Source organism: Gossypium arboreum, chromosome 11 (genome assembly GCF_025698485.1).
Source record: "Gossypium arboreum isolate Shixiya-1 chromosome 11, ASM2569848v2, whole genome shotgun sequence".
NCBI classification, from domain to species: Eukaryota; Viridiplantae; Streptophyta; class Magnoliopsida; order Malvales; family Malvaceae; genus Gossypium; species Gossypium arboreum.
The window spans coordinates 42,570,305-42,714,483 of NC_069080.1; the positions used below are offsets into that span (position 1 = coordinate 42,570,305).

At 33.9% G+C, this 144,179-nt stretch overlaps 4 protein-coding genes, 2 long non-coding RNA genes and 1 pseudogene across 11 annotated transcripts; 5 read left to right on the forward strand and 2 right to left on the reverse strand.

Moving 5' to 3' along the window:
- Positions 1–30,204: 30,204 nt before the first annotated feature.
- On the reverse strand, positions 30,205–32,054 carry LOC128283819 (uncharacterized). Its single transcript, XR_008274230.1, has 3 exons — positions 31,926–32,054; positions 31,364–31,452; positions 30,205–30,455 (listed from the first exon to the last, which is right to left on the reverse strand). It is a non-coding gene; the product is annotated as an uncharacterized LOC128283819 (long non-coding RNA).
- An 11,187-nt stretch (positions 32,055–43,241) lies between these two features.
- LOC108472967 (receptor-like protein 44) lies at positions 43,242–44,935 on the forward strand. Of its 2 annotated transcripts, none has more exons than XM_017774535.2 (2): positions 43,242–44,479; positions 44,720–44,935. In XM_017774535.2, exon 1 carries the CDS (start codon positions 43,327–43,329, stop codon positions 44,413–44,415), a length of 1,089 nt encoding a protein of 362 aa, XP_017630024.2. In that variant the 5' UTR covers positions 43,242–43,326; the 3' UTR covers positions 44,416–44,479; positions 44,720–44,935. The 2 variants fall into 2 exon arrangements, with proteins under 2 accessions (XP_017630024.2, XP_052878024.1); XM_053022064.1 differs by lacking the exon at positions 44,720–44,935 and having other exon boundaries at positions 43,243–43,813; positions 43,928–44,682.
- Positions 44,936–56,960: 12,025 nt separating this feature from the next.
- Positions 56,961–62,923, forward strand: LOC108470709 (DEAD-box ATP-dependent RNA helicase 16). The gene is made up of 15 exons (XM_017772144.2): positions 56,961–57,879; positions 57,976–58,137; positions 58,315–58,404; positions 58,494–58,622; positions 58,922–59,022; positions 59,284–59,395; positions 59,584–59,715; positions 60,573–60,638; positions 60,848–61,027; positions 61,254–61,349; positions 61,682–61,816; positions 61,967–62,049; positions 62,155–62,192; positions 62,288–62,502; positions 62,592–62,923. The coding sequence occupies exons 1-15, from the start codon at positions 57,661–57,663 to the stop codon at positions 62,679–62,681; spliced, it is 1,848 nt and encodes a 615-aa protein (XP_017627633.1). The 5' UTR covers positions 56,961–57,660; the 3' UTR covers positions 62,682–62,923.
- Positions 62,924–87,282: 24,359 nt separating this feature from the next.
- Positions 87,283–90,487, forward strand: LOC108471682 (squalene monooxygenase SE2-like; annotated as a pseudogene).
- A 229-nt stretch (positions 90,488–90,716) lies between these two features.
- LOC108470538 (GTP-binding protein At3g49725, chloroplastic) lies at positions 90,717–95,735 on the forward strand. The gene is made up of 13 exons (XM_017771887.2): positions 90,717–91,367; positions 91,458–91,522; positions 91,614–91,676; positions 91,780–91,869; positions 91,956–92,068; positions 92,447–92,515; positions 93,069–93,213; positions 93,338–93,393; positions 93,496–93,546; positions 93,677–93,731; positions 93,828–93,884; positions 94,648–94,767; positions 94,839–95,735. Exons 1-13 carry the CDS (start codon positions 91,004–91,006, stop codon positions 95,394–95,396), a joined length of 1,806 nt encoding a protein of 601 aa, XP_017627376.1. The 5' UTR covers positions 90,717–91,003; the 3' UTR covers positions 95,397–95,735.
- A 19,743-nt stretch (positions 95,736–115,478) lies between these two features.
- LOC108474194 (uncharacterized) lies at positions 115,479–118,955 on the reverse strand. 5 transcript variants are annotated; one of them, XR_001869868.2, is made up of 5 exons: positions 118,312–118,955; positions 118,158–118,239; positions 117,996–118,073; positions 117,308–117,884; positions 115,479–115,766 (listed from the first exon to the last, which is right to left on the reverse strand). It is a non-coding gene; the product is annotated as an uncharacterized LOC108474194 (long non-coding RNA). The 5 variants fall into 5 exon arrangements; XR_001869867.2 differs by having other exon boundaries at positions 115,479–115,802; XR_008274783.1 differs by having other exon boundaries at positions 117,298–117,884.
- Positions 118,956–120,604: 1,649 nt separating this feature from the next.
- On the forward strand, positions 120,605–124,822 carry LOC108470670 (probable pectin methylesterase CGR3). The gene is made up of 7 exons (XM_017772073.2): positions 120,605–120,824; positions 120,979–121,145; positions 121,247–121,286; positions 121,401–121,436; positions 123,079–123,453; positions 123,976–124,031; positions 124,476–124,822. The coding sequence occupies exons 2-7, from the start codon at positions 121,023–121,025 to the stop codon at positions 124,626–124,628; spliced, it is 783 nt and encodes a 260-aa protein (XP_017627562.1). The 5' UTR covers positions 120,605–120,824; positions 120,979–121,022; the 3' UTR covers positions 124,629–124,822.
- Positions 124,823–144,179: the final 19,357 nt, after the last annotated feature.

Genomic DNA, 144,179 nt, shown 5'->3' on the forward strand with positions numbered 1-144,179 from the left:
GAAATTATGCTGCATATAGACAAAAATCTTTTGACTAAACTTCTCCCTTGTTTCTTTACAAAATACAAATTCAATTATCTAAACTTTAATTCATTTAAATTATATAATCATCTTTAAAAAACGATATTAGATTTAGTATCATTATTATTCAACTATATAGAAGAATATAAGTTTGAGTGTACTTAAGAATATATCATTTTTTGTAAATTTTATATACTTTTATTTAGGGGTAATATAATTTTTGACTTTTGAACTTAGCAGTAAAAATCAATTGAATCGAAGCTACTCAAAATCAGTAAAAATCGAAAACCAAGACAAAATCCAATAGTTGAATAAGTTGTACCTGTTAAATATTATATAATTATTCTTGGTCTAACAATTGAACCAATCAAACCGATTGAATTGGGAGCCAGTGATCTAATTGGTTCAACCACTGGCCTGAATATTAGAACACTCTATTTGACACTCTAAGATTGTACCACATTACCACCTAAAAATTTATACATTTTTTTTAATTTTCAATTGATGATGTGACACAATCTCAAAGTGTTACGTCATCAAGCTTTTATATTTCTTAAGTTTTAAGACTAAAATGAATCTAATTGCCAAGTTCAGATACTAAATTAGATAAAGAAAGTATAAGTACCAAAATAGACTTAATTACCAAATTTAAGGACCAAAAATTATATTATCCCTTTTACATATAATCATTTCTTTGTTTATATATATATTATCTTTTTTTGGTTTCTCAAAAAGATATTTTAACTGGAGCGAGCTCGGTGACTCCAATTGATTAATTTTCTTCGTTTTGTAGGTCCATCAAAAGGGTAAATAGTGACAACAAGTTTTAAAACTACTCCATAACCAAAATAAGAATTGCCTTCAACCATTAATAAAGGTAGAAAAAACTTTTATCATTTTATATATAACCTCGTGATTTGTTTATAAAACTTTAGAAAGGTTACAATTGTTTAACAATCTCAATTTTTTAAAGAAAAAAAGTTAAATTAGAATTTTCATATAATTGTCATAACATAAAAAATATTTTATTCATTAAAAATTAATTCATAAGTTTGTTTTTTAAAACCAACATAAAGTTGAAGGAAACATTTTTCAAAATATATGATATTTATATTTTTCTATTGAAAGTTATTTCAAAGTATATAACATGATATATTTTAATTTGAAATTGTTATATTTTAAATATTAAAATGTAATTTATATATTCAAATAAATTTTATAAATAATTTATATTAATTACTTTAAAATATTTAAAAATAATATTTCATATTTCAAAATAATAATAAATTGTAATAAAATATTTTTATATTTAAAATAATATTTCATATTTCAAAATAATAATAAATTGTAATAAAATATTTTTAGTAGTTTATTAAAATATCATAATATTAATAAATTTAAATCTATTACCATATTTAAGATTTTTATTGAATTAGTGTCACCCTCAACATAGTCATTAACTCTCAAGAATTTACCAAAATTCCCTCATTTTCAATAAGTGAAAGATATTATCTTCAGATAATTTTCTTCTCATATAAAATCTAGAAAAGTACTTCAGCATAATGAATTCAAACCCATAACATTGTGATTTGTAGTTTTTTAAGATTAAATCATTTCAACCAAAGATATTTTTTATTATCATTTATATATTAGTATATTTGAGTGCTTTACTGAGTTGGTGTCACTCTCAACTAGGTCACCAACTCAGTAATGAATTTACCAAAAGTCCCCCATCTTTAATGAGTAATAGATATTATCTTGAGAGTAATTTTATCTTTTCATATAAAATCTAGAAAAGAATTTTTGCATATAATGGGATTTGAATCCAAAACATTATGATTTTTATTTTTATTTTTTAATTTGCTACATACATTTATTTTCACTTTCATTGTGGATATGATGAAATTTAGTATCATTTAAATGTATATATTTTACTTTACAACATCACGTTTAAAATAAACATTTTATTTTCTCTAAAGCAATAATGTTAAATATTTAAATTTTAAATCAAAGTTTTCAAAAGTAATTTTTACCACAGTTTTCAAGTTAAATTAGCCCTAAATCTATCAATTACAAAGAAAAACCACACGCACACAAATTCAAAACTTACGATGGAAAATGAATTAGGAATGTCATGTTGTCCAACAATTATGAAATTTTGTTTATTCTCACTGTTAGATTAGGCCTTTTCAACCAAGGAATTGGAAGGAATGGCTTCAAGATAATGTTACTTCAAATGAGTGAGCCCACCATCTACTGATGCTCTGGTTCATTGTTTTTGTTTTCGCCCTATGGGAAATCTGGTTGTGTCATAATGCATTAGTGTTTTTTTTTCAAAACCTAGACTTTTATAGGAGTTTGTGCAATAAGTGATCCTTGGTGCGGGGGAATTTTCTACTCTCTCCCCCTTTCAAAGAAGCTTAGCCTATCAGGTTTTGTTCTAATGCTATGGAAACCCCTTCTATCGAGGTGTTTCAAATTAAATTCGGATGAACCATCTTTGCGGAACTTGAGGAAAACAAGTGCAGGCACGTTTACTCATGATCATCAAGTGTGGTGATTGGTTCTTTCTGTCATATCCCTAATGTGACTAATGTAGAACCAGAACTTTGGGCACTACGAGATGGACTAATATTACCTAAAGACCATAACATTGAAAATCTTAAGATTGAAGTTGACACTACATCTATGTTACATTTCATGAAAGCCCCTTCACACTCTAACTTATTATTATCTCATTTAATTGTTAAGTGCAGGATGCTCGTCCATTCTATGAGTTCTAGCTCTATGATGCACATTTTTCAAGGAAGGGAACAAATGTGCAGATGCGTTGACCCGTTTGAGAAATAGTTATCAACCTTATGTTTCTCATAGTGTAGCCTCATTTAATGAGTTATTATGTATGTGTTCTAATCTACCTAGTTGTATTTATCACTTATTGTTAGAAGACTCAAGGGCATCTTATGTATTGCACTTTAATCTAAGGATAAAGTACACCAACAATCACTCAACTAGATCTCAATGACAAAACAGCCACTCAACTTTCAACTCAATCACTAAAATTTCAAAAAATAACAAATTAGTCACTACTAAACATTTTCTCGTTACAGACATAAAAATTATGCTATTTTCCGTTACAGACATAATGGAGCTGCCATTTTACATCTTTCTCTACCCCTCCCTTCCCATCTCACTCCCCCTACCACTATTCTCCCATCCCTTTCCTTCTTCCCCACCATTCCTCCCCTACTTTGATTCTCTCATTTCCACAGTCCCTCCCCCTACTCCAACTCTCTCCCTCTTTCCCACCATCCCTCACCTTACTCCTCTTCTCTACCTCTCTCCCACCGTCCCTTTCCCTCTAACCCTCTCATAAATCAACAATAGTTTACAGTCCCTTTCCTTCTGTTTTATAATTGTTTACAGCCTCTTCTCCATGCTCAATCCTGGAAAATAAAATTTTTTAGCAATAAATGAAGCCTTGAATCCCATTACATTCACAAAAAAATCCATAAATGTTTTAATTCTACCCTCAGAAGCTGCCATTATTGAGGGATGATTCTTAAAAGCATATAAAACCTCTTCCTCAAACCAACCATATTTCTTATAAACATCAATCTTTGTCTCCCAAGTGGATTTTCTCATTGAACCCAAAACAATAACAGTTAAACTAAAAGTAAACCTTTCAGGACTGAACCCCATTTGCTTTACTTTCTCTACGATCCCTTTGAATTGAATTGGAGAATAAAATAATATCTTAGAAACCTAACAAAATCCTCTAACTATGTTAAGCTCAGGAATTCCATTTTGTCTCAAAACAAAAAAAGGGTTAACTTTACCATATTTGTCAAAATTTGAAGAAAGCTATGGTTTTCAAATTTTTATGTGAAAGAAAGGCCTTTTTTTTTTCAATTTTTAAAATGGATTTTTGTTTACCTGCGTGGCTGTAGAGGTCACTTCTGTCATTGTTTTTTCTGCCAAATTTGTTAAAGCTATCATTTTGATAAGCAAAAAAATAATATAATGAGAGAAGGAGAGAAACTTACTAATAGTGGTGTGAGAAGAGGAATGGAACAAAGGCAATTGTGGCTACCACAATCTAGGCTTTGCTTGCTGAAACTGCTCTACTGCTCATTCTTCAAAAATGGGTCTTTGATGGGATTTTGCTTGGAGGTTGAGATTGAGATTTTTGGTTGGGAAGAAAATGACCCATGATTTTGGGAGATAAAATCAAGGGGCTTGAAGGGTGGGTGGGTTAGTAGAGGGAAAAGGACAATGAGGAAGAAGGAGAGAATCAGAGTAGGGGGAGGGATGATGAAAGGGATAGGGGAGAGAAGGATGTAAAATGGCAACTTCGTTATGTCAGTAATGGAAAATGATAGCTCCGTTACGTCTGTAACGGAAAATGACTAGTGTTGATTGATTTGTATTTTTTGAAAGTTTAGCAACTGAGTTAAAAGTTAAGTGACTGTTGATATACTTTACCCTTAATCTAATAGTTGAATAATAATCGTTACTTTTCTTGCTAAAAAGAAAAAATTGGGACAAAAAAGTAAGTAAAAAGCTTTGGGCCATAACTTATTTACAGATATACAATAAGGTAAACGAATGCATGGTTATTTGGTGTTTGTTAATATAAAAATTTAACACTTTTAAAAACTGTAATTATCTTTAGTAAATTATATGGGCTTCCATCGAAGATACGTATGGGATGGTTTCTTTTGGGGTTTTTTTTTCTAAATCTCAAAGTTATATATTAATTTTGATTTAAAGTGAAATTTTGTATTTAAATTTTGATTTTGTGTAAATTTATATATATAATTTTGATTTAATGCAATTCTCATAAAATATTAACACAATATTGATATATTATTTTATGTTTATATCTGTATACACAAATAATTATATTTAATCAATATAAAATAAATTAGTGTATTTATTTCTTTAAATATATACGATTGAATCAAAATTAAAGTTTCATGTATGCATTTGAGCCACAATCAAAATTTCATGTGTAATTGCATCAAATCAAAGTTGTAACACCCCAGTCCCAACCTAGACGTTACGGTCAGATTGTGAGGGATATTTCGTACGTGAAAATAATAATGCTTATCTTTGGTGAAAAACTCTTTCCAACTTAAGAAAAAACAGAATTGATTAACATATTGAAAACATTTCTATTCTGAAAAACCTGTAAGTACTATGATGAAAACCCCGTTTTATTAGCTTTATTAAAATAAATCCATTTTACTTAAATTTTTTGTGTGATAACATGTCGTAACGACTTAGTTAAAAACTTTGCAGTGGAAAAACATTATAGCAATTTGGTCTTATACAACCTTAGTTTATTTTTGGTGATGTTGTCTTGATTAAAATACCGCTTAAAATTAAGATATTTTTCAAAACAAATACCAAAATAATTTTTAAAGTCCCAAACAGAATTAAATTTCCAAAAGCCCGAAAAGCCCATAAAAAGTCCAAAACATACTTAACCACAATGTGCAAACCAAGCTCCAGAGTCGCCGTCCAAACCTAAGCTTGAGGATCACCTAAAATGGAACTAGACAAATGAGTGAACTAGAAGCCTAGTATGTGACTTGGCCCACAAACATAATTTACATATGGGATTTGCATATACAAATAATCAGATCAAAATTTTTTATTATATAACATATCAGAGAATGTTATATAACATATTGGAGCATATCATATAACATATCGGAGCATATCATATAACATATCAGAACATATCCTACTCTCATCGGCTACACACCATCTCCGTCCAACCAATCACACCAATTAGGACAATAAGAGTCAATCCATCCAATCACAATGATATATGGCAATATGCCACTTATAAATATGCAGCTGAGCTGCGAAACTAAAATTTACAGTCTAGTTGCCATAATTGCAGTAATAACAACCATATTACACTTCTTTCATCATATCATAACCTACCCCTAATGCAACTGCATAACATAATAGCATACATACATATATCATATATTGCATGAGATGCATACCTACACATATATTTTACGGAACATAATTCAGCACAAGATTTTTACAAAAAAAAACTTACTTATCATGCACCCTAAGCTTACCTATGTGTATGCACTAAAACTTATGATTTTCTGGGCCTGTATTATGCTCACGGACTGAATGTATCGTGTCCCTTAATCGGGATTTAAAATTGGTCCTGTAATCACACACAGTCGTATGCTCCACACGGCCTACCACATGGTCGTGTGGCATACACAGTCTGTCACACAGCCGTGTGATGCTAGGCAGCTTTGAAAACAACCCTAGTTTTTTAATTTTTCAAGTTTTAGACTAAGTTTCAGATTTGTTTCACACACACTGTTGCTTATTTGATTGACCACACAACTAAGAACTCACAATACATATATTCAACCATCAAATCATACCAACTAATCATAAAAAAACCTATTCAACATAGCTTCTTTTTATCAAAATTTTAGCCTCTCAATGCGAGATTCGAGTACTTACCATTCAAAAAATAGTGTCCAAAACGAGAATCACTTCACTGGTGGAACTTGATTTTTGCATCTTTCGCCTAACCATAACACAAGAACATTTAATGCCTTTGAGAATAAAGATTTAACATTAACATAACCCTATATTGTTCCAAAGAACGAACTAAGAATAGAGCTTTAGAAAAAGTAATTAAAGGGAAAATTACACTGCAAACAACTTGCAATCCAATAGCAACAATATGCACGAAATAAAAGGCAATACTCAAGAGTTATCAAAAAGAAGAAAAAGAATTCAAGGAAGAAGAGAGAAAATAAAAGAAAATCAATCAGATAGGATAAAGAAAGAAAAACAACGTGCAAAAGGGGGTGAGGGTTGGATGGTTGCAACCCACAATAACAAGGAGCAAAAATATTCCATATTTGTAGAATATAAGATTTGAACACAAGACTTAGAGGTAAGCTAAAACCATTGAACCAATAGACTCATTCTTACCATAATATTGCGAAAACAAAAGATATGCCCTAAGGCTCAAGTTGAGCGTACTTCAAAAATAAATAAGAAAATCTCACAACATCAGGATCAAACTCAAGACCTAAGCAAACATCCAAGGCACTTAACCAACACACCAAATCAAATTATTTAACAAATTTGCACAATTTAAATCTAATAAATTTGGGGCGTTACAAAAGTTCATGTATCAAATTGCACATTGAATCAAAGTTAATGTAAAATTTTGAGATTTGTGTTTTTTGTTTTTGAAAGTGAGATGGTTGGTCTTAGCTTTACAAATTACAACGAAATTATTGAATAATGTTTCAAAATATAGGTCCGATTGTTAACATGTTTAATTTTTTTTGTTAAATTTGTTGGTGTGATATTTTAAAATAAAAAAGTATTCATTCGGTAGTAATGTAACTAAAAAGATGATGTAATGAATCTAAATTTAGTAAAATAGTTTTAACAGTGTTAATAGTTGAAATTAAATTTTAAAATCTAAAGGTAGACGAACTAAATTCCTAAAAATGAAAGTAAAAAGAAAAAAATTTCAAAATTACCAAAAGTAAAGGGACTTATGGCATATTTTAACGTAAATTTAGAAATGAATCAAGAATGGGATAGGCGAGAACGTAAGGAAAATTTTTCATGGTGTGAAAGTGAGCAAAGAAATAGACAAATCTATTTTAGTTTGGAACCAATTTTAGGAAACCCAACCCAACCATGCATGTATAGTTGCAATCAAGTTGATTGGGCCTCTCCTTTGATTTCCACTAAATGTAATTTTAGACCATTGGGGTCCCTTCAAGTAGCTAACTTATTTCACCTCCAATCTAACACTTCTTTTTTAATAATGGAATTAGATAAATTCTTTCATCACTTCACTCTGACAGCTAACCTTCTCTTTCTTTTCTCCTCCTTTTATTTTTTTTTTTCAAGTATGTGAGTAACTGGTTGCAAACATCAATCTTTAATAATTGTAATAAGGAATAAGATTACTAGAGAATCAACCTTTTACAATTAAAATTGATATAACCACTCACGTTGTTTATAAACATAACATGATTGCACAAAATATGGTCAGGAGTTATGTATTATTTTTATATTTACATTAAATAAATTATGTTGAAACATCAACATTGAGAGGAGAATAATTCTCGAGTTCCTTGGAGCCCGAAGCATTGGACTAGAACCTGAAATAACCTTTGATTCCACAAATAGTTTCCTCATTAGGCTTTAAAACAGAGAAATTATCTAAAGACACGCGAATATCCCCTTTTTTTTCTAAAATATCTACAGCAGCGAGCCTAATAATTAATCTTTCATATCTTGTGATCCTGTTAAGGGTAGGGATGGATCCAAGGGGCGCGAGGGCAGTCGCCCCCTTGAAATTTCCAGATTTCTGAATTTTATATATAAATTATCATGTATTCTAGATTTAGTGTTCACATTGTATAAAATTTTCCCCCTTGACCAAATTGTATTTCATATAATTCGCTCATTTAAGTCTTAAAGTTATACTTTATATTAACAAAGTATTTTTCAGCCATGAAAATTGTGAAGGCAAGCTTCACGATAGAATGGAGGATGATTTTCTTTCAACTTACTTGGTGGCATACATCGAAAAAGAGATAGCTCGAGAATTTTCTACAGTTTCTATCATTGATGAGTTTGATCTTATGAAAAACAAAGGGTGCAATTTAGGATGCCTAGTATTAAGAAATAGAACTAAGCCCAAATTTTTTTATTTAATTTTGGAATTATAATGATATTTATGAAATTTTTAGTATAATATTAATTATTCTATTTTGCATATTGGAAAGAAATATTTAATTTTACATAGTGTTATTTTTCTCTTTTAATTTTTTACAGTTAAATAGTTCATACTTTTTAAAAAATATTAAATTGATTTATTTGATAAGAAAAAAAAATGTAAGAAGAATTGTCACTTTTTATGTTAAAAAAAAAGGTAGTTCGAATTTAAAAGTTCTGACTTTTTAGAGTAAAATCCTGAATTCATCCATAATTAATGGGTAGATGTTGACCATTCATTATCACCCTCAACCTATAGGCTAAAGTTTAAAGAAGTGTCACATTTTGTCTCCTTGTACCCAAGCAAGTCACAAATGTCAAGATATGCTCTTACTTAATGAGACCCCCTTTCACACCACGGAAAGAAATAAAACGTGATAGCGATTTAGGGACAGAAAGTTCTACTCTGATCCGTACAACTCTAACTCTTCAAGGTTTAAATCAAACTTAATACAAAAAACCAATAGATTCAGTCGTGCTTACAACCATCAACTTTGGAGGTAAACCATAAACTGTTGTTGAACGAATAGTCAGAGGGGGCATTGTAAAGTTGAAACAAATGTGCATGTGAGCACCCTCAAGCATTCAATTCATATCTCTTATTTATCCGAATTTGATAATACTAATGTTATTATCTGAATTTGAAAGTTGTTGGATGTCCTCCACATCAAGGTTTGTCAACAAGAAACTTGTCCAACCTTGAACCAAATCATCCACAACAAAAAAACACCTCAAACAGCAAAAAGAATAAACACAAAATATTATCAAGTGAACCATGGGAAAACGCTTGCACTAAAGGCAACACAACTAAACTGCTATTGCTTCCTTGGAGAAAATCAAGGAGACAAAAATGTTTTATGATGATTAAATAATTAAATTGCAGTAATTTAGGTATTTTAAGTCATTAATTAGTAATTTACTTTTATAAATTTTAAATCGTCATTGAATTATGTCTTGTAATTAAATTAAATTAATCATCTAATTCTTATTAAGATTATTTGGAGCATTGAGATTTCTTGTTTCCTTGTTTGCTATTTCATGGCCGGGAAAACCTCTTTATGTTCTTGTGTTTTTGTTTTAGTCCTGCATGTAGTTTTGCTTATTTCTAATAATTTATGTTCTACTGTGGAAAAGAAAATAAAAGAAGATTAAAACTGTTGACTATAGAATAAATGGAAAACAAAAGAAAAAAAGAAAAATTTTAAATTTATCATTTTTATAATTTTATAATTTCTCAACGTTGAATTCCATATCAAATATGCAATTTAAATCATTTTTAATTCTAATTAAAAATGGTTTTCACTAAAACAAATTAAATTGTTTTTTATTTTGTATAATATATTGTTCAAATAAATTCACTTTTTTTGGTGAATTACAATATCAAGGCAAAGCCTGAACAACAATCGTGACTAAAGCGACTCGAATCCATGCTACACTTAGGACAATGAACACCCTTGATCAATAGACCATCACATGGGGTCCAAATAAATTCACTTTGATCCAATGGGTCAAATTATTTTGATTCTTACACTTGTCACCCATAAATATAAATAATAACATTCAATTTTTTTTTAAAAAAAAAGTCATTTTAGTCTAATTAAAAAAGTCATTTTGTATAATATATTTTTCAAATAAATTCATTTTTTTTTGGTGAATTACAATAACAAGATAAAGCCTGAACAACAATCGTGACTAGAGCGACTCGAATCCAAGCTACATTTAGGAAAATGAACACTTTTGATCAATAGGCCATCACATGGGGTCCAAATAAATTCACTTTGATCCAATGGGTTAAATTATTTTGATTCTTACACTTGTCACCCATAAATATAAATAGTAATATTCAAATTTTTTTTAAAAAAAAGTCATTTTAGTCTAATTAAAAAATTGTCTGCTCTTAATAGCACGTCTTTTTGTTTTCTTTTCTTTTTTTTTCTTTTTTTGCATTTTTTGTTATTCTAGTTCTTTTAGGGTGTGCTTTTTCATCTTGGGTACAATCTCTGTTCTTCGGTGTTGCATGAGTATGGAAAAGGAAATGGTAGATCTACATCTGAAGGATGAGGAAGATGAGATTATGGATTTACCGGTTAATCTGGAGACAAATAATAATGGAATTGTGATAGAGTTCAGCTGGAATCTAGATTTGAAGGCTCAATCAAGAAGAGTGGTGGTTGCTAACAGTGTTTGGCTTTGTGAGGAAGGGGATGAAGAATTTATGGCAACTAATCTGTCAAATCAAAATGAAGGGAGTAAATTACAGGATAATGGGATGAGAACTTCATGGAGAAATTTAAATCCAATTTTGGGATTTAATTTGGAGGGCTTTCCTAATATCGATAAGTCAACTATGGCTGAACAATCAAGTGGGTGGGTCACACTATGATGGAACATGATTTTGAAGATTCACCGAGTAGCTGTGTTGATAAAAAGAAAAGGCCTAGAATTGTTCATTTTGACTCTAATGTTTTTGAATTTAGTGATTCATTGAGGGCACCAAATAAGCAGATCAATGTTTATCAAAATCAGATATCGGCAGTTACCAGAAGGCAAGTCGATCGGATGCAATAAAGATATTGTATTGGAATGTCTGCGGATTGAGGAGTAAATGGGCTATTCGTAGGCTTCAGCACACGCTGAAGTGTCATAATCCCCAAATTATCTTTTTAATAGAGACTAAATTGAATGGGATTTGCATGGAAAGAGTAAAGAGATGATGTGGTTTTAACGCTGATGGATCCCGATGGGGCTTTAGCTTAAAATGAATGGAGGAGATATTAAATGGAGATTTATTGATTTTTATGGTGCCCCAGATTCGAGACATATTGAGGAATGTTGGGACTTACTCAAAAGTCTTGGAAGGGATCAAAGTCTCCCTTAGTTAGTGTGTGGGGATTTCAATAAAATACTGTACTCTTTTGAGAAAGTTGGTGGTTTGCCACAAGATGAACATAAAATTAAGTGTTTTGGGAAGATTTTTGAAGAATTCGTCTAGTTAATGTAGGGTATTCTAGATCTCCTTACACTTGGGTGAAAGGGAATCTTCGAGAGACAAACATTCATGAGAGGTTGGACAGGGGAGTGGCTAATACTGCATGGTTGAGTTTATTCTTGGAGTTTTCCTTATGTCATCTCTCACACCCCATTTCAGACCATTGTCTTATCCTAATTAAAACTGATTAGGATGAATCATGGTGGTTAATGGAAGAAACTTGTGCAAGGGAAGTAAAATATATTTGGGAGTCAAATACATGCTCAATTTTGGAAAAATTAAAAGATGTAAAATTGGGTTTGAAATTGTGGGCAAGAGGGATCAAAGAAAAACGAGAAGAATCTTCCAAGCAGTTACATATCGAGTTGAGCAAATTGGTGGAACTCGATATGGATGGTGAGAATTTCGCTCAATTAATTGATGTTAAACTTTACTTGAATTTGGAAATTGACAAAGAAGAAGCTTACTGGGAACAACGTGCTCGAGCAAATTGGCTGAGGTTGGGCGATAAAAACACCAAGTATTTCCACAATTTTACTTCTTATAGAAAGAGGCAAAATAGTATTCGAAAATTGGTGAAGGAAGATGGTAATTGAGCAACAAATGAGAGGGAAGTGGAGGAAATGGTGCGTGATTATTTTGTTAACATTTTTTATTCAAAAAGTGTTGGTTGCATGGAACGTGTCTTGTCAATAGTGAATAAATGCATCACAGATGGTATGAACCAAATGCTTTTATCCAAGTACACAAATAAGGAAATATTTGCTGCGTTAATAAGCATGGACTTAACTAAAGCTGCTTGTTGTGATGGTTTTCCAGCGGCATTTTTTCAAAATTTTTAAAGTACCATACGGGATGATGTAAGTGCTTTTTGTCTTGCAATTTTGAATGATGGTTTATCTATGGAACCTCTAAATGCTACTAATATAGTGTTGATTCCAAAAATTGCTCAAGCTTTAAAGAAGGAAAATTATAGGCCTATTAGTTTATGTATGGTCTTATATAAAATAATCTCGAAAACTGTTGCAAACCGTTTTCAGCAAGTTTTAGATTATTGCATAGATGAGGCCCAAAATGCTTTTATTCCAAAACGTATGATTACAAATAATGTTCTTTTAGCTTTTGAAATTCTTAATTCGTTCAAGCACAGAAGAACAGGCAGAAAAGGTTCACTTACACTAAAGTTGGACATGAGAAAAGCCTATGATTGAGTGGAATAGGCATTTTTACAAAAAATGATGTTGAAGATGGGTTTCGACTAGACTTACGTAGACTTTATTATGCAGTGTATTAGCACTGTCTCGTACTTTATGGTGATTAATGGTATAGAGGGCCAAAGTTTTAAACCTACCTAAGGCTTACGATAAAGAGACCCTTTAAGCCTCTATTTATTTTTAATATGCAGTGAAGGTCTCTTTTCTTTGATGAGATTGGCTATAAGAGAAGGTGTTTTGGGGGAGAAAAATTTAGTCGACATGGTCCAAAGATCTCTTATTTATTGTTCGCAGATGATTGTATCCTATTTGGAGAGGCTTTAGCTAGGGGGTGAATGTGTTGAAAGGTATCTTTAACGAATATGAGGAAGTTTCGGGTCAGTATGTGAATTATGGAAAATCTATGGCTTTTATAGCTCTAATACTTCTGATCAATCCAGGGAGATTGTTTCATAGATTGTAAAGGTTTGTAATTCAACAAATACCGAAAAGTACTTGAGGCTCCCTAACATGGTGGGTCAGAGAAAAAATGAGGCCTTTCAATTACTTAAAGATCGATTGAGACGCAAGATCGATAGTTGGAGTACAAGACTCTTATCTCAAGGAGGGTAAGAAATATTTATAAAATTAGTCTTACAAATAGTCCCAACCTATATTATGGCTTACTTTCTACTTCCTAATTCTCTTTACAAAGAAATGGAGGGCATTCTTGCGAAGTACTAGTGGCAAAAAGGATATGGCAAAAAAGGTATCCATTGGTGTTAATGGATAAAACTTTGTAATTTAAAAGAGAACTGAGGTATTGGCTTTCATTGCTTAACAAAATTCAATTTATCTTTATTAGCAAAATAAGGTTTGTGATTAATTTGTTATCTGAATTATTTGCTTGCACGTATCTTGAAAGCTAAGCATTATCCCGAAATAGATTTCATAAATGCAAAGTTAGAGAGTCTAACTTCCTATACTTGGAAGAGTATTTAGGATACCAAAGGGATACACCAAGATGGGATGTGCTGAAAGTTGGGAACGGGGAAAGAATTCTAGTTTTTTGAGCTGCATTGGTGCCTAGATCAGAGAGTTGCAAAATTGAAACTGTTAGTGGTATTCCAGATTCAATGATAGTAGTTGATTTTATTGTTAAGGAATCTAAGCATTGTAATAAAGAACTTATCAGAAATACATTCAATATGACTAATGCAGAATGTATTTGAAGCATTTCATTGGCTCGTACTCCTCAGGATGATTTTTTTTGTGTGGAAAGGGGAGGCATCTGGTGAGTATTCTATCCGCAGTGCTTACAAAATGCTTTTATAATTATCGGATGATCCTAATCATTTACAGCAACAAACAAAATACATGCCTTTTTACAAGAAACTATGAGGACTTAATCTACCCTCTAAACTGAAGATTACAATCTAGAAATGCTGTAAAAACTACATCCCTACTTTGTATAATCTACAGTATAGAAGGCTAATAACCGAGGTTGTGTGTACAAAGTGTGCAGCGTTAGTGGAAACTTGCGAACATGTGTTTAAGGAGTGTTCTGTTACAAGTAAAGCTAAGCATGGGCCGGGTCAAGGGCCCGTACGAAAAATGGGAGGGTTCGAGAAAAAATATAGGCCTGAAAAATGAGCTTGGACTAAAAACGAGGCCCGTTTAGAAAACAGGCCGGGCCTCGAGTAAGATTTTTTGGCCCAGGCATTAAATATTTTATTTTATTTTTAATCATTTTTAATTTTTACTTTGGCCCAGGCATTAAATATTTTATTTTATTTTTAATCATTTTTAATTTTTAACTTTACCCTTTTTTAGTTTCACTTTCATTTCGTATCCTCCTCTTCCTCCCCTTTATTCTCATTTCCAAAATCAAAATCCCTAACTCACCACCACCTCCACCGATCCACCGATCCAGTAGTGCTATCTGTCGGCCAAACTTCCCAAATACCCATTCATCTCTAGTCTCCACCTCCCACCTGCTTATATCAAACAACCTACTAGCCTCAAGCTCAGCTCAGCTCAACTCATTGTCTTTAGCTTCTTTATTTGTGGTCTCGAAGCTCCCTACAAGTTGTAAGCTTCTTCTTCATTTACCACTTAGGTCTAATTTTTGCTTTAGTTATTATTTAAGTTTGGCTATATAAATTAAGCCTCTTTGGTCCTTAGGTTCCTCATACTGCTACTGTGCCTTACTTTATCTCAGAAAGCCTCTACTTCTCCTCATACTACCCACAGCCACAACACAGTAAGCTTCTTCTTCTTCTTTTTAAAATATTTTTAATTGTAGCTATTGGCATTTTGTTTTTCAATTATTTTGGTTAGTAATGTTGGTTGTTGGATCTATGACAGAGCTTCTTTTTTCTATTCTTTTTGAATACTTGTTCTTTTTCTTCTTTTTTTTTTAACTTCATCAAAGCTTGGTTTTGTGTTTTATTTTAGTAATTGAGAATTAATTTTTTTAATGAATAGCATAAATGTTCCAATGTATCAAATTGCTATTTAGGTTTTAGAATCCTCTATTTGGCCATTTAATAATATTTTAAATAATAAGCATTAATATATTAGAATTAGGAAGAATAATGTGGGTTCTATTTCGGATAAAGAATAATGTCTATGATCACGTAAATACCATGCTCCATTTAATAGAATGTTTCTGCCACTCAATCATAGTTTCACTCCATTTGTAGTCTTTGATCAATGTCCTTTTGGTTATACTTTTTTTTCTTTCTTAAATATCATCCTATAAGTTTTGTGATCCTCCTGAGTATATCCATAGATCATTTTATTATTCATGGGAAGGAAAAAAAACTTGATTATTAGTTGAGTACCAAAGGTTTCTAAGGTCATTGTCGTTAAATGCAGTCAAGCAAAATACTCAAATTTTGGCCTACTAAGATATTAATCCATTTACTAATAACATGTTATTCACTAAAGATACATATATGTCTTAACTGCTAATAGCCCATTTCATCCTAAGATTTACCCATTGCTACATTTGTCCTAACTTAGTATGGATAAAGGTACAGATAAAAGATACAAATAAAAGACCTTAGTGGCTCTGTGATAATTTATTTAGTGCATATTCCCTTTAATAACATCTATTTCTTTAGTTTCATATTTCATGAACGAGTACTACGAAGACAATAAGAAACTCAGATAGTCTAAATGTTTTTTTTTTTTTTGTATGTGTGCATGGTACATGAGAATGTCTAACAATTTGCTGTATAGAATGTTGCAAGTCCTTTTTCAGGTGCTTATTATTAAGGTGGAAATTGCTATAAGTGCCCTTTAATCTGTACCCATGGAATTAATTGTTGAAAATATCTCAAAATGGAAAATAGTGACAAGCTGCAGGATCCTGCACTCAAGTTTGATGAATTCTCTATGTAGAACTTTTGTTTTATTATTAATTTGGTTATTATTTTAGTTCTAACTTGTTTCAATTTGAACATAACCACTTTTTATTATATTTTTAATTTATGTATTGTTTTAAAAATTATTTTAGTATCATTTTTATTTTTTCTTGTTTTAATATTTGTTTTTATGTTTTTAAATGTATTTGATTTATTATATTTTAAAATTTTTTATTTAATAAAATAAGCTAAAAAAATTAATATGGATCGAACCGGGGTCGAGCTCGGGCTTAGCAATTGTATTTTAGGTCAGGCTTGGACAATTTTTTAGGCCCATGTTTGGGCTGGGCCAGGCCCCGACCTGGAAAATGGGCCTTCTGTTTGGGCCCGGCTCGGCCCATGCTCAACTCTAGTTACAAGGGATACATAGAGATCTTTAAATCTATGTTGGCCTGAGATAGGGGGTGAAATAAGTTTTATGGATTGGGTTACCTGGTACTTTGCATCTAATACCATAGGCTAATGCAGAATCTTTATATGTGCAATATAGGTTTTATGGACAGAGAGAAACAAATGGATTTATGAGTGGTAAAAAAGATCTGGTTCAGAAATTGCTAATTTTGTAAAAAATTACATTGCTGAATTAGATAGGTTGGAAAAAACTGTACTCATGATTATGATGGGAAATAAAATCTGGAGGCCACCGCGAACCCCCTTGTCAGAATCAACTTTAATGCGACTTTCAACCAAACCAATAACAGTTCTTACTCGGGGCTTATAGTAAGGGATTCTAATGGGGGATTTTAGGAGTCGAATCTGTTTTAAATCGAAATATACCTTCTGCATTTGCAGTCGAGGCTCTTGCGTGTCCAGGGACTCCAGTTGAGTGTAACAATGGGATTTAGGGAAGTGAAGGTTGAAGGTGATGTGAGATATATAATTAAAAATTACACAGTAGATGGGCAGATAAATCAGAAATATAAGATTATATTACCGATTGTCAAAATCTGAGTGATTGCTTTCAAACCTGTGTTTTTCTATTTGGGCATCGATCAAAAAATAAGATTGCTCATTTACTTGCAACTAAAGGTTTGCATAAGGAGGAATAATGGAATTTGGATCGGGGGGTTCCTGTTTCTGCACGAATAGCAACAGAGTGTGATTGACTAAGATATTCATCTACTGGGAATGGGATGAGTTTCCTAGAAAATCAGAGGATGTAAAAAAGAAGGGGGAAAAGTAGAAGTGTAGGGTGCGTTGAAAGGATAATGAATTATGTTTTGTTTTTTTTCCAATGTGTATCAAGAGTTGTGTTTAATTAATGCTACTGTTAAAGTTGCAGATATGCTTCTAGAGCAACTCTTGAGTTCAGTTGGGTTGGGCCATGCTTCTTGGTCCTTTTTTGCTTTTTTTTTTTTGTTGTATTGGGTTGTGTTACTTTAATAAATAATCCAGCAAATTTATTCAAAAATAATAATAACATTCAATAATATTAAAATTCATTAATAATATTATGACTTCCTAAAAAATAATAACAATATAATATTAATGTAGATTTTAACATCCATAAATGCACATATTATTAAGGTTAACTAGATAAAAAGGATGATTTTAAAAGTTGATTATAGATTTAGATTGTTTTCCAAATTTAGCGAAATGGGCTAATTTTGAAAAGAGAAAGAGAAAATACATCTTGCAGGATGTGCTTTCAGTCCCCTAGTTGTCACCTCAACAAAAAAACGCTTCCTGCAGGACACGTTTCCTATTTCTATTTTTTTTTGTGTGTTAGGTGTTGGAAATTTGAGGGGGAAAGATTTTATGTGTTTTTATTCGAGGTAGACATAGTGATAGTTTTAATGTATGTTTTCATTCACAGTAATGTGATGGCACTTGGAAACCCATACATTTCATTTGTCGTGTAGGGAAAGAACCATCACCTTATAAGCCCATCGCATTACAACTCAGGCTCCTAGTTCACAGTGGTTAGGCAGTCATGAGTTGTAGTATAAGTAGGGCTCTTAGTTGACGGTGATTATGCGGTCACGAGTTCAAGTTTCATGATACCAAAAAAAGATGATTTATAAACCCCATACATAAGTTTAAAACCATAATCATAAAGAAAAACAAACTGATTTTCCAATATAATCAACTTATTCTTTTTCTCCATCTCCACCAAAGTTGATACCCTTAACCTCATTGTCTTGTGACAAAGTTGGGGGCAAAAAGACTGAGTGACTGTAATAGTGGAGAAAAAACTAAAACTTGAGTCGAGGCGGTAGCAGTTGTAGTTATTAATAAATTTTTTAATCACAGCAATCGCTATCACCTTGAGTCGAGTTTCAGCTTTTCTCTATCGTCACAGTCACTCTTTCTTAAAATTCTTCTTACCTCCAACTCTATCATAGGTTATCGACAATGAGTTTAAGGATACTACCTTTGATGGAGATGAAGAAAAAGAATTTTTTTTTTTGTGGAGATGAAGAAAAAGAATAAATTAATTATATAAGAAGGCCCTTTTTATGGTCTTAAACTTATGTATGGGGTTTATAAGCATCCTCTTCTAGTATCATGAAACTTGAACCTGTGACCGCATAATCACTATCAACTAGGTCCCTAGTTATACTTTAATCCGTGACCACATAACCATGGCCAATTGGGAGCCCTATTTATACTTCAACTCGCGACTGTATAACCACTGTGAACTGGGAGCCTAAGTTGCAATGGAATCGGCTTCTAAGGAGATGGTTTTATCCCCACATGACAGATGAAATGTATGGGTCTTTGAGCGCCATCACATCATCATGAACTTAAACATATCTTAAAACTACACAACGTCTACCTCGAAAACAAATATAAATAAATATTTCCCTCCAAAAATTTCAACACTAAAAAAACAATTTAAAAGAGAATTTTTTAATTTTTAAGGGACGGTGGGCAAGAGAGTTGATGGAGTAAGGAGGAGCAAAACCCCCTTTATATAGCCAATCGAGGGGAAATTTCTAAAACAAATCATGTAATAGCCCGGTTTAGACCTTAGTCAGAACAGTGGTTTCGGCACCACAAAGTCGAGTCAGAAAAATAATTTAATATTATTTTTTTCGTGTTTAAAATATGTGAATTGATATGTGTGAAATTTCGTATGAAAATTTTATCATTTGGGTACTAGATTTAGAAAAAGGACTAAATCGCGTAAAATGCAAAAGTGACTTACTAATTGTTAAAGCACTAAATTGCTATGGTTTGTTAATTTCTAAGTCCTTATAATGGAATTATGTCACTATTATGGTTGATGGACGGTAATGGACATTAGTTATATGGTTTCATAATTGAATTACAAAAGTTAATTCTGTAATTAGTATAATAATTAGTAATGAATAAAACAAAGCCATAATAGTGTTCATCTATTTTCATTTTCTTCAACCGAAATAAAAATAAAGGAGAGAATGGAAGCTTGAGAGGAGGTCAGCTGCATGTAGTGGGAAACCATGAAATTGATTAATTTGAAGTTAAATATTTTGAAATGGAAGGGTAAGTCTTCTAAACTCTCCTTTGTCTATATCTTTTCATTGGTGAATTTTGGTTAAATTATTGATTCAAGTTTGACTGAATGTGAGAGTGAAGGAATAAAATTTGAATTAATAGAATCGGTGTTCGAAAATATTAGCAAGCTTTCTTTGAATTCTATCTTTTGTGTTTGATAATTGTTGAAACTGTTAAATTGCTGTCCAAAATTTACCTCATGGGAATTGTTAATTGCTACCCTATTTTTCCTATCCGATTGTGGTATTGATGTTGTTCGAATATTATGTTGTTAATGATGTTCAGAGAAGGGTGTCAATATGCTGTTAAAAGGACTGCTGTTTGGTGTATAAATGCACCAGAAAATTGTTGTTTAGACGTTAATGAATATGGTCTGAGTGACTTTAAATTTATGTTAATAATAGTTGAAATTACAAATGAATAAATAGTGATGTATTTATTATGTCTGAAACTTGTGAATAAGAGTGTTTGATGTTGCCATTAATGTAACTGGCAAGGTAATAAAAGATTAGTTTAATACTGTAGATGTATGACCGAATGCCATCTAATGTGCTAAATTAAGGATATTTATTTAGTTGCAGTTTATAGTGTCAAAACCTGATTGTTAAAAGGGGTTAATGCAACCATTATAACTACGTTATTAAATGAGAATAAAAGTTAAATAAATGCTACAGAATTTATGTCTAAGTGTTAGTTAATGAGTTGGTTAAATGGTGTTCAATAGTTGTATGTTTCCATTGTTGGGCGGTTAATGGACTATTAATTACAACCGAAGACATGGTGGTAATAATGTAAATTAATGATGCCTAAATTAATGTCAGATTAAGCTGTTGAAGAATGTAATTGGTAATTAATATGTGCTGCATTAATAAGTTAATTGTTAATTATTATTTAAGTCTAATTTGGTGGGTCATTTGGGCTGCTAGATATGCAGAATTTGAATGTTGTCTGAATTGTTATTAAGTACCCTATTATATTACCATATTTTATTTATTAAAAGTTGGAATTGAATTGGATAATGGCTTTGTTTGTGTTGACCAATTTGTGATGAACAAAGATGTTTTACTAGTTGTAATTAAATGATAGAATGGTTTATGCTTTAATAAGCATTGTTAAATTTATGCTTCTAATGCTTTAATATCGTATAAATTGTATATACGTGAATATTTTAATGTTTGACGACATATCGACTAAATGTGGCACTTAGTGTACGGGGCAATCAAATATGGCACTCAGTGTACAAAATATTGAGAATGGCACTTAGTGTGCATGATATGATATTGAGAATGACACTTAATGTATGAAATATCGAATGATTCAAAGGGCAATTATAAATTGTGATTGAATGATTAAATCGAGCAAAGTGAACAAGTATACATGCCATATTATATGAATTGTTTATGAAACGACTTTATAATTGTGCTATTCGGGCTTTGAGCCTAGCAAGCCTTGTGCTGGTGAATTAAATCGGGCTTATGCCTAGCAGGCTTATTGCCGGTGTATAAAATTAGACTTTGAGTCTAGCAGGCCTTGTGCCAGTGTGAGATACAGGCTTAGGCCTAGCAGGCTTTATGCCGGTGAATTATTATAAGTTTATGCCTAAAAGATTTATTGCTAATGTGGTAGTTGAATACGTTAAACGAACTAAACGATCAAGTACGTGATAATTGATTACCTATTTGAAAATAAGGTAAGTATATGTGCAAAGAATGTACTGTGATGTATGTGGAAATGAAATATGATTATGTACAAATGAAACTTAAATGAATGAATAAGATGTGATTTGTAAAGTTGCATATGTGAAATTTGTTAGATGCTATATGAATGAAAAGTGAATTTGATTATAAATGATCATACGAGATTCATATGAGAAAGATATATGATTAAATGTGTTATTTCCCATAATGTGTTCATTTGGCTATATTAAAGGGTGAAAGGGTGAAAGGGTTGATGTATGAAAATTGAATTGAATAAGTTTGTGAAAGTTAAAGTTGGTTAAGTGATTAAGTATAATATTGAATGAAGATAATTTGATATGCGAACATGTTATGAAATTTAGAAAGGTTGTGTGAGATAGCATATCATGTTTATGGCATTGTAATGAAAGTATTTGTTATGTTAAGTTTATTAAGATACGAGCTTACTAAGCTTAAAAGCTTACTCAGTGTTTTCTTTTTCCTATGTTTATAGATTTTTGGAGATCTGTTCGGGTTAGAAGTTCATGGAGACAACATCACACTATATATTCGGTTATCATTTCATTAAATAATGTTTTGAGACTCGGTTATGTGGCATGTATAGGCTAATATTGGAGTAATTATTTTGAATGAGTATGTATTTAAAGCCATGCGAAAATGGCTTGCTTATTATGCTTAAGTTTGGTTTTACATGTTCTTAATTAAAATGTTTAATGAGTTTGGTTTTGGTAGTCGTTTTTATAGTTAGCTCATTTTGGAAATATGAAATATGGTATAATTAGAGTGATGGATGATGGTATATTAACTTAACAGGTTCGGTTACTAAGTGGTAAGTAATGAATATGTTTTATGATTGTTTTGGTTGATTGTATTGGTATGGGTTCAAATGGTAAATGATGGTAATGATTAAGTATGTTTTGGGTTATTTTTAATGGACAGTTAAAAATGTCAAGTTGTTGTTAATATCAATATAGGTATACATTCACGTGAGGTTGTAAATCCGAATATGATATTTGAATTTGATAAGTTTTAAGTGTTTATTAATTCTTGGTGTATGAAAGGTGAGGAATGATTGTGCTGAACTGTGTTTTATACAGTAATGCCTTATAACCCTAATCCGATAATGGATACGAGTTAGGGGTGTTACAAATTATGTGGGAGCCCACGACCATTCGGGATTCTCAAGATAGGATGTCTAGAAAATATCTCAGGATTCTCAGGTTTTGAAATTTTTTCACAAGTTAGGGTTAGTGTTAAAAATGCAAGGAAAGAAAACACCTCTTGCATGACGTGTTTTCATCCCTGAAAGCACGTCCTACAATAGATATCGACGATTTACAAGTTGGAATAGAGTTTTCCTCGAAAGATGAGGTGGCTCCAAGTTCTTCGTTAAATGTCGATGATTTACAAGTTGGAATAGAGTATTCCTCAAAAGACATTTTTATTGCTGTAGTGAAGTGGTATAGCATAAAGCGTAGGGTCAACTTCTATGTTACAAAATCCTGATTAGAAAAATTTGAGGACAAGTGTGCAATGTGTGACGGCAGATATCCATATCTATGAGAAAGAATACGGGGTTCTGGACAATTAAGAAATATAATGCTCTACATACTTATGTTGTTGCAGGTACATCACATGATCATCCGAGATTGGATTTTGGCCTAAATTTTGACATTGTCTTACTCATTTTGAAATACTAGTGTTGTCACAGGTATGTCACAGGATCATCTCAAATTGGATTCTAACATGATCTCTGACATTATCTTACCTATAGTGAAATCAAGTCCTAGGATTTAAGTATTGATTTTAATTGGAAATGTTCGTAGTCAATGCAATTACATCATGTTGTACTATAAGGCATGAGCTGCAAAACAAAAGGCTATGGAAAAGATGTATAATGCGTGGGATAAATCATATAATAATTTGTGGTAATGGTGTCAAGTACTCATTCAGTACGTCCCAAGGATCGTTATTGATCTGCAAACAAAACATATGTATTATGACGATTGATTGGTTTCCAGGAAAAGAGTTTTCCATTATCATATTTGGATATTCGAGCAATGCATCGCAGTGTTTTGGTATTGTAATCCATTAGTCCAAATTAATGGCACATTCATGTATGGGAGATATAAGCATAAGTTGTTGGTTGTTACACAGGATGATAATCGAAAAATCTTGTCAATAGCTTTTGCAATAACAGAAGGAGAACCCGTTGATGTTTGGGATTTCTTATTGACTAACTTGAGAAGGCATGTTGTGTCATAACCCGATATATGCATCATTTCTGATAGAGGAATCAAAAGATAGGCTGCAATTGATCGACGTGGAAGCCTCTAGGACCGTGCAAACCATAGGTATTGTATACGTTATACATGGACAAATTATATGGGCCAATATCATAAGGATTTTGTGCGACAACATGTTATTAATGTAGGTATGTAATAGTCACTATTTTCTATATCATTCTTTAACATATACATTTTTCACATTTATGGATATACTTTTTATTTTCTTCGACAAGGTACGAGCTTATCCAACATCGTTTCCATTAAATGTTGGAGAACTTGTGGGTTAGAAACAAATACGGTGTAGAATAACATGATGGGATACCCAATAAGCAGTCGACTTAATCATATAATGGAGGTCTATGATACTAACACATGACAACGAACCTAGCAGAATGCATAAACTCCATATTAAAGGGGATGCTCATTTACTGATAACCTCAGTGGTCAAATAAAACATATTTTCGTTTATCAGTCTTGTTTCCAAAACGAGCAAAAAAATATGTTGGATAGATAAAGGGAGATCACATTTGGTGCAATGAGGTAATGAAAGATATTAGAGAACATGCAAAAAGTACGAACTCTATGTTTATAGTATGACACTCGCATCCAAATCAAATATTTCAAGTTGCAAAGTCTCTTAGACCCGAAAAAGGTATCATCGAAGATCGTACAATACATACCTGAGACGAAGGACCTGCAACTGTGAGAGATTTCGAGCACTTCATTTTTCATGTGCACATGCAATTAATGCATGTGTCTCAGTACGTCTAGATTGCATGATTTATGTTAATAAAGCTTACAAACTAAAACGTACATATAAAATATGGAAATCTAAATTCTCACTGTCCCAAATGAAAGTATGTGGCTATCTATCTCGAGCGTTCCATTCAAGTTGGTACCATATATTATGTTGCGTCGCAAGCCAAAAGGTTGGTCAAATTCTACTCAAATATGTGACAATATGGATATTTGGAAGAGAATAGACCAATCGAGGTTATGCAGTTATTGTAGGAACCAAGGGCATAGTAAGCCAATATGTTCACACTTGGGGCAACATTAAGGAGAAGACCTAACTAAAACATTTATTCAATTTTTTATAGACATACAAAAAAGAAACAAACAATCAATTTATTCATTTTTTTATCTTTTCATTGCTTTTTATTTTTGGTATATTGTAAGTATTGATATATTATTTACGTAAAATATAGTAGAATACAATATAAACAATTTTTTTAGATTGTAAATAAGTATATATTATTGACATGGAATACAATAGAACACAATACAAACAATTTTTAAATTTTTTCTTAGATTATAAATAAGTATATATTATTGATGTAAAATACAATAGAACAAATTTTTATATAATTGGAATAAGTACATTATGGATGGAAAATTTTAATACAATACAAATTAGAAGTTAATAAAGTAAATGATAACTTACATGACAAAAATTTAAAATAAAATATTCATTGGCGTCATCGGCCCGAATGTGTATCACAACCCGATGTGTGTCGGTTACGAGAAAGATTTCTTCATAGTTCGGGTTCCGATTCTTCATCTTCCTTTTCACCTTGACCGCCATATTGATCTTCTTCTTTATCTCATTCCTCCGTGCTAGAGTATTGTATCATCCTAGGTTCCCATTGTATATGTTCTGATGTATTAACATGTTATTGCGAAGATGACCCACCTCGATAGAACAATGATGTTAGGGGGTGTTTGTGACATTACCAACGGATAAGTGTATGATGTCCCATAACCCAGTTGTAGATAGAATGTTGGAATTGTCGGTGATGGCAAATACATCGATGTTGTTGTTGGCATTGGCGTGTAATATGGTCTTGAGGATGGATGTGGTGCAAAAAAATATACTTAGAGAATGTGTTGATGCATGTATGATGGTGTAGCACTTGTGTAAAAAAAATGGGGTTAATGAAAGCACTAGAAAAAACATGAATCATACTAACTAGGAGGTGGTGCACCTATCGGTACCCCATGTGGGGTTGGAGCTAATGATGATTCTATTGAAGCATGTACTCCTAACCTAGGATTCATGTGAGGTCGTCCTGGCCTCCTATAACGATGTTGCCTATTCATTTCCTCCTCCGATAGTAGATATGACTTACCATGAAGTCTAAACCATGTCATGTAATCTGGAGAGGTCGCCAAATCCGGTGGGAGAATTGGTTCACGCATAGGTATGAAATCGTACCAATTATCCCGAATGTAGATATATTTGGCATGGAATTTTGGCTAAACTTCATCGATTTTCCCCACAAGCTGATCGTATGCAGTTCATCGAGCTTCTGATGTGGCGGAGAAATACTTTTTCGAAACCCAAATTGGCACATCACGCAATCGGATTCGTACCTCTCGACCATTGCAAAAACTATTAATGACACTTTCATGTACTAGATATTGCAATTGACCAAAAATTCGGTCGGGATGCATTCTTGATTCTTAGATCAGCGTATGACATCCATTCAAACTATAGTACGAAATTATAAATTTTATTACATGCCTAATATTAAATTTCAAATCCTTATATAAATATTATATAATTTAAAATTTTAAAACTAATTTCGGCTTTCGATCGTTGATCTGACTAGTTGGATATCTTTGAGCTCGTCCGATATACCCACATCACTAGTGTCATTGTTCCACATATTCAAATAATATGTTATTTCAAAAATATAATAATAAAAATATTATGATAATTATATTACCAAATGAATTTTACCTTAGTACGAGTGGGAATACATAAAGGGCGTTTACTCGAGGACGTAAAAATAGCAGCCGGTATCATGCCCATGGTTGAAAGAGTATGCAACCACCGATTTTAATTTTTTGTGGTTCCGTCACCCGAAACATCTCTCGATACAATGTTGCCAACACAGCTGATCCCCAACTAAGTTGTCCCGCTTCTTTCAAGTCGACTAGTTGTAGTAGCCACCTCAAATGTACTAGATTTTGATATTTATTATAACACCCCTTAACCCCAAACTGTAGCCGAAATAGGGTTACGGAGCATTACCGAACCTATCAGACAATTTACATAAAATACTTATGTTCAACCATTCTAAACACATTTAAATATGCTCAAAACTTGTTAAATTTACACATTTTATATATTATCCAATACTCAATTCTAATTACTTATCAAATATTATCAAATAAATCAAATTCATACTAAATTAGTCAAGTCCTATTATATACCATTACCAAAATCTAAATCTACTTATTTCACTTTTACATTCATCATTCAAAATGACACACATAAGACACCCTAGGTACATGCTATTATCAACAATTAACACGCTTTACCTCGTTGAATTCGGGATCGACATGGGATGCTGATTCGACATTCTCACTTTAACTTAATCTGCGCACGGAAATAAACCGTACGCTGAGTATAGGTATACTCAGTGGTATTTCTATAATCCGACCACTTAATAAAATAAAAATATAACAAACACTTAAAATCATATAACAATCATAACTATTCAATTATTTAATTCACAGATAAATTTATGTAACTTATTTCATTCTTTTCACTTACTAACCTATATAGCTTTCCACGATTTATTCAAAAGTCATTAAACAATTATAATATTTACTTTTATCCAATCTAGAGCTACATAATTCATTTGTCTCAATCATACTTTAATTGAATTTTTGCACTCATTATAACAAAAAATTGAATTTTCTGCACTCATTATAACAAATAATTGAATTTCTATTCAATTTACACCTTATTTTAAATTAGGTCCTAACTAATTCATTCACTTTACTAACTTAATTCAAACTTTATTTCTATTCAAGTTCCATCCAAACTCAAATTTAACTACTAAATTTTCAGCTTATTTCACTAGTTTCGAAATTTCCTCAAATTAGCCCTTCAACATAAAACTTATGAATTACTTTACAATTCAATCCTTATTTCATTTCTAACTTGAATTTCTATCAATTTAACTCTTATTTCATCATTTTACTCAACATGAACAGTATCTAGAAATCTAATAACTTTCAAAATATCAACTTGATTTCATCAAAATCTTGTTCCAAAGCTTCTAAAACATCAAAATTAAATAAAAAGGGCTAAATTGACTTACCTATTAAAGTTTAAAGCTTCAAAACTTCAATTCCTCCTTTTCTCTCTTTCTCTTTTTCCTTCTTTCTTTCCCTTCTCTGTTTTCGTTCTTCATTCTGTTTCTTTTTATTTTTATTTTTTACTTTCGTTTTATATATATATAATATAATATAACAATAATAACTATAAAATATCTATTTAATATCCAAATCTATTTTATATTTGTATATATATATATATATATTATTACACTTGTCTTCTTTTTTTCTATTTATTATATAAATATCTTTTACTTAATAATAATATATATATTTTAATAATATACTTATATAATAAGTAAATATACATGTATTTTACAAATGTATGTATATTAGTATCACACATGTCACCATATGCACCATACATTTGTCTTACTTTTATTTATTTATCATATAAATATCTTATAATATAATTATTTAATTAATAAATATCTTTTTAAATAATAAATATCTATTTAATATCAAATACATGTATTCCAAATGTATAAATTTTATTAACACACTTGTATCAAATCATTACCATACACATATCTTTATTTAATTCAATTAATAATAATAACATTAATAAATATCAATTATAAAACCATAATAATAATAATTTATTATACATATTTATGCATAAAATCTTTGATTTTTATGCATTTGTCGCCTCACTTAGGACAAATGGCATAATTTTCATTTTGGTCCTTTTTATTTTCCTTTAATCTACAATTAAACTTTCACACTTTATTCAATTTAATCCTTTTATCTAATTATCATTAATTTAAGCTAATTCACTTCATTAAACTCTAATTAACCACTCACTTAACTTCATCAATATTTTTAATAAATATTTACGAGTCCAATTTTCAGAAATGGAGACCCGAAAATATACTTTTCCGATAACCGTAAAGTTCGGGTCATTACATTTATCTAGCATTAGAAGATGCTCGATTAACCTCAGGTTGAATGTTCGTGTGTATTATTCATTTTCAACGACACTCACGAAGTTATCAATATAATTGAAATTGTCTTCTAACCATTTCATCTCGATCCGACTACCACTAAACTTTTCTGGCACCTTACCTAATAGTTGCTCACAAATTGCACTTCAATTGCCAATGCGTAATACCCCTGTATGTAATAATTCTTTTATCCACTGATAAACGAGTTGTAAAGAAATTTATTCAACAGTAATTTTACACTCACCGCACGAAAGATGAAATGTATGTGTCTCTGGTCTCCATCTTGCCACCAAAGCACTGATAAGTCCAAGATCCCATTTAGTCTCCCCTTCCCCCGAGCATACGAGACACGTGCAAGAACCCTGCCTCTTGCAAGGGTTGTTTGTAACACCCCTAACCCGAGTTCGACGCCAACATCGGGTACGAGGCATCACCATTCACAAATCACATATATACGTACAAGTCAGATTATACGAGCCCGTTAAAACTTAAAAATTTTTCAAACTTTCTCTAAAACTTATTATCTTGGGCCTACAAGGCCCAAAACACCTCTTGGAAGCTACTCGGGACCAACTCGGGTCCTTTAACCAACACTAGGAAAATGACCTTTGAAACAGGGCACACGCACATATGGATGGGCAACACACTCGAGTGGAACTTGAACATGGTCGTGCTGATGGCCGGTGTGACACTCACGGCCTAAGCACCTAGGGTCACGTCCGTGTCTTATACTCGTGTAGATTTATTTTTCAATTCGAACCTACAGGGGTTTTCACACGGCCTGGCACACGCCCGTGTCCCTCACACTGCCTCGACACGCCCCTGTCTCAGCCCGTGTTTGAAAACCTTGACATTCTATTTCTAACGTCAGTAATCCTTAAGGGTCCACAGCCAAGACACACACTCGTTTGCTAAGTCGTGCCCTTCACACGGCCGTGTCTATGCCCATGTGTTTACTACCATGCATACTGACTTGCAATTTTTACGTGCAGTGGACACAAGGCCAGACAACACGCCCATGGGGCTGACACACGGCCTAGACACAAGCACGTGTGTCTACTCGCGTAGACAATATGAGGCTATCTACCAAGCCCTTTGCCACCCTGAAACACAATCTAATGCCAACCAACATATCAAAATCTAACTTAATATGATTTCTCGACCAAATAACCATAGCTAAGGCTTATATACATTTCATGTACTCCAACATGCGAACAATTTCACATTCATGAAAGACTATCTTGCATTCATATAATAACTTCCAATATTAGCCATTTTCTGTGGCCTTATACAAAATGAATCAAATGCTAAGGTAAGTCATCACATTTGGCCAATTAACAATGACACAAAACTCAAAAGTCTAAGTTCCTATACATGCCATATTCAAAATGATAAATCTAATTATACCGAGTGCTTCAACTGATAGTGTGATTGATGCCTCCGACGTCTATTGATCCTCGAGCTAGTTAGGCGGTACTATAAGAAAATGGAAAAGAGAGGGAGTAAGCATAAAGCTTAGTAAGTTGCATGCTAATAAATATGACAGTAACTTTACCATTCATCATCATGCTTATAGTACAAAAGTAGACATAAGCACAACTTACTCGTCATTAACCAATACAATTCACATAGTATATATATTGAGCTCACGTCTCATACATTTCAAATAGGTACCTCTACCACTTACAACGTGGTTATACTTTTCTCGTTTAACTTAAACTATAACTCTCACCATTGAACCATTTGAAAAGCTATCGGATATTCACTAAGCCTCAAACATAGGGTATAATGCCGATACCATATCCCAGACAAGGTCTTACACTGGCTCATCCATCAATTCGATGCCATGTCTCAGACATGGTCTTACAATAACTATCGAAATCGAGGCCGACCCCATGTCCCAGACAAGGTCTTACACTAGCTTTCACATATTCGTGCCGATGCCATGTCCCAAACATGGTCTTATACTAGCTTTCACATATCCGTGCTGATGCCATGTCCCAGACATGGTCTTACACTGGCACATCTCATAGTCGATGCATGTCCCAGACATATCTTACACTTGCTTACATTTCGAAGCCGATGCATGTCCCAGACATGTCTTACACTAGCTCTCGTCTCAATGCCAATGCCATGTCCCAGACATGGTCTTACACTGGCTCTCATGATGTGGCCGATGCATGTCCCAAACATATCTTACACTAGCGCACAAATAACCCGAATATCATGGTATGAATATCTGATTTATTTCCTAAGGTTCAAATGGGAGTCCTCCTATCTTAATATTCATCATAGATAATCATTTCCACAAACAAGAAATTTATGTTATATCAATACAAACACATATAATAACAAATTATTTGTATTATTTACATACAACTTACCTCGAATTACAAAATGTAGGCGACTAGTTCAGCTTAGTCCACTTACTTTGCTTTTCCCCGGTCTATGCCTGGATTTTGTAATTCTTGATCTATAATGATGAAAATTCACACATTTAATCATTTTATTAATCTAGGTACTCAAAATTTTAAAAATTAGGTAAAATGACCATTTTGCCCCTAGATTTTTGCAAAATGACCATTTACCCCTAGGTCTAAAAATTGATTTTTATCGAACTTCTTCATATCTTAAGTCTAACCGAACCCTTTTTACTCTTATAGAAACCGAAAATTTCCATTATTCCTCACATTTATCATCTAATTTTCAACTTATGTAAAATGGTCCCTAGCTAAGGTTTCCATGAAAACTACTTCACAAAAGTTGTTTTTTACACCACCATAACTCATTTTCTTCCATAAAATTTCAGAAAACAACATGAACACACTCATGGTAAAACCCTAGACTTTCAACCATTTTGCAAAATAGTCCCCTCATTTGGAAGCTCATGGTACAAGGGTTCCAAAAACACAAAAATTATCAAGAAAAGTCATCAAAACCACTTACTTGTAGGGAGATTAAGTGGCTGAAATTTTTCAAGCTTCCAAAACCCTCCTATGGCTGATATTTTCGGTCAAGAAGAAAGGATAAATGAAAAAGATGAAGGCTAGGCTTTAGGGTATTATTTTATCACATATTAGGTCATCAAATACCTAACACTTTGACTATTTTATTTTCTTTGTCTTATGGTTGGCCAAGCTTCTATAAAGGGTCTAATTGCCCTTTAAAGACCCCCAATTCATGATACATGGCAATTTAACACCCTTAGCTATCAAATTAAGACTTTTTCACTTTATGTGATTTAGTCCTTTTTCACAATTAAGCATGAAATCGCTAAAATTAATTCACCAAAATTTTCACACTCTCATATAATCATGCCACAACACATAAAATAATATAAAAAAATAATTTCTCCGCCCTCGGATTAATGGTCCCGAAACCACTGTTCCAACTGGGCCCAAAATTGAGTCGTTACATTGTTCAATAGCATGTGGTGCCCTCACACTTAAATTGTGTATATACATCTCCATAATCGATCTTTGGTTTGATTATATAAATATAAAGAATTTATAAAATTAATAATGTTAACAATTTAATAATTGAATTAATTAAAATTAAAAATTTTAATAATATTTTCTTACCATTTACACTTGAACGCCAAAAATATGTTTTTTATCTAAGAGAATAAGCAACATTGACATTTTTAAAATTATAAAATTAAATAAAATCAAATAAATTACAATATATAAATTAAAACAACAAGAATTTGAGAGAAATTGAATGAAAAATCAAGAACTAAATAGTTAAGAGAATTGAAGAATAAGATTTGAATGCAAAAGAAAGAAAATGAGTTGGGTTTATATAGCAAATAAACTAGCCGTTAGAAAAAAAAAATTTAGTCAGTTAAATTTTTTGACCATTGAGAAAAGTTATCGTTAGACGAAAACGTGTCTAGCTGAGATGGCAATAAAGAGGCTGAAAGCGCGACGCCCTTTTTTACCTCCTCAACTAAAAATGCGTCTTGCTAGATGCATTTTTTGTTTCTCTCTCCATAATCAACCTATTTACCTAATTTTTTGGGGAAAAAAAATCTAATTCTCTCATTAACTTTAAAAATAGACTTTTTAGCTAACCAACCCCACATCATTATTTATTAATTCGTGTACCGAAACTACTTACGGGATTGAGATTAAATTTTTTATTTATTAATGATAATTATGTCTTTTCTATCTTAAAAGTATCAAATATATTAAGGCAAGATTTAGTTTTTTTAATTATTACTTTTCTTTATTCAATTAATTATTCCATTTTGGATTGATTTGTTGGCAAAGATCCAAACTTAATTAATAAAAAAAATTTGGTACGTTGTGAATAAAATTTTCAGATTAAAGAAATTAATAAATGTTCTATAAATATATAATAAAATATTAAAAATATAAAACGATTTTTAAATAACATTTATGAAATAAAAAATACATTACTATTGTATTAAATACTAACCTCTAAAAATAGTGCTTACCAACCAAATATTGCATCGACACAAGTACAAAAAGATAATGTCGAAATATAATGGTATTTTAAAACCAAGTACTCCTTTTTTGAGGTGATGAAGGTCAAAGAAAATGTTAGGTAACATCCAAGTAGGGGCCACTTCCTCTTTACTTATCTCTCAAATTGATCCAAAGTGTATTTGTCTTTGTTTTTAATATTACACCCACAAAGCTAGGGTTGAAGAGCTTTTACAATCCACGAAGAGAGGGAAAGATATTCTTTGGATGGGCCGAATTTACAAAGAGTTGAGATGAAGGACGCATGAAAGAGAGCGCCTCCTGATTAAATCTTTATTTGAACGAGTGGTAAGATTAAATTCGATAAAATTAAAAATAATAAAGATAAATTATTAAAATAATTATTTTTATTTTTTTCAGATTACATTTTAGTTATTTATGTTTAAAATTTTACGTTTTAGTCACTTACGTTAACGTGTTGTGATATTTTAGTCACTGATCCGTTAATTGTTATTAACGGTGTAATGGTAAGCTTATTTGGCACGTTAAATCATCATTTCAAATAAAAATTTTAAATTAAATTATACAATTGATCCCCATATTTTTTCATTTTAAGCAATTTTTTTCTTTTATGTTCTTTTAAATTTCCCTTTTTTTCTTTAATTTTCATTCTCTTCTACTTCTCCCTTTATTTTCCCCCTTCTCCGTTTCTTTTAAAGTAAAAGAAAAAAATTATCTTGATCAAAATGAAAAAAATATAAGGACTAATTGTATAATTTAACCTAAAATTTTTGTTTGAAATGATGATTTAATATGCCACGTCAACTTACTGTTACACCTTTAATGGCAATTAACACTCAACGACTAAAATGTGACTATAACGTAAGTGACTAAAACATAACATTTCAAATATAAGTGACTAAAATATCAGAGAGAAACAAAAGTGACTATTTTAGTAGTTTACTCAAATAATAATAACGGTTAAATTAATTATTGTAATGGTGAAATGGTGAAGTCAAAATTGAAAATAGGAATTAAAGAGATTAAATTGAGATATATGTATATATAATAAATTATTAAATAATTATTTAAATTGATAATAAAATATGAAAATAAATTTTATTTTTATTTATAAGTCAAAATTGAAAATAGGAATTAAAGAGATTAAATTGAGATATATGTATATATAATAAATATTAAATAATTATTTAAATTGATAATAAAATATGAAATAAATTTCTATTTTTATTTATTTAGTTAAATTATAATTGAAAACACATTTATATTAAAAATTAAATGTATAAAAATAATATATTATATTTAGAAAATATTAAATAATAATTAAATCCATTATACATTAAAATATATTAGATATCCTATCACATGCATATGCACGCTGAAATCATGATTTAGAACATATATATGTGTTTATAAATAACATATAATAAATAATTAAACGTGTGGTTTGAAGTTAACTAATCATATAACACATAAAATATGTGTTATAACAACCTGGTTTTCATTGGTGTTAGAAAATACGGATTCAAGATCCTGTTTCTGTAAACCGAGTCCATAAATATTAAATTATGATATTTAAGGAGTTAAAATATAAATAAATTGAAATTTGGTTAAGTAATTTAGTCGAATTTGTGTTTAATTGAGTCCCATTGACTAAATTATAAAAATGCAATTGCTATAAATTTTTAATTGGCCAAAAGTTTAGGGATCTAAATTGCAATTAACCAAAGGTCCAAATGTAACACCCCTAACCCGTATCCGCTGCCAGAACAGGGTTTCAGAGCATTACTACCATTTACAGATCACTAAAAAAAATTTAAATACTTACCGATTCAATGCATCATATAAATAAATATATTACCATTCAATCAACAGTTTTGACACTTGTATAAGCATCAAACAATGACATTGTTAGTATACTTGCACATATCGATATAAATTCAACATTGATATATCTATTTTCTCGACATATCGCACTTGAGTTTAATAATAGTCTCAACTTACATAATTTCCTTGTATCAACATATCAAAGATAATCATATATGTACATGTCATGAAACATATCATGCTCTTACCGTTTCTTCATAAGCATATATCACTCATTTCATTAGATCAATATTTCATGCTCTATCATTTCCATATATTTTATGTATATTTATTCCGGTAATAGTTTATATCAAACTTAACATAAATTATATTCCATGTACTTATACTTATTTCGTTTATCTATCTTTATAATTATTTCATATAACCATTCGTCATCTGATACATATTACCTGAATATCAATTGTTCAACAGATGTCATAGCGTCTTCCATCCATGGTCTTATTTATCTTTGACATGATGCCATAGTGTCTTTCAACTATGGTCTTACTCATTTTTTTGTCATGTTGCCATGGTATCTTTCAACCATGGTCTTATTCATTTCATGTCACGCTGCCATGGTATCTTTCAACCATGGTCTTATTTATTTCCCGTCATGTTGCCATGGTATCTTTCAACCATGGTCTTACACATTTTTTTGTCATGTTGCCATGGTATCTTTCAACCATGGTCTTATTCATTTCATGTCACGCTGCCATGTGCCATGGTATCTTTCAACCATGGTCTTATTTATTTCCCGTCATGTTGCCATGGTATCTTTCAACCATGGTCTTATTTATTTCCCGTCATGTTGCCATGGTATCATTCAACCATGGTCTTACACATTTCATATCAGGCTGCCATGGTATCTTTCAACCATGGTCTTACATTTCATATCAGTCGCCATGGTATCTTTCAACCATGGTCTTACACATTTCATATCGAGTTGCCATGGTATCTTTCAACCATGGTCTTACACATTTCTTATCAGTTGCCATGGTATCTTTCAACCATGGTCTTACACATTTCATATCGAGAGCACACTCCGCGAACCTCATCCTTACAAATGGGATTACCGGTCGGGCTAAATCCACGTAATATAAACTCATAGAGTATTGTCGGGATTACCGGTCCGAGCTAAATCCTCACAGCGACAATTACTCTAATGGCGTGGATCTGAATTACAGTCGAGGCTAAATTCAGACCCTAATTCGGATTATCCGTCCGGGCTAAATCCATTTTACACATATTCTTCGGGAGGGCTATATCAGGATAGGATCACCCGTCCGGGCTAGATCCTTTTTACCGTCAATTCCTTTTTAGAGATCCATCGAATTTTCCTTTCATTCAACCGGGATTTCTTCCCATTTTATCAAATATATCAATGTTTCATCAATTTTCATATAATGAACATTCAAATCATATTCATATCAAAAACATGCATTTCAAGCATTTAAGAATATAATTCAAGTTACACGAGCTTACCTCATTGATTGTTCGTGTTTATAATTTCATTATTCTGATATGTTTTCTTTTCCATGATCAAGTCTCGTATTTGTGTCGTCCGGATCTTTATAAATAAATTTGGTCATCATTTTCATTCATTTCATATTCTAATACATTTAATTAATGCTCCGGACAAAAATTACCATTTTGCCCCTAAACTTTTAATTAATAACGATTTCATCCTTAGGGTCAAGAAAATAAAATTCTTGCAATTTAATCCTTATTTCCAGCTATTATTATCATACATATCGATAACAGTCCATGAATTCTATAAAATATCAGAATTTTCCATAATTTCAACACTTTTCAATTTAATCCCTAAAACATGTTTTTCCCCGATCTTGAACTAAATTAATAATTTCATTCAATTTGTAATTTAAATAATAAAATAATCCATTTCATGCAATTTGGTCATTTCTAACATTTTTACAAAATTGCCCATAAAGTTTTATTTTTATTCAATTTAGTCCCTGAGCCTAAAATATGCAAATTAGCCATGCTAGATGAATATTCATACATATTTTTCCTCCTCCTCCTATCCATTCCACATCCTTAATGTAGATAACACACTTGTAAGTAACATTATCCATAATTTTTATTATTTACTTTTATGAATATTCAAGCTGTCCATCTATGTCATAGTCACTAAATTATTATATCTGGAGCTCTAGAACTCTAAATTAAGATCCAATAATTTTTCCTGAAACTAGACTCATATATCTTCTTACCATAAAATTTTCAGAATTTTTGGTTCATTCAATAAGTACAGTTTATTCTTTAAAGTTATCCCTATTCTGCTATCTGACAGTTGTGACCCTTCTTCACTAAAAATAAATTATCTCTTTATACAGAATTAAAATGATGTTCTTGTTTGTTTCTATTAAAAATAGACTAATTCAGAATTCTATACATATAAATTTAAGTCCGTAATTATTTTTATTCAATTTTTTATAATTTTTCAAAGTCAGAACAGGGGAACCCAAATTCATTCTGACCTTGTCTCACAAAATTCATTATATCTCAAAATTTACAAATTTATTGCTTACACCGTTTCTTATATGAGAAACTAGACTCAATGATATTTAATTTAATATTTTTTCATCTTCTAATTCAATTTATACAATTTATGGTGATTTTTCAAATTTAGTCTACTGCTGCTGTCCAATACTATTTTAGTACAAGATATTAATTACCATGTTATAACATCCTTATTTTCTTTTCTACACCATTTCTCATCACTTTCTCTTATTTTCTCTTCACTAACATATCAAGAACATAAGACCTTATGTAAGAAAACTCTACTATAACATCATTTCCATGTTTTATCAATAATAACAAACTTAAAAACATATTGAAATCTTGATATACTTACCTTGTTCTATTGATACTAATCTTTAACTTGATTTTCTCTCCTCCAGCTTCTATTTCTTGAATCCAACTTGATATTCTAACTCCCCATGGCCTCCTTAACATTTCTCTCTCTTAGTAGCAATGGAAATTCTTTTGATTTCTAGGTGGAAATGGTGAATTTTTGGTGGAAGGACCAAATTGTAAAGAAAAGAAAATTTCTTTCTTTTCCTTCTCTTCTAACGTTGGCTGCATGCATGGAAAGATGATGAAAATTCTTCATCTTTCCTTCCTTTTATACTAAATAATTAATAATAAAATAATAATAAAATATCTCATTAAAATAATATATATCTAATTAAATAATCATAAAATATCATCAACATCATCATTACTTTCTAGATTTCTCTCTTCCAATTGACCATTTTGCCCTTTGTTATCTTTTAAAATTCCATCCTTGAGTCATCATTTAATTTTGGTAAAATTGCAATTTAGTCCCTCATAGTTCTTCACCTATTCAATTTGGTCCTAATTCATCCATTTTCCTTAGTTTCTAGATCATTCCACTCTTAAAATATTTACACTATTGGTCCTTCAACTTTTTCATATTTACACTTTAACCCCTTAAATTTTGAGTATTTACTCTTGTGCAACAAAACTTTTCTCACTTTTACAATTTAGTTCTTTCTTGAATTAATATATCATAATATACTTCTTAATATTGACATAACTCAAAATTTCCTTTATGTCACTTTATTTCTTTATTTTACTATATCAAGGATAATATCTTACTGTAAAAATTTTCAGGGTATTACACCAAAATAGTAAATAAACTAATTTTTGATAGTGGATAGTGGATGATGATGGTAATTAGCATTAGCATTAGTTAATTATGATTAAAGTAAGTTAAACCATGATTTAAACTAATTAATTAGGATTAAATTAAACTAACTAAACTATAAAAGCCAAAGTTAGTGGAAAGAAAGATGAATTCATCTTCTTCTTCCACTGGTTGTGCATACTTGAAGAAGAAAACTCCATTGTAGGAGCTTAAAACAATCGGCCAACAATTAGGTAATGCAATTAAATCTTTTGATTGTAATTTTTATAGATTTGAGGTCATAGGAGCTTGATTTAGCTAGCTCATGTATCAATTTTTGAAACTATTAAAGTTTTAAAAAGTTTCCATTGTTGATAATTGAATGATTTAGGTGTTAAATTGATAGAAATTAAGCTTGGTTTAAGAAAAATGACTTAATTGTAAAGTCTAATTGCAAGTTTCATACATTAGAGATCAAATTGAATAAAATGTAAAACTATCATGAAATTTTGGTAAGAATAGAAAATAAAAGGTCTCTAATGAATATATGTAAAATCAGATTTTAATCCGAAGGTCTAAATCGAAAGATTATGTTTGTCCCAGGTTTAGGGACTAAATTGAATAAATTGTATAACATGTGTGACTTTCTTATTGATTGTGATTTGAGTTGGAATTTGATATTGTGTATTGTAGGATTATTATTCGTAGCTAAAGACAGCGCATGATCATCGAAAGGGAAAGGAAAGGCAATAGCCGACGACGAGCAACTTAAATCTTCTGTTTGTATTTCTATGATTTGAATCACTAAATTGTTGCATATTTATACTATTTTGCATAATATTGTATTGAGGTAAGATGAAATTAATTATTTGAATTGAATTGTTAGAATTGAGATTGGTTATCAGAATAAATAACTAAATTGAATAAAATGAAAGATAGTGTAATTTGGTGAAACTATGAAATTGACTTTGAATTTGGCTGGAATATATTATGTTATGTGATAAATTGATTATTTGGATTCTAAATTGGAGATGATGAAATGTAAATTGTGTTATATAATGAATTGAATAATTAATTATCCTATTAACTATTTGGGTAGAGTCGGATATAGTTGGCATGTCATAGGATAAATTGAGTACAAGTTACTTTAGTCATATGTCGATGAGCGTTGAGCACATTTTCCTTCAGAAGTTTCAATGAGTGCAAAGCACAACTTTTATTTCGATTATACCGATGAACGCTAGGCACAATCTATCTACTTTGGATGTTTCAATGAGGCATCGGGTGCCAAATTGATGTGTTTGTTTGAGTCCGAGTCATATTAATAGGAAATATAAATTGCAAAATAGTTAATTGACATTTGAAAATGATATCGACATTATGAAATTATATTACAAGTACACATTTGCAATATATAATAATCGATAGCATGTGAAAGATCATGCAAATTGGTTGAACGAGCCTGAGGGCTAATACAGAATGATGATGGTAGATTTGATTTCAATTCAAAAATGATATACGAACTTGATTGAATGTAATAGAGTGAAAAATAATATGACTATTAAGTACATTGGTAAGATATGTTAATTAGTTGTTAATTGAGGTAGTATGTTTAGTTGGTTCTTTTGGCATAAACAATGTATCTTGTAGCATATGTATAGTGTTATATGTATTGAAGAATGACATGAGTTGTATGTGAATTAGTTGGTATTGAATTGGAAATTGATTGTATGCTTTTGATTTGAAATTTGTATTAAACTGATTTGAATAATGAAAATGTCACTGAGCTTTATTGCTTAGCGTACGATTTTGTTTTCCATGCGCAAGTTAGGTTTGTGACGAGGTATCGAGCATCAACTTCAGCATCCAAAAAAAGATCCAAACTCAACAATGTTTGTATAGTTTCTTTTGTTGGTTATACGACATGTACCTATGTTGAGTCAAAATTAGTATTTTGATTTGATTATATGCTAAATACATGGAATTCGAAATGTCATAACCTACAATTAGGCAAGTTTTGTGGTACGATAATAGCCTAATTGGTTTTGTGTTGATATACATATGTTTATGAGTTCCAACTAGTTAAATGAATGACTTAAATGAATTGATTGTGTATTCAAATGAAATTATTGAAATGGATGTTAGCATGTATCTATAATTGGTACTTTAGACATAAATGAACTCACTAGGTGTATAGATTTGGTGGAAAATTTTATGTGTAAGTAAATTTGAAAGGTTTTAAGTGTTTACAAACAGGTGCCAAAACTTATCCATTTGAAAATAGTATGTCACGTCGCGACGTCGAACGGTGGTTATCGCAACGAGATCAGGCCACCATGCCACGACACGATATCGAGCATGGGTCGTTGAGATAAGACCTAGACAGTATGTTGCGTTGAAATGAGACCGAGACAGTATGTTGCGTTGAGATGAGAAACCTTTTAACGTCATGACATCGGCTTGAAATTTTGTAAACATTATAATTTGGTCCTATTTCAATCTTGGGTTAGTATTGAGCTTTCGTAAGCTCATATAAGACCTAAAAATAAATAAGAATAAATTTATATACCTCTTTAACTTATATTGAGATGTTTATGTTATAAATTGAACCGTGATTTGATTGTTGCTGCTCTGGCAACAAATATGACACATTGTAACTCGAACTTGGCAACTGGGTCGGGTATGGGGTGTTACATGTACAATTTCAAAATTAAAAAAAAAAGATTAAATTGTGAGTAAAACAAAATTTAAATACATAAATATATCGATTAACAATACTAAATACACTACAAGTATTTATCATCATGTTGTCATCAATTGTAAGTTAGCATTGAATTGACTTGTGATACTAACTTAATAATAACATTATTAATACAACTGTTGGAGATAATAAATTATGTATATTAAAATAAAAAATTATAAAATACATTAAAATGAAACATTAGTTGAGTGGTACATTTAAAATTTTACCAATTGAGTTTAAATCTTCTGTATGCAATTTTTGATTAGCTTTTGTTAATATGAAAAGATTAAAGCATATTCAAATAATATAATTTTTTAATTACGAAAAATATTTTTCGTATTTTTGTAGTAGAAAATTAAATAATAGTATAAATAATAAATTAAAGGGTAAAATGAAAATTTTGATCTCTATTGAAGGTACTGCCTATGTACTGGACGTCTGCTGAAAAATAACTCAGTGTAGTTGAAAAGTAAACGAGAGGCTTATCCAAATAATCTTTCAGTCAAATTACTTTCAGTTGGATATTATTATTATTATTATTTGCCTAAAGATTGCGACTCATAGGAGCTGGGATGCATCCCTAAGGCTTTGAGTTGAGGCCTCAATTTACAGCAGAAAAAGCAGAAGAAAAAGAAAGGGTGATTGGGGGATATTTCATTTTCATGGTAAGGAAAAACCCCATTTTTGAGAGAATGCAAGAATGGAATGGAACCCCAAAAAATGTGATGGCTTATAGGCATTCACTTCAGCCAACCAAACCCCACACTCCTTCCCCCTACCCCTGGGTTCCAGCCCTTATTTTAATTGAATTGTCGCATCTCACTAGGTTTTCTAACCATCTACTGAGTCCCTACAATATTTTTAATGAATTAATTTGAAAATGGTTAGAAATGAATGTGTGAGTGACATTAGTCACTAAGTGATGTCTGAATCTAATGCTTCTTCCCTTTTTATTTTTTGGGGTCAAAACTTGCATTTAATATTGTAAGGTATTCTTTAAAGGCAAAAGTAGTTTCAATAAATTATGTAACTGAAATAAATAAAAATCATTAATATTAGTAAAGAAATAAATAAAAAGTATTAACAAAACCATTAATCGATAATAAGATAATTAATATAATCAATAGTAAAAAAATTATAATTTTGGAGAAATTGAAATTATTAATTTTATATTAAAGAAAAGAAATAGTACATAGATTTCAATCAAATTAAAACATGAAAAATGAGAATTGACCAAAAGGGAGTAAATGGCAAATGGAAAAGCAAGCAAACAAATAAATAAAATATGTAAGTCTTCCATTTGGAAGAGATGATACTTCACACTTAATTCTCTTACTCCGTTTATATGATATAATTAGTAAGCTGAAAATTTATTACAGTTGATTCAACATCTGATGGGTCACAGTTTCCCATCATAAGGAAAAGAAAATATAGCATTAATGGTGGAACACATAGGCTAAAAGCTTCTAATTCCATCATTGTTTGTCATGGACTAATATTCCTTCAATTCAACGTTTCTAAGTTTCAATCAATCCTTCCACGACACAACTACAAGACAATCACAATTGCCCCTCCCATGACCCATCTCCCAACAAAAGTTAAATGACCAAATCCTCTACTTCTATTCCCTTTCTTTCACCTTTTTCCCCCTTTCTAATCCGTTTTGTCACTATCCTAAGCCCTCAGTTGTGCAGCTCTCAGCCCCCACCTTCTCTTGTCTCTCTCTCGCTTTGGCCTCAATTTCATCCAACAGTATTCGGTCTCTTTCCCTCTGTCTCCTTTGTTGCTACCTTGTACCACTGCAACCCAAGGAGGATTGACCTGTTTTTTTTCCACTTTACATTTCCTTGCCATCTGCTGACCAAGTTTTTGGGGTTTTGTTCCATGGATATGCTAATTATTCTCTTCCTGCTAACCTCCGCCGCTCTTCCATTGGCTTCACCAGATCCAAACGACGAGGCTTGTTTAACCCACGTTAGCCAAACTTTGAAAGACCCTTTGAAGAACCTGCAAAACTGGACCAAACCCAACTTCGCTAACCCTTGCAACGGTTTCACTTCTTATCTCCCTGGTGCCACTTGCAACAATGGTCGAATCTACAAGCTTTCCCTTACAAACCTCTCTCTTCAAGGCTCTATCTCACCTTTCCTTTCCAACTGCACTAATCTTCAGTCACTTGACTTGTCTTCAAATTCCATCTCAGGCCCCATCCCCCAAGAATTGCAGTATTTACTCAACCTGGCAGTGCTGAACCTTTCATCGAACCAACTCGAAGGCGTGATCCCTCCGCAGATTACCTTATGTGCTTATTTAAACGTCATTGATCTTCATGACAATTTACTCACCGGTCAGATTCCTCAACAATTAGGCTTTCTATCACGGTTGTCAGCTTTTGATGTTTCTTACAACAAGCTTTCGGGGCCAATACCAGCCTCTTTAGGGAACAGAAGTGGGAACCAGCCGAGTTTCAATGTCACTTCTTTTGAAGGCAATAAGGATCTTTATGGATACCCTTTACCACCCATGAAAAGCAAAGGGTTGTCAGTTTTGGCCATTGTTGGGATCGGGTTAGGAAGTGGGCTTGCTAGTTTGGTGCTTAGTTTTACAGGAGTTTGTATCTGGTTGAAGATTAGAGATGAAAAGATGTCTGCCGAAGAAGGGAAGATGAGTCACCCTATGCCTGATTATTAAAAGCTTGAATCTAAGATTAATTACTGATCTAAAATTGGGGGGGGGGGGAGACTGAAAATTCCAGGTATGCTTTTAATTAAATCCTTTTCTTTCTTCTCAATTTTTAAGTGAGGTTTGGGTTTAATCTTTAATTTCCTAAAGGAGTTGCCTTTTCTGGGTTTTTATGATCTTTTTTGTGTTTAACGATTTTAGGATTCTCTATAACATTTATTTTCAAGAATGTATAAATTTGTGAGTAAATATGAAGTAATTATAAGATTTAAAGTGGATCCAATCTTAACACTGGTTTTTTGCTACTTGGTAGACACTTCCCCTGCTGGTTTCTGCTTAATTTTGGGAAATGGAATTCAATGTTGAAGTCTCTAATCTATGGGCGCAACAAAAAGGAGAAACCATACATTTATTGCATTTTATTATTGACCTTGATGATTAACATTTTAATTTTTAAATTTTGGAAAAGTGATCCGAAACCATTTTACAGTGACCCTGAATAACATGCTCAGGTGAATTCTAATGAAAATTTAGGGTTGTTTTATTCATTCATTTCTTTATCTCATCTTTGCTTCTTCATTTGATTTTTACTCCAACAATTCATTTATCTACTTTTCTCACCTAAAATCCACTTGTCTTTTGTGTCTAAGGTGACATCTTTATTTAAAATCCTCCATCATCTATTAATAAATTTATTGGTCGATTATTGATTGCAATGGTTTGTTTAATTAATTTATTTTATTAATTGATTTGACTAATTAATTTTATTAATTATTTATCTAAAAGTGTTTGACTAAAACTTAGTTCATATCCGTAAAATACAAATAAATGCATATAATATTTTATTCTTAAATATTTATTATTAAAATAAAACACAATTACCAAAGAATTAAAACACCCATTATAGGAATTAATTAGTAAATACTTTTGAAATTTTAAATAAACAAATTTCTTTATAACCTTATGGAAATTGATAAATATTAATAGTGTACCAATATTATTGTAAACTATATTCTTAGTGATAATTGTGTCATGTTCTTAGCATATAAATTGGTGATAATTATATCACTTTTCGAATAAATTTGTCAAGTAGCATATTTCAATTAATATAAAGTTACATAAGAAATCATTTTACGCAAGTAACTTGAAAGTAAATTAAAAGTATATAAATATTCAAGAAATAGATAAAAACAAATATTTAAGAAACATGACATTATTGTCTAGTTGCCAACAAACTAGTAGTGATGTCATCGATTTACAAGGGCAAAAAAATTCGACAAATAAAGGCCAGAGAAAAAGTACAACAATTTAAAATGATAGAAATAACTAATCTTACCGGATGAAATCATCTTGCAAATGAATTTTCATAGTTAGATTTTTGTAGATTCACGATAGATGGTTTTTTTTTTTAAGATTTATTTTGGACTTTGAAGCTAAAAGTGAAAATGGAAGAATGGAGGTTATTGACATATTGACACCCCTATTAGGTTTTGGAGCATGTGGCAAATGGAATAACTTTTTAGTAAGTATGGTTGATATATCATTGCACATATCTTATTCATAATCAGTTGTGAAAAAAGTTGTCTATCCTTGCATTTTTTGTTTTGGAGGTTTTAGCTCAACAAACATTTATAAACCTCTATCACCAAATATTACAATTAGAGGATTTGACTACCCAATCCTCCATTTATGCCTAAATCAACTAAAAAATACCCAAAAATTTGTTTACCAAACACCTTAATTTAAAAAAATTAAAAAAAGAATTGGTAAGTGGAAATTTTGAGATGGATTCAAATTTTATTTTCATTAGAGTTAAAAAGAGAGATAAATATCAAATTTATAGGTTCAATGTGTAATTTATTACATGAATTTTGATTTGGAGCAATTATATATATGAAGTTTGAATTGTGGTTCATATGTATATATAAAACTTTGATTTTAATTGAATTGTGCACATTTAAATAAATGCATACATACATTTATTTTCATATTGAGTTAATATAATTATTTGTATATGTAATATATCAATATAAAATTATGCAATCAAATCAAAATTTTATATTTAAAATCAAACAAAATCTAAATTTATATATGATATAACATATTGAATCAAAATTTGTGTATAATTTTATATTTATCCTAAATTTAAAATGTTTAATTAAAATTAAATGATTTATTTATCATTTTAACATCCACTTTTAAAACAGTAATTAAGTCCTCTATTTGGCTTCTTAATTATAAAAGTTGAAATTTAGTTAATGCAATTTCCTTTGTTAATTTACAAGATTTCAAAAGTTGACTTTTTTAGAAATAAAAATAAAATTTTATTAATAAAAACATGTTTGGTAACTTTTTTTTAATAGAAACATGAGAAATAAAATAAAATATTTTGATTTTTATTAATTCGAATCGAGACACCAAATTTAATATTTGACAAACTATTAAAAATAATTTTTTAGGTTTATATGAATTTAAACTAAGGCCAATTTCTTTATAATTAAAAATACTTATTTTCATCATTTTCACTTTTACATATAACATTTTTAATGGAAAAATGAAAACAATTTTTTATTATTTTTAATTTTATATATTTTTATTTTCTAAAAGTTATTTTTAATTGTGGGGCTTTCTTTGGATGATGAAGAAGACGAAATTATTCAATTGGAGAGGGAGGAGATAAATCAAGAGATCTCTTATGTGAATTGTTTAGTGGGAGTATTTCTTACTTCTAGTGTTGTTCATTTTCAAGCAATGCGTTTGACGTTGGCAAGTGTTTGGCATCCAATAGGGGTGTTTCAATCTCTGATCTAGGAGGGAAAGAGACTTATTTCATTTTTATTATGAAGTGGATGTAGGGCGAGTAATAAAGAACAGGCCATGGAATTTCAATTCTCATCTACTAATTCTTAATCGATTGAAACAAGGCGAGGATCCTTTAAGTGTTAAGTTGCATTGGGTGGATTTTTGGATATTAATACATGATCTCCCTCTTGGCTTTATGACAGATGCTGTGGCTCATCAGCTGGGAAATTTCATAGGAATTCATTGAGTATGATTCTGCTGTTGTTCAGTTGGGATATAAGCGCTTTATGTGAGTCAGGGTGAAAGTGGATGTTAGGAAGCCTCTCAAAAGAAAAAAAGAGGATTGCGCTTAAAAATGGAGAATCTATGTTCGTTTTAAGTATGAAAAGCTGACTTTATTTTTTTTTTATGTGGCAAATTAGGACATGAAGAGAGTTTTTGTCCGTTGAGAGTTATCCAGCCACAGTCAGAACAGTGTTTTTAAGTGGGATATTCCTTTACGCGCTCAATCAAGGAAGAACCAGTCATGAAAGAGTAAATGGCTTGTGGAAGACGAAGGAGAGAATTTTTCTAATTTTGGTAACACAATATCAATAGGGGAAAGAAGGAAAGTGGAGATTCTAACATCAAATCTAATAATTAAAGGCGTTAATTGGGGGATTAGTAAAAAAGATTCTATTTCTGCTTCTGTGAAAGACAAAGGAAAGGCTATTGTTAATATAGGCCCAATAAAACTTGGGGCTATGATCCAAAGCAATGACGAGTTTGATGAGGAGATGGTAGCCTATGAAGAAGCTAATAGTCCAATAATGCACAGTGATGGACTCAAAAGACCCTGAATTCACCATATTTTTTCATGAGTTTCTGATTCTGATTCGAATGAAACTTTTGTTACTTCTTTGCAAGTACACAATAATTCAAGATCAACAGGCCTTACTAAACAGGCCAGCCGGGAGCAATGAAGCTCCTAAGCTAGAATGTTCGAGGCTTGGGGAGGCCCCGAACTGTCAATCGTCTCCGGCATAGGCTGAAAGATATAAGTCCCACGGTGGTGCTTTTAATTGAGACAAAACTTCAAGGTTATTAGATGGAGAAGGTCAGACATAAGTGTGGCTTTTTTAATGGAATTGATGTCGATTTAAATGGTAGAAGTGGGGGTTTATCGTTAGGCTAGAATAATGATTGCAAAATCTCCTTCACTCTTTTTCAAGTAGGCACATTAACGTTATGATTGATGAGGACTCAAAGGGGAAAACTTAGAGATGTACGGGGTTTTACGGAGCACCAGAGGAAAATTTGCGAGAAACATCTTAGAATTTGCTACGTACTTTGAATGATTCCCCACAGATTCTTTGGGTTGTTATTGGAGATTTCAATGAAATTGCATATTCATTTGAGAAGAAAGGGGGGCGACCAAGGAGAGAAAGACAAATGTGTAGATTTTGGAAAGTTATGAATGACTGTTCTCTCACTGATATTGGTTTCAATGGTCAGTGGTTTACTTGGAAAAAATGATGCACAAGAATTAATAATATTCGGGAATGCCTTGATAGAGGTATTGCGAATCATCCTTGATGGGATTTATTTTCTAATTTTAAATTAAGTCATCTGTCTCATGCATTTTTAGACCGTTGCCCTCTGTTGTTTAATTCAAATTTTAGGAATCAACATTCGAAGCAGTGGCAGTTTAGATTTGAAGCTCCGTGGTTGCTGGAGGACTTGAGTAAATTAGGGATGTGAAGAATTTGGACTGAGAGTGTGAGGACTGTTTCAAATAAGATAAAGGCTATGGGTATGGGCCTTGAGGAATGGTTCAAGGGAATTAAAAAAAAAGAAGTCTATCACGAAAAAATAGTTGGAAAAATAGTTGCTTCAACTAAATGAAGAAGTCCCTACAGATGAGATTTTGGGGGAAATTGTAGAGACCAAGCTATAGGTTAATATGGAGGCAGATAGGGAGGAGCTTTATTAGGAACAGAGAGCTAGAGTGAATTGGCTGAAAAATAGGGATAGGAATACCCATTTTTTCCACCAATCGGCAACGAATCGACATAGGAGGAATAATGTGAAAGAGTTAGTGGATGGCGAGGGTAATACTCATGCGAGCTATCTGCTTTATTACGGCTGGCCACTGATTATTCTACTTCTCTTTTTAAAGCGAAAAGTGTTGGAGGTCCAAGCTTAATTTTGGAAGGTGTTGAAGCCATGTATTTCTCAGCAGATGAACGTGGACCTTGAGAAGAATTTTACATATGAAGAGGTGTGTTCGGATTTTAAAGCCATGAGCCTGCTAAAAGCTTTTAGCGAAGATGGGATAGGGGCGATTTTCTACCAAATGTTTTGGCATATCGTGGGCAAAGATGTGGTTGATTTCTTTATTGAGACGTTGCAGGGTTTGCATAATATGGATGAAATTAACAACATAAGACTTGTTTTAATTCCCAATGTCAGTTCTCCTTGGTGCATGACTCAATTTAGACCTATTAGTCTTTGTAATATTTTATATAAAATTATTTCAAAGATGCTGGTGAATAGGTTTCAAAAGATTCTCCATTTGTATATTGATGAAGCACAAAGTGCTTTTATCCCGTGAATGTTGTTCCAATAGGGTCGGAAGCGTGTAAATTATTGTACTAAAAAATCACACAAAGTTCAATTCCCAGGAAAGAGAGGTGGATCACAAGGATCTCTTAAATACCAAGTCTTTCCTTAGTCAGAATATCATTTTTATAGTAATTTAATAGCACAATTAAATACTACTATTATACCCTCAAATATTGAAAGAAAAATAGGACAAAAAAAAGAACACAAGAGTTTTAACGAGGTTCGGTAAATTATACCTACGCCCTCGGTACTAACACCGGATGATAACTTTACTATCTCCAAAATATTACAAACAAATAGAATTCCTTAAGAATTCTCAAATGGGAGAAGAGAGAAATCTAAGAGTGAAAGATTGGTTGGGATGATGAAATGAGAAATGAGAAGGCCTATTTATAGTTGAGGTTCAAGGACCAAACTATAAATAGCCCATTATCTCAAGGACCAAAAAAAAATTATCCCATGCCACTTTTCCAAAATTGGTGGTTGTCATTTTTGATTGTCTCCCATTAATGTTAATGGCAACCATTATTAATTGTCTTCCATTAATGTTAACAATCTCCACCTTGAAGATTTGATTAGGATAATCACATCTTCACACACTTCCTTCAACTCCCCAAATTCGATAAAGCTATCTTTTGTAGTGTTTACAAATGCGCTCTCGGCGCCATACACTGAAGGTGCTCAAATTCTCGGGATGTCAATCAAGTTCAAACAATGATTAAACTTGATTGTTGTTACCACCTTGGTCATCATATCTGCGGGATTATCTGCATTGTCGGAATCTTCAAGTAGAATTTTTCCTTTTTCAAAGACTTCCAAAGACAAAGTGATATCTTACGTCGATATGCTTGGTTCTTGAATGATAGACTTGATTTTTCGCTAAATGAATAGCGCTCTGACTGTCACAATATAGACTAATGTGACTTTGATCAACTCCCAAGTCTTTCAACAATCCATTAAGCCAAATAGCCTCCTTAATGACTTTCAGAATCGCCATATATTACGCCTCAGTAGTAGACACGACTCATCATGAGATCGTAAGGTAGACTTCCAACTCACTGGGGCTTTCGCAAGAGTAAACAGATACCCCGTAGTTGAACGACGTTTATCTAAATCACCAGCAAAGTCGGAATCAACATATCCAACTACAAACTGACCAAGTGCTTCATCCTGTTCAAAATTAAACCAACATCTACGGTTTTCAAGATACCGTAGAATCCATTTCTGACTTGCCAATGTCCTTTTCGAGGATCATGCATATACCGCTCACAACTCTAACGACTTGTGAAATGTCGTCACAGCGTACACACCATCGCATACATCAAACTCCCAACTGCATTTGCATATGGGACTTTTGCCATATATTCTCTTTCTTCTTCGCGGAGATAATTGAGCACTAAGTTTCAAATGAGAAGCAAGTGGGGTACTTACATGTTTTGTGTTTTCATTTACACCAAAACATTGTAATACCTTTTTCAGATATTGCTTCTGATTCAAGCAAAGCTTGCCTCTCTGTCTATCTCTACTTATCTCCATGCCGAGAATCTTCTTGGCCTCACCTAGATCTTTCATCTCGAACTCTTGATTCAACTGAGCCTTTAGCTTATCTATCTCTTTTTGGCTCTTCGAAGCGATTAACATATCATCAACATACAAGAGTAGATAAATGAAAGATCCGTCATGTAGCTTTTGCAAATACACACAATTGTCATATTTGCTTCTTGTGTATTTCTGCCTTTTCATAAAGCTATCAAATCGCTTGTACCACTGCCTCGGGGATTGCTTCAATCCATATAGCGATTTGTTCAGCTTACAAACCCAATTTCTACCACCAGCATCTTTGTATCCTTCGGGCTGAGTTATATAGATCACCTCTTCTAACTCACCATGCAAGAAAGCCGTCTTAACATCAAGTTGAGCTAGCTCCAAATTCAACTGTGCTACCAAGGCCAACAAAATTCTAATGGAGGAATGCTTCACAACAGGGGAAAATACATTATTGTAGTCAATTCCTTCCTTCTGAGCATAGCCTTTAGCTACCAACCTTGCCTTGTAGCGAACATCTTTCTTGCTAGGAGATCCATCTTTCTTTGCGAATACCCACTTGCATCCGATTGCCCTTTTACCTTTCGGTAATTGCGCCAACTCCCAAGTATTGTTCTTCAGGAGAGATTGCATTTCTTCATCCATGGCGCTTTTCCATTTATCACTTTCTAAGCTTTGCATTGCTTCTTGATAAGTGATAGGAATATCATCATCAACAACGGAAGGCGTAGGCCACCATATCGAAGAATCGAGCGGGTTTGAATTTCTCTCCTTGGCCTTGCAATCGCAATCGGTTCTGGTGTACTTAATGGTTCTTGGGTCGAACCTCTTCAACCTCTAATTCCTCCATTGTGGTGGAGAATTAGACTTATTAACTGGAAAATCCCCATCCGCTCAAACTCCACTGTTTTGGAGTACACTCCACCTTGTGGAGTATCGCTCGTCTGAATATCTTTATCTGCTACCTTTTCAATGTGGCGATTCATCAAAGGTAACATCTCACACAGATCATTTTCTTTGTGTCTAAGCACCAAAGACGAAATCCTTCACCCGTAAGTGATTCCCATAAAGAGAGCTTTCTTTGCCCTCGGATCTAACTTTGACTCCTTCACATGGTAATATGCGGTGGATCCAAACACATGTAAGGAATCATAATCAGAGCGGTTTTCCAGACCATACCTCCATAGGAGTTTTTCTTTCTAATCTGAGATGATGGCAAACGATTAACAAGATGGCGGCGTATGTCATGACCTCGACCAAAATTGCTTGCCCAACCCAAAGATTGGACAACATACATCGAACTTTCTCCAAGAATGTTCGATTCATACGCTCTGCCACTCCATTCTCTGCGGTGTATCCCTAATCGTGAAGTGTCGAACAATACCATACTCTTGGTACACATCGAAGAACGGATCACTTCTATATTCGCCTCTATTGTCCGTTCTAAGCCGCTTGATTTTCTTGCCAGTCTGGTTTTCGATCATAGTTTTCCATTTAAGAAAAACTCCAAGCACTTCATCCTTAGTTTTCATGGTATACACCCAAACTCTTCTGGAAAAGTCATCAACAAAGGTAACAAAGTAGTGTTTTCCTCCCAACGAAGGTGTTTTGGAAGGCCCCCACACATCTGAGTGAATATATTCCAAAATACCTTTTGTATTATGGATAGCAGTGCCGAACTTCACTTTCTTTTGCTTTCCCAGAACACAATGCTCGTAAAATTTTAATTTGCAAGCCTTTGCATCTTTCAACAATCCTTGCTTTGCCAGAATTTGCAAGGATTTTTCGCTGGCATGCCCCAACTTCATATGCCACAACTGCATTAAGTCCAAGTCTTTGTTACCGAAAGCTGCAGCGACTGTTCCAATAACTGTACTACCTTGGTAGTAATACAAGTTATTTTTCCTGATGCCCTTTAATATCACAAGTGCGCCAGATGTCACTTTCAAAACCCCATCTCTCATAGTAACAACTGAACCATTGGATTCCAAGGCTCCCAATGAGATGAGATTTTTCTTCAAACTGGGCACATACCGAACATCAGTCAGAACTCTGGTTGATCCATCTTGATTCTTTAATTGGATTGAACCTATCCCAACAGCTTTTCTGGGCATTATCATTGCCCATATAAACAACTCCTCCATTTAGTTCTACTAAATCAGAGAACCACTCCCGGTTAGGGGACATATGATAGGTACAACCCGAATCCAAAATCCACTCATCTGAATGGAATGACGATGATGATGCAACCAGTGATAGTTCGAGTCACTAGTATCATGCTTTGCAACACAAACATCTACAATGACTTTTCCCTTATTCTTCAACTTTGGACAATTTTTCTTCCGGTGGCCTTTCTCATGACAAAAGGCACATTCATCTTTCCCGAGTCCGGACTTTGACTTTGATCTCCCTTCGAGTTTTCTTCCGAGTGTATGAACGACCTCGGACTACTAAAGCTTCAGTATCTCGATTGAGTTTTTCTGTTTGTCCTTCTTTCTCTGCTCATAATCAGTATAAAGCCGCATGACTTCGCCGAGATATATCACTCGCCATGAAGTAGAGTAGTTTCTAGGAACTCAAACTCCTCGTGAAGTGACCCCAACAAAGATCAAAGCCAAATCTTCATCTTTGAATGTCTCATCCATATTCAGCAAATCGGTGACTAACTGATTAAATTTGGTGATGTGATCATTCATTGTGGTACTTGGGACGTATGTGAAGCTAAATGTCTTTTCTTCAAGTGGAGCTTATTTTGACTGTTTTTCTTTAAAAATTTTCTTCAAGTGCCACCACAACTTATTTGCGAAGTCTCCTTTGAAAAAGCATACCTCTGCTCTCGAGAAAGGCATGATCGAATTGTGCCACATGCCAACCGATTGATCGCCTTCCAATCTTTCTCCCGTACATCATCTGGTTTCTCTTCATCAATGGCAATGTCTAGACCTCGCTGAAAAAGGGCATCTAGAACCTCACTTTGCCACATACCAAAATGGCCCGTGCCATCAAAGATCTCCACGGCCAATCTTGCATTTGCAATTGTCGGTCTTGTCCATATGGGCGATGTTGAAGCTCCTACACCGACCGCTTTCTCCATAATCTTTCAATATACCTAAGGAAATCTTTTACGATGTGGAAGATCGGTTTAAAGCGCAACCACAGAGCATACTACGATTAACCTTCGACTCTTGATACCACTTGTTGTTCCAATAGGGTCGGAAGCGTGTAAATTATTGTACTAAAAAATCACACAAAGTTTAATTCCAGGAAAGAGAGGTGGATCACAAGGATCTCTTAAATACCAAGTCTTTCCTTAGTCAGAATATCCCTTTTATAGTAATTTAATAGCACAATTAAATACTACTATTATACCCTTAAATATTGAAAGAAAAATAGGACAAAAAAAGAACACAAGAGTTTTAACGAGGTTCGGTAAATTATACCTACGTCCTCGGGTACTAACACCAGATGATAACTTTACTATCTCCAAAATATTACAAACAAATAGAATTCCTTAAGAATTCTCAAATGGGAGAAGAGAGAAATCTAAGAGTGAAAGATTGGTTGGGATGATGAAATGAGAAATGAGAAGGCCTATTTATAGTTGAGGTTCAAGGACCAAACTATAAATAGCCCATTATCTCAAGGACCAAAAAAAAATTATCCCATGCTACTTTTCCAAAGTTGGTGGTTGTCATTTTTTATTATCTCCCATTAATGTTAATGGCAACTATTATTAATTGTCTTTCATTAATGTTAACAGTGAAGACTCATTACGGATAATATCATAGCTGCATATGAAACTTTACATTCTATGAAGAGAAAACAAATAGGGAGAAAGGGGTCATTTGCTTTAAAACTTGATACGAGTAAAGCTTATGATCGGATTGAATGGAATTTTATGCATGTTATGCTTCGAAGGATGGGTTTTCGGATAGGTGGATTGAGAAAGTTAAAATTTGTGTGACATTGGTCTCGTATTTTATGGTTATGAATGGGGAGGTGGGGGATTCATATTTCCCATCTCGAGGTATTCACCAAGGGGGCCCTATTAGTCCTTATTTATTCCTTATATGTGGTGAAGGCTTGTCGACTTTTCTTAGAATGGCTACTACAAGGGGAGTTCTTAATGGCTTTCGGGTTAGTAGGCAAGCACCACGAATCACCCATTTATTTTTTACAGATGATAGCCTTACCTTTGGAATGCTTCTGTCAATGAAGCAATGGTTATCAAAGATATTTTAGAGGTTTATGCCAACTGTTCTGGCCAAGAAGTCAACTTCGACAAGTCAGGGATTTTTTCAGTTCCAATGTCGATCAGTTTAACAAAGAGGAGGGTTGTAGGGTTTGGGGGGTTAATCGGAATCTAAATATGGATAAATACCTTGGTCTCTCTTCAATGGTGGGGCATAACAAATAGAGAGCTTTTAAGGAACTTAAAGAAACGCTAATTAAAAGAGTCTCAAGTTGGACCTCGAGATTACTTTTTATAGGAGGGGGGGAGGTTCTTATCAGAGCTGTGCTCCAGGCTATTCCACTGTATGCTATGAATTGTTTTTTTTTACCGTCAGTCGTTTGTAGAGATTTGAAAACGGTCATGGCTTGATTTTGGTGGCAAAAGAAAGCAGGAAAAAAAAGGGCTTCATTGGTGTTCCTGGAAGGAACTGTCTGTACCAAAAGAGGAGGGTGGGATGGGGTTTTGAGATTTGGCCAAGTTCAATATCGCACTTCTTGCTAAGTAGGGTTGGTGGCTTATGGAAAACCCGAGTTCTTTACTTGCGTGTTTGCTTAAGGCAAAGTACTATAAGGGAGCTAATTTTTTTGAAGCCTCTTTAGGAGTGAATCCATCATTTGTTTGGAAAAGTATCTGGTGTGCGAAAGGCCTGTTAGGTTCTGGTTTGAAGTGGAGAATCGGGTCTAGAACATCAGTGTCAATATGGAAAGACTATTGGTTGCCGGGGAAAGATCAACGCTCTATTTCTATTAAAAGGGTGGCAGGTTTGGATTGAGTGGCTAATTTAATTCTGAAGGAACCTAATCGTTGGAATAGAGATTTATTCATTCAACATTTTTGGTAGAAGAAGCTGACCAGATTATGAGTTTACCTATTCCTACTACTGATCAATCTGATAAAGTAGTTTGGTTTAGCTAGAATTCTGGTATCTATTCTGTGAAGAGTGATTATAAAATGTTATTGGAGAACTCTAATGCGAGCATCAATGAGCAAAAAATGTTTAAGCAGATATGAAGTTTAGAGTGTCCTTCAAAAATTCACATTTCAATTTGGAAATTTGTGCAAAACTATGTGCCTTCTTTTCAGAACTTACATTTTTAGGAGGTTGATTTCTGATAACAGTTGTCCGCGTTGTTACCATTAGTGTAAATCTTCTACTCATGCTGTTTGGGATTGTTTCATGCTATTCGAGATTGTTTATTTGCTGCGCAAGTTTGGTCCAAGTTAGACGTCCAGTGGCCGAGTTTAATGGAAAATTTAAATTTTAATGAGTGGTTGAGTTAGCTATTGGAGAATTTTGATAGGAACAGAAAAATGGGTAATTGCCGTTACAATTTGGGCGCTTTGGTTCTCTCGAAATAAACTTGTACATGAAAGAAGGATGCAAAGTTTGGAGGAAATTCTATTTTTGCCGATTCCAGTTTATTGTGAGAGAAGGGAACGGAACAGCGCATGCAATTGCTATTAAGGGTATGCCAACTGAAGGAGATTTGTTCTGAGTAGAAGATGCGCCTTTAAAAGCTTTGGAAGTGGCCAATTCTAATCATCGGAGCAGTCGACCTCCATATCCCATTTTCTAATTATTGATGGAGTTGAGAAATACAGATATAGGGTGGCCCATCTCAACTATTTTTTTTTCCGGATAATTCATTGTCAGCTTTGGAAGATTTTTGCCGTTTATTTTTTTGGGTTTGTTTGACACACACAGTGCCTGATGCTTTGCTAGATGGAGAAGATGATGTTTTGTTGGTTTTCATTTTAATTATTTTCTGTTCTCTCGTTCTTCTCTCCCCGTTTAGTTTTTTGTTTTGCTTTGGTTTGTAAGATATTTGGTGGAAAAATTTAAAATTTATATAAATTAATCCATCTTATTTATAAATTTATTGTGTTCGGGTGTTTGTATGAGGTGGATCCTGATTTCATAACCCGCTCCACTTTTGACCCACCTTCACAAATCATCACCAATTTACCATCCACTTCTAAAACCTCAATACCTCTAATATCTCTCTCTTCCCGCTTTTTCTCCAAAACCCTAATTTCTCGTTGTCGAAGCTAAAACCTCCCTTAAAAAAATGGCTAAAAAGAACAAGCAGAAGCCTCCGCAAGACCCCAAACCTAGCCAGGAGGAAGAAAAGAAACAAGTAGAGCGCAAGGAAGAGGAAGTAGAAGATGAAGAAGAAGAGAAAAGCTTCGACGACTTGGGCCTCGACCATCGATTACTCCGAGCTCTTATCAAGAAAGACGTTGGCAAGCCTTTTCCGATTCAACGTGTTGCAATCCCTCTCATTCTAGTAAGTTCATATCATGTTCAAATAGTTGCTTAATTTTAGTTATTTTTCGTTGATAGATGTTTAATTGCTTTCGGTACGGCGAACTCGTGTTATTAGCAAGGCAAAGACGTGGTAGCTCAAGCTAGAACAGGCACTGGCAAAACCTTTGCATATCTTCTTCCGTTGCTTCAGAAGCTGTTTCCGTCGGATTCCGGTTCAAAATCCCGGCTTGCTCCAGGCGGTTTCATCCTCGTGCCCTCGCGTGAATTATGTCAACAGGCATGATATATATTTTTTAAACTCCTTTGGTTAGTTAAATGCATTTGAAAAGGAAATAGCTTTTTGTAGTAGAATTGGAAATTTTCAATTTATGTTTCGTGAATAACAAGTAGGTAGTAGTTTGGGTATTATAATTTGATTAACTTTTAGGTATTCTCGTGTATAATTGGTTTTCAGGTCTACAAAGAGGCCGTATCATTGGTTGAACTATGTAGAGTTCAATTGAAAATTGTGCAGTTAACCGGTGGAATGCCAGCTTCTGATTTGGTTGGTTTGATTATAGATGTATCATTCTTATGCTTTAGCACTGAATCACCTTTACTAATTTTTTTTTCCTTATATTGTTAAACTTGCAGCGAGCTGCATTGGCAGGGCCTCCCGATATTTTGGTAACCACGCCAAAGTGCATAAGGGATTGCTTGGCTGCTGGATTACTTCAGCCTGCTTCTATCAGTGAATCACTCGAAATTCTAGTCCTTGATGAGGTAAGGGTTTGAGTAAAATGTAGAGCGACTTTCTAAAGTTAGTTCTGTTCATGCAGCTATTTTTATCATAAGTGAAGTTATGATTTGAGCAAGTATGTACTCATATGATTTGCAAGCCACACTTCAAACATGTCATACTGTTATCAGGAATGGAACTGTATACCTTAAATGCTTGCTCTTTTCTAACGTAGTTAGTATATGTCGAGTAAATCTGTAACCTATATTGCATTTGCTGTTTCTTTGCACTTTCTATTAATGAAACATGCAAGGAGGTCATTGATGGATATTTGTTTTTACAGGCTGATCTTTTGTTGCAATTTGGCTTTGGAGATGATCTTAAAGCTCTTACTCCTGCCATTCCTAGAAGTTGTCAATGCCTTCTAATGTCTGCTACCTCAAGGTGTGTTATTTGTGTAAGCTTTGTATTCTTTGTAAACCAGGTTATAATGTTTGTGTTAATCGTTTTCACTGTTCTTTAGAGCCCATTGATTTATTTCATCAGATCCATCCTTCTAATTGTATTTTGTTTTGATGATTAAATGATTGTCAGCCACTGCATGTATACGATGTAAACCTGCATTTTAAATTTCCTAATTTTCTTTTTCCATTAAGATTGGCAATACCTGCTGATCAATCTATTTTGGCATTTGGTATTTGGCAGCCCTGATGTTGACCAACTAAAAAAGCTGATTTTGCACAATCCATTCGTTTTGACGCTGTCAGAAGTAGATGTTAAGGATGAGGTTATCTCAAAAAATGTTCAGCAGTTCTGGGTATGAACCTATAACCACTATTAGGAAACTGTTAAGGCTATTCCATTTAGTTAGTTGGTTTTTCTCTAAATTTGGAACAGTGGTTTACCTAAATTATTCTTCCCTGTTCTTTAATGGATTGCAAAAGTTATTTGTAGTTCAAGCAAAATACTTCCTGATCCTTTACCCCTTTATCCTATGTTTTTCAGATTTCGTGCTGTGCGAGTGATAAGTTACTTTATGTTCTTGCTCTCCTAAAGTTAGAGTTGGTATTGAAGAAGGTTTTGATTTTTACTAACACTATTGGGGCTGGTTTCAGATTGAAACTATTCTTTGAAAAGGTATTCTTTTTGTCATCTTAAACTTAACTATTCAATAATTAGCTTAATTCTTGCATGCTTTCCATTTATGTGTCTATCATAAAATTGAAAGTAATTGCCAACTTGGATAGTTTTAAAGTATGTCAAATGAGCAATGTAGATTTATATCATTCTTGCTGAATGTCAAGACTAAGGTTTTGCTTGGTAGGGTGAAAAAAATTAGAAAGATGAAAAATTAGAGGAGAAAACAGAAATGAACTATATTTTTTCTTCCGAATTAGTGTACTTGGTAGGAAAGATAGAAAAATGAAAAGAAAAAGTCATTTTCTTTCCATACTTTGCTTGGTAAGGTTGAAAAATAGGAGGAAAGAAAATAATAATTTAAAAAAAAAAATGCATAATCTTGTTAATTTGCACTCTTATCTCTTTCATTTTCTCTCTTATCATTCCAATTTGGAATGACTTTTTTTATACACTAGATGGAAATATTCATCTTTCTTATTTTCTTTTCTCTCACTTCTCTTTCTTACCAAGCACACTCAAAACTTATTTTCTTTTCCCTTTTCCCTTTTCCACTCTCTTCTTTCATCCTTTCACTTTTCCATTGAACCAAGCATACCCTAAGTGTGTTGCATCAAACCTCTATCTTAGATTAGTCCTAGGTTTTTTAAGTTTTTACGCATCTCATGGAGATTTCTATGTGTATGACATAATTATTCTATTTTTAAGTACATTATTTTGACTTTATAATATTTGTGTCAAGTTTAGCTACTGATGCTCGAGCACTTTTTAATTTTTGCTGTTCTTCCTAAATAAGAAAACCTGTCCTGTAGTCATTAATTCAGTATACCTATTTCTCATGACGTTTACTGTGGCAGTTTGGAATCAGGTCTGCTATATTGAATGCTGAGTTGCCTCAGAACTCTCGTCTACATATCCTGGAGGTATACTAAATAGTCCTGTTTCAATTAACTTTATTTAGATTTAAAAAGTTGATTTTATATGTATTTTTATTTGTGTTATGCTAGAGTTGAAAAATGAAAATTTTGATGATACCATTTGCAACCTCTGTTGTGATTGTTTGCCTGGCTGTATCTACTAACAATAGTAAGTTTAGTTGCTTATGACCTGTGTTTTTTCTCTCTTTTATCAGGAATTCAATGCTGGGCTTTTTGATTATTTGATTGCAACTGATGACAGCCAAACAAAAGAGAAGGAACAAGTTAATAGGGACAAAGACATGGACTCAAGGAAGTCCAGAAAAGGTGCTAAGCCAAAAATTGACTCTGAGTTTGGTGTTGTGAGGGGAATTGACTTCAAAAATGTCTACACGGTAAGCCCACTTTTTTTAAAGAAAATATTTTAAGCTTTAAACAGTTGTTTTATGGTTAATTGTTACTGTTTTAGGATAGTTTTTTTATCTTCATATTTTGCTTTGTACTATAGTTACTGGCCTTTGCACGCAAGGTGGAGTTTGTCTTCTTTTCTTTTCTTTTCCTTTTTCTTTTTCTTTTCCAAACTTTGATTTTACTGTTATTTCCACATTCCTTCTTGAGCAGGTTATAAATTTTGATATGCCTTCAAGTGCTTCAGGATATGTACATCGTATTGGACGAACTGGAAGAGCATATAGTGCTGGTGCTTCTGTTTCCCTTGTGAGTTTCCTGACTAAATTATAAATAACTTCTGTAGGGGCTGCTATTTTTGCTGAATGACTTATTAATCCTGGTGCATTTTATATGAATTCACTCTGCACTCTGTTTTACCATTTTCAACATCTTTTATTTTGGCATGGAAACTGTTTAATTTTTGGTGTCATGTCACTCAGGCATTGATTAGAGAATGCTAATATTGTCTGTATTTAGGCTAGATGCATCTGATAATGGTGAGCTGGACGTGCTGGATGACGTTTATGATTGTTGCATAATACATTTTATTTCAACTTGTTATTCATAGCTCTTGCCAATTATTCCTTCGTCGTTAACAGGTTTCACCAGATGAGATGGAAATTTTTGAAGAAATTAAATCCTTCTTGGGTGAAGACGACATTTGCACAAATACTATCATGCCATTTTCACTGTTGACCAAGGATGCGGTGGAGTCTTTACGATACAGAGCTGAGGTGATATTATTTGGTTCCTTAAGTGTCCACAATGTATCATTCATGGTTTCTTTTATAAAATTGGGGTGGATAGCTTCATTATATAGCAAGTTGTTTCGTGGTTTATAGATTAAGTGCATGTTGCTTATTTTGAGAGGGGGAATCTTGCAGGATGTGGCAAGGAGTGTGACAAGAGTTGCTGTTAGAGAATCACGAGCTCAGGATTTAAGGAATGAAATTCTCAACTCTGAAAAGTGAGTAATTACTGATGTCAAAGACATCAAAGGTCAACCTGTAATTTAGCCTTGTTGCAGAGTTTAATCTTGCGTTTTCTGAGTTGCGTGCTTCTGTTTGTTTAGGTTGAAGTCTCATTTTGAAGTAAATCCGAGAGATCTAGGTAATGAACGTAGTAGGCTAATGCTTTCATTTATTTCTAATGCACTTGTAAAATCCTGAATCCTGATGTCGGAATATGAACTTGTACTGTACCAGATTTATTGAAACATGATAAGGTTCTGAGCAAGGAACCTCCTGCACCTCATCTTCGTGATGTGCCCGACTATCTATTAGACCAAAAGACACGTGATGCCAGCAAAATGGTCAAGCTTACTAGAGCCGCGATGGGAGATAACAAATCCAGTCGTCGCCAGGGAGCCAAGAAAAGATTCAGAAAAAGCAGGGATCCTCTCAAGAGCTTTTCTGCTGAGGTAACCGGTTTTATGTTTATCTGAGAATTCTGTGCATTGCCTACGTTTAGTGATTTAATCTTAACATCATTCCTATTGTTTGGTGTCAGGCACCGAAGAGAGTCGGCAAAGATGGGGTGAAAGGAGAGGGAAAAGGTTTGGATTATACCCATAAATCCAAAAAGCAAAAAGCTGTTTGATTATTCTGTACAACGTCTGCTTATTGCCGCAAGCAAAAATTTTGTTCTTTTCATTTATTCGAAAACTGTTGTTTTTCTTGTTTAAGTTTCGTTTTGTCTGGATTTTTATTACCTGTTTTCAGAAGAGAAGATAAATACCTTTCAATTAATGTAATTGTCTACTACTTTTTTGCCCATTAAGTGAACGTTGACAATATTTAGAAACGAACAAAATAAAGTAATAAATTCACGGTCAACAGAAATTAATCATCTTCGGTATATAAACTGTTAGCACCCGCCCCTTATCAGAATTCATGGTAATAATATTTAAACCATAAAATCAAATGAAACAAAATCAAGGGAAGCCCATAAACCATTTCTCATTTTTGATGTGGTTTTGCATCTCTTTCACTATTATAAATATTTGATTTTATTCAAGATTTAGCTTTCAACTATACCTGTTTTTCCATTTTAGTACTTCAATTTTTTGTCACTGTAGTATTTAAAACTGTTATTTTATTTCGATAAACCCCCCAAAATACTAGAATAGATGACATTATTTATCACATGTCATGTTTTTATTGGTGGCATTGAGCTTTTTGAGTAAACTCGGATAAAGTAATTGTTTAAATATTAAAATTGACCCCAAAAAAGATTAGATACCAAAATAAGAAAACTAATATAATTCAAAGGCTAAATTATAAATTGAACCCCAACCTTGGGCATTACATCACTGAGTGTTTACCCCAAAAACTCACATTGTGGATTTGATTCACATGAGCATTCTTGTTTGTGGTGTGTGAGTTGGCAGTGGTTTACTCCTATTAGGGTGTGTAAATTGTAAATACCTTGTTCAGGTTGAGGGTGATTTTTAGGTTAGGCCTTATCAACAATGATGACTCTTGGATTCAAACTTGATCCAAATAGTTGGGAAAAAAATCTACTTCCACTTCTTCAAATCACTTATTGGTTTCTTATTTTTTAATATACTAAAGTAGAACTCTTACTCTTAAAAAAAATTAGTGAAACTCTTAGATCTTTATCTTGCTTTAAAACTCCAACTCTTAAATCCTTGGTACAACTCTAACTCTAAAACTAACCAAATCAAACCTTCTTTTTATTTTTGCAATTTGGGTTAAGCTTTTCTCATCATCAAAATTCAAAAGCTTACTCTATGCCATTTTTACCTATCAAGAAGTATCTGTAGCCTTTAGGGACATTTTATTTTGCAACGATTATATTGATTCGATAACTTTATGCTTTTAACAATGTTAAAGATTTTGAAATATATGGAATGATCTTTGAAGGTACAAGTGTTCAACAAAAGAAAGAGAGGGAGGAGATGGTAGTGGTGACAAGGGGCCGGTTCACTTGTGACAAGTGGATAGTCGAGGTAATTGAAGAGGAATGAGGAGAAATGAATTAAGGAGAGGAAAATGAGATTGAGTGCTAAGGTATATTGCATAGGGTAGCTTAAAAGAGAAAAAGATCTTGTTATCATCGTGCCTTAGGGTATTTATAGGGGAAAGGTCCTCATGCTTGGTGGTGCCACGTCACTGACAGCATGGGTAGTGGCCCGTACGTGTAGTCAGCCAGGTGGCAAGTCCGTTACACGTTGGTTATTGTCAAGCAAGGTATAGTCTGAAATTCCCTTTATTGAGGTAGTACGAGGTTGTTACTTCCTAGTAGTCCTTTGGTGGTCCCCTATTAGGGACAAGTGCGCTAATAGTGAGTGGCCTTCCTGTAGATAGTGTGGGGGCTTCAAGTGGCTGATCGCTGGGCGACCATTTAGGCGGTGTAAGGAGTAAGGCCATCCGTAGGTGACTCAAGTTACTTCTTGTGCTGCCATGTGTTAAGCCGAGGTAGGGGTATAACAATTGTTCGCCCCTAGTTGAAAAGTGTTGGATCTAGTGCCCTTAGTGTAGTATTTTCGTCTTTTTATACTTGCATTTTTTGAATAAATTGGTCTAATAAAATATCCATTAATTATACTAATATCCTTTGTATACTTTCCTCAACGGTTTTTGTATACAAAGCAAAATGGAAACAAATATTGGCTTACTAATTATCTAACATTTAACTAATACTAAGCGATATTACGTGGTTAGATCGTGATCCGAAAAGATAACTTATATTAGTAGATAATCTAAACATGTCATTATTCTAATCGGAAACAAGCAACCTGGTCGAAAGGCTAATATGTCGTCTATCAAGTCTAATTGGGGAGATACCTTCTCTTGGGTATTGGAGCGGATGACACCCAAAAGATAGAGACATAAATGTGATTGACTAAACTGATAGTTTATCAAACATGATCCAAATAGAATAGATCCTAAATTTGTTTATGGATTTGTTCATTTGTGATGTTCATAGTATTGCATACCTTAATCTTGAGTGGGTGATGGAATATGTATGCGTTACTCATATACTTTGATGTAAATGAAAGCTTGAGTTCAAATAGATAAGGAACCAAAAGTATACAACTTTTGCAGTATGTAGCATCATTCCACAATAATGAAATTCATAGCCTAACTGTAGGGTAAATGATATCCTTTCATCGACATTATATGATAGATGAAAAGTAAACATGGCCACAAGTAATTTATCTTTATGATAAATGTTTTGATTACTATTTAATAGTAATTGACTTTTTTAAAGGAAGATGTAATGGTTATCATGAGATAAAATAGGATCATATTAGGAGAACAAATTTATCCCAAAGAGATTAAAGATATCCTATAAGGGAAACACACTTATGAAAAGGTAATTGGATGGACATTTACTAAATAACTTTCGTTATGGTATATAATAAGAGAGAGCTCAATCACGATACTTTAGTGAAATGGCATTATGACTAAATAAGTTTATAATTAATAAGTGACAAGGCTAAACTTAGTTATAAATTATTTGAACTTTAATTATATATTTCTAATCGGTATCTTCTCTACCTCGAGATTACTAGTAACGAATTGCATGTAGAACTGGTAGATAGAAATGAATGGAAATGATGAAGTAAGAGAAATGTATCGCATGAATCTCTACTCGCAGTGAATGTGTTTTCTTGCTAAGTAAAAAATTAACTTGAGAATTAATTTAAGGTTTATTGAATTCTTATTTAATTAAATAATTTAAGTTTGAAGATGAAATTAAATTAATTAAGTCATTATGAATGGAAGTGGGAAGTGATCTTTTCGAGTGGCCTCATTGAGCTTCTGATAGTCGGTACACACTCACCATTCCGTCACCGTTTGTGTAGGGACCATTTCATTCTTCTCATTAGAGACTATGGTTATCCCCCCTTTCTTCGAAACACAGTGTGTAACTCATTCATTATCGGAAATGGTGTAAACAATTCCAGCATCTAACCAAAGTCAATTCCTTCTTCACTACCTCTTTCATAGTGGGATTTTAACCTCCATTTAGCATCAACCATGGGTTTCTTTCCTTCTTTCAAGTAGACCTTATGTCGAAAAAGGGACAGACTTATGCCTTTTATGTCGGCTATAGTCCACCCAATGGCCTTCTTACAAGCCTTTAACACTTGAAGCAGAGCCAATTCCTTTTCCAAAGTTAGACATGCAAAGATGATAATCGACAATGTATTGTTCTCTCCTAGATCTCAATACTTAAAAATCCTCAGAAAAGGGGTTTCAATTCTAACTTTAGTGGTTTAATTATGGACGATATCGTATTTTCAAAAGCATCATCGAGAGGTCCCAATGGTTCTTTACAATTTTCCACCAATCCAACTAATTTACACGTTCACTTTTGAGTTGGACCTCAGTGTCTTCTTGGGATTCCTAACCATCATCATTAATAGATGGTACATTTTCTCTTGGAGAAGTGATATCCCTATGCTCCTTTTGTAATTTAGTTCCCGCAGATTCCATGCTTTCGGCATCAGAAAATCGTTTAATGTCATGCTATTCTGCTTTATCAAACGATTCCTCTTTTATAGGTGTAGCTCCCATTAGTATTGACAGCTCATTTACCTATCTTATTCTTTGACCCAATGCTTCTCCAAAATTTCTGCTAGAAGCTTTTCTACTAGATGAACTATTGTAGTTCCAGGTGGAATCATTGCTGCTAACATTCTCAAGTAGGATAACTACTTCCCGTACAGTTTTTTGTCCAAATGCTCCATCTAGAAATGATATCAAATTGTAATTTATTGTTGTAACACCCCTAACCCGTATCTGTCACCAAAATAGGGTTACAAAGCATTACCAGGGTTTACGAATCAATCAGACAAAAAATTCAAACGTTTCATTACATATAAATTTTCATAATAAAACCAATCAAAATCATATATAATGTCCTTTATACGAGCCCTCAAGGCCCAAAATATGCATTAGAAACAAGTCGGGACTAAATCGAAAACTCAGAGAATTTTTCTGAAAAAGTAGAAAAGTTTCAAAGCTGCAGGGGTCACACAGCTGTGTGGCCAGGTTGTGTGACTCACACGGTCAGGAGACATGCCCATGTCTCATGTCATATGGGCATTCAAAATAGGGACACATGGCCGTATCCGTGCCCGTATAACTCTTTAACTTGGGTCACATGCTCGTGTACTAGGCCGTGTGAGCATACTGACTTGCATTCTTAAGAAGATACAGTGGAAGCACGGCCGTGTCACTTGGTCGTGTGTCACACACGACTGAGACATATGCTTGTGTCTTTGCATGTCTGGACGAAAATAAGCCATTTTCCAAGCCACATTTCTCACCCAATTTGACACCAAACTAGACTTAACATATTACACATCAACAAGCCATAACAAGGCATTGAAAACAAGCAAAAATCAAGTCTTAAACACCTCAAATGACAACTTAAAAACTTGTCAACCAAGTATCAAAACTTACCTAATTAATTTACCTAACAAAGTTACCAAAGTTCACTACACATACATACGTACATACATACATACGTACATACATACGTACGTACATACATACATACGTACGTACATACGTACGTACGTACATACATACATACACATACATACGTACATACATACATACGTACATACGTACATATGTACATACACATACGTACATACGTACATACGTACATATGTACATACACATACGTACATACGTACATACATACATACATACATACATACCTACATACGTACGTACATAATATTTACATAAGCCAAACTTTGACCAAGACCATACAAAAGCCTATACATGCCATATAAACCGTATTTAACGTTTCAAAAACTACCGAGATAAGTTGAATAGTGTGACTTGAGTGCTGATCTGATTGTCCAACCTTCTGAAAATCTACAATGACATTATATAAATACAAATAATTTTAATGAAGCTTCGTAAGTTTGACGAGTTAAATAAAAATCTTACCGAACTAACTATAATAAATTAAGTAATAAAAATCATCCATAACAACTCCCTGTCATTTACAACTTCAATCGATAGATACATCTATATTCAAATCAACAAAAAAAAAAACATGTTTTTCAAATTTATTAAATAAATCACATTACTGATCCATTCAAAGAATGTCTTAAGATAAGAGTACATCGTCAACAGAAGCTTGAAAGCTGAATAGAAGCTCGTAAAAGCTGATCCACCCAATTACGCCAAACAGAAAGTAAAACACGAGAGTTCACAACAAATTTTGAACCCCGGTTTACTTGGGAATAATGCCGATATCTCCCTCTAATACCATCATACACCAAATCATGAATGTACTCAAATCTCGCGTTCAATTCAATCCGAATATCCAACTCAATATTATAATTCAAACAATAATTTGTTCCACCAATAGAATATATGCATAATACCAATCATCAATTTATACAAATGTTAAATTTTAACCATACGAACTTACATGGACTGAATTGTAGTAATTGCAGAAGTTCAACGACTATTCCGCTATTTTTCCTTTTTCACGAGTATCTACGGGATCTTGATCTAGAATATAAAATTACTCATTTATTAACATATATTTCATTTACAATTCATTTTACAATTAATATCCTTTTATTTTTTGAATTTATGCAATTACCCCAAACTTTTACAATTTTTGCAATTTAATCCCTTAATTAGTTAATCTATCAAATTAACTAATTTTCTCAATCAATAATCTATCCAAATATTCTAGGCCCCCATAAAGTCCCTAATAAACCTAAAATTTTCTATCAAACCATAATATTTTGACATTTTCACAATTTAATCCTAAAATTAATATTTAACGAAATCACTTTACAAAATCATCACACAACACAATCAAAGATCCAAATCCATGTTATTCATAAAAAAAATCTAATATTTATCAATGGAAACTTCCAAAATTTTTAATAAAATCAAAAACGAAGGTACGGTTTAGTTGGACCTAATTGTAACGATGTCAAAAATATAAAAATTACAACAAACAAGTAAGAATTGAACTCACATGAAACAAAAATGAATAAACTAACTTAGAGCCCCCTCCTATGGTGGTTTCAGCCAAAATTGAAGAAGAAATGCATGGGAAGCTTTTAAATTTCAATTTATTTGTTTTAATTTCATCAAAATTACAATTTTGCCATTCAATTACTTTATTTTATTATTTTACCTTAACATGCCGTCCCACCACTTTAATTTATGTATTTTTATTACTTAATTCCTTTCTTATTTATTAATCAAGCCATTTAATCACTTAATTATTATAATTAGCAAGTTTTGTACCTTTTTAATTTAGTCATTTTAATTAATTAACTATCGAATGTTAAAATTTTTCAATGAAACTTTAATACCACCTTAATGACACTCCTTCAATACTTATAAAAATATTTACGGATTGGTCTATAGAAACGAGGCCCCGATACCTCACTTTCTAAAACCACTTGACCTAGGGTCTTACCATTCGAACCTAATAAATCATTATAAAACATAAATTACCAATTCAAAAAGCTTTTTAAAACCATATTTTATTTGTAAATATTAAATAATAATATTTATGAACTTACTCACCGGATTTGGTGGCCTTGAAACCACTGTTTCCGACACTACTGAAAAAATAGGATGTTACAACTGTCCTCATCGAATCTAACATAGAAGTATTGCAATTGAATTGCACTTTCAACATCGTTACTGATTAAACCTCGCAATACCCTTTTAAACCTTTCCTAAGCTTGGCCTAGTGTCTCTAGACTTTTTTGCTTAAACTCAAACAACTCTTTGTATGCATTGAGCATTATGGTCATTGGGATGTTCCGCCTCAAGAAAAGTTGAAGAAATTCTTCCCATGAGGTAATGGTATCCAAAGGCAACATATCCAACCATTTCTTTGCTTTTCTTCTCAGCGCAAACAAAATCAACAGTAATCAGATTGTCTCATTCGAAAACCCATAACTAATCATGTTGCAAATATGTTCGAACTTACGGAGAAAACCCATTGGATCTTCCTTCTCACCTATACTGAATTGGAGATTAGAGATAAGCTAAGATATTAGAGACGAACTAATCTCGAAATACATGACGCCAATATACGATATAGTTATATTGGGTTGTAGCCAATTGGTTCGTGAGGGAATGTGCAAGTGTACACAATCATTATAAAGTAATAAGTAAGCATAAGAGTTATCGTCTCCACAAGGACTGTGTTTAAATCAGTAATTGTAAAATTACTATTCACAAGGTGGTTGAGAAAAACACAATAATTTTGAGCGATAAGTGTCAAATTAAATTAATTAACTAAATGTAAGTTAACCTAAATGTAAATGAAATGAAATGAAATGAAATGCAAGGTAATGGTTTAGAAGCAATTTCACGAGTTAACAACAATAACATTAATAGGCTAGAATAATTACAACATTTAACTTAATTCATTTTTCATCATGCTTAACAATGTTCCAGATAAATTTCATGGCAACTCGGTCATTCATTAACTTGGAATCTAATATAAGTTCTTTCGAAATCTTATACCTAAAAAAACATGTATATTTCTATGTCCATATTTAACTAAGGATTCCTTAGAATTTATGTGAAGTAATAGGGACAGGTTAGGTTTGAAACAATTTAATCACACAAACCTAAAAGCTATGCAAGGTAATAGAGCTCTTTCGAATTATTACCAACCTTTAATTTGATCGGATTAGGATATAAATTATGCATGCACCTTCCAATTATTGCGTCCATTAATCGCCATCTGGTTAGGATGGATAAACTAATTCTAGTGCATTCAAACATGTTTTAATTCATGAATTACATAATAATTTTAATTAGAAGCATGAATGTCTGAGGCACAGAAAATTATAAGCATGAATCAAAATGAACTTTATCAAATTAATGTAATCATTCTAGCTAAAATAAAATTACGTCATCATGGTCAATGGGAAAACATCAAAACAATTTACAAACATCTTGAATAAAAAAAATAAAATTAAGGAAGAAGAAACTCTTGATGGGTTTGACGTTTCTCTGAAAACTGATCATAGTGGCTTCCACCAATTCTCGTGATTGCAAAATGCTCCTCAAGGTGGCTGACCAAGAGTGTTTTTCCTCAAGGGAAAATGCTAGCTAAAGGGAAGTGGAGAAATTGAGGGCTTATGTGTGGAAAAGATGAAAGAAAGATGAGAAATGTTGTGAATTGAGGGATGAGTGAATGATAATTGAATGAGAAGTGAGGAATGGTATTTATAGTAGAGGGATGGCATGGGAGTTTGCTAAAAATAGCTTGGAAATCCCTTGGTTTTCTCTTTTTCTTGGCCAGCCATGAAATGTGGAGAGAGAGGTTGATAGTTGGTTGATTCATGCTTGATTTCATGCATGAATCATGCAAGGGGTTGGACCATGTTGACAGATTTATTTGGGAGCTGATTTATGATATTTCCATAAGTGTGAGGGTCTTCAATTTAATTATCCTAAGGCTAATTTGGACTGCTCCCATGCCTTTTCTAAATTTGGGCCATTCTCTCCCCTTATTGGACGGTTTTGACAACCCAATTGAGAGTAGACTTTATTCTTTTCAGTAACCATCTTCCAAGTTGGGTTAAATTGAGTTTATGAGTCCAATTTGATAAGCTTTCTATCTACATGGAGTAGGAATTACTTGTGTTCATGTGTGATATTATTGGTTCTCGCATGAATTAATTCTATTGTGCAATTGCAGCAAATTGAGTAAAAAATTAACATGTAGCATAAAATAGAAAAATTATGTAAAATTAATACTAAATTGTATAAAATTACAAACTTCACTCAAATTATTTTTAATGTCTCAATATGAATTAAAATGACTCAATTGGCTACCCACATGCTCGGAATTTGCATAAATTATGAGTAAAAGGTGTTAATAAAACCTATATAATTTAAATGTATCACCAACTCCGGTCATACAACATTGTGTCAAGTAGAGATATCATTCTTGGCCTAATCGATAGTTTTTCCCTCCTCAAGAAAGCTTAATTCCCTACAACAAATAAAAGAATCAAATCAAATAAACGAATCATACAAATTCTCCAATTAAGACATTGGATATTCAATTATGAGAAAGAAAGAAAGAAAAATGTCATATCTATTAACTTAGTTGTGGTCAATTAACTCCTTAGGAAACATGCAACACTAATAAAAATCACTCAATCATGCATCGACTCCCTGACAATTGCGCCAACAACTTGATCGCTTCCACCACTGGCGCATGAACACCGGAGCGGAGAATCAACACTAAACAATCAAATATAATGTGTAATATACAAGTGTGACAATTCAATTATAATATTTATAATACTTAATAGAATAAAAGAGTATTACAAGGATTAAACCCGAATGAGTTAGCGATTAAGTGATCCTTAAATAATTAACATGCAATTACATGAGTCTAATTAACTTCTTACTAGGTGTTATATTATGGCAAATCATAATTGAGGGTGAATTAAACTAATTAGTTATCTAAAAACAGAGAAGGACTAGAAAATACATCATGCAAATTGTGAAACTAGCAAATTTGATAACAGATAGCGGTTGTGATACATGCACAGATGGGGTGAAATTTATTAGATTCCAATCATCAAAATTGTCAATTTTCAGGCTTGGGAAATCAGAAGAATTTCAACGACTTTTTGGATGGGATCCTGGCATTTTTAGGTTGAGATGTCTCATTTGTTTGAAGATCTATCTCTTAGCTTCGAAATGCATTTTGATTCACTCAATTTTGAGTTCGGAGCTCAAGTTATGACCATTTTAGTGAAGACTGCATGAGCAGAATTTCTAAGACGGAATTACGAGTTTCGGGCTTTTAATTTGAGTTTAAATCATATTGGGTTTAAGTTTTAGGCTTAATTTTTATTATATTTAAGCACAATATTTTGTTTATTAGCTCTTATTATTTTATTATTATTTTATTCCGAATTTTGATAATTATTAAGTATTTTAAGTTATTTAGAATTTTATGTTAACAAGAAAGTTTAGTTTAAAACTACTTCTTGTTTAGATTAAATTAGAGTTCTAGTATACTTAGGAGTTTTATTTAGATTTATTTATCTAGCCTATATATAGGCCTTTGCATTGTATCTGAGGACACAATTGATTATTATTCTATTTCTCTTTTGAATAAATAAATTCTCTTTGAGTTTTTTCTTTTCAAGAATTTCTCTTGAGTTTCTTTTAGAAGAGTTTTAACAATCTTTTTAGATTGTGGGGATCATCTTCAAACTTTTTCTTGCCAAGGTTTTTATCTTGGAGGGGAAATTAGAGCCGCTTGAAGGGGGTTGTGGATTCTTCGTGTTTTCAAGGCTTCTTAGGACTTCTACACGCCACGTTCTATCTTTCCATTTATCTTCTTTATTCACTTCCTGAATCCTTGATTTATTATTTGTTTTAATTATTTTATCTAACTTGGATTTAATTTCGTTTCAGGTTGTGTCAAGAAAATTCCAAGTTTCTTTCCGAACATCTAGAGACCTAAGTCAAATCCGCGACTTTGACAAACTTTACGATCCGCTTTCGCGTTCATCCTTCTCAACCTTTATCATTTGGTATCAGATTTGGGCGTTTTAGGTGTTCTTTTTTAAACCGATTTCTAGAAAACAGCCTCAAAATAAATTTTACCCTACGGTTTTAGAAAAATATTTTTCAGTGGGTAAACGATTTTCAAATGATCTAAAATTTTGTATACTATTTCTTGGCACTATTTTAAAGTATAAAAAAATATTTCCCACAAAAAAAAGTGATAAAAAAAGTACAAAAAATAAAATACGAAAAAAAAATAAAAAAATAAAAAAATTCTGTGGGTTGAATTTTGTGCCGAAACTTTCCAGATCAAATCTACATTATTTGAGGAGGCTTCAGTTTAAATTTTGTGATTTTTGGAAATCGGGAACACCTTGAACGAAGTTTGTCAAGTTGCTTCGCAGTTTTTCGGGTTTTCGGGTTTCAACAATTTTCATTGACTCTTAGCTTTAAGTATTCATTTGTTTTCCTTTTTATTTGTTCCTTACGCATTCTAACACTTTCTTGTTTCTTGTGTTAGTAGGTTAAAGCACGTTGCATATTCCTTCATCCGTGCAACAAAATTCTTTGATGTCTAAGCCAATTTTTGGACTCATAGTGCTATTAGGTTTGCTTTGATAGTTTGATTCTAAAACATCTTGATTGATTGATATAGACACTTTTAAAAGACTCACAAGATCAATTCTTACATTATTGAGAATTTGATTTTTATTTCTGAGTGCATAGCTGTGAGGTTTGCTAAATTTTTCTTTTCTTGAGTGTTGTGCTATTTTCAGGCTTTCATTATAACTCGCAATAATATGATTGGGAAGTTGAGAAGGGATCAAAAGGTTCGAAATGTTCGAGATCAGCACTGTGACACTATTTTAGACACGATCAACAAAAATTTGGATTGTCTAAGTACCAAAATTGAGTGTCAGAATCGTAATTGGGAAGATAAGGTTGATCAGCCTCGGCTTTGTGCATATAATGCTCGACGTAACTTTCGTGCAAATGATGAGACTTTGGTTAATAATGACCGTATACAATATTTTTTAGATAAACCAAAGTTCAACATTCCACCATTTCGAGGGAAGTATGATCCCGAAGCATATTGTGAGTGGGAATCAAAAATTGAACTTATGTTTCGTTACTATAAATGCTCAGAAGAAGAAAAAGTCCAATTGGCGACCCTTGGATTTTCGGATTATGCATTGAGTTGGTGGATTCAACTTGGAATTGATCGTCAAAGAAACCGCGAAAGGGTAATTGAAACATGGGATGAGTTGAAGCAAGTGATGTAAAGCGTTATGTTCCTTCTCATTACTATAGAGAGGTCTTAACGAGACTTCAACTCCTTGTTCAAGGTAATCAATCATTGATGAGTACTTTAAGGAGATGGAGATGCTTATTCAAAGAGCAAATATACAAGAGGATGAAGAAATTACCATAGTGCGATTTGTAAATGGCTTGAACGTTTCGATAGCCAATGCTCTTAATCTTGACACCTATATTGATCTTGAGGAGATGGTACACAAGGCAATTGAGATTGAGCAACAATTTCAACAACATCAATCTCATCCATTTGGAGCATCACACTATTATCGAGGTCCAAGTTCTAATTTTACTTTTAAGAATTCGAAACCTCCTTATGCTACTAATAAGTTGCTGTCAAAATATGCTGAGATTAAACCTTTTGAGTGGAAAAGTAGGGCTCCTACAAAACATTCTTCTACATCTTTCAAGTAGCCCATTTCTACTAATTTTTCACCACAACAACAAAGAGCTCATGACATTGAATGTTTTACGTGTAAAGGGCGTGGGCACTATAATCGTGATTGTGCCAACACGAGACTTTTATTGATCAAAGAAGATGACGAACTTTGTGAACTGGAAAAAAATGATAATGAGAATTCTTTCTTTGAATCTATAGAGTTAGATGAAATAGAAACGTCATGTTCTCCTATCGAGATTTATTGTACTGAATTGAATATTCATAATACTTGTGAGGGGGATATGGGAAGAGAAGAAAAATCATGTGAAAAGATAGAGAGAAAAGAGACCTTTAGTGATAAAAGCCTACTTAATGGTCCAAATTTGGTGAGTGAAAATCCATATGAGGTAAAATTGGAGAGTTCTCAAATGAAAAAAGAAAATGAAAAGCAAGAAAATACCCATACAAAAATGAGGAGTGGTTATGTTTTAACTAACTCTAACTTAAATTTGTTTAGTGGTGTTTCTTTGTTACAGGATTTCAAGAATCCAATGACGGACTCCAAATTATATTACTCTACCATCGATAGACAATTTTACTTGTGGGAAAGAGCTAAAGATTCGGGGACGAATCTTCTTGAAGAAGTGGGGAATGAGGCAAGTCTCAAGGCACAATTTCAGACCTATGGATGTGATGGATTCACACTACTTCAAGACTCAACAACAATGTCAAAGGCTAAGCAAATCAAATCAAAACTTGATCAAAGACAAGATTCGAGGACGAATCTTTTTGAGGAAAGGGAGAATGATACATGCACAGATGGGGTGAAATTTATTAGATTCCAATCATCAAAATTGTCAATTTTCAGGCTTGGGAAATCAGAAGAATTTCAACGACTTTTTGGATGGGATCCTGGCATTTTTAGGTTGATATGTCTCATTTGTTTGAAGATCTATCTCTTAGCTTCGAAATGCATTTTGATTCACTCAATTTTGAGTTCGGGAGCTCAAGTTATGACCATTTTAGTGAAGACTGCACGAGCAGAATTTCTAAGACGGGAATTACAAGTTTCGGGCTTTTAATTTGAGTTTAAATCATATTGGGTTTAAGTTTTAGGCTTAATTTTTATTATATATAAGCACAATATTTTGTTTATTAGCTCTTATTATTTTATTATTATTTTATTCCGAATTTTGATAATTATTAAATATTTTAAGTTATTTAGAATTTTATGTTAACAAGAAAGTTTAGTTTAAAACTACTTCTTGTTTAGATTAAATTAGAGTTCTAGTATACTTAGGAGTTTTATTTAGATTTATTTATCTAGCCTATATATAGGCCTTTGCATTGTATCTGAGGACACAATTGATTATTATTCTATTTCTCTTTTGAGTAAATAAATTCTCTTTGAGTTTTTCTTTTCAAGAATTTCTCTTGAGTTTCTTTTAGAAGAGTTTTAACAATCTTTTTAGATTGTGGGGATCATCTTCAAACTTTTTCTTGCCAAGGTTTTTATCTTGGAGGGAAATTAGAGCCGCTTGAAGGGGTTGTGGATTCTTCGTGTTTCCAAGGCTTCTTAGGACTTCTACACGCCACGTTCTATCTTTCCATTTATCTTCTTTATTCACTTCTGAATCCTTGATTTATTATTTGTTTTAATTATTTTATCTAACTTGGATTTAATTTCGTTTCAGGTTGTGTCAAGAAAAATCCAAGTTTCTTTCCGAACATCTAGAGCCCTAAGTCAAATCCGCGACTTTGACAAACTTTACGATCCGCTTTCGCATTCATCCTTCTCAACCTTTATCAGGTTGGTTGATTTTCACGTTGTTGGTTAACCTTTGAAGTAGGGATCTAAATTACTAATACTCTTAAATTGGCTTAATTTTCCTCTTGGCCTCAAATTGACCAAATTAGACAAATTAGTCATGTTTATCTCTCGACCTCACCAAACTAACCTGGGATAATCAAATTGGTGCTCGATAAGATCTCCTCTCGGTCTCCCTTATCTAGATTTTCCTTTAGGATCATCAATCCTAAGTTTTGAATTCTATTTGATTTAGTCCAGATGTTGCAATTTAGTCCATGAACCCAAAAATCAACTAACGAACATTTCCATCAACCAACCACCTAGGATTTAACTATTCATGCTCATATCTAAACACACCAACAACAAATAATCAAGCAAAAATGACATTAACTTAAACTCAAAGCAAAGTAATAAAAATTCAAGCTTTCTTGCAAAAGCTTGGAGAACACTACAATGAAAGCAAGATATATGAGAAATTATTTTTAAAATAAAAAATGAAAAGACACTAAATGATATTAAACTAAGGATTAAAGTGAAAATACAAAGAAAGTTGAAGTATTAAAAGACAATTAACACCAAGCTAGAATAACCTTAACTAACTAACTAACTAACTAACTAACTAACAAAACATAAAACAAGAAAAGAAAAAGCTTGAACCCTAAAAGATAAAGAAAAACAACTAAAACCCTAAGCTAAAAAGATGTTAAAAGATGAATAATATGAAAAGTGGCCAAAAGAAGGCTTTTTGTTCTGATTATAACCAAAAAATTGTGCCCAAAATGCCCATCAGCGTGTATTTTCTATTGGTGTTGGAGTTGGACAAAGATAAGGACAACCCCTACAGTCATTTTTTGTCTCTTCTCATCAAGGGTATTGCGATACCCATGGTTTGGTATCGCGATACCCACGTCAGTCTTGAAATGAGGGAGCCCTGGGACATTAGGTATCGCGATACCACTATAGATGGCCTTAATCCTCTTCGTTTCAGCACTCTCATGGGTATAGCGACTTTTACGCTTTGATATCGCGATACCCTATTCTAAGTGATGTTTTTATTCATGTTTGGACCATTTTTGACTCCTTACAACACTCAATCAACCATTAGAGTCCATATGGCATATTTGGCCAATCCTGGTTTCAAAAGTAGCACAAAACACACCAATTCACTAATTAAAACAAAGAACCAAAACTAAGAAAAAACACAAAAAATACCTTCAAATTTCTCGAGAATAAGCTCTTTAATTGTAATGGAGAGCCTAATTTGATGTATCAAATTATGGCAGATCACTTATATATTTGATATTGGCAATAGTTCACCCAATGGTTTTCTTATGTGCCTTCAATACTTGAAGTAGAGCTTATTCCCATTTCAAACTCAATTAAGCGGAGATGATAACTAGAAATGTGTTGTTCTCCCCCAAATATCCATATTTCAAATTCTCGAAAAGGGGTTTCAATTCTAATTCAAACAGTTTAACTATGGAGTGTATCATCTTCTCAGAAGCATCTTCGAGAGGTCCCAATGGTTCCTTGCAATGTCTCCATCAATTTAGCTGATTAACTTGATTCCTTTCGATCTAAATATCCATGTCGTCTTGATGTTCCAATCATTCTTATCAACTACATTGTAATCCCTTTTTGGGAAGGTGAGATCCTTATGGTCAACTTGTGATTCGATTTCCATGGATTCTATGCTCCCAGTGCCCGAAATAACTCTAATTCACACTCTTCAGGTCCCTCCCTCTACTCCTTCTTAATGGGAGTTGTCATAACCGATGTGAATAGCTCCTATACATGTTCTACACTATGATTGGTAGGTTCTCCCGCACTCTTACTCACAGTCTCACAATTGGGTGAACATTTACATGTCCAGGATGAATCATTGCACTAACATTTTCCAGTAAAACTATTACTTATCGTGTGGTTTTTGTCCAAATGCTCCTTTTAGAAATGATATCAAATTGTTTTCTACTATTCTCACCCAATCTAACATAAAAGTATTGTAACTGGACTGCACTCTCGACACCGTTTCCAAGCAAAATTCATAATATTCTCTTGAACCTCTCCCAAGCTTGACCGAGTGTCTCTATGCTTTCTTGTTTAAATTTGAACAACCCCTTATAAACAGTGAGCACAATAGTTATCGGAATATTCTGCTTTAAAAATAGTTGAGTAAATTATTTCCAAGAAGTAATAGTGTTCTGAGTTAGCATATCCAACCATTCCTTCATTTTTCTCTAAGAGCAAGTGAAATCATCAACAATCGTATCGTCTTGTTCGGAACCCCTTCATAACTAATAATGTTGCATATATGGAGAAAACCCACTAGATCTTTATGTTTATCTTTACTGAATTGGAGATTCAAAATAATCTAAGATATATGAAACGAATTAAGCTAATGTAAACACAATCTTATATGATGCAATTTAGGAAATAAAAGCTTTTTATAATCTAGGCTTACCATTAGAATTATATAATTTTATTAATGAAATATGAAAACTCATATTATTTAACAAAAGCAAACTTGAATAGCTCTTACTAAGCTCTCACAATTTTTAGTTAAAAACTAAAGAATAATAAATTCATGATTTATTGTTAAATTCTATTTTATATCGTGATTGAGAGGAATTAGAAATTAGTTTTTAGATATTAAGAAGATAAACAATCTTCTTGATATATCCCAATATTTTATAAATAAAGGTACAAATAATTCAGTTATCAACAAAATATTTAGGTTATGCTTATATGATAAAGCTAGAATTATTTTACCTATAGAAATTTTTAATAAAATTGATAGAGCTATTTGCAATCAGCAAGCTCAATTTCAAAAGGTTTTATCAACCATATTTGGATTATTTCAAAAATTCTCGAAGGAAACAACCTATTTACAGCAACAGAGGAGAAAGAATATTTGACAAAATATATTGATAAGTGTTATAATAATCTCAGTTACTATCAAATTCAAGCAGGAATAGATTTAATACCCAAAGCCCAATATCTACTTTAACAAGATTCTTATTACTTTTATACTGATGGTCGAAGAATACTGGCATATAATGCTGGAGTTGGATATCGTCATGATAATAGAAATAAAGAATCCAAGATAGCGGAAATGGAGATGGATCCTTCCCACGTAATTGAAGACATAAAAAAATACATAGGAAAGTTGGAAGTCAACAAGATGTAGAAGAAACCACCATTACTCCTTAAAAAAAGAAACTATGTGTAAGCAACCAAAAACACATCTAGATAAAAAAGGAAGCTAAGTGGAAGTCGGTATAGCCGAATAAAAATGTATCAATTCGAATCTGAAGTAGTGATTTAATGGTTAAATATGTTCACTACTCAAGTATGACTTGATTTGATTCGCACTAATTCGATTTGTTTTTGGGTTTTATGTAAAAGAAAATTTATCATCAATAAAGAGATCACCGTCCTCCTTTCCGTGCCTTTTCATCTCTTCCACCTTCATCTTTACTTCTAACTACAACTTTTTCTTTCTCACTTCTCAATTTTTCATTTAAAAACCACCTTTTTTTTTCTTTAAACAGGGAGACAAGAACAGAATCGTGGGTTTTAACTGTAAATTTAGTAAAAACAATAATAAAACGAGACTTACTTTTTAAACCTTAGTATTTCATCTTCTTCAATGCCATTACTTAACCCTAACATCCATTAGCATTCCTTCCCAGGCCCTACTCCTGCTCCTGCTCCCATCTCCTACAATATCTCTCAAATTCACCACATATCGGAGTTTTCCATCAAAAACAAGGCTAAAAAAACCCTTCAAAGCTACCACCACTTGTCGCTTCTGCAAAAACCAAGAAAGCTCTATATCTCTTCTTGTAAATTCTGCTTCTGGGTTTCGTCCTTTGAAGAGAATGACGATGGTTTTCGATAATTATATTATTGGAGGAACATTCTTGGTTTCTTTTTTTGGCTATGTTTTACTTTTCATTTTGTGGCATGATAGCTATAGAGAGAAGAAAATCGAGAAAGGTTCTACAAAATTTGAGATCCAAACTGACACTGTTACCGGCACAGAAACAGGAAAATGCTCTCCGAAAAACGATTCTGGCGATGATATCTGTTGAAAAGTCAATTAAGGGGGTGTTGAAAAGTCAAAAATGGGAGGTGCAATTGGCACCGAAAGAAAAAGTGATAGGCAAGTTGTTTAAAGTTGAATGGGATAATTGCAATTTTGGTCCCTAATTTTTTAGGCCATTTGCAAGTTGGTCCCTGAACCTCAACTATAAATAGGCCTAATCATTTTCATTTCAACCATCCCAACCAATCTTTCTCTCTTAGTTTTCTCTCTTCCCCCATTTGAAAATTCTTAAGGAATTCTATTTGTTTGTAATATTTTGGAGATAGTAAAGTTATCATCTGGTGTTAGTGCCCGAGGACGTAGGTATAATTTACCGAACCTCGTTAAAACTCTTGTGTTATTTCTTGTCTTATTTTTCTTTCAATATTTGAGGGTATAATAGTAGTATTTAATTGAGCTATTAAATTACTATAGAAGGGATATTCTGACTAAGGAAAGACTTGGTATTTAAGAGATCCTTGTGATCCACCTCTCTTCCTTGGGAATTGAACTTTGTTTGATTTTTTAGTACAATAATTTACACGCTTCCGACCCTATTGGAACAAAAAGTGGTATCAAGAGCCGAAGGTTAATCGTAGTATGCTCTGTGGTTGCAGTTTAAACTGATCTTCCACATCAGAAAAGATTTCCTTAGGTATATTGAAAGATTATGGAGAAAACGGTCGGTGTAGGAGCTTCAACATCGTCCATGTGGACAAGACCAACAATTGCAAATGCAAGATTGGCCGTGGAGATCTTTGATGACACGTGTCATTTTGGTATGTGGCAAAGTGAGGTTCTAGATGCCCTTTTTCAGCAAGGTCTAGACATTGCTATTGATGAAGAGAAACCAGATGATGTACAGGAGAAAGATTGGAAGGCGATCAATCGGTTGGCATGTAGCACAATTCGATCATGCCTTTCTCGAGAGCAGAGGTATGCTTTTTCAAAGGAGACTTCTGCAAATAAGTTGTGGGTGGTACTTGAAGAAAATTTTTTGAAGAAAAACAGTCAAAATAAGCTCCACTTGAAGAAAAGACTGTTTCGCTTCACTTACGTCCCAGTACCACAATGAATGATCACATCACCAAATTTAATCGATTAGTTCTTGATTTGCTAAATCTGGATGAGACATTCAAAGATGAAGATTTGGCTTTGATGCTGTTGGGGTCACTTCCTGAGGAGTTTGAGTTCCTAGAAACTACTCTACTTCATGGCATGAGTTATATATCTCTGAGCGAAGTCTGTGCGGCCTTATACAGTTATGAACAAAGAAAGTAGGACAAACAGAAAAACTCAATCAGAAATACAGAAGCTTTAGTAGTCCGAGGTCGTTCATACACTCGGAAGAAAACTCAGAAGGGGAGATCAAAGTCAAAGTCCAGACTTGGGAAAGATGAATGTGTCTTTTGTCATGAGAAAGGCCACTGGAAGAAAAATTGTCCAAAGCTGAAGAATAAGGGAAAAGCTGCTTAGATGCTTGTGTTGCAAAGCATGATACCAGTGACTCTGAACTATCACTGGTTGCATCATCATTGTCGTTCCATTCAGATGAGTGGATATTGGATTTGGGTTGTACCTATCATATGTCCCCTAACCGGGAGTGGTTCTCTGATTTAGTAGAACTAAATGGAAGAGTTGTTTATATGGGCAATGACAATGCTCAGAAAGCTGTTGGGATAGGTTCAATCCAATTAAATAATCAAGATGGATCAACCGAGTTCGATCGATGTTGATGACGTGCCCGTTTGAAGAAAAATCTCATCTCATTGGGAGCCTTGGAATCCAATGGTTCGGTTATTACTATGAGAGATGGGGTTTTAAAAGTGACATCTGGCGCACTTGTGATATTGAAGGGCATCAGAAAAAATAACTTGTATTACTACCAAGGTAGTACAGTTATTGGAACAGTCGCTGCAGCTTTCGGTAACAAAGAATTAGACTCAATGCAGTTGTGGCATATGAAGTTGGAACATGCCAGCGAAAAATCCTTACAAATTCTGGCAAAGCAAGGATTGTTGAAAGGTGCAAAGGCTTGCAAATTAAAATTTTGTGAGCATTGTGTTCTGAGAAAGCAAAAGAGAGTAAAATTTGGCACTGCTATCCATAATACAAAAGTATTTTGGAATATATTCACTCAGATATGTGGGGGCCTTCCAAAACACCTTCGTTGGGAGGAAAACACTACTTTGTTACTTTTGTTGATGACTTTTCCAGAAGAGTTTGGGTGTATACCATGAGAACTAAGGATGAAGTGCTTGGAGTTTTTCTTAAATGGAAAACTATGATCGAAAACCAGACTAGCAAGAAAATCAAGCGGCTTAGGACAGACAATGGAGGGGAATATAAAAGTGATCCGTTCTTCGATGTGTGCCAAGAGTATGGTATTGTTCGACACTTTACAGTTAGAGATACACCACAACAGAATGGAGTGGCAGAGTGTATGAATCGAACATTGCTGGAGAAAGTTCGATGTATGTTGTCCAATGCTAGGTTGGGCAAGCAATTTTAGGCTGAGGCTGTGACATACGCTGGCCATCTTGTTAATCATTTGCCATCATCTGCATTAAAAAGAAAAATTCCTATGGAGGTATGGTCTGGAAAACCGGCTACAGATTATGAATCCTTATATGTGTTTGGATCCACTGCATATTATCATGTGAAGGAGTCAAAGTTAGATCCGAGGGCAAAGAAAGCTCTATTTATGGGAATCACTTCTGGAGTGAAGGGATTTCGTCTTTGGTGCTTAGACACAAAGAAAATGATCTGTAGCAGAGATGTTACCTTTGATAAATTTGCCACATTGAAAAAGGTAACAGATGAAAATATTCAGACAAGCGATACTCCACAGCAGGTGGAGTGTACTCCAAAACAGGTGGAGTTTGAGCAGATGGGGATTTGCCCAGTTAATAAGTCTAATTCTCCAGCCACAATGGAGGAATTAGAGGTTGAAAAGGTTCTGACCCAAGAACCATTAAGTACACCAGAACCAGTTGCAGTTGCAAGGCCACGGAGAGAAATTCGTAAACCTGCTCGATTTACTGATATGGTAGCCTATGCCCTTCCCGTTGTTGATGATGATATTCCTATCACTTATCAAGAAGCAATGCAAAGCTTAGAAAGTGACAAATGGAAAGGCGTCATGGATGAAGAAATACAGTATCTCTGGAAGAACAATACTTGGGAGTTGGCACAATTACCGAAAGGTAAAAGGGCAATCGGATGCAAGTGGGTATTCGCAAAGAAAGATGGATCTCTTAGCAAGAAAGATATTCGCTACAAGGCAAGATTGGTAGCTAAAGGCTACGCTCAGAAGGAGGGAATTGACTACAATGATGTATTTTCCCCTGTTGTGAAGCATTCTTCCATCAGAATTTTGTTGGCCTTGGTAGCACAGTTGAATTTAGAGCTAGCTCAACTTGATGTTAAGACGGCTTTCTTGCATGGTGAGTTAGAAGAGGAGATCTATATGACTCAGCCCGAAGGATACACATATGCTAGTGGTAGAAATTGGGTTTGTAAGCTGAACAAATCGCTATATGGATTGAAGCAATCCCCGAGGCAGTGGTACAAGCGATTTGATAGCTTTATGAGAAGGCAGAAGTACACAAGAAGCAAATATGACAATTGTGTGTATTTGCAGAAGCTGCATGACGGATCTTTCATTTATCTACTCTTGTATGTTGATGATATGTTAATCGCTTCGAAGAGCCAAAAAGAGATAGATAAGCTGAAGGCTCAGTTGAATCAAGAGTTCGAGATGAAAGATCTAGGTGAGGCCAAGAAGATTCTCAGCATGGAGATAAGTAGAGATAGACAGAGAGGCAAGCTTTGTTTGAATCAGAAGCAATATCTGAAAAAGGTATTACAATATTTTGGTGTAAATGAAAACACAAAACATGTAAGTACCCCACTTGCTTTTCATTTGAAACTTAGTGCTCAATTATCTCCGAAAACTGAAGAAGAAAGAGAATATATGGCAAAAGTCCCATATGCTAATGCAGTTGGGAGTTTGATATATGCGATGGTGTGTCTGTGCTTGACATTTCACAAGTTGTTGGAGTTGTGAGCGGTATATGCATGATCCTGAAAAATGACATTGGCAAGTCAGGAAATGGATTCTACGGTATCTTGAAAACCGTAGATGTTAGTTTAATTTTGAACAGGATGAAGCACTTGGTGGGTTTGTAGTTGGATATGTTGATTCCGACTTTCTTTGGTGATTTAGATAAACGTCGTTCAACTACGGGTATCTGTTTACTCTTGCGAAAGCCCCAAGAAGTTGGAAGTCTACCTTACGATCTCTGATGAGCGGTGTCTACTACTGAGGCGTAATATATGGCGATTCTGAAAGTCATTAAGAAGGCTATTTGGCTTAATGGATTGTTGAAAGACTTAGGAGTTGTTCAAAGTCACATTAGTCTATATTGTGACAGTCAGAGCGCTATTCATTTAGCGAAAATCAAGTCTATCATTCAAGAACCAAGCATATCGACGTAAGATATCACTTTGTGCGGGAAGTCTTTGAAAAAGGAAAAATTCTACTTCAGAAGATTTCGACAGCATATAATCCTGCAGATATGATGACCAATGTGGTAACAACAATCAAGTTTAATCATTGTTTGAACTTGATTAACATCCTGAGAATTTGAGCACCTTCAGGTGTATGGCGCTCGAGAGCGCATTTGGAGGCACTACAAAAGATAGTTTTATCGAATATGGAGAGTTGAAGGAAGTGTGTGAAGATGTGATTATCCTAATCAAATCTTCAAGGTGGAGATTGTTAAAAAGTCAATTAAAGGGGTGTTGAAAAGTCAAAAATGGGAGGTGCAATTGGCACCGAAAGAAAAAGTGATAGGCAAGTTGTTTAAAGTTGAATGGGATAATTGCAATTTTGGTCCCTAATTTTTTAGGCCATTTGCAAGTTGGTCCCTAAACCTCAACTATAAATAGGCTTAATCATTTTCATTTCAACCATCCAACCAATCTTTCTCTCTTAGTTTTCTCTCTTCTCCCATTTGAGAATTCTTAAGGAATTCTATTTGTTTGTAATATTTTAGAGATAGTAAAGTTATCATCTGGTGTTAGTGCCCGAGGACGTAGGTATAATTTACCGAACCTCGTTAAAACTCTTGTGTTCTTTCTTGTCTTATTTTTCTTTCAATATTTGAGGGTATAATAGTAGTATTTAATTGTGCTATTAAATTACTATAGAAGGGATATTCTGACTAAAGAAAGACTTGGTATTTAAGAGATCCTTGTGATCCACCTCTCTTCCCTGGGAATTGAATTTTGTGTGATTTTTTAGTACAATAATTTACACGCTTCCGACTCTATTGGAATAACAATATCATCATTGTCGGTGCCGGCGTTGCTGGTGCTGCTCTTGCTCATACTCTTGGCATGGTCATTTTATTATTTTTTCTTATGCGCTATAAGTTATTGTGTTCTTTTTTTATAGATTGATTTTGTCGAATGTTGGAGTAATTATTGAAATTTAGTGATTACTCATTTTCCTGTTTCTTTTGATTAACCGAGATTTCATTGTTACTGAAAATCTGGGTTTTCTTTGTTTTGGCTTGAAATTTAGTTGATTATTGCCTGAACGTAAGCAACTCATGGATACTCTTCACGAAATTGGTGTTCTTGGAGTTAATAAGAAGTTTGCCTTTGTTTACGTAGTGAAAAAGATATCTATCTACCGTACATTTCGATTGACTAATAATTTCTGTTTAGAATTTTATTGGAATTTACTGGAAATTTATATCTTTTGATCAAATGAGTAATTGACTATTGTTTAGAATTTAACTTGTAAATAATCAGATTGTTGACTGTTGATTTGAACTTTGAATTCTCAGAAACAATTTGGATTTCATTTTGATTGTTGTCTTCTTTTCTATGTAAGATTCTACTGCAATTGAAGAGATTCTAGAATTAGAATAACCTGGATAGGTTGCCTTGAAGGGCAAGAAGTTAAGACCAACTTGAACTTCCTTGCAATTTTACTTTTCCATGTATTTGCTTTGTTTGGGGAAGATTGCAGATGATTTCTCAACCATTAGAATAATAGAAGGGTTTAAACTGATGTTCATTTGCAAGGATTGTTTTTTAGTTATTTAGTGCTGATTTACTTACAATCTTACTGCTTATTTCAGGATGGAAGGCGGGTTCGTGTGATAGAAAGAGACTTGACAGAACCCGACAGGATTGTTGGGGAAATCCTGCAGCCTGGAGGATACCTTAAATTAGCTGAATTGGGCCTTGAAGGTATGCATTGAAATTGTTATGCATCTGTTAAATTGTGAACAAACTTCGGTTTTTGTTGGATCTGTTCTCCCTATTTGATTCACTCGAAGAGAAAAAAATGATATCTCTTGGTTCTCTTCTGGTTACAGATTGTGTGGAGGAAATTGATGCACAAAGAGTGCTTGGATATGCTGTCTTCAAGGATGGGAGAAATACTAAGTTGTCATATACCCAGGAGAAATTTCATGCAGATGTTGCTGGGAGGAGCTTCCATAATGGGCGTTTCATATGGAGGATGAGAGAAAAAGCTGCCACTCTTCCCAAGTAATCTTTTTTGCTTCCCGAAATCGTGCTACATACATATTAATGACCAACTAATTGCAGCATTGTTGATTTTGCAATTCTTTTTCATGCGTAATATTTCATTTTACATTTTTAGGTTAATGAATTACGAGCTTGCAATTGATCTTCTTTCACCATCTTATGTAAAATTATCAGTGTGCGGTTAGAAGAAGGAACTGTAACATCTCTGCTTCAAGAAAAGGGAACAATTAGGAGGGGTGCAATACAAAACAAAGGATGGTCAAGAATTAAGAGCTTATGCTCCTCTTACGATTGTATGTAATGGTTGCTTTTCAAACCTACGTTTCTCTCTTTGCAACCCAAAGGTGAAGTTACCATTTTCTAATTGTTATGTGAATACTTTGTCATCTTATCTAACAATGATATAGAAAATCATGTCGATAAGACAGTTATCTTTCAGTGGTGGTGAAGCCAGGAAATTTTCATTGGGGGCCAGGATAAGAACATAAATTGTTGGAGGGCTAAACTTAAAAATTTCATGCTAAAAGGGTTAAATTATATTACAAAACAATATGAGGGTCTAAAATTGTAATAAACCCACTTTATCCAAGTGGGACAGCGCCCCTGCCTGCCCGCTTTTGGTTTTGCCCGTCTTTCAGGCTATAATTTCGTAGAGTTGCATTGTCTGCTTGAATACTAAATGAAATCATTTAATTTGCATGTGCTCAGTTTCTTATGATGTTCCAGCAGGAAGTAAATTTAGTATTTTTAACTTTTCAACAGGTAGATATGCCCTCTTGTTTTATGGGTTTGGTCCTAGAGAACTGTAAACTCTCATTTCCAAATCACGGACATGTTATCCTAGCAGATCCTTCACCTATCTTGTTTTATCCGATCAGTAGCACAGAGGTTCACTGCTTGGTTTATGTTCCAGGGAAGAAAGTGCCGGTGGCACCCCAGGTAATCAGCTGATTGTTGATTGATTCATGATTTTGGATTAGTACCTATTTCTTTATAGTTTCACCACAACATTTAACTTTAATCCTTTATTGGTGTTAAAGCATCCCTTGCCTTTCTGCACATGTTACCTTGGTTTAATCGAATAGAGTGTCTGTTTCAGGTTCCACCTGAGCTTTGTGAAGCTTTCATTGCTGCTGTTGACAAAGGTAATATTAGAACCATGCCAAATAGAAGCATGCCAGCTGATCCTCATCAGATTCCTGGAGCACTTCTAATGGGTAATGCTTTCAACATGCGTCATCCTTTAACTGGCGGAGGAATGACTGTCGCATTGTCTGATATCGCTGTACTTCGGGATCTTCTTAGGCCTCTGCATGACCTTCATGATGCAGATTCCCTGGCTAAGTATTTCGAATCATTTTACACGTTACGCAAGGTTAGTTGGCTCCTTACTCTACGATCCTATTGTAGTAACAATAGCTCTTTCACCATTTGATTTGCTTTGTGCCCCATGTCTATAGTTGGCTTCACATGCTTTGATTCTAACTAACTAGCTAGGATTGTGTATTTCGTTTCGTTTCGTTCCAACAGCACTAGGTTTTGGCATCATCTTCAAAAATCTGAATGGTCTAGCAATGTTCTTGACATAAAAGGAAAAAAATTCTTCAATTCTAGGTTTGACCACTGACATTATGCCCAATGGCGAAGCCTAGTAGAGGCCCAGGGGGGCCATACCCCCCAAGTTTAAAATTTTTGCAATTTAGCTCTTTGTAGATATATTATGGCCCTCCCAAAAATATAAGTAGGCCTCCCCAAGGTTTAATATTTTTGCAAGTTTAGAGATATACAATGAATCAGAGATGTTATTACTTATTTTCAAAATTTTCTGTTTGGTTGTGTACTGCAGCCCGTGGCTTCTACAATAAATACGCTGGCCGGTGCTCTTTACAAGGTGTTTTCTGCTTCCCTTGATTAAGCAGGGTCAGAATCGCAAGAAGCCTGTTTCGACTATTTAAGCCTTGGGGGTGATATCTCAACAGGACCAGTGGCTTTACTCTCTGGTCTAAACCCTTGCCCATTGAGTCTAGTACTTCATTTCTTTGCTGTTGGAAGTTATGGAATTGGTCGCCTACTCTTACCATTTCCTTCACTTGGACGCATGCTAATTGGAGCTAGGTTAATTTCGGTATGTATTGTTCCATTCTTTATACAGTTAATGCCTCTTTTAGACTTTGCTCTTTCCTCTTGTTTTCCTTGGGACCGCTCTCTACTTGTATGAAATAGATATTCTACCTGTACAATTTATTTGACATTCCTCACAAATTTTCAATAGATACCATGGGACAAAGGTTTCCATTAATATTTGTTAGCTCAAGTTAAAATCAAAGCTAAAAGTATGAAAGCTGTGTATGTTGAACTGGATTTCGCCACCTTGCGATGATTTTTTTCCCTCATTCATGCAGAGTGCATCAGGTATTATTTTCCCCATAATCAAAGCAGGAGGAGTGAGACAAATGTTCTTTCTTGCCACTGTTCCAGCAGTATATCGAACTCCGCCCGTTGATTGATCTACCCCATCATGGTAGCGTCATCTTTTAGCACCCAAGGTTTAGAGGAATGACTGATAAATGATGAGTGCATCCTAGGACATTGTTCAACTGTGCGAACTGTTCATTCATTTTTGAAAAAAGTTGTGGCAAAAACCAATGTACTTTATATTTGTTGTATTACACTGTGAGAAATAATAAAAGAAAAGATTCATCATTGTTGAGTAAATAGATTTCAACAATCAAAACACTGAGTGAAGAAATATCACTTGGACAAAACACAATGGAAGCTGGAAGAAAGCCGTCATTCATAAACATGCAATAAGCTATATAAAACTACGTTCTGAAAAAAAAAAAAAGAATGTTATATTTAAGACACATTACCTAAATTAAATTTACAGGATAAATTTTACTTAACAATGAATATGAAAATTTTAATTTGAATAGAGAAAGGTTTTTTAAAAATGATATTGAGTAAATGGGGCTACTTGCTAAAATACAAGGCCGAAAAAGCAAATTTTGGATCCTCAAAATGGTGAATGAGTTGGACAGGGATGTAGTCGTAGTAAAAGTAGGAGATGGGCTCCGAGGGTTTTAATTTTATAAGCTGAAGGGCTAAAACATGACCGACCGTCAACCCCTCCCCTCGATCAAGTACTAGAGAAGCGAAAGAAGAACGTTCCTCCCACAGTCCCACTCCAGGGCCATTTTCTATTTCATTAGAAACTGCAAAATTTTCAGAGAAATGCTAAGAATTCTCACTTGGTCACGGTCCTCCCTCAGGTCCCGATCTCAATTTGCTCCTTCTTCTCCATTTTCCATTCTTTCATCATCATACTCAACTTTCAACAAAGGCTCCGAAGACAATCAAAGCGCCGCCGGTTCAGTTTTCAGCAGGTACCCATCTGACCCACCTCGCCTTTTTGTTGTCCAGCCTCGTCTTCGTCCCGCTACTTTCTTGCAGGCCAAGCTCAACGAGGCTCTTTGTTTAGCTAACTCCCTTGAGGAACAACGTGATGGCTACTTTCATTCTGATTTCTTCGATAAGGAGTTGCCTCCTCATGTTGTTGTCCAAAACCCTTCTCTTAAATCTGCCAAAATCCGCGCTGGTATCTCGACTCTCTTGTTTAATCATGTTTCTAGTCACTTCTTTCTTTAACGTTTTGTTCTTGGTTTTTATTTTTATTTTTTATTTCTAGACACGTATTTTGGACCTGGAACTGTAGAAAACATCAAATGCCATTTGAATGCTCTGGAATCCAAGGCAAGACAGCTTCTTCTTATGTTCTTCGTAACGACCTTATGATTTTAATGCAACCGTGGAAACCTTATCTATCACCATATGGTTTTACTAGGATGGAGTTGATGCTGTTTTTGTCAATATCATCCTGTCTGGAGTACAGCAACGTAATTTAGAGGTAAGTACTGGCTGTCTAATTTCTCTCATTCTTTTGGTGGCAATGGAAACTCAAGCTGTACTGTAATGTGTTTTGCTAATATATTTGCTATTTTCTTTGGCAGCGAATTTTGGGAAAACCTGTCTTAGATCGTGTTGGCCTTATAATAGAAATATTCAATGCTCATGCACACACTAAGGAAGCCAAGTTACAGGTGCAATTCCTGGCTTTACTTGGCATGGCATCGCATTTTGTATTCCACTGTTTTCACTAAGACTTGTTTCACTTGCTATTATGCAGGCTGAGTTAGCAGCTCTTATGTACAAGAAGAGTAGACTTGTCCGTGTACGCAGGCTGGACGGCCGCAATACGTTTGGGGCTAGTGGAGAAGTTGAAGTTGTTAGTGCACGAGGGTGAGGCCCGAGTTCCCTGTAGAACAAAATAGGACTAGATTATAAAGCTTGAAGATTCCCAAGATGATTTGGACCATTATTCTAGCTGCCTTAGATTATAAATCCTTCCTTTTTTTTCTTTTAACCAAATAGGAAAAACACTATGACCTGAGACTAAGTTGAAATTAACTTTATAGGGTGGGGTAATGGGTAAATGTTTTTTTCTTTTTTCCAATATTCTCTTTTGAAGATTGAAATGTTTCCATAGTTCAAAGTTCAAACAGTTTTGATTTCTCTCTCTCCCCTCAACGTATTCATTTGTCATGTACATAAATGCTTGTCACTAATAATTGTCTATTCTTAGAAATAGTTTTGATTATGCCTATGTATTGGTTGCAGGAGAGGAAGTGGGGGTCGTGGTTTCATCAGTGGTGCTGGAGAAACTGAACTGCAGCTTCAACGCCGAAGGTTTGTTCTTTATGCTACATATATATGTGTGTGTGTGTGTGTGTGTGTGAAGCTGTCTCAGATGCGTATGTACTGATAAATGTCATGATGACCTGGATTCCATGCGAATTTTTATATGCATGCTATAGTTGTTCTTGATTTTTGAAATTTCTTTTTTAATGGGCAATGTCTGTTCTATTATTATCTGGAGATGCCCCATCCCCTCCATAATAACTGAATACATTCAAGAATGTCTACACTTCTTTATTTAATGGCAGCTTAGGATATTCTGCTTTAGCATTGCCTTGTTGATTATATCCCTTCCTTTCTAAGATGGTGATAACTATGAAGTGTGTGCTCTTTTATTAGAGGTTTCTAGCTATCCATATTGACTATTTTATTCATCCTTTGTCCTCTCATCTCAATTTGGATCTGGCTATTTGGATTGTGGCATGCCTGTTTTCAGTCTCTGTATGTTGCTCTTTTATAACTAGCTACTTTTTACTGTGCTCTGTTATCATAATCCTTATTAACTTAGTGTGTGTTTATATGTTCGCTGACTCGAACTTCTCAGAATCTTGGAGCGGCGGAATCATTTGTTATCCCAGATTGAAGAGGTTCGCCGTACCCGAGCTGTGCAACGTGCAGCTCGTAAGAAACGAGGTGGACTTGATGGCCGAGGTTTAGCTACTGTTGCTGTTGTAGGATACACAAATGCTGTAGGTGGCCAAATTCTGACCAAAACTGCATTTTGTTTCAACCAGACTAACAAGTTAGAGATATCTTGTGTTTTTTCCCTCTATTTTCTCATGCTCAACATTTACCCTTTTTCTCAATTAACAGGGGAAGTCTACATTAATTAGTGCACTCTCAGATAGTAATCTGTATAGTGATGCAAGGTATATTTATTCTTTAAAACAATTTTTCCTCGAAGTTAAATTCTTTGTTATAAGTAAAAGGATGGATGCTTTTGCCTAATTGGAGGAAATGGCTTTGTGCAGATTGTTTGCAACATTGGATGCTAGATTAAAAAGTGTTGTTCTTCCTTCGGGGTGAGATGGTCCATATGTAATCTAATTTCCTCTCTCACAAATTTTGGCAATCAAATATAAACATGCTTTTTAATTATTGACGAGATTACAATCTTATGCAATTGATCTAATTATGCACATAATAATTCAGGAGGAAAGTGCTTCTTAGTGATACTGTGGGATTCATATCTGATCTGCCAGTACAGGTAACTGAAAATCATTGAGTATATGTGTCATTGATTATATTTTCCCCCTTTTTGCTATTTTCGGTCTTCATTCACTAATGGATATTGCTCTTATAGTTGGTGGAAGCATTTCATTCAACCTTGGAAGAGGTGCTGGAGGCTAACCTCCTTGTGGTATGAACGGATAAACTTTCCCTTTTTTTTTTTAAAAAAAAAAAATTGTCTATTGTAAATTGTAGTTTCGAGTTTCTTTTCTTCTTTGTCTATTTATAAAAGCAGATTCTTTTAAAGATGCTGACCTTTTGATCATCTTTAATCAATCAAAGCTGATTAACGCCATTGAACCTTATCTTGGCTGTATACAGTTCTAAAATCCAGATAAATTAAAAAGAAAAAAAGAAAGAGAATATTTCTTAGTAACTTAATTTTATCCTCCTTACAATTCTGAAGTTACATATTCTTTTGTTGCGAAGCAATGAATTTTTGAGAAATGACTTTCAAGTAGATTCTATTATGAAAGAATTGAAGCTTGAAAGAATTGATATCTACCTTTAATCTTTTCTTCCTTACACCGGATTTTCCCTAGCAGCTTTTTTACCCTCTTTAGTGGTGTTGCATTTGCCAAATCTTCTATCACCCAGATATATCCTCTTTAAGAGGTCATTATGCAATCAAGGGTTTATTGTTATTTCTTTTCTTTTGAGTAGTCTGGTTCTAAATGAATTTTTCTTCATATGATCAACTGGCCACTGTAAATAATAAATATGATCAGCAAACTCTGATGAGTGATCCTTGAAACATGTTTAAATTGTACTTTTTTCAGAATAATTGAAGTATCTTTCTTTGGACGTGTAATTTATGTAAAACATTATCTCCTGAGTCAGAGAATCAAGATTTCTGTCCTGCCTGCTTATGGATTTTTCTAATAACTCTGCAGCATGTAATAGATTGCACTGCACCTAACCGTGATGAACATCGGTCCACGGTGTTGCAAGTTCTTCAGCAAATTGGAGTGTCAGAGGAGAAGCTTCAGAACATGATTGAAGTCTGGAACAAGGTATTTTACCACTCTTTCCTCTCCAAAAACAACAATAAAAATGATGTCTTCTAACTTTACAATCTACTAAGATTGATTATGAAGAAGAAATCGGTGCTGGTGAAGATGTTGAGATGAGCGATTTCTCAGCTGCAGAAGATGTTGAGATGAGCGATTTCTCAGCTGCAGAAGATGGTGAGACTAAAGATTCTCCAGGAGAAGATTGTGATGTGGCATTTGAGCTATTAGATGGGAAATCAGTTGATGGTAGTGATGCATTGAAGCCTTCACTTGGAGAGCTTCAACAGACCATGGATGACAAGCAAGACGATTACTCTGATGGCTGGCTGTTGTCAGAGGACGACACTGCGGATGACTACTGGAATACCCTGAATGAACAGCAGCAAGCTGAGACCTCCAATGAGTGTAAGGTGGAAAAAGATTCCGAATCTCAACCTCAGCATGTTCCTCATGTCAAAGTGTCTGCACTAACCGGGGTGGGCTTGCAAGAACTATTGGAAATTATAGATGAAAAGCTCAAGGTGCAAGATGACCGGCTGAAGTCTGAAAAAGTAGTGGGAAACAGTTACATCGATCGAAAATGGAGGCCCCCTCGAAAAGAGGACGAAGAGGTAGCAGTTGAACAATAAACAGCAGGCAAATGCAGTTCATTTTCTTCACCTCTGGTGACTGTCAGCATAACACACACACCATCATCAAAATACAGGTGAAAGCCCTGATGGCACAGATGATGAATAATCCCGAGAGCAACTTGAGATGAATCTCACCGTTTCCCTAGGTCGAGTTCAGAGTTATGGGACGTGGGATCTCCCAATGAAGACAGAGTTTCCAGACATTGGATTATGCTGCATGAAAGCTCAAACCTTGTTGTATATTTAATGGTTGTACTTATTAATTTAATAAGGTTTGAATCCCAAATCTTTGGATTTTGTGCACAGAAACAATAATAAAAATTATATTGTCCCAAAGATTATTCGTGCTCATAACGACGTCGTTTACCACACCGACGCGCTATTGACTGTAATAACACAAAGCGCGCGTGGGCTCCAGATCATTCAGTGTGAGACGGGGATCTTAGGTTTGCGCAAAACTATAATAAAAAACTAAAGAGAATCTTAAAAACTTAAGTTTTGTAGGCATCAGTCCTTACTTTATTTCACGTAAAAATGTTATTATACAATCTTTAAATTAAACAAACTTCTTTGAAGTTTATTGGAGAAGCGGTCAAATTTCAATTTTGTAACTTTAATATCTCTTTTTTATGTTCTTGAGAAGGCATGGCATGGTTACGTAATTTATTTATGTCAGTTTTTTTCTTAAAAAATAGAGAAATATTATTATTTTTTGGTTTTATTATGAAAACTAAAGAACCACTATCCCCATTCGAACCTAGAAATTGGCAATCGATTACACACAACTTTTCCTTTTGAAAATTTTTGACACTGTTTATAAAGTATATTTTTAATGTTGGCTGCTTGCGCTTATATTTCTGTTTTTATTTTTCTGGTTTAATAAATTACTTTTGACATTAAAATTTTCTTTTCCTAGGATTTTGTCTGAATTTTTATGTCAAGAAAGAGAGTTTCCAGGCTGTCCTAATCTTTAATCCTCTTCTACTTATTTTTTTCATAATAATATAATAATACTATATCAAACTGAAGTGAACAAAAACACCTGAACCCTTGTCTTGCCTAAGGAAGTCAATTAACTCCCTAGGTACATCTTTGATCACTTGTATATCCTCCTTCCCAACAAAAGACATTTTGGCTATAAGATTAGCAATTTGATTACACTCCTTAAACACATGCCTTTTCACTCATTGATTTTTGCTTTGTAGCATTTGTTGAATTTACCAATGCAAATTCGAATTCGAGGACACAAAGTAACCTTCTTGGATAGCTTTGACTACCTTTAAGCAATCTGTTTGAATCAAAGCCCTATCATATTCCATTTTTTGTAACAAAATTAAACCATCCCATATGCCCCATAACTCAGCATAAAAAATTGAACAATCACTCAAATCATTGTTAAACCCAACAATCCACTCTCTGGACTGGTCTCGCACCACACCGCTAGCAGAGACTAACCTTGTACTCATATTCCTCGCCCCATCAATATGTAGATAAACAAAGTTACTTGACAATGATTGATCTTGAGTATCAATACGCCTATCAGATAGTTTATCTTTATGTGAAAACAAAAATTGCCCAGCCTAGTGTAATGAAACTTTAACAATCTCAGAAGCATTCCAAGACAAAGCTTGGAATATGAATAGATTTCTATTTGCTTATAGGCGCTACACAATTAGGCCAAAAAGGCAAGACCAGTTAACATACGTAGAAATCAAATCCAATCTAGAAGATAAATTAGAAACTAACCATTCAACAAGATTATTAAAGAAAAAATTGCTACTCTCACTTGCAGGCACCACTTATAACCAGACCTTTTTCGTAGCGGAACAATCTCTAAGGACATGAAGAATGTCTTTTAATTCATAACCGCAAACTAGGAAAAAGGGATCCTATCCCACGCTTAACTCATTCTATGTTAGTGAGCAGACGTTACTTGAAGCCCAGCCACATAAAGAGACAGACACTGTGTAGTCATTGAATTTTTCAAATAGTTTTCTAGAAATCATCTTTGGGGATCCAAGAATTCTCCCAGAGCAAGTGATGCGCACTTTTAGTCGAGAAAGATTCGTTAGAATTATGACTCCAAGCTATTCTATCCTGACCCGCAAAAAGGTGAGGAGGCAAGATACTCACTATGCGCCTGAAAAAATCTTCAAACACTTACACACAAAACAAATCTAGATTTCAAACACATTCTTCCTTTACCATCTCATTAAGCCTGCAATCAAATTCCAAAAGAGCATGAGAAGGTATGTGTCTTGTCAAAGGGCCTACACTCACAACCCAAGGATTCTTCCAACATCGAATTGATCTACCATCCCCTATAGACCACACTAAATTATCCCTGAGTAATGGCCAAACCTTAGAGAAAGCCTTCAAAGAAAAGAGTCCTTACCTCGTGAAATACTTTTCAGCAATTGCTCCTTCATACTATACTTCGAATGGAGCACCCTAACCGATAAGGCCTTATCATTCGATACCAAATTGAACCCTAATTTCATCAAGAAAAATTTGTTATGATCCTCTAAATAGCGAAACCTAAGACCTCCACAAGAACAAGGTTGACAACCTGAATCCCAATTAACTAATGCCAATGTCTTTCTTCCATTTGGAAAACCCAAATAAGCTACCTGACCAAACATTCGATCTCTTCACAGATACCTTTGAGTATCATTAAAGATTGCATAAAATAGTTCGGTATGGATAAAAGCACAAATTGTGCTAAGGTGACTCTCCTAGTTAGAGACAAATTCTTGGTATCCTAATTGAAAAACTCACCGTGAACCTTATCCACCACAAATCTAAAGGTCTTATGGGTGACTCTCTTTTGAAAAAAGAAACACCCAGGTACGAACTGATATTTTCCACTATTTGGAATCCAAACAAACTATTAGTTCCACTCCCTAAAGCTTCATCAACTCCTTTCGAGTAAAAAAATATTGGTCTTCAGTGCATTAACATGATGATTAGAAAACTCACAAAAAGGATCCAAAATCACCTTAAGAATCTGGGCATGCTTGAAATCCGTTTTACTAAAAATAATCAAATCGTCAACAAAGAAGAGACGTGACAAACCCAGACTTGCTCTAGACAGTTTGATAGGTCGCCACTGACCATTCAAAATTGTCGAGTGAAAGTCATGCCCAAACCATTCCATACACAAAACAAATAAATATGGGGATAAAGGACATTCCTGACGAATCCCCCTAGTCAGCTTGAAATTTTATGTTGAAACCCTATTCCAAAGAATCTGCATGGTGGAGTTCAATATTGCAGACATAATAATCTCCATCAGAAAATCTGAAATACCAGTAGCTCTAAGCGGGACATTGATAAAATTGCAACACACTTGATCATAAGCTTTCTCCAAATTGATTTTAATAGTCATCCAAGACTTTTTATTATTATTGCCTCTTATAGAATGAATAACTTCTTATGCAATGAGGATGTTATCCGTTATTTTCCTTCATGTAATAAAACTCGTCTGTTTATACTGATAAACATGTTAATTTGCATATTTCTTGTGTTTAATTTGGCTTATTTCTGAATTAATCCCTGCTTAATTGGTGTTTTTATGATTTAATCTTGTCAGGGATGCAATTGGTCAAAAATGAGCAAAAAGGGGCCAAATTGAAAGACTAATCTTTGAGTTGGGGCCAAATCATAAAGATGGGAAGGCTAAGGATTTAACATCAATTTTGACTTTGTAAAAAGCTAAAAATAGAAGATATTATTTTATTTTATTATTTAGTTTTATTTTTATTAATTTAGCTTTAGCCTATTTTTAGTAAACCCTATGTAAATAAATAAGGGCTTTTAGTTCTTAGAAAAATCATCTTTTAATTTGTATTCCTACTTCTACTTGGAATAGAATTACTCTCTCTTGTATTTCCTTTTTCAATTTGGAGTTGGAATATTATTTCTTTTCCTTCAATTTGACGTTACAAATTGTAGCCTTGTCTCCAATTTTTTTGTTCATTTTCCATAATTGGGTCAATTTCTTTCCAAGTCCCCTCCATTCATTTCTTCACCATAATAACCAAATTTCTCTCTAAGCTCACAAAGCATGAACAATTTCATGCTTAACTAAATTCCATCTTAGCTTTAGGCCGGTGTTCTTTCCGGTCAAGAATCATGATATTCATACTCGTGCCTAAAATCCTTCTAATTGGTATTCACCTTTTTCTTAAGTATCGGGATTGACAACTCATCCCTTAAGGATAATTCGATTTCAAGTCAAAAAGAGCTCGTTGGGTTGGAGTCGTGTTTTCTGACAGTTGGAGAAACGAACCGACCATGCTGTATTTGGATCTTCGAGAACAAATTCAGAAAGAGGTGATCAGGTTTAAACGACCCACGTGGTTGAGGCCGTTAATTCAAGTTGGGTTCTTCAGAACGCAATGCTGTCGGAATCTTGAATCGGGAACACGTGTATCTCGGTTAGATAATCGGTAAGGGTTGGTTTGCAGGTCGTACCGGGACCAGCTACGAGAGGAAGAGTTGGTGGTTAGGACGTTCTTAACCATTATAACCAGCTTATCGTTTGAAGGAGAAGATCAATTTTCGAGGATCGATTCTCAACACGAAATTTACCGAGTCTAAGGTTAAGGCTCATTACATTTGATTGCAAATCCCAATTTAATTTCTGAGTTATTTAATTATTTATCTTAGCAGTTTTAATTATTTAGTTTCTCATCGATTTCAAAATCCCCGCTTTACTTATTTATTTGCTTATTTTGCAGCTAGTACATTTTGAGTCGTGAGCACGACTCTAGCCACGACCCTTGACACGACATTCTGTTTATAAGTCAAACGTGAAAGTTGATTAGAGTACCAATCCCTGTGGACTCGACCCTACTACCACTCTTACTACTATTTAGAGTATTTAGTAGGAATTATATTTGGTGGATTCGATGCCTATCAAATTTTGGCGCTGTTGCCGGGGATTAGAGATATTTTCTAACTTTTATTTGTCTACCTTATGATCAGATCAGAACCGGGCAATCTAAAGTTTGAGCCAAAAATAGAGAAATTGGCCTAACAACTACGAAGAGAAGCCATACGACGTGGTAAAAGGCCAAATCCCGGATTTGAAACTATATCTTACACCGAAGAAGTTTTTGACGAACCAGACGAGATGGCCGAATAGACAATACGCCAGCTTGCAGCGGCACTGGATGAACAACAGCCCTTATGTATAACCTATCTGGCAGGAGAAACGCTGTTCGAGCTAAAGTCGGGTTTGATCCACCTACTGCCTATTTTTCGTGGACTACAAAATGAAAATCTGCACACCCACCTTAAGGAGTTCCATATGGTGTGCACAAGCATGAAGCCTCAGGGAGTAACAGAAGACCAAATCAAACTTCGTGCTTTTCTGTTTTCATTAACGGACTCTGCTAGAGAGTGGCTATTTTATTTGCCTTCGAGATCTGTCAACACATGGTCTGACATGTCTCGTTTGTTTCTTGACAAGTTCTTCCCTGCAGCCCGAACGACCGAACTAAGGAGGAATATCATAGGAATTCGTCAGAAGGACACTGAATCGCTCTAGGATTACTGGGAGCGATATAAAAAGTTGTGTGCAAGTTACCAGCATGGACTGACTGAGCAGTCACTCTTGCAGTATTTTTATGATGGTTTACTCCCGATAGAAATGAAGATGATAGATGTTGCAAGTTGGGGGGCACTCATTAATATGACGCCTCAGAGAGCGAGAGAGTTGATTTCAACCATGGCTGCCAACTCTCAACAATTTCGACCGGTTATAAAACCCACTAGACGGGTTCATGGGTTAAGTTCTTTGTCTCTAGAAGATAAGATTGATAAGCTGACTAATGGTGTTCAAACTTTTCTTTTAGATAAAACAGGCCCAGCACGGTTGTGCGGAATTTGCGCCAAGCCAGACCAACCGACGGACTCATACTCGATTTTACAAGAGGATTTGACAAAACAAGTGAATACTGTCGGGAACTTTCCAGGACTGCCCCAAAGACAGTATGACCCCTACTCGAACTCGTATAATGTGGGGTGAAAAGATTACCCGAATCTTAGTTATGGGATGGATCTGCGATTCAATCAACCGTTCCAACAAAGGCCGCTACAGAATCAACAGATACCAACCCCAAAGTCATCTTTGGAAGCCATAGTGGAAAGGTTAGCCAACAGTACTGAGAAATTCCAACAAAAAAATGACATGCATTTGCAGGAGTTGGATAAGCAAGTGAGCAAACTCGCACTCACGGTTAGCCGTTTGGAATCCCATGGTAAGTTACCGTCCCAAACTGAGCTAAATCCTCGACACAATGTAAGCGTTATACGTTGAGGAGCGAAAAGATTTTAGAGCCCGTACCTGGCACAAGTCGCACCCACGATGCTGGTCGAGATGAGAAGAAACTTGACACAGAGGCTCCAGTAGAGTCAGCACCACAAAATTCATTTGCAGTACCACATCCATTTCCCGAAAGACTTGCCCAATGCAAGAAGGAGCGAGACGAGAAGGAGATCCTCGACACCATTCGAAAGGTGGAAATCAACATACCTCTTCTCGATGTAATTAAGTAGATCCCACGATACGCAAAATTCCTAAAAGATTTATGCACAAGTAAAAGGAAACTTCTGGGCAATGAAAATGTAAGTGTCGGAGAAAATGTCTCCGTCGTTCTGCAATGGAAAATACCGCCCAAATGTAAGGACCAAGGTATGTTTTTCATATCCTGTAAAATAGGTAGTGTTAGTATTAAAAAAACAATGTGTGACTTAGGCGCATCAATTAATGTTATGCCTTTGTCAATTTATAAACTACTTAACGTGGGTCCTTTAAAGGAAATAAGTGTGATTATTCAGCTTGCAGATAGATCCGTAGTGCATCCGGAAGGAGTGCTGGAGGATGTTCTTGTTAAGGTAAATGAGCTAATATTTCTTGCATACTTTTACATTATTGACATGGAGGATGACAACTCGGCCAATTCGTCTGAGATACTTCTCGGAAGACCATTCTTGAGTACAGCACGAGCGAGAATTGATGTTTGGAGTGGAACACTCACCATGGAATTTGACAATGAAATGGTTAAGTTTAATGTTTATAAGGATATAGGACATCACAATGATAAGTCACAAATCGTGGCTTGCAGGAATATAGATCTCGATGTTAAGCAAGAGGAATTATCAATGATCCAAAAACCAATACGTGAAGCTGTAATGAAGGCCTCAAAATTAGAGTTGAAACTGTTTCCAGAACGTACAAGAATTTCGACAGAGAATAATGCAAACTTAAACGGAGAAGCTCAAAGACACCTTAATCCACTAATGATAGGGGAATCCAGGAAGGGCTTCAAAGATAATGGGCAAAAGTTGAAACTTTTCTGCAATAACATCCAAGTGCACGAGATGGAAAAATTAAGTCTCAATGAGCCAAACGGATAACATTTATGGTCGTCGAGCTAACAACGTTAAACAAAAGCACTTTTTGGGAGGCAACCCAAATTTATTTTCATTTATTTAATTTTGAGTTTTAGTAAGATTTAGGTTGTAAATAAATAAATTTTTATTTAATCTAGTGAATTTCCTATTTCCAGGAACGTAATAGAGGTTTTGCAGAAGTCAAATAATGATGGTGGCGTGGGCACGCCGTGCTAAATGCTGACAATTATTTCCCAACACTGACAACATCAATTGAAACACATGGGGAGTATTCTTAACCTTTCTCTTCGCTTGTTGTTTGAGTTACTAAACTTTATTGCATATAACACATGCTTGAGGACAAGCATAGATTAAGTAGGGGGGTTGAGTTGGTAAGTAAATATGCATGACTTTTGTTACATGTCTCTCTTTTGCATGTGTTCAATCTTACGTTAAATTCATTTGATAGTTTATTTAAACATTGAGCCTTTAATCTCATACTCAGTTAATTTGGACAATTAGGCAAAGTTTGAATTAAAATGTTCAAGTATATAGGTTAGTCAACATTTGTGTCTTAAAATTGATATATGTAGCTAGATTTTTTTTTTCGTATAAATTGATTGTTTGGAAAATTAAGTTTGCTTGTGCATTAATAAATAAGTGAATAAATAAAGGTTCAAATTATGAGTGAAGTTTCGAAAACGTGACCGGATTGAGTAACCGGGGTAAGGTGCTTGGGTTGTCATCTTATCTCGCATAAAAAGGTTCGAGTGACAAGTCGATAACTTATAAACATTCCGCTAACTAAGCTTTCACATTAAGAAAATAAAAAAATATATATAACAATAAAAAAAAAAGAAAAAAATTCAATAATATATATAATAAATAAAATTTAAGACAGTTTGAACTGAGTAACCGGGATGGGGTGCTTGGGTTGTCATCTTATTTCGCGTAAAAAGGTTTGACCACGTCAATAATTTTATTTTTCTAATGCATAGTTAATTAAACAATGCCTTGCAATTAATTGGATTCAAACTCAATTTAATAAAATTATTTAGTTCACATATTTCAATTTTATTACACTTGTTGATCAAACTTTATATCTTGAGCATTTATTTATTTTTGCCTAAGTTGTTTACATTGATTATGTATATGGAAAAGAGGCTCGATTTTTAATAAATTGTAGAATAAATTTTAATGTTTGAAAGAACAACATGCTTGAGGGTAAGCATGAGCTAAGTAGGGGGGATTTGATAAACATGTTAATTTGCATATTTCTTATGTTTAATTTGGCTTATTTCTGAATTAATCCCTACTTAATTGGTGTTTTTATGATTTAATCTTGTCAAGGATGCAATTGGTCAAAAATGAACAAAAATGGGCCAAATTGAAAGACTAATCGTTGAGTTGGGGCCAAATCATAAAGATGGGAATGCCAAGGATTTAACATCAATTTTGACTTTGTAAAAAGCTAAAAATAGAAGATATTATTTTATTTTATGTAGTTTTATTATTTATTATTTATTTTTATTAATTTAGCTTTAGCCTATTTTTAGTAAACCCTATGTATATAAATAAGGGCTTTTAGTTCTTAGAAAATCATCTTTTAATTTGTATTCCTACTTCTACTTGGAATAGAATTACTCTCTCTTGTATTTCCTTTTTCAATTTGGAGTTGGAATATCATTTCTTTTCCTTCAATTTGACGTTACAAATTATAGCCTTGTCTCCAATTTTTTTGTTCATTTTCCATAATTGTGTCAATTGCTTTCCAAGTCCCCTCCATTCCTTTCTTCACCATAATCACCAAATTTCTCTCTAAGCTCACAAAGCATGAACAATTTCATGCTTAACTAAATTCCATCTTAGCTTTAGGCCAGTATTCTTTCCGGTCAAGAATCGTGAGATTCATACTTGCGCCTAAAATCCTTCTAATCGGTATTCACCTTTTTCCTAAGTATCGGGATTGACAACTCATCCCTTAAGGATAATTCGATTTCAAGTCAAAAAGAGCTCGTTGGGTTGGAGTCGTGTTTTCTGACAGTTCGTGTTTTCTGACAGTTGGAGAAACGAATCGGTCGTGCTGTATTTGGATCTCTGAGAACAAATCCAGGAAGAGGTGATCGGGTTTAAATGACTCACGCGGTTGAGGCCGTTAATTCGAGTTGGGTTTTTTAGAATGCAAGGTTGCCGGAATCTTGAATCGAGAACACGTGATTGTCGGTTAGATAATCGATAAGGGTTGGTTTGCAGGTCGTACCGGGACCAGCTACGAGAGGAAAAATTGGTGGTTAGGACGTTCTTAACCACTATAACCAGCTTATCATTTGAATGAGAAGATCAATTTTCGAGGATCGATTCTCAACACGGAATTTACCGAGTCTAAGGCTAAGGCTCATTACATTTGATTGCAAATCCTAATTTAATTTCTGAGTTATTTAATTACTTATCTTAGCAGTTTTAATTATTTAGTTTCTAATCGATTTCAAAATCCCTGCTTTACTTATTTATTTGCTTATTTTGCAGCTAGTACATTTTGAGTCGTGGGCACGACTTTAGCCACGACCCTTGACACGACATTCTGTTCATAAGTCAAACGCGAAAGTTGATTAGAGTACCAATCCCTGTGGACTCGACCCTACTACCACTCTTACTACTATTTAGAGTATTTAGTAGGAATTATATTTGATGGATTTGACGCCCATCATATACTCAATTATTTTTGGGAAAAATAAATCTGAACTTATTAGAAATAATCTTCATGATCAACTTTTACAACACAGAACACAAGCTGGTCGGCCTAAATTGTTAAAGACACTCAGGATGTGTAACCTTAAGAATGATAACAATAACGGTATTGTTCAACTCCGAATCAATCGAATCAGCATTAAATACTCCCATTCACAGATAGCACTTTCCACTACATCCTATTGACTTTGGAAAAATAAAGCATGAAAGCCATCACTACCTAGGGCCTTCAAAAGGGCCACACAAAAGAATGCTATATTGATTTCCTCATCCGAACCTTGCCTAGAAAGTCAATATCACTTGAATCAAGGCTTGATAAAGGATTAGGCGATAAAGATCCCAAAAGACTTGGAATTTCGTCATAAAGGTTCTGAAAAAACATTACTGCCTTGGGCTGAAGAACATTTGGATCATAACACCATTTACCACTCTGAAGTCGCAAGCAAAAATGCGGATAAATTTCCTCCTCCAAAGTGTTCGACTATGAAAAACCTAATATTCCTATCACCCATTTTTTGCCAATCACATTTTGTTTTTTACTTCCACAATAACTCTTCATGATGCAAGACTGATTCTAACTCATCCTTTACCTCATTCTCTTGCATACGCAAGCGAACAGAATTAGACCTCTCCATCACTCTCTGAATGCCAGCCAAACAATTAACAAGATGCCTTTTCCTATAACCAATATACCCATAAATAACTTTATTCCACTTTTTGATATCCATGGCAAATCTAGAAATAGTATCTGATATGCACTCATTAGACCTTTATTCCTTTTTAACAAAGTCTATGAAATTTGGGTGTTTAGTCCCCCAACCAAGAACAGGAAGGGACGCCCCCTATGCATATTAGAATTTGACCTAACGGAGAGCCAAATAGGCTGATAGTCTAATTTGATCCTCGAAATATGAGACACTATACAATTAGGGAAAGTAATTGCCCAAGCATCATTACCAATGGCACGATCAAGAGTTTCAAAGGTTCGACCTCTCTGCCAGGTGAAAGAAGGGCCCTTAAAACCTATGTCTTGCAAATTTTTTGAGTCAACAAAATCACCAAATATAGGGCACCTCCTACCCTTAGATTTACCGTATTTTTTATTTTTTTGGCCAATAATGAATTAAAATCCCCAATAGCCACTCATAGAGTCAAATCAGAAAGAATAGATGACTTCAGGTCTTCCCAAAGCCTTTTATGCTTCACTTTATTCGGGCTACCATAAGTAAAGGCAATAAAAGAACTAGTAGAAAAACTGTTACTAAGAACATAAACCAAAATAAATGAGGATGGAACTTCCATTTGAACTGAATCCTTCTACCCAACCTATATTCCTCTAAAGAAACCAACCGCTTCCACTCATGAGAGTACTACAACCCTAACTTAGCAATAACAACATCTGCTTTTGTCCCATATACCTGAGGGTTCCCATCATTTTGAATTGACTTCTTCGATCACGAATAGTTCTATTGAGATTTCTCCCAATTTTACCATCTCCAACCTTAATCCTAGTAGCCCATCCTTTGGAAACTATAACAGTGTTTCCTCTGACTCTAAAAACACCAACAACACCTAAAACAACCGGCGAAGGAATCGAATTCTCCTTGAACGCCACTATCAAATGTCGCCCAAAATCTAGAACTCTCTTCGTTAACGAAAGTGCTACCTCAATCGTCTTTTCAAAAATCAAATTAAAATGAGAATTTATGCTAAACTGAGTTCTCATCGGAGAATAAATTCCAGCAGCTACACTAAATGAACCTGGAATAACAACAATGTTAGGATTAAGCCCTAGATGCTTTGGCCTTGACTAGACTTCGACTAGGCACGAAAATATGCACAGAAAACTTTGAGGCCTCTAAAGCCCGATTAGAAGGAGAGCCTTTTAATAACCCGTCTGATTTCACCAGATTAATAAAACCCAAATCACTAGGTTGGGCCTTTATCTTTTCTTAGCCCTTTAAGCTATCTTCCTCCAAATAAAAATGATCCACTGTCACTTGTGCTCCCTTCCTCCACTAATTTATTCATTCCTTCTTGATCCATCTTTTTATGCAGCCTAACTATATCCTGAAAAGATCCAACACCCATCTTTCCGTTATTCCTCTTAAACCCTTCTAGAAAAACTTTGCCATTACTTTTGGTAATTGAAAAATTAACATTTCCCTCCTTTTTCGCCCTCCTTTCCATTTATGAGGGTCAACGCATTAAACCTTGATTCAAAAATTTTCTCTCCTTGATATCCACTCTATGATTTTTGGGGATTCCTTAATTTCCTCTTTGATTTTCTTTCAACTATCATCCATGGTCCATAACCTGTAGGCCCTCTGCAATATCATCTTCCACCATCATTGAATCATCTGACGGAACTTTCCCATCAGAAGACAAGACTTCGCCATCTGCTTTTAAATATTGTACTAATTTTGGAAAAACCTCCTTTGTATGACCATAACGCCTGTAAGAAAAATAAACCACCAGTAAATATTCATGCCTAATTCGTTGAAGAGCATCGTTAATTAAAACCTGAGAGACTAATGGTTTATCCAGATTTACGTAGACCGCTATTTTAGCAAATTGCCCTCGTGCTTTATTTTCAGTATTGAAATATAATTTTGCAACCTTTTCCTCTATCTCACTAATTTCCCATAAAATTTTTTGTTTACACATATATCCTGGGAGTATTGAGAAACAAATCCAAACCATTACCATGCTCGGGTAAGGTTGAGCAAAATTGAAATCCATTTATCATGGTTGCATTGACAATTATTTCCCATAAATGACCCAAGGTCCTTGAGAAAGCACTTTCTCCAAATCTTTATTATTCTGGAACTTAGCCAAGTAATATCCATCAATTTAAATGGCATAGAGGGCCTCTAAAAATTGTAAACCTTATTTTAGAGAGTAACAAAGCTTATGTTTCGACCTAAGAGTTTAGTCACACTGTCGTAGCCATATCTTTTACTAACAACTGATGAACCCTTTCTGAGAAAACCATCAAAAGAATACCATTAATAGTTGATCTCATGATATCCCCTTCCACAAAATCAAAATTATCATCCACTTCCAAACTTGTTGAAGTGTTTTCCCTTCTTAATCAAATGGGTCCTTTTCCCACCAATCTTTCTTTCCAAAATAACTAAGGTTCAAGTGTGAAATCCACAACCATAGTTATGTCAAAAACAGCGTGCTGATCCTTAAGACACACTTTTTTGGTTAAGTGATCTTCTACATATTATTTTTAATTATCAATATATGTTAATATGAATAGTAATTAAAATATTTTTTTGGATAAAAAAAGAACATTATAGTGTAATTTTAAAAATAAAAATAAAATTGTGTTTTTTATTGACACACTCTGGTCTGTCTCTCTGACATGTGCTTTTCGTTTTAATTTTTTATTTTCAAAATTTTTTAGATTCACTTTTTGTCTTGTTCTGGTTTTGGAGTGTTACTATTTTGATCGTGACTTAGTGTGAATGACTAGTTTCTATGGAAAGGGGTATAGAGAATCTACGGATCAAAGAATACGAAGAAGTGGGATGGGATAATAATGGGGAACAGAGTGTACAAGGATCTGTCTATGTGTTCTGCCTGGTGGGATGTTGCTTAACTGCTAGTGTAGTTTATTTCCCAGCCTTGAGAACGACAATAATGAATCAATGGCATCCTCTTGGGGGAACCAAATCTCAGACTTAGGGGATAAACACTATTTGTTCAAAATTTTCAACAAAATAGATATTGAACGAGTGGAAAATGAGTCACCGTAGACTTTTAGTAAGCATTTACTAATTTTACACCAATTACGAGATGATGAAGATCCTTTGTTAATATCATTAATTTTCTCCAATTTTTAGGTTCAAGTGCATGATTTACACCCAGGATTTTTCTCTGAAATAATGACAAAGCAATTCAGGGATTTTATTGGTTCATTTGATGAATATGATACAAAGCAAGGTTCTGGTGTAAGGAGAAAAATTATACGAATTAGAGTTCAAATTGATATTCGTAAGCTACTAAAAAGAAAGAAGAAGCTAATAATCTCTCCCAATTGCTCTACTTATGCCATATTTAAGTATGAAAAACTGTCCCTATTTTTTTTTATTTGTGGCATTTTAGGGCATGGAGATAACTTTTGCCTAGTTCGACTTAGTAATGGGGGAGAAGAGATGCCGTTAGGATGGGATTTGTCTCTCCGAGTGTCGCTAAGGAGAGCGTCGATGGATAGTAGTGTTTGGTTATAGAAAGATGGGGATGATGAATTATTTGGTGCAAATAAGAAAATGAGAGTTTGGGAGTGATTCTAGTAGAGAAGGGTGGAAAGGTAGCTATCACTAAACTAATCCTATCCTGGGATTTAATTTAAAAGTACTTTCCTTAAAGAATGAGTTGCCAAAAGAAGATTTGAATATTGGGTTAGGTTTACAAATAGTGAGTCATAACTTGGAGGATGACCCTATTCAAGTTGGGGAAAGGAAGAAATGACCTAGATCTGTATATTTCTTTTAAAAAAATCGTGTTTAACATCCAATAATTCTACTAATAGTGAGGAAATACAAGCCTTATAAATATCGGCGGCTGCCAAGAGGTATGCTGGCCGGATGCAATGTGTAACACCCTGAAAATTTCTACAGTAAGATATTATCCTTAATATAGTAAAATAAGGAAATAAAGTGATAAGAAGAGAAAAAATTGAGTTATGTCACTGGGAAGTATATTATGATATACTGATTTAAGAAAGGACTAAATTGTAAAAGTAAGAAAAGTTTTGTGGCCCAAAAGTAAATACTCAAAATTTGAGGGATTAAAATGTAAATATAAAAAGTTGAAGGACTAATAGTGAAAATATTTTAAGGGTGGAATGATCTAGAAACCAAGGAAAATTGATAAATTAGGACCAAATTGAATAGGTGAAGAATTATAAGGGACTAAATTGTAATTTTATCAAATTAAGTGATGACTCAAGAATGGAATTTTAAAAGACCACTAAGGGCAAAATGGTCAATTGGAAGAGAGAAAAATCTAGGGACAATGATGATGTTGGAGATATTTTAGATAAATTAAATAAATAAATATTAGTTTATTAATACTTTAAATTGATTTTTAAATGATATTTTATTATTTTATTATTTTATTTAGTATATATAAGGAAAGAAAGATGAAGAATCATTATCTTTTCTTTCCCATGCAAACGAACGTGAGAGAGAGGAAGAAGAAAAGAAGTTTTCTTTCTTTATAATTTGGTCCTTCCACAAAAAATTCACCATTTTCACCTAGAAATCAAAAGAATTTCCATAGCTACTAAGAGAGAAAAATGTTAAGGAGACCATGAGGAGTTAGAATATCAAGTTGGATTCAAGAAATAGAAGCGGAGGAGAGATAAAATCAAGTTAAAGATTAGTATCAATAGAACAAGGTAAGTACATCAAGATTTCAATATGTTTTTAAGTTTGTTATTATTGACAAAGCATGGAAATAATAGTAGAGTTTTCTTACATAAGGTCCTATATTCTTGATATGTTAGTGAAGAGAAAATAAGAGAAAGTGATGAGAAATGGTGTAGAAAAAGAAAATAAGAGTGCTATAACATGGTAATTAATATCTTGCACTAAAATAGTTTTGGACAACAACAGTAGTCTAACTTTGAAAAATCATCAAAAATTGTAGAAATATAATTATAGGATGAATAAAATATTAAATTAAATATAATTAAGTCTAGTTTCTTATAGAAAAATGATGTAAGTAATGGAATTGTAAATCATGAGATATGATGAAATTTGTGAGACAAAGTCAGAATGATTTCGGGTTCCCCTGTTCTGACTTTGTAAAATCATAAAAAATTTGATAAAAATAATTATGGGCTTAAATTTATATATTTAGAATCTTTAATGAGTATATTTTCAAGAAAAACAAATAGGAACATCATCCGAATTTTGTATGAGGAGATAATTAATTTTTAGTGAAGAAGGGTCACAACTGTCAGACAGCAGAATAAGGGTGACTTTAAAGAATAAACTGTACTTATTGGATAAACAAAAATTATGAAAATTTTATGGAAAGAATATATGTGAGTCTAATTTCAGGGAAAATTAGAAGATCTTAATTTGGAGTCCTATATCTCCAGGTATAAATATTTTTGTGATTATGATGCAGATAGACAGCTTGAATATTCATAAAAGTAAATAATAAAAATTATAGATAATGTTACTTACAAGTGTGTATATACATTAAGGATGTGGAATGGAGAAGAGAAGGGGGAAAAATATGTATGAATATTCATCTAGCATGGCTAATTTGCATATTTTAGGCTCAGGGACTAAATTGAATAAAAGTAAAATTTTATGGACAATTTTGTAAAAAATGTCAGAAATGACCAAATTGCATGAAATGGATTATTTTATTATTTAAATTATAAAATTGAATGAAATTATTAATTCCGTTCAAGATCGGGGGAAAACATGTTTTAGGGATTAAATTGAAAAGAGTTGAAATTATGAAAAATTCTGATATTTTATAGAATTCATGGACTATTATCAATATGTATGAGAATAATAGCTGGAAATAAGGATTAAATTGCAAGAGTTTTATTTTCCTGACCCTAAGGATGAAATCGTCATTAATTAAAAATTTAGGGGCAAAATGGTAATTTTTCCAAGAGCATTAAGTAAATGCATTAGAATATGAAATGAATGAAAATGATGATCAAATTTATTTATAAAGATCCGGACGACTCAAATACGAGACTTGATCGTGGAAAAGAAAAGATATCGGATCAATGAAATTATAAACACAAGCAAGCAATGAGGTAAGTTTGTGTAACTTGAATTGTATTTTTAAATACTTGAAATATGTGGTTATGTGATGAAAATATGATTTGAATGTTCAATTCATGATAATTGATGAAATATTGATAATACTCGATATAAATTGAAAATAAATCCCGATTGAATGGAATGGAATTCGATGGATCATTGAAAAAAGAATTGACGGTAAAAAGAATCTAGCCCGGACGGGTGATCCTATTCTGATATAGCCCTCCGAAGAATACGTGTAAAATGGATTTAGCCGGATGGGTAATCCAATTAGGTTCAATTTAGCCTGGTAGTAATTCAGATCCAAGCTTATTAGAGTAATTGTCATTGCGGGATTTAGCTTTGATGGTAATCCATTGTAAGGATGAGGTTCTGGAGTGTGCTTTCTGAAATGAAATGTGTAAGACCATGGTTGAAAGATACCATGACAACAAGATATAAAATGTGTAAGACCATAGTTGAAAGATAACATGGCAACATGATATGAAATATGTAAGACCATGGTTGAAAGATACCATGGCAACAAGATATAAAATGTGTAAGGCCATGGTTGAAAGATACCATGGTAACATGACGGGAATAAATAAGACCATGGTTGAAAGATACCATGGCAATGTAACATGAAATGAAAAGACCATGGTTGAAAGATACCATGGCAATCTGACAGAAAATGAGTAAGACCATAGTCAAAAGACACTATGGCATTATGTAAAAGATAAATAAGACCGTGGATAGGAGATGCGATGACATCTATTGAAAAATTGATATTCAAGTAATATGTATCAGATGACGAATGGTTATATGAAATGGTTGTGTGAAATGTTTACAAGAACTGGTCATATGGAAATGTATGTACAAAATAGTTGTATGAAATAATTATGAAGATAGATATACAAAATAAGAATAAGTACATGGAATATAATTTATGTTAAGTTTGATATAAACTTTACCGAATAAATATACATAAAATAAATGGAAATGATAGAGCATGAAATATTGATATAATGAAATGATTGATATATACTTATGAAGAAATGGTAAGAGAATGATATGTTTCATGACATGTACATATATAATTATCTTTGATATGTTGATACAAGGAAATTATGTAAGTAAAGACAATTATTAAACTCAAGCGTGACATGTCAAGAAAATAAGTATATCAATGTTGAATTTATATGAAATATGTGCAAGTATACTAACAATGATGTTGTTTGACGCTTAGACAAGTGTCAAGCTATTGATTGAACGGTAACATGTTTAATTATAAGAAGCATTGAAATGGTAAGTACTTAGATGAAAATATTTAAGATTTTGCAAAATTTTTTATGATCCCAATTTAATTTCTGTTGGTTTTTAATGTATGTTTGGGGCTTCAAGGGCCCAATAGAGAGACGTTATGATTATTTTCAAAATATGAATAATAAATGACTCAGAATTATCTGAAAATGTTCAATAAACTCCCGTAATGCCTCGTACCTATTTCGGCAATGGATACGGGTAGGGGGTGTTACACAATGAGACTGTTATGCTAGAATGTTCATGGTTTGGGGAACTCACGAAATTTTCAAAGGTTTCAACACATGTTAAAGTTATACTCTCCCTATCTCGTCTTTTTTATAGAGACAAAATTTTCAGTTACTAGGATGAAAAAGGTGTATAGAATGTGGTTTTCTATGTGGAATCGATGTAGGGGCTGATAGATCAATGGGTGGCTTAAGTCTAGGATAAAGGGAGGGTTGTTCGGTCACACTTCGAAACTACTCAAACAATTATATAGATGTGGAGATTCAAGAGCATCTAGATAGCCTAAAATGGAGATGGACCAATTTTTATGGGTCTCCGTATAATCACAGTAGAGAATGAACGTGGAACAAGCTGAAAAATCTAAGCAGATTTTGTACACTCCCTTGGCTTGTGAGTAGAGATTTTAATGAGATACTATTTTCTCATTAGAAAAAAGGGGTATCCCAAGGGATGATCGAAGAATAGAAGAATTTCACAATGTGTTGGAGGATTGTGCTTTAGAGGATATCGGGTATATTGGTCCTTGGTTTACTTGGGAATGTGGCAACTTGGGTGAAACTAATATAAAAGAGCAACTTGACAAAGGGGTTATTACGACTGAGTAGAGGCAACTTTTCCCAGATTTTTCCTTGAGGCATCTTCCTCACTCATTTTCTGACAATTGCTCGTTGCTAATTAGAACCGATCAGGAAGAGTCAACGCGTCGCCGAATGTCTTGTAAGTTTGAATCTTGGTGGTGTATAGAAGAATCATATGAGGCTGAAATTCAAAGATTGTGGATATTACATGTTAGGCCTTTATTAGAAAAATTAAGATCTATTTTGATGTGCCTTTAAAAGTGGGCAAATACAATTCGGCATAAATAGAACACCTTAACAGAGAGGTTGAGTCAACGTCTTGAGGAATTAAAACAAGAGGATCGAATTGATGAGGTGCTGGTTGAGATTATTAATGTTAAAATGCATTTTAACTTTGAAGTGGAAAAAGAAGAACGCTTTTGGGAGTAGAGAGCTATGGCCAATTGTTTAAAATCAAGTGACAAAAACACCTTTTTTTTCCCATAAATTTGCTTCTAATAGACGCCATTTCAATAAAATTAAAATCTTACAAGATGCTGATAGGCACATTGTTTCTAATTCTGCTAATATAGAGAGAGTGGCTAGAAATTATTTTAATGATTTATTCTCTTCTAAGGGTATTGGTGACACAACCCATTTACTATCTGGTGTTAATAGGAGTGTTATCGTTGAAATGAATAACGTGTTGGCAGTAGAGTTCAAAGCGGAGGAGGTTCAAGAGGCTCTTAAGTTTATGGGCTTAAAAAAGGCTTTGGGGGAGGATGGCTTCTCTGCACTCTTTTATTAGAAACACTAGCACATTAGGGGAGAGGTCAACAATTTTTCTTAGATATTGATCAGTTGTTTAACATCACAGAAAAAATGTGCAAACGTACACTGTCGATGCAAGTATAATAGATAGATGTGAGTCTTTTGGATATCGATCCCACAAGGATGTATGTCTTTGTCTATTAATATCAGTGCAATAACTTGATAAGAACGAGATAAATTGTGAGGATAGTTGTCGATGCTATAACTTGAGAACAATAAAATAAAATATGATAATGATAAACTAGGATCCCCAACATAAATCTTCAGCAGAATACTAAGTGTTCACAAGGTATAAAAGTATAGGTGATTGTCGATGCAATAAAATTCAATGTATATCTTACTCAGCGTTACTCCTCTATTTAATCTCAAACTTAACTATGCATATTAACCTCACCTTTCGATGATGGCAGTATGGCACTATTAAGAACAAGTGGACTAAATTTCTCTAACCCTCACTTAACTTCCGTTGTAATGCTTGTTGGCTCAAACTGTCACTGCACTTTCCAGTGTTAGTGACTACAATAACACTTCTGCGTTAAAAACATTAAAACCTTAAGATTAAACAATAAAATCAAAGATTAAATAAGATAAAAATTCACCAAGAATTCATCAGTGCTTCCATACAATTAGAAATCAGAGAGTAATCACCAGCATTTAGAAAGAAATAAGAAAGAATCGAATGGAGAATACTATCCCTAGACAACTCGACTGAATCTCTCCATTCCCTCTTGTTACGTATTTAGGTCTCCTCATCAAGAGCTTGTTTGCTTCTGGTTTTTACGTTGGCTCACCCGTGAGAGGTTTAAGCTACCATGGCCGCAAGCTCTAATGTTAGATGATGAAGAAGATGATGGAGAGAAAAAAAAAACTCAAGAAAGCAAATCGTTTGCAAAAGATGTTGGAATCGTGTATAGATGAAGCACAAAGTGCCTTTGTACCCAGGCGTCTCATTACGGAAATGTTTTTCTAGCTTATGAGGTACTTCACACGCTTAAAAACAAGAGAACTGGAAGGAAATGGTAGATAATTTTGAAGCTTGATATGAGTAAAGCTTACGATCTAGTAGAATGGCCTTTCATTGAGCTAATGATGAGAGCAATGGGTTTTGCGGATTCTTAGGTGAATTTCATAATGAGATGTATTAACTCAGTATACTATTCTGTTATTCTTAATAGGCAGGCTGATGGAATTTTTAAACTGGAAAAGGGATTGAAACAATGTGACCCTTTGAGTCCCTAATTGTTCTTGTTTTGAGGAGAAATGCTTTTGAAGTTAATGAAACTTGCAAATTAGGAAGGATTGATAAGGGGTATGAAGGTTTATAGAAGGGGCCCATAGATTACTTACATAATGTTTGCAGACGATTACTTTCTATTTGGGAAAGTGACACGTGAGGGTGCTAATGTTCTAAAAAGAATCATAAGGGAGTATGAAGACATTTCTGGGCAGTGCACCAATTTTGAGAAATCCACAATGTTTTTTTAGCTCAAACACTACAAATGCGAGTAAGGAAGTGGTTTCCCAAATGATGAACATACGAATTTCTACTATACCAAAGAAGTACCTAGGCCTACCAAACATTGTTAGAAGTGGTAAAAGAAAACCTTTTCAGAGTCTTAAGGACATGATATGAGCAAAAATTTCTGGATAGAGTATTCAACATCTCTCACAGGGAGGCAAAGAGGTATTTATAAAAATCAGTCCTCCAAGCTCTCCCTACCTATTCTATGTTATGTTTTTTATTACCAAAAGTGCTTTGTTATGAATTAGAAAGCATTATTAGTCAATTTTGGTGGCGTCAAAATAGTAATAAGCGTGGTATTCATTGTCATACATGGAACCGATTATGTGAATTGAAAAGTCACGGTGGCCTAGGTTTTCGCTCTTTATCTCAATTTAATTTAGCCTTACTTGCCAAACAAGGATGGAGGTTGCTTAGTTATCTAGATTCATTATTAACACGTACTCTAAAAGCGAAGTATTTTCCAAATACTAATTTTATGGAGTCAACTTTAGGACAACTACCTTCCTATACCTGGAGAAGCATATGAGTCACCAAGGGCATTTTGGAGGCTGGAATGTACTGGAGAATTGGTTCGGGTACGGAGGTCTCGGTTGGGGTAGATGCATTGATACTTGGAAATCAAAATCAACGAATTCAAAATCCTATACAAGATGATTCTATTCAAAGTGTGGCAGATTTGATAGACCAGTAAAAAAATAATTGGAAGGAGTATTTAATCAATTCTACCTTTGCTGTTGATGATGCTCGGTGGATTCTAGCCATTCCTTTACCCCTTGTTCCACAGAAGGATGCTCGCACTTGGAGTGGTAAAGCTACAGGGGAATATACGGTCCGAAGTGCTTAGAAATGGTTGATACATAACCATTATGGAATTTCTACTAATGAAAATTTCTACCCCTACTCCAACTGATACAAAAGGCTATGGAATATTGATCTACCCTCCAAAATATAAATTACAACATGGAGGATTATGAACAACTTTGTGCCTACTTATGAAAACCTATATTATAGGGGGTTGATGAACTCTGCGATCTGTCTCCGCTGCCACAATAGTGTGGAAATAGTTGAACATGTTTTTCAAAAGTGTCTGTACACAAAGGAGATCTGGCAACAGTTAGGGTTCACACAATGTATGGAAATGCATATGACTCAAATGGTAGAACGGGTAAATAGTTTTTTTAAAAATAGTTTCATGTACCTTGTCGATTGTTTTACTGTAGGTTGTGGGCAATCTGGATTGCACACAAAAAATTGCTACATGAAGGGCAAAATGCGACTGTAAGGGAGACAATATATTTCATCATAAAGTATTTGGGTGAAATTATGGGGGATAAAAGCAAAATTGTAAAGCAAATCATACTCGTTGGTGTATGGAATGCGCCTCAGAACCCTTTTGTCAAAATAAATTTTGATGCAAGATTTTGCAAGCAAGATAATAAATCCTGTTCAGGGATTATTATTAGAAATGACAAGTAATCTTCTCTGTTCAAAAATTGTTTTACATGCCAACATACCTTCACCATTTTACAGCAGAGGTGATGGCTTACTTCCAGGCAGTTTTGATAGGAGCTAAAATGGGTTTTCTAAATATAGAAGTCGAAAGAGATTGCTTGTCTGTGATTTGTAATCTGAAAGAAAATAAAGGGGAACGGTCAGTAATTGGAGCATATATTCATAATATCTGTGCGTCATGTGTGATTTTCCAAAACTGTGTTTTCCATCATGTACAAAAACATATAAACGGTTCTACTTATGTTTTGGCTACAGAGGGTCTTAAAAAAAATGAAGCAACTTATCTTGTGGGTGATGTTTCTGCTTATGCACTCGATGCTGTTGAAATAGATCGGTGATAACCACATCGTACAAGCCACATCTGATATCGGTTCCCTGTTCTGGAAGAGGGGAAGGAAATAGTTGGAAAAGGAATTTTTGGGTCTTTTTAGATGAAAGAGTGCCAATATTCTGAAGAGGCGCAATGGTTTTTGAAAGAACACCTTCCAGTATATCATTGAAGTAGATTGATAGGATTGATGGGATAATACTCTGACAGGCTGCTGAAAGGTTTAGCTTTTCAGATGCTTTGGAATTGAACAACTTACCTAGGTTGTTGGGATCATTTATGTTTCTTTTAATGCTTTGTCGGTTTTCTTCTTCTATCAAAACTAATTTCCCTTATGTTTAGTCTATTCATTGGGTTGGTCTTATTTATTTTGGGTTGTAATTTTTGTTCTATTTTGTTGGGCCTGTCTTTATACGCTTTTATTTGAATAAAATCTCAACCATTCTATTTAAAAAAATAAAAATAAAACAATCAAATGCATAATATTTATTTTAATTGTCAATGCTCTTTTTTTCAATCTTATTAGCTACCTATTTCATAAATAATTTAATTAAAATTTAATTGAGTTAGAGAGAAGTTTAGAGTAATCTACAAAGATAGTCACTTTTGTTTGCCTCATATTATATTTTAGTCACTTATGTTTGAAATGTTACGTTTTAGTCACTCATGTTATTATTTTATTACGAAGTGATCACCCTACTGTTAAGTTCTGTTATCTCCCTAACGTAATCCTATGTAGCAGTCTAATTAACCCAACTTGGATTTTCAAATAGGATGAAAATATATTTTTAATTACATAAAATTTAATTAATTAAAAATTTTAAATCCTAAACCTTAACTAAAAAATTGTTCATCTCCTCTCTTTTTTATTTTTATTTTTCTTTCGTCTCTTCTGTTTTTAGTTTTTCTTCTTCATTTTACTGGAAAAACTATTATCAAGATATAACTGCTGTCCAGTACATTGAAGATAGTAGTGCCGAATACATTGAAGATAGCAGTGCCGAGTCTTCTTCATCTTTATCATTCAAGGAAAATCCAATGAATAGAGGAAGAGAAGGTAAAGAATTCTTCTCTTGCCTAGAAGAATTAGTGTTTTTTGACTTGCGAAATCTGAAGGGGTGGTAGAGGGAAGCCCCTCCTGTTACCAATGATAATCATCGCGCAGCAGCATCATCACAAAGGCCATTGCAAAAGAAGGAACCAATACCCTCATTCCCTTGTCTTTCAAAATTAAAAATTGGGATTTGCACCAACCTGACACATATACCATTGCATCCATTTCTGGAAGAACTGGAGCTAAAGAATAAGCCTGCAAGGCTTTTGCAATAGTCAGCAATGGTAGTAGCAGGAGCAAATTTGGTGTATCCACTGTATGTATCCAAGCTAAAGGTTATGCATATTGATGGTATCATAGATTTGGTGTCATTTCCAGACAAGGGGCTTCATCATCTTACATCTCTTCAACATCTATCAATAGAAAATTGTCCTGATCTAGTATGCCTAATTAAGGAAGGCCTGAAGAGTTTAACTTCACTCCGATTTTTCAATATTGTCCTGATCTATCGATAGAAAAAATGACTTGAGCATTTCACATCATCGAATATTGAATATTCGATGAACAATTAAAAAAAGAGAGGAGATGAACAATTTTTTAGTTAAGGTTTAAGATTTAAAAATTTTAATTAATTAAATTTATTTAAGTAAAAAATTATTTTCATCTCATTTGAAAATCTAAGTTGGCACTTAAATTCTAGTTGGACTGCCACATACGATTATCGTTAGAGAGATAACGAAATTTAATAGTAGGGTGATCACTTTGTAATAAAATAATAACATAAGTGACTAAAACGTAACATTTCAAATATAAATGACTAAAATATAATATGAGAAAAATAAAATGATTATTTTAGAGATTACCCGAGAAGTTTTTATACAAATGTGTGTATAATAAATTTGTCTTTAAAAAGGATGATATAGAAATGATTTTTTTTTAGGATAATATAAGTTATTTAAAAAAAAATGCAAAAGCAAATAAATAGCGAATTTTGAGCTGCTTTCATAATTCCTACTGAGTAGTGTTTGCAAGGGAAAAAGAAGCAAAAAGAAAGGCCAAAAAAACACTGGCTGACAATCACAGATCTAAGATCCCAAATCCAAATGCCCCTTTCTCATTTCTTCATATCAAAGGTGAACATTGCCCACTTTCTTTTCTTTCTTTATCTCATATTCAAAGCTTTCTCGTGCTTTGGATCTGATTTTCTCGTTTTGATTGTTTGCCATTGATGTTTCTTCTTCCCATGAAGCTGGAATTTTGTCTAAATCTCTTGTTTTCTTGTTACAGTGTAAATAACAGGCAAGATTTAGAACGATAGTAAGCAAGCTACCATGTCAAGGAGGCAAGCTAATCCCATGCGCCGCTTTGTCGACAGCGGAAGCTTTTCTCTCGCTGGTGCCCTACATTCCAAACCCCGATCTTCTCCCATTTTACCAATCGGTCTTGTCCTTGTGGTATTTCTCTGTCTTTTTTTTTCCTCTTTATTTAATTTTATTTCTAATTTTGTTGCTTTTAGCGAAGGAAATTAACTTCGGTGGTAAAATTGAACTTTCAGGGCGCTATCCTTCTTATTGGCTATGTATATAGTGGCTCAGGTATCCTTACATTTTTACTGCTATTTCTTGTTTGGATTTACTTGCTTTGTTATTCAATACGCTAATCTTATTTGTTCAATTAATTACCCGTTACGTCTCTTCGGAGGAATATAGGCAAATTCCGAGGCGAAGCAGTTAGTCGGATCGGAGGTAAATTTTATTTTAGTTTGATTTTCACAATTAAATTAACTTGCGATTGTGAAGTTTCTGGGTTCCGTGTGAGTGTTTTAGGGTCCGGTTCCCTTCAGTACTTTTTAGTCTATTTCTTTATAGTACATCTTTGATCAACGTTTAACTTTCACAATTAACGAGTGATTCCTACTAATTTGAATGTTAATGATGAGTGCAGTAATGAACTGGAAACTAATGCTATGTTTCTATTTTTGGATAGATTTTATTTATTCATCCAAGTAAGCAGTAGTTTGTGATTAATCCCCCATGCTATACAAATGTGTTTGTTTAACCTATCATTCATATTGACTTTGTTATGTACCAGTTTAATTAAACAACATCCTTAATTTTGGATACTAATGCTATGTTTGTGAGTAGTTTTGAATTTGATATTTTTCTCATAAATCAAGGATAAAAATAGACATTTAGTTAAAGTTGGTTAAGATTTAGTAAACCTATATTTTCATATGCATTTGAAACTAATTATTAAGCTTATGGTTTCATGTATTTTATTATGCAATTTGTTCTGAATTTGAAATCTGTATCTATTCTCCCATCTTCAAGTTGTATGATACAACCTTAACGAGTTGGAGACCTTAAGTTATTTTAAGGTGCATCTAGATGAGCAGTGACATTGGCTTTAGTGAGATTAAAAACAACAGTGGAGGTGCGATTGGTTATTGTAGTGGTGAGATTAAATATTGTAGTAATGAGATTAAAAATTAGTGGTGAGACATGTGTGACTATTAGTGATATTAAATTAAATTGATATAAAATGGAATTTGTAACATTTTCTAAAAAAGCTAATAGTAATTAAAAATACTAAAATTAAACTAAATATTTTGAAAATAAAATTAACGATAGTTATGGAAACAAATAAAGAATATATTTAAATTAATAATTCCTTTAATAAATATTATTCAAATAATTTATTAAACTATAAAATTAATATAAAGTTTTAAACAATAAATTATAAATGAAAATTTAATTTTAAAATACCATAAAGATAAAATAATAAAAATGAAATTACAAAATTATAAATACAGAAGATAAAAGAAAGAGGGATAAAAATGGAAGTAGCTCTCAAGTGGGTTTCCCTGGACACTTTTAAACCAGTGAAAATTTGGTTTTCCATTGTTGTCCACGTAAGTTAATTGCACTGGAGGTGTGCTATTAGCAATTGTGCTATTGCACCAAAAAGGTTCTCAAACTCACTGTCCTGGTGCTATGATGGGTTTCCAAAGGAAGCCTTAGCCTGTGTGTAAGATTACTAAATTCAACAGCGATTGTATTTTGGGAACAGATTTGATCTTAGAGGTCTTGTTTCTGAATCTTATTGTATTCAGGCGTTCATTCGTTTGGTACTTGTGCCATGACCTTTTTCTTGAGTGATGCTTAGAGGTAACACCCTAAGGCGTAGTTTCTCCATTGTTTCATTCAATTCTGGCCCCAGGAATAAAAAAGTATACCAGTGGCGGTTATATAAAGGAGAAACAGTTTCTATGTGTTCTGATTAGTGTAACATTCATGTGTGATTATAATGGAATTCCCAGGTTTTGAAAAGTGTGTTTTCATTAAGAATAACATTCCAAATAGCAATTAATTGCTTGTGATTTTGTAGGTGACTATTCATGTTCAGTAGAAGTTCAGAGGGTAATACCTTTTTTAAAGAAGGCATATGGTGACAGCATGCACAAGGTTTTGCATGTAGGCCCTGATACCTGTTCCGTGGTATATAAACTTTTGAAAGAGGAGGAAACTGAAGCCTGGGGTGTGGAACCATATGACATAGAGGATGCTGAGGCAACCTGCAAGAGTCTTGTGCACAAAGGAATTGTACGTGTGGCAGATATCAAGTTTCCTCTTCCATATAGGCCAAAGTCATTTTCGCTTGTAATTGTATCAGATGCCCTTGATTACTTGTCTCCAAGATACCTGAACAAGACTCTACCTGAGTTGACAAGGGTGGCCTCTGATGGTTTAGTTGTTTTTACAGGTAATCTCTTACACTTTCAAGTACAAATTATAAAATATGAGTTACACAGGCAGAGAAATTGATTCTATAATGATATCTACTTGTAAAGATAATTGTGTCATAGATGAATTATTCTTTTTTTCTGATGTAACGACACTAATGACATCTAACGATGAATAATCAACCAATGGCCTTCCAAAGAAAGTTAATAAGTTAAAAAAATGTTTTTCTTTCTCTGGTCCCTTTTTTTTTCCATGCCTGTTGGAGTACTTGTCAGACACCTAAAACCTGCTAGTTCTAAATATGCATGAATTATTATGATAAATAGATGCAGAAGGATACCAGTCTGAAGCAACATTACCATTCAGAATGGTTTCCTAGAGGCTTTAGGTGCAGCCATGAGTGATTTTTGGATGGATATGGTGCATATATTCATTGTTTTCTTTGTCATCCTGGGGGATTCTTCAAAGCTTTTCTTGATATATCTGATGCATTTGGTTTATTTGAGTTAAAAATTTTAATTGATTTCATATTCTTTTTCAGGTTACCCTGGTAATCAGAGAGCTAAAGTGGCAGAATTATCCAAATTTGGGCGACCGGTCAGTCTCTATCTGCTCCTTATTATAACAATGAGATTTGGAATTGAAAGTGGCCATAGCATATCTTATAACATTCATTGGAATAAAATTGTCATACAGCATTTTTGTTTCAGTTAATCATGTATTTTTTATATTGATATTATCATATTCCTGTTGGTTGTTCACTGGGACTTAAGGTATTGATGAGATTTTATTGTCATTTGTCAAAACTTTAAGTGGTCTAAATGTTAAGCAAGAAAAAGGCCCAAAAGTCTGGACTTTGGTTGCATATATCATTCACTAAATTAGCGAGGGATGAGGTTTTTGTGTAAAGTCTGATAGGAGCAAAGATTGTCATATTTCACTTAGTACCAGTTGTGGTCCTTGTTTCTGAATTATCTCTTAGCAGTAACATTATTGTGCCAAGTCGGCTTTAGCATTGATATAGCCGTTTCATTTGTGAAGGCTAAAATGCGGGGTTCATCGTGGTGGGTTCGATTTTTCCTCCAGAATAGTTTAGAAGAAAACGAAGGTGCCATTAAGAAGTTTGAGCAGGCTGCATCAAAGGGATCATACCATCCAGCTTGTCAAGTGTTCCACCTAAAGCCATATAATTGATACAAGAGAAATTTCATCAGGATCAAATTTTCATTAATTTCTTCTATCTGTCATTCATGGAAGATAAAGTAGAAATATATTCTCATCTCAAATGAAATATAGCATTTTGGGTAAAAAGAGATATCACTATTGTTGTGGCCTTAACATTACAAACTTTATATTTATTAATTTAATTGATGGAAAATTCACAGATACATGTATTCACACATATATATATATATATATATATATATATATATATATATATATTCTCTTATTTTGCACTGGGGGTTGCACCTGTTTTCATCTCAATGTTTCTTTGTCTTCTCATGCTTTATTTATTTATTTATTTAAATATAACTCTGGACCTGTCTGGTAGGAGTAAGATACGTTGGGTTCAGTTTTTCCATTTTCTGAACAGAAACTGAATCGTTGGACATAATAAAATCCTTATCATCGAACCGTTTTCATATCGTTTCTGGGCTTGGAGCTTTTAATTTTATTTAGATAATTTTATTTATTTATATTTTTAGACATTATTTGATAATTTTAATTTTTAAGTTATATATAAAATTTCAATTAATATATTTATTTTAAAAATTTTAAAAATATATAATTATAAATGTTTATTAAAAATAAAATTAAATCTTGATTTAATCACTGTCAAAGTTCATTCAACATTATGTAATGTTAAACTTTGAAATGTTAATGATGATAAAAAGCACCAACAAAATTTTAGATGTTTTAACAACATAATAATAGAAAAAGGAGATGAACACTTAATTCTTACAAGTTTTAACAATAATAATAAATAAGTAATGAATTTGTGAGGGACTGATACTGAAAATAAAATTTAATTTTTTATTTAATTATAGAATATATAAAAATATAATAAAAATTATATTTAGAATTTAGAAGTAACGGGTTTTGTTTTGGGCTTTAACTGTCTTTCTATATTAAGCTTATATGTATTAAAAGATATTAAGAATTTTTTTTTGAATTTTTGAACAGTTTTTATATGTTTTTCGATGTCCAATAGAATAAACAGAACCAAATTAATATGGTTCAATAACATTATCTAATTAAAACCGAATCGAATTAAAAAAAATTCCAATTGAATTATCGATTCCACTCGATTTCTGGGTTTTATTGGCTGTGTGGTGGGCCATACCAGCTCTTTGAATCAAGAGAAAGAAGCTCTTCATATTTAATGGGCATCTTTTCTCAACGTTTGGTTTGTGATTTCCAGGGTTTGGCTGCCTTTTTAGTACCTTTCATATGCATTTGTTGAATTCTGATTTATCCCACTGAGCTTTGGTCTTAAGTATCATACTTTCTAAAGGTGAAAGGCTCATAAAAAAGCATGTTTAGTATCCAAAGAACTGGTCCATGAAAAATTCGGCTAATGCATCAGAAATGTTGAAGTTTGATCTATCCATACTATCTGTGTAATGTCTATGAGTTGGTGCCGCAACCAATTCCAGTTGTGAAAAATACTAAAAAAATCAATTTCCTTCTTAAATCAATAATCTTAAAAGCTTTTTTTTTTTTTTATACAAGTTTAAAAAAAAATTCCCCATTAAAAATTATCATTCGTTTTTAGAATCTGTCATTTTATTTTACATATTTACTTATTTCGAGAACAAATAACTAATATTCATTAAACAACCATACTTTCTTTTAAAATTGCCATTTTATTCTAAAACATTTTTTTATAATTTTATTTTTCTTTAGTTCACGTAGTGGATACGGTATTATCTATGCTTAAACTCCACTGATTATCATCTCATTAACAAAAATATTTGGATCCCTATAGCATCATTAGTAACCCCAACAAAGCCCTCAATCTCGATGGACTCCATCCGTTTTACTACCAACAGTGTTGGGTCAATACTAGCAGCAAGGTCTCACCTATGGTAAGGGAGGCTTTCTAGAGCAGCATAATCCCAGAAGGGGTTAAACGGCATTTAGATCATCCTTATCCTGAAGTTAATGGAAGCAAGTTCCATTCAGCAGTACGACCAATTAGTTTGTGTAACACCTCCTACAAGATAATCACAGAAATAGTAGTGATAAGACTTCATCCATTACTACAAAAACTCATCTCTCTATTTCAAGGTAGCTTTCTTCCAGGTCATCGCACCTCAAATAATGCCATCATTGTACAAGAGGTTAAACGCTCCCTCAAAAGAATGAAAGGAAAGAAAGCACTGAAGCTAGATTGGAGAAGGCTTATGATAAATTGAAGCGGAGTTTCGTCTGCAAAGTTCTCCACTACCTTGATTTCCCTAGGCCTTAGATTGATCTCATAATGTATTGCATTATTTGGCAAATTTCACGGTCCTCTTGATTGGCTCTAAACTACTCATGTTTCAACCATCACGAGGATTAGACAAAAGAGATTCATCATTGCCCTATATCTTCATGTTGTTCATGGAATTCCTCTACAGAGTACAAAGCGTGGCTACCCTTACGCGTTGTGAGAGGAAGACCAATTCTTTCTTTTTATAACACCCTTTACACGACCTGATCGTCAGATTCGAATAATGGAATGTCACATTTATTGCAAAAGCAACCCACATCAAATAATTTCAAACTTAAATACAATTTATATAATTGCAAATCACATATCATACTTACATAATAAATTGAGATCAATAAGGACCTAATTTTAAAAGTCTAGACATAAAATGAGATTAGACGTAAAATTTCAAACTTTTAAAGTTAGTATCAAAAGTTTATAGTTGGTATAGACACCTTATTAAAAATCGATACCAATTTACAATTTTGTTTTCTTTGCAAATAAAGGTATCAATATTTATCAATTGGTATTGATATTTTATGAAAAATTATCAATACTCATATAAACATCAATACCATTTTGACATTCTGTTTGTTTTAAAAACTGTTCATATAGTCAAGTATGGATACCAAATGCCAAAATATTGATACCTAATTTTAGAAATAGTAAAATCTCATCTCTAAAAATGTTCATTTCATACCAAAATCACCTAAGTTCAAATGGTACCTTTTAGAAGTAATTATAGACATGAAATCATCAATAGAAAACATACCAACTCATAACCAAGTATCCTTATAACCATCTAATTATCAATACAACATTTTTATTACTATTTATACCAAACCTTATCATAACCAAACAATACAAATATGCCCTCAATGGCACCTCAACAAATCAACAAACATGTATTCATTCATTCATCCATTCAAACACATCCACATTTGACTCCATAACAACTATATAACATCTACATACCATTTCGTTAAACCGCAATTAACACATTTACCTTCACCTACTTATGTACAAAATAACCTTAAAGTCAATTCCATGATTTATGCATCAAACGTACTAAATATCACCCAATCTTATCATGCATCATTCCACACTCAAACATCAACCAAGACATATTATATAACATGGTACCTTCTCAACTATAAGGAGACCAGACATATAATCCAAGCAACCAAACAAACCATCAACCTAATGACAAAAGCTATTACATCTATACATATATATTTACAAAGTCTTTAATTACCAACAAACCATAAAATGTCTATTTTAAATATAAAACATCCTAAGTACATGGCAAGACCAAAAGGAACCATTCACCAAAACTTGAGTTCGGGATTGTTGCTAGACACTGGAACGACGATCGAATCTTTAAGTACCTAACCTATGCACAGAAAACAAAAACCATATGCTGAGTATCACTCAATGGTATTTCTATAATCCAAGCATTTAAAACATACTATAAGTCATAAAGATGCATAAACTTAATAAAGATGACATGTAATATGTAAATTCAATAGGCTAATTCACAGAGTCATTAATCCCAACATGTTCATTTTACCAAATACTAAGACATGGCAATCACATTTTGTAAGTCATTTGTAAATTCAACTAATGTAATGGCACATTTTATCTCAATTCGTCATTTCAAGTGTTTATTGAACAAACGTAATTAATATTTATAATTCAATCCACCATTTCATAATTCCATTCACTTTTCATTTCCATTTTGCAACATTTTTGCCATTTTAATATTAAATATCTCAATTTTACCATTTGTTTCCCTATTAAAACAACTTGGACTCAGACGGATACACGGATCCAACCAACACACCAATTTGGCACCCAGTGCCTCATCGGATAAATCTGAAATAAATAGTTGTGTCCAGTGCTATGTAAATTGACACTCAGTGTCTCATCAATTAAACTGGAGTAAATTGGCACCTAGTACCCATTAACTAGTAGTCGAAGTAACCCTAAACTTTTCCTATCCTATGGCATGTCAACTATATCTGACTTTGCTCGAACAATTAATAGGATATTTAATTCATTTTTCAATATCATTCAATCAAACACATAGAAGCATCAAATATCACATTTTGTATTCAATTTTTATATTTATATAAACATACATATGTTTTTCACATATAATCACTTTAGTTCCTATAATTATCAATCAGTTCAAATCATCTCAATTAAACAATGAACTTCACCTTACATTCTTACCATGTACAACCAAATCAAAATGTAGCAATTACAAGTTAGTTCGGACTACAGAAACACAAATCGTAAACTCTAAACTATTCGTTGACGACTTTGTCCTTTCCTTTATTTTTCGAGGAATCGAGTTGATGTTAGCTACGGATCAAAACAAATATAATAATTTTATCAATACACAATCAAATTCACATTCAATTTCTAATTTATGCAACTTTTGTATTTTATTCAATTTAGTCTCTAAAATTGGGACTATCATAACTTTCAATTACCCAAACTACTTTTTTTTTAGTTGGACTAAAAGGAAAACCTGAGACGAAATCCATGATAATCATGTCCCACTTTTAATCAGGAATTTATAAATGATACAACTTCCTTGAGGGAACTTGATGTTATGCCTTCACTTGCCAGCAAGTCAAACAACTTGAGACATACTCTGGTAGACATACTCTGGTATCTCCTTCTTCATTCCAGGCCACCAATACAAACTTTTTAAATCACGATACATCTTAAAGCTTTCTGGATGAAGCGTGAAGGGTCTTTGGTGAGCCTCTTTTAACAATACTTGCCTTAAATTATTTCCTGTTGGCACATACATCTTACCCATTATTCAAAGTTCGCCATCCTTTCCCAAGGTGAAGTTCATAGTATGTTAGACGCTATTCACCTCTTGTATTCATCACACTTCGGATCTTTTAACTGTTCCTCCAAAATCTGAGAGAGAAAAATAAGTCGCATAGTCAATTCTACAAGGAGTGATCTGTCGTTTGCCAGGTGAACACTTACTTGAAGGGATGCCAAAGTTGCCACAGTTTTCCTACTTAAAGCATCCATCACTACGTTAACCTTTCTAGGGTGGTACCCGATTGCTAGCTCGTAGTCTTTCAGTAGTTCTATCCAACATCGTTGGTGTGGGTTTAAGTCCTTTTGTGTCAATGAGATACTTTAAGCTCTTGTGTTCTGAGAACAGGAGACACTTGCTCCTAATAGAGACAGTGTCCCTAGATCTTTAATGCTAGCACCACAATAGCTAATTCCAAGTTATGTGCTGGATAATTCTTCTCGTATGGTTTGAGTTGACAAGATGCATACGCTACAACTTTCCCTTTCTACATGAACATACATCCCAGCCCATTTAGGGATGCGTTAGTAAACATCGTGTACTCCACGCTAAACTCTATCTGAGCCAAAATAGAGGCCCTGTAAGAACTTCTTTTAGCTTGTTAAAGCTCTTTTGACATGCCTCTGTCCACTCGAATTGTTCTTTCTTTCTTAGTAGTCGCATGAGATGTGTTGCCATAATGGTGAACCCTTTTACAAATTGTCTGTAGTAACCTAGTAACCCCAAGAAGCTACAAACCTTAGTGGCATTTTTCAGCAGATTCCAATTTAGCATCGCTTTAATCTTATCATGTTCTACTTTGACTACTTCTGCAGAAATAATGTGATTCGGGAAATGAACTTTTCTCAGCCAAAATTCGCACTTATTGAATTTGGTGTATAACTTAGCACAATCTCTAGGTGTTCATCATGATCTGTTACACTTTTAGACTAGATTAAAATATCATCGATAAAGATGACTACAAAACAGTCTAAGTAGGGCTGGAAAACTCTACTCATTAGATCCATAAATACTGTTGGGGTATTCGTTAATTCAAATGGCATTACTAGAAAATTGTAATGCTCATAACGTGAGTGAAACACAATTTTCGGAACATATCACCCTTAATCTTCACTTGATAGTGGCCAAACCGAAAGCCAATTTTAGAGAAAATGATAGATCTACTTAGTTGGTCGAATAAGTCTTTTATTTGAGATAGTGGGTACTTGTTCTTCATAGTCACCTTGCTTAATTAGCGGTAATAGATGCATAAGCAGAGAGTCATATCCTTCTTTTTCAAGAATAGGATTGGCGCACCACAAGGTGAAACAATTGGTCTAATAATCCTTTATCCAAAAGATCTTGTAATTGTTTCTTTAACTCCTTTAACTCCAATGGAGCCATCTTGTATAGGGTACAAGCTATGGGCACAATACCAGGGGCTACTTCAATCTAAAACTCTACCTCTCAAACTGGTGGCATGCTTGGGTGTTCTTCTGGAAACACATTGGACAACTCCTTCACAATCGATACTTGGCTGATGTCCTTCCTTGCCTCAACTAAGTCCATAACATACGCCAGATAGGCGTTTGCGACCTTAACTAATAGCATCCTGGTGGATACTGTTAAAATTATGCTACTGTTATACAGGTCTGCACGCCAGGTAGTAACACTTCTTTACCTTAAGCAGTTACAAGTCGTACGCCTCTAGTTTGGTAGTCTACAATGACGTTATGTATGGTTAACCAATCCAACCCAATAATTGCATCGAACTCATGAAAACTTAGCAGTAATAGATCCTCCAAAAAGATGTGTTCGTCAAAAGTTAGTGGGCAATTTCTAACTATTCTATTAACCACCGTACTTTGACCAAAGAGGTTGGCACCAACACATTTGTCTCAAAAGAGACAACTTCTAGACTCTTACCTTCCACAACCTTTGTACAGATGTACGAATAGGTTGATCCAGGGTCTATTAATACATGAATATTATGTCCCCAAAAGGAAAATTTACCAGTAATAACCTCTGGTAGGTTTGCATCTTTCTTATCCTTCATTACATTGGCTCTGGTAGACATCCCTGAGTTGGGCTTGGTGTAGTTTTTCTTTGAAGCTCCAAGAATTGATTTAGATTTTGTAGATATTCTAGATCTCGCCTCTTGTTGAGTACTTTGAGCCCTCCGCACAAATTGTTCCCATATGGTATCAGCCATTGAGCGAAAATTTCTAATATGATGATCTAATAACCCACATGCATAATAGGCTCCCTATTGTTTCCAACATTTACCCAATAATTCCTTTCAAAGTGTTCGCATATAGGGTCCCTTATCATCCTAGACCCACTTGTGCTTGCTATTGAGGTGGCTTGTCGTGCACCTCTTTCTCATAAAAAACTCGAGGGCTGAAAATCTCTCATTGGTGGAGGGAAGCTTCTATCTTTCGATTTCTTGAAATTTGTTAGGGGTGAAGGACTAGAGAACCCATGCTTCATTCTTTCTTAAATAATTGTTTCCATCTTTTAAGCCTTGGTTGTCATGACTTCTCAACTTTGAACTTCTTACGCTGACACCAGGGCACGAATTTCGTCTTTTATGCCCCACTCAAATTTTTCACACAAGGCTTTTTCTGTTTGGAACATGTCTCACACATAATGATTGAGTCTAACGAATTCTCGTTTGTACTCCATTACTGAAATTTGTCCTTACCTGATATACATAAACTCTTTTGCCACTTATTCGACGTACATCGGATTAACATACTTTCCCTTAAATTTCATTAAAAGGAACTCCCAATTAATCTGCTCCTTAGGAGTTACGCTTATCAGCGTCTCCCACCATTGATATGCCTTTAACAAGGATACAACGTAGAAGAGGCTATCTGTCAGCATACATTTCAACTCTGTAATTTCTCTACCTATGCAAAATAACCACTCTTATACTACAGCGGGGTCATCACTCTTATCTCTAAAGAACTCTTTAGCACCACGTTTGTGTATTTCTCTCACAGGATCCCCTCTAAAGAACTATACAAGTAGCTCACTTGCAGACGCAGCTTTGGCGTAGTCCTTTTCAACTAATCTTTTTCTACTAATAAAATGTTTGAGAAAGAAAAGTAACGGAGTAAGTTTAATTGAACTTAGTGAGCTCCAAATAGAAAAAATAATTATCAGGGTACTAATAATCAACCTAGGAATAAAGACATTTTTGAGACTCAATCTAGAGGACACATTACACCAAGTTACCAGTATAGTCCCCTAGCGACAACACTTCACCGATATAGCACACAGAATCCCTAGTGGACACATATTGCTAACTTAAACATCTCTTAATCGTGTATGTTTACCTATGACCTAACTTTGTGCCAGCCTCGGACCTATAATTCATAAATCAAAATCGTATAATAGCCATAATTATATTTATATTCGTATTCCTTATTAAATTGAACATGTGTTCTCCTACAAGGTTGGTTGGGCCATAATATACCAGTCCAGTTTGCAATAAAGTTGCCCTACTGGAGGCATAAAAAATAAAGCTTATTTTCCCATTATTTACATGTCACAGATAGTCTTCTACTAGACTCGCACACAAGGTGGGTATTTACCTCGACCATGGCCATGCTTACACATACAACACTGGTTCATTACACACACGTCAATTCACAACACATCGACCCATCTTCTTTAGGGACAACTTACCTTACACAATCCACAAATCATAGTATTTTCATAACTCAAAGGAAGTAAGAAAAAACTCACAAGAAATTTTAGGACAGAATCTACTCTACTGGTCATTTTTCTTGATTGCTCGAACCTTCATTAGCTTCTTAAGCTAAATAAGAAACAATTAAAATCATCATACCATTCTTTTACTAAAATTTAATCATGCATGCACTAATGTAAGAACGTAAATGCCCTCGACATCAACCTAAGGGTTTTCCAGAAACTACCAGTCAGTTGGTACTTATCAATAGTGTTTTGACAAGCTTCTGGAAACCTTCCACATCTCCTTCAGCGAAGAAACGTAAGGAATAACACATAGAAAAACAAAGGTGAAACATTCTAGCTGTAGGCACCTTATTATAGCACAGACAATGGAAAATAAGCTTAGTGGAGAGGTTAGAAATCCCATTATCATTATTGAAATCAAAGACTAAATTTTCCTAACAAAAATTAAAGTCTAATCTTTTACCAAACGCAACTACTACCACTAATTAGAGTAGTAAAACATTGCTTGTACACTTAAGCAACTAACTAAACAAGTCATTTGGCTACCTAAACACATCAAGCTGTCATCTATATACTCTAGTTCAATTCCAACTAGGTTTCAACTAAACTCAAATGATACTCATCGAGTTATCATTTCCATGTTAAAGCATAGAAAACCAATTTTATCATTCTGCGAACTAAAAAGTTTGCCCAAAGTATTTGGGGTTGGCGAGTTGTCTCACAAAAAGTCCATCAAACCTTTAAAGTTCACCAAATGATGAATTCTAGAGAGGCGTTCCTTACATAAGGATCCTTACAACACACCACCCAAGTATTTAATTATTTAGTCACTAGTCTAATCCTTTTACTACCCTTGGCTTATTCAACTATAAGCCAATCAGTATCTATACGATTTATGCTGAGTGGGTTGTGACACCATTAACTACCTCTCTTACATTAGTAGCGACTCAAAAACAAATGTGATGGTATTATTAGAAGGAAATTCCACCTAGTAAGGTTCTTACCACAACAAATATATTTTAAGTCTACGTAGTGAAACTCTGCAGTTTCGACGATGTTTAACGAAGTACTTCGCCATGAAGTTATCATCTTTATCTGATCTAAGTCTCACGACTTAGGCGATCTTTGTCAGCGTAGTCTCCCAAATTGAACTAGCTCGCCAAACAAGGGTGGGAGTTATAAAAATTTCATCCTTGAAATTTTATACCTACGAAAAGATGCAGATACTTTTCTCACACTATGCTTTCCCTCTCTCACGTTGCCTTTTCAACTTTGTAGTTCCTCCACAACACTTTAACCAATGAGATTTCTTTATTTATGAGCATTTTAGTTTCTTCGTCCAAGATACAAATAAACTTTTCCTCGTAAGACAAATTTGGATCAGAGCGATATCTTTGCAACATTGACACATGAAACACATTGTGGATCTTAAATAGTTCTAGTGGAAGAGCTAATTGATATTCTACTAGTCTAATGCACTTCAAAGTTTCATAAGGTCTAATGAATCTTGGGCTAAGTTTCCCCTTTAATACAAAATGAATAATATTTTTCCAGGGTGAGACCTTAAGAAACACTTTGTCGCCAACTTCATAAGATATATCTTTTCTTCTTTTTTTTTCATATGCTTTTTAGTGGTCTTCGGCAATCTTTAAGTGGTTCTTGATGACCATTACTTTCTCTTCTATTTCGCGGACTAGGTCTAGGCCAACCAGTTTTTTCTCACTAAGCTCCATCTAGCAAATCGATGATCGACACTTCCTCCCATATAGTGTCTCAAAAGGTGACATGCCCAAACTTGCGTGATAACTGTTGTTATATGCAAACTCTGCCTAAGGTAGGTACTTTTCCCAATTCATCCCAAAATTGATCACACAACTTCTGAGTAAATATTCTAATACTTTGATCATCCTCTTTATTTGTTCATTAGTTTGAGGATAGAAGGTGGTGTTGAATCGAAACATGGTTCCAAAAGACATCTACAACTGCTTCTAGAACCTTGATGTAAATCTGGGGTCACAGTCAGATACACTTGATGAAGGAATACCATGCAGGAAAACTATTTCTGAAATGTATTGTCATAAAGTAAGTTGACTTTGTTAACCTGTCCACGACCACATAAATAAAATTCTACTTTGATGTATTGAGAGGTAACCCTAAAACAAAATCCATTGTGATCCTATCCCACTTCTATTTTGGGATCTCTAATGAACACAACTCGCTTGAAGGAACCTGATGTTTGATCTTGACACTTTCACAGGTTAAGCACTTAATTACACATTCTGATATCTCTTTTTTCATCATTGGCTACCAAAATAAATTCCTTAAATCCCGATACATCTTTACACTACTTGGATGGAGGAAGTAATGTCCTTGGTGAGCTTCTGTAACACCCTTTACTTATATTCAAAGCCGGAACAGGGTACGAGGCATTACCAGACTTATCACATGAACAAACATACAATTTCGGGTTATAAATTTATGTCCAAAATAAAACCATTCGCATTTAATCATAAAGTCCCTGATACGAGCCTATGAGGCCCAAAACGTACGTTGGAAGTGGTTCGGGACTAAACTGAGTACTTTAGAAAATTTTACAAAAACTTAGAAAATTTTTCACTAAACAGGGGTCACGCACCCGTGTGGATATGGGACACGCCCGTGTGGGCAAGCCGTATGGTCACACACGCTTGTGTCCCAACCTCGTGTAACTCTCTGACTTGTAACCCATGAACAAATTAAGATTACACGGCCAAGTCATACGCCCGTGTGGAAAATTAATTTTCATAAAATAGGTGAAGACTTCACACAGCTAGGGCACAAGCTCGTGTTTGACGCCGTGCCATCCACATGGCTGAGACACACACCTATGTCTCTACCCGTGTGCTCAATTCTGAGTATTCTGTTTCTCAAAATTTAGGTATAGGGGACATACGGCCTAAACACATGCCTGTGGGGCAAGCCGTGTGTTGCACACAGCCTAAACACACGCCCGTGTGGACAAAAATAAGGCTATTTACCAAGCCATTTTGCCACCCTTTAATGCACACACCTACACAACATAACATAGCACCAATCCAAGCATATACATACAACCAAACATCCACAACCAAAACATCAACACAACATTCATGAGAGACATCATTATATGAATATACTTATAACCAATATTAGTCCATTTATAATGGCCTTATACAAAATGAACTTCTAACTGATATAAGCCAACACATTTGACCAAATCAATTATGACACATAACAAGATGACCAAGTTCCCTATACATGCCATAACTCAAAATGTTGAATTCATTCATACCAAAATAATTGTTGATAGTGTGAATGAATCTCTCACGGTCTTTGAACCGAGCTAGCTTGGTGACACTACAAGACAAGGGAAAGAAAGGGGAGTAAGCTACATAACTTAGTAAGTTCATATGCAAATAATAAGCCTCTTAACCACACCTTAACCATGCAATTTATATAATGTGAGATAACATAAATGTTACTAAAATCTCAAAGTCGTAACTTGTTTAATCACAACCTTACCAAGAGTTAATCACCCATCGAGTTTATTACTTATGAGTTCTATGTACATAACTGTACCAACTCTTAACATAACCACATCTTTTCACATCTTTGAAATTCCCGTTGAACACTTGGAATATTATCGGATACTCGAAAAATCTAGCACATAAGTGCCATATACGTAGCTAAAGCTACCTTATATCTCATAACACATATGGGCTCACTCTCGAGCTATTCATGGGCCTGCTCACACAAGCTGTCAGTCAGGACGTAGCTACACAGTATTGCTTACACAAGCTGTTAGGTATCCGCAACACATGCCAGAATGCCCAGCCACTAGTAAGACGTACAAGACCAGCACCCGGATCACATAAACACATATATACATAGGTTCCTAGTGACATGTCACTCGTATCCTCTTCTATTCCTAAGGTTCAACTGGGATTTCTTACTTGTCGAAACTTTTTCGAATACGTCCAAAGGGTCAATCACACAATTCATGCAATATTAAGGCATTTAAAACATAAATATAACATTGCATTATTTACATACGAACTTACTTCGGTACAAAAATAGTAGAATTTGACCTAATTATCAAACACTTTGTTTTTCCCCCAATCTAGGTCCGAACCTCATTTTTCTTGATCTATAATAACAAATTTAACTCATTTAATACTCACATTATTCAATTTAGCCCAAAAATTATTATGGAAAATTACATTTTTGCCCTTAATATTTCACATTTTTACAATTTAGTCCCTAGGCTCGTAAAATGAAATGTATTCAATTTCTTTAAAACCCAAGCCTAGTGGAACCATTTTCATACTCATATCAGCCCATGTTTTCCACTTAATCACACTTTTACTACACATTTTATAACTTTTACAAATAAGTCATTTTTGATATTTTTATCAAAAATCACATAGCAAAATTTCTTTATCTAACACCAAACATATATTTTATACCATTAGACATCAAAATACACAAATATCTAACGTGGGTAAAATTTTAAACTTCATTTTTCTTTCAAATTAGTCTTTGAAATAGCTAAATTTGGTTAGAAGGATCACAAAAACATGAAAATAATTAAAAACGGGGCTAGAACGAGCTTACAATCGAGCTTGGAAGCTTTGGCCAAAACCATAGCTATGGTGACTCTTCAAATCTAGCACAAGGGGACTAAACTGGAGAAGATGACATCTTTTTATTAGTTATTTTTGCTTTTATTACCCAGATGACCAAAATGCCCTTAATGCAAAACTTTGAAATTTCACCCTACCATGTCCATTTTTGTCCAAGTTTAGTAAAATGGTATAATTACCATTTAAGGACCTCCAATTTAAAATTTCATAGCAATTAGACACCTCTAGGTTCTAGATCACTCATTTTGCACCTACTGCAATTTAGTCCTATTAGTCAAATTGGACACCTTATCGATAAAATTTCTTAATGAATTTTTCACACAATCATGCAATCATACTGTAGACCTTAAAACAATATCACAATAAATATTTCTACTTCAAATTCGTGGTCCCGGAATCACTATTCCAATTTGGCCCTAAAACAGGCTGTTACACCTTCCTTCATGGTCTCCTACCTCAGGTCTTCTTCGTTGGGAACATATCACCTTTCCATAAAGCATAGCTCTCCTTCATTTCCTAGGCTAAAATTCCTAACATCGCCAGACTTCATGTGTTCCCTTATCTCATTACATCATGCACCCTTGAATTGAGACTCCAATATCTGAGAAAGGAAAACTGGTCGTGCCTTTAATTTGGCGAGAATTGACCCATCATTAACTAGGCACATTCTTGCTCTCAGGAAATCTAGAGTTGAAACGATTGTCCTGCTTAATGTATCGGCTACCACATTTTCCTTACCTAGATGGTACTCAATGGTTAAGTCCTTTTAACAATTTGATCCATCTTTGCTGACGTATGTTTAGTTCCTTTTGGGTGAGTAGATACTTCAAGCTTTTATGGTATGAAAATATATGACACTTTTCCTTGTAGAGGTAGTGCCTCCAAATCTTTAAAGCCAACACCACAACTGTCAATTCTAGATCATGAGTTGGGTAATTCTTCTCATGAGGCTTGACCTGGCATGGCACATAAATAATCACTTTTCCCTTCTGCATCAGCACACACTCTAACCCATTCAAAGATGCATCCTTGAAAATAACGTATTCTATTCTCGATTCTGGTTGACTCAACATTGTGGCTTCAATCAATGTTTTCTTCAGCTCATCGAAATTGTACTGATACTTGAACTTCTCATCCTTCCTCAAGAATCACATCAATTGTAACACCCCGTACCTGAGTCCGTTACCGGAGTCAAACACAAGGTGCACACAGACTTAACTTAATTATTTTCTCAGTCCATAAAAAAATTTTTTTTTTCCAGACAAGCTGGTTACTGCATCACTGTCGCCTTAAAAATCATATCTTGAGTTTCAAAGCTCGAAAATCAGTTTCGTAATTTTTTTCTGAAACTAGACTCATATGCCCATCTACATATTTTTTTCTAGAATTTTTGGTCTGGCAAATTAGTACAGTTTATTAGTTAAAGTCTCCCCTGTTATAGGGATCGACTACACTGACCTTCGCGTATTACGACTTGGATATCTCCCTGTACAGGGCTTCAATACTGATGCCGTTTGTTTCTATAGAAACTAGACTCAAGGAGAAATCTATACATATATGGAATGACTCCTAATTATCTCTGGTTAATTTACAATGAATTTCCAAAGTCGGAACAGGGAATCCAGAAACCGTTCTGGCCCTGTTTCACGAAAACCTAAATATCTCTTAACATACAACTCATATGACCTTTTCGTTTCTTCCATATGAAAGTAGATTCATCAAGGTTCATTTACATAATTTATTCACTATTTAATTCCATTCCTGATATTTTTAGTGATTTTTCACATCCACACCACTGCTGCTGTCAGCATCTGTTTTCAGGTAAACTTTACCTATTTCGTGGTTTCCATGGACCAACTAGAGTTTTGTCATACGTAGGTCCACCTATGATCATATTTAGTCATTCCAAGGGCTGATCATTGCCCAACACTTCCATTCCAGTCCATAGTCACATCATGAAACCATATAAACATACATAAACACAAATGGTCTAATGCCATACTCCACTTCTACGAGCCATTTTCGCATGGCCGTACACACATACATCACAAAAAGTACTTGAAAAACAACAAAGGGTAGTCCTATACATGCCATATCCAGAGTTCAACTAAAAGAGTACCAAAAGGGCTTTGATAGTGTGGATGACTTCGACTTCGATGATCCCGAATCCGATAGCTAACGAGCAAAATCTATAAAACAGAGAACAAAGAAACGGAGTAAGCAATTTATGCTTAGTAAGTTTTGAGCAAGAATTTAAACACAACTGAAGTATAGCATTCACATAATTAATCGGATAATTCCGCGTATTCATATATTCAAATCATTTCTACTTTACATTCCAACCCCTATGTTCATACATAAGGGATCATCTTAGCCAAATACCGGAAGCTCATTACTCAACTGAGCGAATATTATTCGAAGGAACTCAACTATTCCAATGCACATACGAACATACCTCATTGCTGGAATTTTTGCAAGTGTATTAACTGAAATTTTTACAGCAAGATTGCTCATTCCCAAATCACGTACCTTCGGAATTTAACCGGATGTAGCGACTAGCTCGATTGTCTTGGGACATAGCCCGGTTATAGTAATTCGCACAATTGCCTTCGGGAATTAGCCCGGATTTAGTAACTCGCACAAATGCCTTCGGGACTTAACCCGGTTTTGGTAACTCGCACAAATGCCTTCGGGACTTAACCTGGTTTTGGTAACTCGCACAAATGCCTTCGGGAATTGACCCGGATTTAGTCACTTAGCACAAAAGCCTTGGGACTTAGCCGGACATCATTCGAATAAACATGCACATTTAACACTAAATCATGACACATTCGTATTTCATTTTCATTAGCAAAACTCAAAACAATACACTTATCACTCTTGCACATTTCGGTTCAATATCCACACACAAAGAGCATGATTTGATTTACTTGAGACATGATCTAATCAAATCATAATTTAAGCTCTATTACTCAAGAACTTACCTCGGATGTTGTCGAATGATTCCGATGGCTATTCGACCACTTTTTCCTTCCCTTTATCGGATTTAGCTCCCTTTGCTCTTGAGCTTAATTTAACAAATAAATTGATTTAATCATTTGAGCATCGAAGAGGAATTCAAGGTACTTAGCCCACATATTTTCATTAGACATTAAAGTCACATATGTACGGAAATCATGAATCAAACTCAACACATTAGTTAGTACTCTCCTTAGCCGAATTTTCTAAGCCAAGAATAGGCATCAATATGCTTGCCTCTAACCGAATGCATGCACACCAACCCCCCTCATGTGGCCGAATATGCATGTCCATGTTGAGGCCAATTATACACTTAATACCACACATAAATGGCATACATTTTACTCACTAACGCATTCCATATTGTAACTCAATATGCATCAATCATTTACTTCATAACCGAAACATCATCATATGTAAATATATACCTTGAGATAGTATATATGTCATACCCATACATCATGTGCAAACATATATATATATATATATATATATATATATATATATATGCTAGAGCCGAATCTCAAAGTTGATTATAACTAAACATGAACATAAATCCAAAACACAAATCTTACCTACCATGCAATATGCATAAATCATGCTTATGGATATACCAAGGCCGAATACACCACAACACCATACCGTTTCAATTTTGGTCATGGTTAAACAAAGAACTTAATGTCTCACTCAAAAATGCTAAAAGAAAATCCAAGAGTCCTCAATCCACCATCACATGTATCATTATCAAGCTTCATACTTAGCATACAATGGCATTAACACAAAATCCACCTTGGCCGAATATCATCCCCATGACATAGCAAGGATTTGAACCATGGGCTAATAAGAACATCAAGCTAGCAACTAAAAACATGCATGAATCTCATGGCACAACCTCAAACATACCTTAATCTAGACACAAGTATGGCCAAACCTCCTCCTAATCCTCTTCCAAACCAAGCATGAAGTAAGAACCCCTTCCTTCTTCCTTAGAATTTTCGGCTCCAAGAAATGAAAAAAAAGATGAACAACAATTTTTTTCTTCTCTTTTCTTCAACTCACGGCAATGGGGGGTAACACACACATTCTTTCTTTTTTTTTTCTTTTCCATTTCTTTATTACCCATAACCATTAATTTATTTTTTTCCTCCCATGATGCACCAACATAACATGTCTATGACATGTTTTGCCCATAATCCCTTGTCATGGCCGGCCACTAGCTATTAGGGAGGGAAATTTGACATGCAAGTCCTCCCTTTTGATTACATGCACTATTAGGTTCTTATAGATTAGCCTATCACATTTCGAAAGTGTCACACAAGTCCTAATAACTGAATTCACATGAAATCGACTAAATCGAAGCTTGAAATTTTCACACATTCATAAATACATATTATAGACAATAAATATTATGCTCAAACATTTCGGTGACTCGGTTTAGCGGTCCCGAAACCACTTCCCGACTAGGGTCAATTTTTGGGCTGTCACATCAATGGCGTTGTAATTGTGGGGAACCTTTTCACAAGGCTTCTATAATACCCTGCCTGGCCAAAGAAACTGCGTACATCTGTAATGCTTTTCTATGGATTCCATTCAAGTATAGTATGTATCTTATCATAATCTACCTTTATTCCTTACGCAGAGATGACATGGCCCAAAAAGTGAACTTCTTTTAGCTAGAACTCACACTTGCTGAATTTGATGTAAAGTTTGTTCTCTTAAAGAACATTTAAAACTATCCGCAAGTGTTCCTTTTGCTCCGCCTCACTCTTCGAGCAACCAAAATTCATTAATGAAGATAACAACACAATGATTGAAGTAGTGCTAGAATATTCGGTTCATCAAATTTATGAATACCGCTGGCTTAGTAGTTAAGCTGAAAGGCATCACTAGAAATTCATAATGCCCATAGCGTGTGCAGAATGCAACCTTAGGAATATCATCCCCTTTAATATTAACCTGATAATACCCTAACCATATAAAAATCTTTGAGAAGACCTTTGCTCTACAAGTCCTCAATTCTAGGTAATAAGTACTTATTTTTACTGGTTACCTTGTTCAGCTGCCTATAATCAATACACAATCGGAGGATCCCATACTTCTTCTTTATAAACAGTATTGGCATACCCCAAGGTGAACCACTTGGTCTGATGAACCCCTTATCTAACAATTCTTACAGTTAAGCTTTCAAATCCTTCAGCTCTACCGAAGCCATTCTATATGGCGCGCTTGATATAAGAGTAATCCCTGATGTCACATCTATAGAGAACTTCACGTTTTAGTTTGGAAAGATCTCTAATAGTTCTTCTAGAAAGACATCTTGAAATTTATTCACAATTTCTTCCCTCACCATCTTAGAGTCTAAGATATACGCCAAGTAAGTATCTCTATCATTTGTAATCATTTTTTCTGATATTAACCTCATCTTTTTGGACTTGCACCTTATCGCCTTATTGTCATTTGTGGATATTAACCACAACCCTCTAGAATTGCACTCAAATTTTGCGCTATGTCTCGTTAGCCAATCCAACCTTAATATAGCATCGAACTCATGGAAACTCAAAAGCATTAAGTTTGTTAAGAAAACTTGTCTGTCAAAACTCAACGAATAGTCCTTTACCACCCTATTTACTACAATACTCTAGCCTGATGGGTTAGTAACTATCATGCTAACCTCAGCGGGGGACAACTCTAAGACTCCTACCAGCTACAAACTTATCACAAATGTAAGAATAAGTAGACTTAGGGTCTATGAATGCATATATATTGGTGTCAAATAAAGAAAATTTGCCCATAATAATGTTGAGGGCTTCTGTGTCCTCTTTTTTTCCTACATGACATATACTTTAAATAATGCTTTCAAGCTAGGCTTAACAATGTTTCTTCTTGAAGCTCTCTAGGCCGATCCTGATTTCGTCGCTATCCCAGTTTTCACTTCAGGTTGGGACTCCTTAACTATCTGAACAGAGTGTTTAGTATTTCCTCCTCCTCTCATGGGGTAATCCTTTTTGTAATGGTCATGGGCTCCATAATTGTAACATCCC

Excerpts from the sequence above, each read along its gene's own strand:
- LOC108472967 (XM_017774535.2), top strand. The coding sequence starts at position 43,327 with ATGACCAAATCCTCTACTTCTATTCCCTTTCTTTCACCTTTTTCCCCC.
- LOC108470709 (XM_017772144.2), top strand. The coding sequence starts at position 57,661 with ATGGCTAAAAAGAACAAGCAGAAGCCTCCGCAAGACCCCAAACCTAGC. Across the intron at positions 57,880-57,975 it reads TTGCAATCCCTCTCATTCTA|CAAGGCAAAGACGTGGTAGC; the intron begins GTAAGTTCATAT and ends TCGTGTTATTAG. Across the intron at positions 59,023-59,283 it reads CTAATGTCTGCTACCTCAAG|CCCTGATGTTGACCAACTAA; the intron begins GTGTGTTATTTG and ends GGTATTTGGCAG.
- LOC108470538 (XM_017771887.2), top strand. The coding sequence starts at position 91,004 with ATGCTAAGAATTCTCACTTGGTCACGGTCCTCCCTCAGGTCCCGATCT. Across the intron at positions 91,368-91,457 it reads ATCTGCCAAAATCCGCGCTG|ACACGTATTTTGGACCTGGA; the intron begins GTATCTCGACTC and ends TTTTATTTCTAG. Across the intron at positions 93,394-93,495 it reads AATCTGTATAGTGATGCAAG|ATTGTTTGCAACATTGGATG; the intron begins GTATATTTATTC and ends GGCTTTGTGCAG.
- LOC108470670 (XM_017772073.2), top strand. The coding sequence starts at position 121,023 with ATGTCAAGGAGGCAAGCTAATCCCATGCGCCGCTTTGTCGACAGCGGA. Across the intron at positions 121,146-121,246 it reads CAATCGGTCTTGTCCTTGTG|GGCGCTATCCTTCTTATTGG; the intron begins GTATTTCTCTGT and ends TTGAACTTTCAG. Across the intron at positions 123,454-123,975 it reads TGGTTTAGTTGTTTTTACAG|GTTACCCTGGTAATCAGAGA; the intron begins GTAATCTCTTAC and ends ATTCTTTTTCAG.